At 40.4% G+C, this 144,179-nt stretch overlaps 2 protein-coding genes across 5 annotated transcripts; both read right to left on the minus strand.

Annotated features, from left to right (window-relative positions):
- Positions 1 to 41,665: 41,665 nt before the first annotated feature.
- Positions 41,666 to 44,149, minus strand: LOC148033820 (large ribosomal subunit protein uL16). Its single transcript, XM_087681822.1, has 5 exons — positions 44,002 to 44,149; positions 42,471 to 42,789; positions 42,211 to 42,393; positions 42,052 to 42,133; positions 41,666 to 41,964 (listed from the first exon to the last, which is right to left on the minus strand). Exons 1-5 carry the CDS (start codon positions 44,009 to 44,011, stop codon positions 41,890 to 41,892), a joined length of 669 nt encoding a protein of 222 aa, XP_087537948.1. The 5' UTR covers positions 44,012 to 44,149; the 3' UTR covers positions 41,666 to 41,889.
- A 4,478-nt stretch (positions 44,150 to 48,627) lies between these two features.
- On the minus strand, positions 48,628 to 111,424 carry LOC148033821 (hexokinase-1-like). 4 transcript variants are annotated; one of them, XM_087681824.1, is made up of 11 exons: positions 110,555 to 111,424; positions 109,779 to 109,929; positions 109,453 to 109,635; positions 109,290 to 109,364; positions 109,055 to 109,210; positions 108,883 to 108,981; positions 108,657 to 108,787; positions 90,158 to 90,239; positions 90,012 to 90,053; positions 48,810 to 48,876; positions 48,656 to 48,675 (listed from the first exon to the last, which is right to left on the minus strand). In XM_087681824.1, the coding sequence occupies exons 1-11, from the start codon at positions 110,824 to 110,826 to the stop codon at positions 48,671 to 48,673; spliced, it is 1,263 nt and encodes a 420-aa protein (XP_087537950.1). In that variant the 5' UTR covers positions 110,827 to 111,424; the 3' UTR covers positions 48,656 to 48,670. The 4 variants fall into 4 exon arrangements, with proteins under 4 accessions (XP_087537952.1, XP_087537950.1, XP_087537953.1 ...); XM_087681826.1 differs by lacking the exon at positions 48,810 to 48,876 and having other exon boundaries at positions 48,628 to 48,675; positions 110,555 to 111,423; XM_087681827.1 differs by lacking the exons at positions 48,656 to 48,675; positions 48,810 to 48,876 and adding an exon at positions 89,424 to 89,809 and having other exon boundaries at positions 110,555 to 111,423.
- Between the last annotated feature and the right edge of the window lie 32,755 nt (positions 111,425 to 144,179).

The raw sequence follows: 144,179 nt of genomic DNA on the forward strand, positions 1-144,179 counted from the left end.
ATTCCTACTATGAATGCTGCTATGTATGCTAAAGGAAAAGGTGTTGTTGCAGATATTGAAATTTGGCACAAACGCATTGGACATGCAAAAGTACAAAGGATGAAATTAATGCAGTCCAAAGGGTTGGTTACAGGTTTGCCTACATTTAGAGTTGCAAAATTTCATAAGGTATGCGAAGCATGTCAGTTTGGTAAGCAGGAAAGACAACCCTTTTCACATGACAGAGATGTAAGCATAAATATCCTTGATGTTGTGCATACAGACATTTAGGGGCCTACACAAAATGTATTAGAGACAGTTCATACTTTGTCACATTCATTGATGATTGTTCTAGAAAGCTTGGGTATATTTTATGAAGGAAAAGAGTAAAGCATTTGAGCACTTTAGAGCTTTCAAGGCTGTAGTTGAAAGCGAAACAGGCTTGAAAGTAAAGTGCTTGAGGTCAGATGGAGGGGGAAAGTACCTCTCGAATGAGTTTAACGATTTTCTGAGGTCTCATGGGATAAAGAGACAGTTCACATGCAGATGTACCCCACAGTAAAATGGGGTTGCAGAAAGGAAAAACATGCATATTGCAGAAGTTGCACGCGCTTTGACGGTTGAAAAGAATATGCCTAAGTATTTTTTGTCTGAGGCTATTCATACTATTGTTTATATTATGAACAGAACCCCCACAGCTGTAGTTGAAAAGAAAATGGGGTTGCAGAAAGGAAAAACAGTAATATTGCAGAAGTTGCACGCGCTTTGATGGTTGAAAAGAATATGCCTAAGTATTTTTTGTCTGAGGCTATTCATACTGCTGTTTATATTATGAATAGAACCCCCACAGCTGCAGTTCATGGTATGACTCTTGAAGAATGCTTTACTGGCAAGAAGCCTGATGTATCGCACTTGAAGGTATTTGGCTGTGTTGCATATGTTCATGTGCTAGATGAGCTACGGAAGAAGCTTGATCCAAAGGCAGAAAAATGTATTTTTATTGGATACTCTTTAGAGCAGAAAGGGTATCGTTGTTATAACCCTGTCACATGTAAGTTCAGAGTGAGCATGGATGCCATCTTTGATGAAATGAGCAGTTGGTATGCATCTAGTGGTGATGCATTGGATGATGATGATGATCATGACACTCATGTGCAAGCTGAAAAGCAAGAATCACGGACTCTTAGTGGACCAGAGACATCATCTAGTAGTCCTTGGTCTGGGAGACTAAGGAGTAGCTCTACATCTTCAGGTGCATCTAGTAGCACTACAGGTAAAGACAAAGGAAAGAATAAAGTGTCAGATGGCATTGATGCAATTCTTGATGGAGACTCCAGTGGCTCAGAGAGCTTGGATGATGAGCTTGGTATTCCTTCTGTCAGGACACCAGGTGTACAGAGAGCTCATAGTAATGTAAAGGCTCCATTGAGTGATCCGGTGGTACGCAAATCTAGTAGGGTCAGATACCCTGTTAAAAGATTTGGTTTTGAAGGTTATGCAGCTCACCATTATGCTTATATGGTGAAACTAGTTGAGGATGTTGAGCCCACATGTTTTGAGGAGGTTGTTGGTCATGCTCATTGGGATGCAGCAATGGATGAGGAGATGGCTGCATTAGAGGCCAATAAGACTTGGGATCTAGTATCATTGCCGAAGGGTAAGAAAGCTATTGGATGTAAGCACAATGCAGATGGTTCTATTAGTAGGTACAAAGCTAGGCTGGTTGCAAAAGGCTATGCCCAGACATATGGCATAGATTATGAAGAAACCTTCAGTCCAGTTGCTAGGATGGCAACTGTCAGATATGTGATTGCTTTGGCAGCAACCAAAGGTTGGAGGTTGCAGCAAATGGATGTGAAGAATGCCTTCTTGCATGGTGATTTGCATGAAGAAGTGTATATGGATCAACCAGCAGGTTATGAAGATTTAGAGTATCCCACGTATATGTGCAGGTTGAAGAAGGCGCTCTATGGGCTCAAGCAAGCACCTAGAGCATGGTCTGACAAGATTAGAGAGTATCTTTTCAATATTGGCTTTTATGGTTCTGATGCTAATTACTCACTTTATGTGAGAAAGGGAGATGCAGATTTGGTCATCATAGTCATCTATGTGGATAACTTGATTATTACATGTGATAGTGATAGTGGGATTGCTGAAGTCAAGGACCTTTTAAAGAAGAAGTTTGAGATGAAGGATTTAGGTGAGTTAAGGTACTTCCTTGGCATTGAAGTGATTAGATGTTATGATGGTATATGGCTGTCCCAAAGACAGTATGGCTTGGATATGTTGTCCAAGTATGGTATGACAACATGCAAACCACTTTCAGTCCCATTGGAGAAGAATGTAAAGTTGAGTGCTGATGTTGGGGATGAGATAGAAGACCCTACTATGTTCAGGAGGATAGTGGAGAGTTTGATCTACATGACCATTACAAGGCCAGACTTGATCTACGCTGTTGGTCTTATGAGTCAGTTTATGCAAGTACCTAAAAAGCCACATTTGGATGCAGTCAGACGCATATTGAGATATGTGAAGTCCACATTACATTATGGACTTTTCTATGAGGCAGGTACAGATGTACAGGTGTTTGGATACACAGATGCAGATTGGGCTGGTAGTATGTCTGATAGAAGATCTACCAGTGGATACATGTTCTCTCTTGGTAGTGCAGCAGTTGCTTAGAGCAGCAAAAAGCAACCTACAGTTGCTTTGTCGAGTACAGAGGCTGAGTATAGAGGTGCTGCTGTTGCAGCATGTGAGGTAGTATGGCTGCAAAAGTTATTGGCTGATTTAGATGTGCAGATGCAAGGTCCAGTTGTCATTTATTGTGACAACATGAGCAGTATACAGTTGGCTAGGAACCCTGTGTTCCATGCCAGGAAAAAACATATTGAGGTACACTATCACTTTGTGAGAGAGAAAGTACTAGCAGGTGAGATTGACTTGGTGTATGTCAGCACACAGGATCAGATAGCTGACATCTTCACAAAGGCATTGGGTATAGAGAAGCTTCAAAATTTTCGAAGCTTTCTTCGAGTTGCAGAGATGCAGTTGAGCTTGAGGGGGAGTGTTGAGATGACAAGCTCAACACATGCGGACATTGATGATGGACCGCCTGGTTAGATGGGTCCACACATCTACACTTAGCATGTCGGTGGTCATTATGACTCTCACATAGTCACTGACTCATTACTTATTATATTCAGGTTGTTACACCTATCTACAACTGGCATAGTTATAGCGCCAGCTGACTAGTGTAGTCAGTTATGCATTGTTTGACTTAGTAGGCCACTTTCCTTTATGTTGTATCTTATCTATACTTTGTGTACATTGTAAAGAGTGTGGAAGATGAAGAAGAAACCAGCAAGAAAACGTTTTGGTCTCCATCTCTCTTCTTGTCTCTTGAGTGAGCTTCTCCTTGTGCATTCTGTGTGTGTTCGCCGCAGCATCTTGAGCAAGTCCCCCCACCACGCGATTCTTGACAGGGATCCCTTGACCTCCATTTGTCAATGCTAAAGTATTTCCAAACCCTAAACTCAAATGCCAGTTTTCCCTAAAGATATAAGCTGCTCGCAATCACAATTCTACCTCCATTGCTCTTGCAATAGCTGTATTGATGTCGGTAAGAGCAACATTGCTCAACTACACTTGAATGTTAAAGTCTAGCCCATTCAAAACGTATTGCAGCTGAGTAGCAACTAGAATAGAAATATAGGTTTGCAACTTACGGAATACTTCCTTCAATTTCTTGGCATACCCACGAACATTCTCATGAGGTTCTTGACATGTTACATTAAGGACACATAGCCAATACTGGCCTCCCCTTTCAAGGGCAAACTCTCTTCGAAACGCCACAAAGAAAAAGTCAATCATAGTTATAGTTCCAACCTCTAGGCTGTGATATCGTATAGTAGCTTGTCCTTTCAAAGTCATATTAAAGAACATCATCAAGTGTGCTTCATCTTGAATTCGACAGTTAAGCATTAACTTTTGGAATTCATTGATATGAAGTTTCGCATCTTCCTCTGCTAACCCATTTAAAATGGGTAGAGAAAACCCTAAGGCGAGCAAGTCGAGCGTCCTTGCTAGGATTGCAATGGGTTGCACCACGGTGACAACTGGATTCGCTAAAGATGTTTGAGTGATTGGAACTATTACTCCACTCAAAGTGGATGAACTGACTAGAAGAGGGGAAGTACTAGAACTTCCTCCTCCTAATGGACTATGCATTGAGCTAGGGCTAGTAAGACTCCACCCTTGTAGGGATATTGGAACACTCCTTTGCGGAGAATATCTTCTGATAATTTCGGCATGTCTTCTAGCTTGTTCAGCTCTTTCTTTCTTCTGAAGATTGGCTTGATGGTATTTTGAATATATCTCATTGCCTTTTGGCATACACTAATAATCTAGTCCCTATCGATTGAGATTTGGGAAGGAACCGCCACTTATTAGTAGCTCCCGACAAATGCACCACCTATCAGGACCTAAAACAGGTGTGACACTAGCTCTAAGGCACGAGCCAGGCCTCTACTACTCACCTAAAACCACCCCACATGGCCTTGTGGCCAGGAGCATCTATAAACTTTGTGTTTGTCCAATTTTCTAGTCCAATGAATAACTCTTTTTCCACTCCTCAAAAGGAGTCCCTAAACATCTTGGTGTTATACACCATGAAGTACACACATAGGAGTACCCCTTGGTTGATCACCACGGCTCCACTACGGCTCTCCTATACCTAGGGGATTGGCCCCAAGTTGTGCCCTGAACATAAAACACATTCGAAACAAATTTCACTCTTTTGATAAACAATCTAAGAGATGATAGATAAACCTCACCAAATAACTCCCAAGGAATCGAATATCTAGCCCTACGGCTTGGGGTACCTCACACTCTTAGCGTCAGGTCATCACTTATACAAACAGGTGCTATGTATCCAAGATATAATAAAATGTGGTGCATCAATGCAAGTGTGAATATGACCATCATGCTCAAATAAATGCTCATTGAAAATCAACAATGTGAAAGTGTGAACACAATTTTTTTTATGATTTCCTTTTTTCTACAATAATGCTTTGTCGCTTAGGGCTAGCACCGAGCTTCCTCGTGCTACTAGTCCCTTTAATTTTTAACCATGAATCATCAGAATTTAACACACTTTACCCACTCAACAACCCTCCCTACCATTTATTCTAAGCTATTTTTTAATTCTAAGCTTCTCTCTCTTCCTCCAACAAGCTTTTTCCTTAAGTTCCCATGGTGGATTGCCCCCAAACCTTCTGCTCCTACTACAAATCACACCTTAACCTCAACTCTTAGGTGCCCCATATGCTTCATGGAGTGATTCTTAGCTTGACTAGCACCCTTATGCTCTGCATTTGAGAGTAAGTAGTAGCCCACAAAATGCAAGACCTTTTGCCCTAACCTGCATGAAGCCTTTTCCTTAGTCCCACCTTCTCCCCAATTAATCTGGCTACAAGTGGAACCTTTAGGGCACAAAGCACTCCTTCCCATAGCAAACCTTGAACTCCTCCTATCCCCTCTTACTAGTTTTCGATATATGGATTGCTTGAGGGAGAAGTTGAATTTTATAATTAAGCATTTCAATTTTGAAAGCATGTGATCTTTTTCCTATGCGAATAATAGTTCTGAAAAGCACTAATGGTGAACATGTCTTCATGACAGGCACCCAACATGGCATGCCAAGAGAAAGTTAGCAAGTTGCTAGTCTATTTTTTGGTTTATTCTTTTGCTAGGATTACATCTTCATATTCAAATGTGGTTTTATACAATTGGGCCCTGGCGTTTTCTAAGTTACCATGTGTCTCAACCCACAAACTAGTTGACCTTCTCCACCTCAACTAATGAAATGGAAGCGTTTTCTTCTCGATGTCCTCTCTTACATCACACAACTAGGCATTAGACCCTACGACATGGACCACTATGCTTAAATGGAATACAACCCCAATTTTTATCGTTGGCTCATGCAAAAGTAAACACAGTAACCATGCGCGGAATGCCCTTAATCCCTTAACCATAATCCTAGGAAGGATTCTTCTTAATTCCACAGGGGGAGGGGGTAAGGTGAAAATAAGAATAAAACTCAAAAGCAAAGGAAAACAAATCAAAACCAATTCATGGTTGTGTGTGTGTGTGTGTGAATCATGTAAAATTCAAAATTGTAATCTCACAAATACCTTTATGGTATGATTTAGATAGAGAATAAATTTTCATATAAGTATAGAAAATCATTGCATTCAATGCTGGTTCTTGGGAGTAGTCTTTCCAAGCCTAGGTGGGTGAAGGGTCCAACGATTACCTGCATCCATACAAAAAATGAGCCTTACCACCTTATCTATATTGCATGTGTCATCATAGGACATCGTTTCATCTTGATCTTACTTACAAAGATGCTAGAAAAAGTAATCCTTAATGACTTATTACCAATAAAGGAATATGTAAATGATATAGCAACATATTAGGTGTAGAAACTTGCCAGCTAAGGATGCACCAACCATTATAGCTACAATATAAAGGTTGCAATATCTAAAAGGACCAAAATAAACTATTCCTTATATATATCCCACAAGAGCCTAGTATAACCTAACCACAAACCAATCCTTTGTGTGTGTGTGTGTGTGTGTGTGTGTGTGTGTGTGTGTGTGTGTGTGTGTGTGTGTGTGTGTGTGTGTGTGTGTGTGTGTGTGTGTGTGTGTGTGTGTTGATCATGTATTAATGATTAATGATTAATTATTGTTATGTATTTAACATACAATCAATACGTATATGTATAGTTAACATTTATATTACACGCGAGAGAGAGAGAGAGAGAGAGAGAGAGAGAGTGTGTGTGTGTGTGTGTGTGTGTGTGTTGATCATGTATTAATGGTTAATGATTAATTATTGTTATGTATTTAACATACAATCAATACGTATATGTATAGTTAACATTTATATTACGTGTGTGTGTGTGTGTGTGTGTGTGTGTGTGTGTGTGTGTGTGTGTGTGTGTGTGTGTGTGTGTGTGTGTGTGTGTGTGTGTGTGTGTGTGTGTGTGTGTGTGTGTGTGTGTGTGTGTGTGTGTGTGTGTGTGTGTGTGTGTGTGTGTGTGTGTGTGTGTGTGTGTGATGGATAGAGGGAGAGATTCTCCATGTGCTTGAGGGGTAATACTCAATCAAGCTATGGAAAAAATTTGCTCCAGTGAAAAACTTAGTAAGCATGAACATAATGTTACTACAATTATGAAACAATCTTACAAGTGCATATGAAGGTTGCTCGTATCAACCTAGAATTCAAAATGTCAAAAGCAAAGTTTAATTATAGTCCAATTATCATAAAAGTTGTTTAAATATATCAACATAGCTAGCCAATTTTTACTAGCAATGCTTATTACATCACTTGAAAGGACTTTAACTACTATTAATCAATGCTAGCATGAGGCATTTATATCATGATTAACTTGGTAATGCTTTCTACTATTATGACTCATAAGAGCACACAAGATATACCATCATCCTAGCATCCAATTTTTTTATGCATCAAAATTGTATTAGAAATAACTAGGATTCAAGAAACACTCAACTAACTATACCACTAACATAAACTTGAGGAGGGAGATTGTCAAAACCATCAAGCAAGTAAACAAGGTAAACATGTTAATCAAGAATTGACACCATCATTACATAGATCCTAGCCTTGGTGGGCTAATAATCTTTATTATCGATTAAGGAACCTAATTTGTAACCTAAATTGCAACTCATAAAAATGTCCAATATGTCATGGTGTATAAAGATATCGAATATGCCAATCATCACAATGGATAGTCTACATCTTAGTCATGATAAAAAAATTTCATGATTCAACTAAACTGGAATTTCCAACACCATGCGGGAAACCAAAATAGGCTGCAACCATGTCTGATTGAAGTGGGTTATAGCAAATGACATGTACTACAAGGCATTATAATGAGAATTTCATCACTACACGGATGCCATAATAATCAAATGATTGAGAAACATATAGCAGCTAAATCAAGCAATCATAGTCATGTTGATAAAGGCACTAGCTACAATATGCAACATGTCAAAGGCTTGAGAGATGAAGTCTATCAATTCCACCAGTATGCATTCAACCACACTAATATATCCACCTTGGATTCTTTGGTACAAATGTATCATGCGCAGCATCTAAACACATAATTTGGGTTATTGTTCACACGACTAAATCATGCATACTACACGAAGCCATCATGATTGGCTGTAGGTATTTATGCAATAGTGATCTATATTATGAGTATGCAAGCATTAAGATGAAGCCATTATTCATGTCTAAAAAGACACAACAATGGTTCAAGCCATTATGTCCAAATGATCATTGGACTATGAGAGCACTGTACTTATTGGTTATTATAAAGCTAATATTAAATGTGTTCTATGCCAGGCATTGTACTTCATGACTCACATGCAACCAATATGTCATGTTTATCACCTTGTTGTGCTTATCATCTCTAATTAATACATCACAATACACGTCTTATGCATGGGGGGAATACTTGGTAAGCTGATGTTGATAATGGAGTCCTTGTAGCATTCCATAGTACGTTGAGAGATAACATCAATGGTGGAGAGGAGCTCACTGGAATGCTCAAATTACTACTCTCAGAAGGGATCCCATTTAGACTCGCCATAATGAGAAGCACATAAAGAAAGAGTAATGCTCCAAATCAGTGGAACTATTCGTGTAGTAGCTACACGTTCACTACCCCAACAAACACCATTATTTCTTCCTTGATTTGTGGTGAGCTAGCATTATCTAAATGTAGGTCAAATTGCAATATGTATCTTCGACATTAATAATCCTCCATGTACATTTAAAGTAGCCATTTTGAGCTAAGCATAATCCTTGTAAACTAGTCAAAATATAATGGTAGCATCATTATTTCTCACCTAAGCTAGTAGGTCATAGTAAGCTCCAATGCATTTGATATTTGCATGTGTATTTGATTGAGAGAAAGGAGTCGTATGGGTGGTTTTCCTATGGGTGCTACCCGGAGAGATACCACTCCACCACAAGTACGCCAGATGTATAGGGGCCTCCTAGTTATGCCACCTAACAACATGGTCGCAGGTGTGAGAGGTCACACCTTAGACATACCCCAGTAGGATACAAATACCTTGTACATGAGAAAACATGTGTTGTGATCATTAATAATGAGGTGAAGAGGGTGATGGCTCACATAAGAGAGTTGTGCCAACAAGTATTTAAGCACAACATTTTAAACCATTTGAAGAATATACCAAAGGGGAGCAAGGACTATATAGTGGCATCCTTGTACGATGAGTTTTTGGTACCTACGATGGTAGAGAGGATCTCCATTGGGTGCACGATGGATTGTATGCATGCATATATGTCACATAGATGATCAGACACACGCAAGGTAATCAAGAGTGGCGCCTCAAAGCTCGAGTGGTTGGACACAAAGATTTGGCAGAGACTCAGGGAGGAGGCCACAGACTCTCCAAGACGATGGTAGTAGTAGCAGGAAGGCAATGAGGGTATGATTGGAGGCAAGAGTTGTGCATCATTTGGGGAGTGGCAACCATAGAACTTATTTGGAGTGACCTATGGTGGCAAAGAGGATCTCCACTAGGTGCATGATGGATTGTATGCATGCATGTCACATAGATGATCAAGCGTATGCAAGGCAATCAAGAGTGGTGCCTCAAAGCCTGAGTGTTTGGACGCAAAGAATTGGTGGAGACTCAAGGAGAAGGCCACAAACTCTCCAAGACGATGGCGACAACAGTGGGGAGGCTTCGTACATCATTTGGGGAGTGGCAGCCATAGAACTTTTTTGGAGGATTTTGTAAGTTTTCTTTTGGTTCTTCTTAGTTTCTTATTTGAAATATCACTTGTACTAGCAACCTTATTTCTAACAATGCTACTCTGTTTTCTTTGCAACACTCCATCACAAACCACTATCCTACAAGTTTGGAGACTCGATATACAGAGAGACACGGTCTCACTGCACTCATTGATAGATTGTATACGCGCGACAACCCAATAAGTCAATCCTCTTTCTTGTTTGTAGTCAGAGTTTTTTTGTGACGCATTATATATATATATATATATATATATATATATATATATATCCCATTACAAATTAGTTTTAGCATGTAATAAATTGATATGACAATAAAACAATAGTAAAATATGCAGACAGAATAAGCATACAACCTGTTACCAATTAGTATGAGCTTGCCATAAATTATAATGATAATACAAATTTCAATGAGCTATTACATTTAAGAATCATGCAGGTATTGATACCACAAAGGGGTTCTTTAGCACCAGCAATAGATAACTAAAAACTATACATGAGTCTTATTATTAAATGTTTTGGCAACTAACGGAATTGAAGTACATGCAAATCTTGTTAGAGGTAGATACTAATGCTTGACTCTTCATTTTTCCTTACTTGTTAACCCTAAATAATAAAAGAGGATCATTATAAAATGTGCAACGGTGTTATCTACATGCATCTATGATACCTTCACATAAGAAGGCAATGGATAGTCGATAGGCTTTACGTCCTGTATGCGGAAGCGCTCAAGGACTTTATGAATGTACTCCCTCTATGACAAGTAGAGGAGTCCTTGATGCCTGTCGCATCTAATGCACATACCAAGTATGTGAGAGGCTTATCCTAGATCTTTCATCTCAAAGCTCTTCTTGAGCTGAGCCTTAAGAGTATTTAGCTCATCATGAGCTTTCCCTACTCTATCAGCATATCATCCACATAGAGTACCAAAATCAATAAAAAACCATCACGGGCTTTCTTCGTTTGTAAAGACACGGATCCATAGCACTCCTGCTGTAGCCCTGTGATTGCATAAAGGCATCAAACTTATGATACCACTCCCTAGGTGCCTGCTTCAAGCCATAAAGACTTTTCTTCAATTTGCACACTAGGTGCTCCCTGCCAGGTTCTGCAAAGCGCTTAGGCTGCTCCATATAAATCTCATCATGCAAGTCCCCATGTAAGAAAGCCATCTTGACATCCACCTGGTATAAATCCAAGTCAAGCTGAGCAACCAAAGCCAATACTAAGTGCAGGAAGGTCATCTTAACCATAGGAGAAAAGATCTCATCAAAGTCCACACCATGCTCTTGCTTAAAGCCCTTTGCTACCAATCTAGCCTTGTATGTCGGCTTGGGGGTTCCAGGGGTACTTTTCAGCTTGTTCATCCACTTGCATGGCAAAACCTTCTTGCCCTTAGGCAAGAAAACCAAATCCCAAGTCTCATTCTTATGCAAGGAGTCTATCTCAGACTGCATAGCCCTCTCCCAAGATTGACTGTCACCCCTACGCATAGCCTCATCATAAGTGAAAGGCTCTCCTGCATCTATAACCAAGACATAATGCATTGAGGGCTGAAATCCATCAGGTGGATGTCTGTCTCTAGCAGCAGACCGCCTCACGGTAGGCTCTGCTGCCTCCCCAGCTGCCTGTCCAACACCCTAACCATGAGCATCTGCTGCAGCTGTAGGCTGTCAAACTGGCTGTGCGGGAGCTCTCGGCTCCTCCTGAAATATGACCCTGCGGATCTCAATAACTCTCTCAGGCTGCCTATGTATCTTGTCTTCATGGAAGACTACATCATGACTGTGGATGACTTTTCGCGCCTGCGAATCCCAGAGATGGTAACCCATCTCGCCTGCATCCCCATAACCAAGGAAAATGCATTTGACACTCTTAGGATCCAGCTTATTTCTCTTATCCCTGGGCACATGGAAAAATGCCTCACATCCAAAGGCACGGAGATGCGCATAAGAGGGAGGTTTTTCAGTCCATACCTCCTCTGCAACCTAGAAATCCAAACCACTAGAAGGTGATCTGTTTATGATATGCACAGCTATACTAACTGCCTCATCCCAAAAGCTCCGTGGTATGCCTGCATGGCTAAGCATACTGCGTACACACTCCTGGATGGTTCTCTTCATCCGCTTAGCCAAACCATTCTGGGGGGGTGTAGGGAGCGGTCAACTGACGCTTAATACCCCTCTCATCACATAACTGCTCAAAAGCACGTGAGACATACTCACCCCCATTATCTTTCCTTAGGCATTTTAGCCTATACCCAGACTGGTTCTCAACTAATGCAAGCCATCTCTGAAACACAGCCAAGACATCGGATTTCAGCTTAATGGGATAAGCCCAAACTTTTCGTGAAAAATCATCTATGAAAGTAACAAAATGCTTTGCACCACCCATAGATTGACAAGGCATGGGCCCACAGACATCTGAATGTACCAATGCCAAGGGCTCACTCATGCGTGCCCTACCAAACTTCTTATGTGTAGACTTAGTCTGCCTGCCATAAAGACAATGCTCACATGAATCAAAACATGCATAATCAAGGGGCGATAAGTACTGCAAACCAGAAAGCATTTTCATTCCCTTCAAAGACATATGGCCCAAACGGGCATGCCAAAGAGATACATGTGGGATAGAACCCACAGACAAAACATGATGAAGGGAAGAAGTGGATACAATCAAGGGATACAGGCTGCCAGCCTTGGCACCTCTCGCAATCACAAGTCTGCCATGAGTGATCTTCCATGCAGAGTCTCCAAAAGATACATGATAACCTACGTCATCAAGCTGTCCAGCTAACATGAGACTGCGTGTCAAAGCAGGTACATGACATACATCCTGCATAACAAAATTACTGCCAAAAATGCAACTTAATATCACCAATGCCCACAATATCAAGAGAGCTATCATCACCTAAGCGCACAAAACCCGAAACAGTACGGTATGAATGAAACCACTCTCGGCAAGGTGTCATATGAAAGGACGCATCTGAGTCCAAGAGCCAACACTGTACATACATAGAGTGTATCTCTATCATCTACAAAGCACTAGAAGAAGCTGCAAGGATATAATCATCATCAACATCCTCAGGCTGCATAACATTGATCTCTTCAACTTTAACACTGGACTTTGCAGGCACTATGCTGCGATCAGAAGACTTATCCACACTTTGTCTTTCCCCTTATCTTTGTGCCTTTCATTGCGCAGTTCATGGTATTGTGGCCTAATATGGCCCTTTTTCCCACAATGGTGACAAGTAGCATCTGCATTCCTGCCACGGGATTTTCTACATGACTTCCCACGAGACTTGGACCGAGATTTCTGAGAATCCCATCCACGGCCACTGCCACTGCCATGCTTTCCATATCCATCATTCCTGCCTCTAACTATCATAGCATGCGACACACGAGAGGCATCCAAATTCTTACGATTAACCTCTTCCTGCAGAAGAGCACTCTCAACATCAGATAATTTCAAGGTAGCAGCAGAGGCACATAATGCTGTGCGGAATACATCCCATGACTCATTAAGAGTACCAAGCAAGAAAAGAGGAGTGACATCCTCTGCAAAAGTGATGTCCCCTGCGAAGTCAAGTTCTTGAGTATAGCATGGAACTAGCTCAAGTGCGCAGACAGAGTCACATTCTCCTTCATGCGCAGATCCATAAGCTGCTTCAGCCAATACATCTGACTCGCTAGACTTTTCTTGTCATAGAGATTCTTGATTTTATCCCACAATTGCCATGCGCTCTGTTCTTCCTCAAATACATTGTAATGAACCTGTTCTGTGAGAGATAATACAATAGTGGACTTGCATAACTCATTAAGCTCAAACCATTCCTCATTTGGCATAGTTGCAGGCGGCTGCCCGCTCATCCTCAATGGTTTGATTTGCGATTTCTACACCAACACCTACCAAATCTGGCTCTTCCAATAAGAGTAATTCGTACCATCAAGCTTAGTGATGTTGAAAATAGCATGATCAGTGGACGAACTCGCCATAATGCAGGCTTGAAGACTGCAGACAGTTCAAAACTGCTTGTTGTTTACTGCAGAAAATGACCAAAAAATCACCAAAATTGAGAGAAAATGGCAAGAAAAGTGTAACCAAAGTTGCTGCCCACCAAGTACTAGTGAAAGTGCATCATTTTAGAATATTTTAGCATGAAAAATCCATGTCATTCCGGAGTTATATGCTTGCTGTAATAAATGACAGTAGGGTACTGTGAGAGTCAATTGCTGACCAAATCACTGCACTAAGTCAATAAATGACAGCCAAGACATGACCAGCCATAAACAAGCATAAATCAGCACCAAACAGTCATCAAGACCCTGAGCAAACACCCAAACATGTCACCAAAGCATCCGTCAGTGAGTAGGCATACCCCCTGGACAATAGGGCAAAGTATAGATAACACTGGCAAGACATGACACCAGTAGGTGTATGCTCACAAGAGTGCAAAGCCCAAGCTTAGGTCAAAAGAAACTCCAAGATATGAGTGCATGAACCATGCAACATTTAAGTGTAAGAGATCCCAAAGTCTCAAGTATCTACAAAATGCTCAAATAGCATAAACCTCCTGCTCAATGTGGTCAAGCATACAAGATGCTCCCACTGGCACAAAAGGTGGATAAACGAGCTCAATAGCTTAATCAAACCAAGTCAAAGTACCAAAGACAGGTAACCAATACAATGCCTCAATAGCATCCCAAGAGCATGATGGCTACAAAGCAACTGTAGGTAGCATCCATGAGCAAGACATACATCCCAATAAAGATCTCTGAAAACCAAAAAAATGACATCCAATACAAAATTCTGAAATAGAAAATGAGAATCCAAGCCGAGTCTTCAGAGAGCACTAAAGCTCAACAAGTACATGGTACACTGTGCCAAGACAAATGCATCAAGCTGTAGGCGTCGGGTAAGAATGTACCCAAAGAGCATATAACTGTCAAAGCACTGACCACTGTCAAGCATAGACCTATGTCAATAAGTGCAAGCTAAAATAAGCTCAAGCTTCCAAAAGCATCCGGATCCAATGACAAGCTCGAAGTCATCCCTCGATGATCAATACATCATAGCATAACCCCAAGACATACACCCGAAACCAATAGGCATATGTCACAGCATGAAAGATAGCTTCAGCCCAAGAGTAATCAGCATGCATTTACTGTTATAAACTATGTATTTCCAACCCCACAATCAGGCCAAAATCATAGCATGACATGTAGCTTCAATCTCCCAATCAATCGGGATGCAATAGGCATCAAACCGGTTATGTAGTCATGCCCAAACAAGAATAGGCATAAACTGTGAATGTAGCACTAGCATAAAATGTTTGTAGACTATTTATAAAAGTCCTGAAACACTGTTTTCATCCATCAAACCAATGCCTAATCTCAAAGGATCAATGCCAAATATCAATACATGTGCAAAAAGCCTGAAATGGAGCCCAAACAAGTGCTTAATGCCAAGCTAGAGCTGGAGCTGAAGTGGCTGAATGAAATCTGTCCAGAATCAGGTGTAGATTTGCGTGATGATGCTACTGCTCCTGCTAGTCCACATGGCAGGTCTGGAGAGATTTGAGGGCTCAAACATGAGCCAAAGAGGCCTTGGAACAAGCCTCTAGCATCCCACAACTAGTGGCAAAGAGATATGAAGATTGGAAGCTTCAATGGTGACTGCCCTGTTTACCTAGACATGTGGACTGAAATAAATCTCTAAAATAATGAAGCAATACCTCAATGTCAATGCCCTGATGGTGCCTCAATAGGCCAGGAAGAAGCTCGAGAAGCCTGGGAGTGACGGGAGCTCAAGAGAATGAGATATGGCTACCAGGAAGGAGATCCAATGCGAGTGGGGAGTCGATGGGAAGCTGAGAATGCCACGAGCCAAGCTCAAGAGTCGGGAAGCTGAGCTCTGATACCAGTTGAAAGGTGAGAAGGATCAAAGCTTGCATGCGAGAGCTATGGCGGGAGAGCAAGAGCAAGAAAGAGAGAGACAAGAAATGGGAACTCCAACAGTCACAATGTGTGATAGGGCCTTCCTTTATTCAAACTGTCACTAAAAGAATAAAGAATAAAGTGACGGTGACGGGTGCCTGCCACCTGTAGTGTGCAGTGGCGGTGACTGTCAGTGTAGTAATACACGGGTGGCTAGGCGGAGGCGCATTTGCCCCCAACATGTAGTGAGCTTACCTCCATGCCTGATCGAGTTGCCTCCTCTCCTGAGCACTCTGGTAGCTCCACAATCCAAGTGCAAGCTTCAAGCAAGCTCCACGCTACAAGCTCCATTGCCGCGAGCAAGACAAGAGAAGAGAAGAGAAGAGAAGAAGAGAGGACAACATGGAGAGCTTCTCCACCATGGTCCGTCACCCTCACACACTCACTCCCTCACACTCTCACACTCCCTGTCTCAACCATAAGCTCAAGAAAGCAAGAAGAAGAAGAAGAAGAAGAAGAAGAAGAAGAAGAAGAAGAAGAAGAAGAAGAAGAAGAGGAGGAGGAGGAGGAGGAGGAGGAGGAGAGCTACTTTTGGCCACACACAAGAATGAGCTTCTCATTCACTTTTCAACTTTATATACAAAACCCTAAATCCCTTTTGGGTGGTCATCCCCTTATCCCTTTTTTCCATTGTCCTCCTATCTTCCTAGCTTCCTTCCTACCGCCCATCTACCTTTACAAATTGCACGGGTGAGAGCCCGCCGGCACTCTTAAAATAAATCATGGTGCACCTTGCGCTCTTTTACAAACTGATTGGCTCGCACTTTTTCTCGTATGTCTTTCTCCTTGATTTAGAACTTTTCTACACTTCTTGTGTTTCCAGATTCTTATTGGTGCACCTTTGTCTTCCTTTTCACTTTTCCCTTGGCTTTGTCTTCTACTTTAGATTTTCTAAATTTTCCACCTTTTTTGTTTGAGGGTTAACACTTTATACACCCATTTGCAACCAATTGATTTCTTTCCATGAGGTAACTGCACTAAATCCCAAGTTTTGTTTTTCTTTAATACATCCATCTCCTCATCCATAGCTTGTTTCCATTCTTTGATTGACACTGCTTCCTCAAAGCAAGTAAGCTCCACATGCTGTACATAAAAAACCATATAAGCATAATGCATCTTCATGAACCCATTATATGTCAATCTATCAACAACATATCTAACCCTTTCTAATCTCCTCAATTGAGGTGCACTACTTGGAGTCTCAACTGCTCTTGCATGTGGTGGCACATATTTTCCTGCACTCCTAGTACTCTGAGTTTTTACATGAGGAATGTCATATTCATCATTGATAGATTCATCCTCTGAACTTTCAACCATATGCCTCTTGCCTTTTGCAATTTCCACACTTGTAAACTCTTTAGCCTACCACTCCATGGATTATAGTTGCCCTACTCTCTGCATTCTCTTGAGGTCTAGACATATCTTCTAAGTGTTGATTTCCATGATTACCATTTGCTGAAATTTTCTTCCCATGAGTATCATCATCACTGCTCTCATAGAGATCCAAGTCGCATCATCACTTCTCTCATAGAGGTCCAAGTCCACTGCAATCTTAGGCGTGTACCATGATTCATACTCACTCAATCTAACATCCCTACCAATGTAAACTTCCTTAGTCACTAGATCATAGCATTTGTAACCCTTATTCTCATTAGGGTATCAAGATAGATGCATTTTAAAGCCTTTGGCTCCATCTTCTTCATCAAATCATCATGAAAATGAACATAAAAAACACATCCAAAAACCTTGAAGTAAACAACAGTGGGTGTCCTACCATACATCTTTTCATACAGTGATACATGATGAGTCAATGTTGTAGGTGTCCTATTCATGATATATACTGCAGTATACACTTCCTTTGCCCAATATGTCAATGGTATATTTATTTGGTTCATCATTGCCCTAGCAATCTCTGCAATGATACGATTTTTCCTTTCTGCCACACCATTCTGCTAAGGTGTGTACCTACATGTCACCTATCTTTTGATTCCCTGATCTCTCAAAAAATCTAAAAATTCATATGGCATGTATTCTCCTCCATTATTAGACCTCAAGCATTTTATGTAACAACCAAATTGTTTTTCAACCACAACTTTAAATTCTAAAAATCTTTCAAAGGCTTCACTTTTATGCTGCATGAAATACACCCAAGTCATTTTGCTAAAGTTATCAATAAAAGTGATATAAAACCTGCATCTCCCACTCAATGATACATTCTGACATGGACCCCAAATATCGGAATGCACCATTTCCAAAGGATAACTGCTGATTCTCCCCCTCTTTGGAAGAGGTAATCTAGCTTGCTTGCCAAACTGACAAGCCTCACATACATGATCATAATTAACATAACCAAAATAGAGCAAAGCACCTGTTTATTTTGCATTTGTTTCAATCTTTGCAAGTTTACATGACCAATTCTCCTATGCCATAATTCAACATCCTTATCTTGACCATGCCCACTTTCAATATACATAGAATTCTGAATCATTAGGGCCAAAAACGCTTCAAAAATGGCACTTGTAAGAAAGTGATTAAGTTGCTAATTAGTTGAGGTTTAGGAAGAATAAAACCTCTAAATTTGGTTGTCCAGATGTGATTAATGAGAGAATATTTGGTTCATTGAAGAGGTCGGCCATTAATTGCCCTCATCTTTTAATCCAGGTCAGGGGTCACCTTTTCGGCCGTTTATTGTCTTGGAACTCAAGAGATTTTGTATTTTCGAGATTTTCGTACGAACTTCGCATTTGTTTGCTCCCGCATTTTCTTTCTACACACTATTCTCTTTTACCATTCCTTTTGTTGCACTTACTTCCTATCACTGTGAGATTCTTGCTCTGTTCATTTGCTAGAGTGTCTAGCAATACTACTTCAAATAACACAGGCGCAAGCATACGTAAATACAAGCTATCTATTCAGCTAGATCCGACTTACACATCTTGGAGAAGTATACATCATCGAGTATTGATAGATGAGATTGAAGCCAATAGGTTGCGAACACAGGGAATGAAGCATATAGATTTGTGGGTGGATGGAAATATCTATCCCAGGGATCCTTCTACAGGTAAACCACCTCCTTTTTTGAATGTCCATGACTATATAAGATATGCTGGAGAAGGTTACAATGGAATGCTTGGCTACTGTATGAGGTTATACTCTGCATCTTACACATATATAGCTCAAGTGCACGAAATGAAAAAAGCACTAGAAACTACACAAACAAATATTTTAGAGTTGACAAGTTAGATTGTTATTTTGAAAAATGTTAACAATTCATTGCAGGATAAGCTAACACGCTTGAGAGAAACTCCAGTAGGATTTAGAGAGAGGAAGAGACCATTAAAAAATATAACCAGCTTGTGTGAGAGAGCAAAGAAAAGGAGACTAAATCTTACAAAGAAATATGTATCTAACATACTAGGCATAAATATCCGAGAGAATGAGGAAAGAATCAAACTTTTGAAGGAAACCATGAATAAGAAAGATATTTTGAGGATTCTTAAGTCACCAGAAAATGTTGATTTGAGAGGTCCAACTCTGAGAGAGTTAGTGAAGGATTTAAAAGGCACAGTGAAAGCAAATGAAATCATAGAGACATGTGATACTGTGGGTATAAGTCGAAAAGGTTATCGTTCTATCTCTGGATTATGGTTTAAAAATCTTAAACGCAATAGGGTAACTATATTTGGATTGCCCCGAGCCCTTGCACATGTTTTTGGAGATTACATTCACATCGAAAGGTCTATGTCCTATGAAAAACAAAAAAAACAGGCAATTTTTTATTACAATGAGTTTAACAATATATGGGTTGATCTAAAAAATGTGCAAATTGCAATGGTTCACATGTATAAAATCACAGTAGAAGAAAGTTATGGTGTTCTAAAGTTTGCCTTGAAGTTGGATGAAGCACAGATTCAAAAGGGACAGAAGATGGAAAGAATTAGCATTTGCCTCATGAACATGGCATTGGACCATGGCAATGGTGAGGGCAAAGCTCCATTGCATAAGATCCAATCCGAGATGGAGATTTGGTGGATTGGTGCAGCCTAGGTACCAATTGAAAATCATCAAACGTTGAAATGGTTGTTCAACCATACATGTATTCCAAATATCATTAAGTCTCAAAGTGAAGGCGAAATGTTGGTAGTTAATGGGGTTGGTAAATTTAATGTGGAATGGCATATGAGTGCTGATTTGAAAACTATCAAATGTATGCTTGGAATATGTAATGGTGCAAATGCAAAATATCCTTGCATTTATTGCTTTTAGAACTTTGTCAAGGTCCCAATCAAGATTAAACACATTTTTCACAACTCCATAGAATGAGAGATCCATTCCATTCTGAAGGATAAAATCAAGTAGCCTCTCTGATGGAGTGATATCAATGAGCTCTGATACTCCTTGACCTCTCACTACCGACCTTCGCTTCCCTAGAGATGTACTTGGCCTTCTCACACTAGTGGCAGAGGATGGAGAGGAAAAAGAATGCACAGGCTCATCGCATGTTGATGCCCTTGAGCCTTTTGAAAGCCTTCTTCTTTTACCAGTTCCTGGAGAAACCTTGGATCCTAGGAATTCTATGGGTTCAGACATATTTACAGCTTCTGCCGATACGGCGCGATAAGAGAGAAACGATTTAGACGGATGTGCCCCCTCGCGCCGTATCGGTGATTCCAGCAAGAAGCGAGAGAGCCACAACGGTGGTCACACGAGCTTGGGCACAATGAGCTTGGGAGGAAAGCTGAAAGAAGACTCTGCAGAACCTCCAAAACGACGCGAAGAGAGGAAAGCGAAGAAGGCAAACAGTCGCTCTCGCGCCGTATTAGGATAAGAAACAGAGGTCCCGAAAAAACCGAAAAAAGCCGTATACGGATAAGGGACACACCCTTATGTAGGCGCAGAATTATGCCACCTGGCACTATCCGTTGGTCTTCGACATGTGGCAGTAGCCGTTGGCCAACACATGGCCGATAACCATGTGGCAAACAAGTGGACCGGTCGTTACTTGACACGTAGCATATGGACCATAAATGCAAATACGTGGCACAATCAGCGTCGGACACGTGTCCGACACGTGTCATGATTGACGTGGGTATATAAGTGGTTATTTTTCCTATGTGTACACTTTTCATTTCTCGAGCTCTTCCGCCTTGCTTGCCGATACTGTGCGATACAAGACTTGCGTCTTCTCCGTTTCTAATCTCTCGCGTTGTATCGGTGGTCTTTTGGCTGAGTCATTTATTCGCTAGTCAAAACGAGGTGTGCCGATATGGAGCGAGGGCGTTCAAACGCTGTCGTCGTTTCCTCCATATCGCGTCGTATCAGCAGTTTGGTCTCACCAGTACGGAGCAGGTTTATTAACATCCCCCTTGTGTCATTGCCAATACGAAGCGAGGGCATCCATACGCTGTCTTCGTTTCCTCCATATCGCGTCGTATCAGCATTTTGGTCTCACCCTTGTGTCATTGCCAATACGGAGCGAGAGCGTCCATACGTTGTCTTCGTTTCCTCCATATCGCGTCGTATTAGCATTGTGGTCTCCAATACGGAGCAAGGGCGTTGTTCCATTCTGATCGTTTTGTTCATATCGCGCCGTATCGGAATTGCTCATTTCGTCCCTTTTCGCGCCAATTAGCCTGTTGGGTTTACAGATTTTTACTATTTCAGTTATTATCCTTCTGGTTGTTATTTTTGCTTTTCTGGATGGCAAGGACAAAGCAAACTGCAAGAAGAGTGTATCTGGATGGGAAGGACAGTGGGGGTAGAAGAAAGTTAAAATTTGATGAATCTGAGGAGGAGCCCTCTTCCAAGTTTCCTGAAGCTGGTCCATCACAGGCCCCAGAGCATTTTACCACAGAAATCCCCCCTACACCAGGTGTTGGCCTAACATCTTCCATGAATGTTTCTTCTCCTGAAGTTGAGGAAGCAAAGGGTGAGGCTTGCCCTGTGAAAGATTCATTCCCTATAATGGCACTTGAGCCTACATCTGCTGAAGCCACTGAACCTCCCAAGCCACAAAAGAGAAAGAGGAAGTCCAGGTTCTTCTATATGCAGAGATGTTTCAGTGAGATCAGGAAAGCCCAGAGAGCTACATAGCATGTCATTCCAAAAGCTGCTTTTATAAGGGTCGTTAAAGAGATCTCTGATAGATTGTCTCAAGTGGCAACTGTCTCTGGTCTAAATAAGAAGTGGCAACTCTCAGCCATTCTTGCCCTGCAAGAGGCCGCAGAAGATTTTGTTATTGATTTCATGAACGATGCTTACATTGCTGCTGCCCATCCTCATAGGATCACCCTTATGAATAAAGATTTCAGCACCGCAAGTTTATATGGTGTGTAATCTGTATCGGAATCCAAGGGAACCTAAATACCCAATCTTAGTTTGTATCTCTTGTAATCAAAGCCCAAAGCAAGAGTTTGGCGAGGGATACTGTAAGCCAAAGCCAAGGATTGAGGGCATGCACTGCACCTCAAGATATCACCCTTATGGTCACACTCTCTAGATTTCCAATGCGTCCCTATAGTGTTGTCCAAATCCTCTTCCGAAAAGTTTCTACTTAGCCAGGATACCTTCATTCTTTGTAAATTTGTTGTTTTGAAGCAAGCCACGAAGATATGGAGGGGTACAAACCATGATAAACGTATTCTTCTTTAGATCCTTCCAGGTATCATGGACTTTTTAATATCCTGAGATATTTTGAATTTGAAACTCTGCACCGTTACCTTGTCAGGAATCTCCCAGTTTAGAGATGAAAGACTTGGCAATGGCAAATCTTCGATATTCCCATACCTATCCACTTTAGAGGGAACCACATACTGTGCATAATATATAAAAACCTTGCATTCACTATAAAAAGACACAGTTCGATCGGCATAAATAATGTCTGCCAATACCTTATGAATGGCATGGAAAGTCCCACTTAGGCTTTCCACAGGTTGCCATTCAATACTTGTTGACGGAAAGATATCTACAATGACGAACCGTTTGTTAGAACTTGCATAAATGGAAAAGAATTATATATGTTATTCAACTTATAACTTACAATGTGTTTGTTGGGGAACACGTTCGTTTGGAGGCAAGTGCATATCCTTGGCCATGTAAACATGTTGCACCTTGACAAACCAGCCTTCGGGCATAATTTTGAAGGCAATGATACGCCCCTTCCAGTGATGTTTTATATCATCTCGTTTTCTTCTTTTCACCTTATGAGAGCCTTGCAAGATGGCAGCATGGTAACCCAATCGTTTACAGCAAAGGTTTTGGGCTCAAATTTTCCATCTACTCCCTGGCTATAGACTGTGCAAGAGTGTATTAAACGAGAAGGGCGCCTGGAGGAAGCCATGAAAAGAATGAAAGCGCAGAGAAAGAAGCTCAAAGAGGGGTGAATGAACTAAAAAGTAGCGCCAAGAACCCAAATGAGTATGTATTGGGCGCCAAAAACAATATTGAAAGATCTCCCGACTTTCAAAAAACTCATTATTAATTTCATCACATCTCTGTCACGTATTTTGTCAGATTTGTAAGTAAATAACGTCTTTGGGACTCCAAAACATGTCAGACTTTAGGGGTTTTGGCTAAAAAAGAAGAGAGAATCACGAAATGGACTCCACTATCTCTAAAAAAGAGGAGACAAGAATACCATATTCTTGCACACGTGGCGAACTCTCTTTGGCCCTTTCCTTAATCCCGTGATTAACAAAAGTGCATTTTTTGAAGCGTTTTTGGCCCTAATGGACGGGAGTTCCTGCATCTAAGGCAAATAACATGTCTTTCTTCTTTCCTTTTGCAATCAATCTGCTAGGCCTTCCATTTCGAAATTCCTCAATAAAACATTCATATCTATTGAATCTCACCTGCATTCCTTGGTCTCTGCCATTTGACCAACTGATGCTAAGTTCTTAGTGATTGTAGGTACATAAAGTACATCCCCAAGCTTATTTTCAACTCCATCTCTAGTAACAAGTGGCACACTACCCATATGAGTGATTTAATGCAAAGTATCATCCCTAGTAGCCACATATTCTTCATTCTGAATTTGTTGTTTTGTGTCAAACCAGTCAATATGTTGAGTCATGTGATTCGTAGCCCCTAAGTCCAAAAACCAATCATCCTCACTAGGAGGGTGTGTCATGCTCCCTAATACATGTTTCATGGCAAATAAATGACCTCTAGTAGAGCCACCTCTAGGTCCATAACATGCACCTCCATAGCCACTTGCATAATGTTTATATTGAGTCCTTCCTTGACCCCTAGGCATAGCATTTTGCTTATGATAACATTCCCTTTCAAAATGTCCATACTGCCCACAATAATTACATGCACCATCTCTATGTGGAGGAGTATATTGTCCTCTACCTCTAGAGTAAGCTCTCCCCCTACCTCTAGGCATGAAACCACCACGACCAATGGTACCTTGACCACGTGCAAAACTATCACCACCACAGACATAAGATGAGCCTCTAGCTCTAGATGGGCTGACATGCCCTCTCTGATGATAAAAGACACTATCTCCACTTGTATTCTTGCTGCTGCTAGATGCATTTAAACCCAACTTTATTTCTTCTGTAAGTAGCAAGGAAATCAATTCTTCAAAGTATGGCATAGAGCCTCCTCTAACTGAAATGGAGGTATCCAAAGATTTATATGATGGGCCAAGTCCATTAAGTGTGACTGAAACCAAATCATCATCATCCACTGGTGCATTTATATCTTTTGCAACCTATTTGATATCTGCAACATAGTCACTGATAGTGTGGTTTCCTCTCCATGCTCCATGCAATCTTTGCTTAAGTTGTATCTTCCTTGCCTCCGTACATGTCCCATACATTTTCTCAATGATCCCCCAAGCCTCTTTACAAGTGTTTGCCTTTTTTATATGAGGAATCAGAGTCTCTAATATGCATATAGAGATCCAATGCAAAACTTTCATGTTCTTTCTAGTCTAATCCTTGTATGCTTTCTTTTTCTCTTCCATGGGCTCCTCAAGAAGCTCTAGACATGCATCATCACCATTAATGAGGTCCCACAGACCTCTCCCCATCAGAAAGTTCTCCATTCTATATGACTAGACAATATTTGTCCTTGGTCAATTTATCTCCAAAAATTTGGGTATTTTGAAATGTGTCTGACATTTTGATGGCTGCAATTTTAGAAAAAAACCAACAATATGTGTTGTCCCAATCAAGCATTCAGCAACATGAACCAATCCACTACCTCAAATGGTCAACTCAAGACCAAAAATGCACCAAAATAGCCCAAAAATTCATACAAATTCCCTTCCAAGAGAATGGTTGCTATACATAAGCTCAAATGTTGTCATATGCATCCATACATGATCCTTATACATCATACATTCTCTGTCCAGCAAGAAACATCAAAAACGGAGCTCAAAAGGTGCTCATATGACCCAAAAAGCATCAAAATACGGGTTTAAAATCTACCAATTTCCTTATTGTTTTTCTATAGTTGTTTGTGCCAGAATGAAGTCCTAGTCAAGTTGAAGCTATATAAATTTTCATGGAATTTTTCTGCAAGTTTTTTGCCTCCAAAATTGCACCCGAAAAATGCATAAAACCGGTCTTCTAGGCCTCCAAAACAACTAGTTCAACTCTGTGACAATGTGAACTCTCCAACTGTGAACCATTTTAGAAAATAACCAGTTCATGGGCTCTGCAATGTGAACACAATTCCACCAAATAACCACTTCACCCCTTAACCAATATAAACATGGCTTAAGTTAAAGGTTTCTTTTTGAACCTTAGTAGATAAGGCTTTTAAGCCTTATGAAGGAAGCAAAAACACGTGACCAATCGATAGTTGTATTTGGCGTCGTTTTCCAATGACACCCCGTGGCATGCACTTCAAGCAATTGACTTGATGAAGAATGTCCTCTCATCCCCTCAATGCATATCATGGAGCTTCAAGCTCTCAATTAAGTGAAGGATTTTTTCTCTCTTTTTTCTTCTTTGTCCTCACAGACATCAAAAAAGATGGTTTCCTCTTCCTCATTTCCATCTTCATTTGGTTTACCAAATGCATCTATTGTGGACTCCAACTACTTCCAAATCTGAGCTTTAGCAGCTCATCCAATCCATAGACCTGTTGTGGGTGATTTAGATAGGAATTTGTACCTAATTTTAATGGCAGACAACAAGCATTCAAACAATGTAGACCTTAATCCGACGAGCTCCTCACTCCAATCTTTCATTCTCGCGCTTATGCTCTGATACCAACTAAAAAAAATAGATGAGAGACTAGATGGGGTTGCACAACATAAGGTGGTTGAGACATGGATATGGAGGCTCAAGTTGTCTTCATTATCTTCTTCATCCTCATACAATCTTCTCTACTATCCACTTTTCAAAGTCTCTCTCAAAGAGATAGACACTTTGACCTTTAGGACACTTTACACAGTCTCTCACACACTTACTTAATACAACCATAGGATAAGGCTTAGGCTATGCCTTATTTCTCAACAAAAGGCATGAAAAGAAACTCATACAATCCAAAAGGTGTCCTAAAAGCTGGCTTAGGCACATCTTCCAGCCTAATGCGTATCCTAAGTATACCCACTTTTCAAATCTATACGGCCAAATATGGCTGCCCCTTACAATCTATCCATAACATCATCGATCCAAGGAATCAAAAAGTGATTCTTTATTGTGATCTTGTTCAGAGCATAATAATCAATGCACATACACCATGAATCATCCTTTTTCTACACCAAAAGCACTGGAGAACAAAAAAGAGATGAGTTAGATTGAATCATCCCTTTTTCTAACATCTCATTTACCTGGCTCATAATCTCCTCCTATTGGCCTGCACTAACTCTGTAGGATTGCTTATTAGATGGGCTACTTCTAGGCAAAAGATCTATGTCATGATCTTCCTTGGAAGTGACAGAGAGAAGCAATCAACATACATTTTCAGAAATGGCATACGATCCTTCTCTAACTTAGACATGTTCCCAATATTCACACTATCATCTTTATCCTTAGTAAAAACCAAGTACGCTGAAATATGATTTTTCATTGCTTTAGAAATGGCAGTTGCTGCAAATATGACAGGGATAGATTCACCTTTCAACTTTACATCAACTATGAGTACCTTTCCCTTATGCTGAATAGTGATCTTTTTTGCACAAGAATCAATCATTGCATACATACAGTGACACCATGGCATACCAAGCAATACATCACATCCCTCAAGTGGAGAAATGAAGAACTCTTCGTTGTCCACATATCCTTGTATATGCAACAACCGAAGCTTTCCAATGAGCGGTGTGACGGGCTCTACATGGCCTTTACATGCCATTCCAACTTCCCCCATGGGTCCCATCTCATCCTCTCTGATGCCTAGACGAGTGGCCATGTCAGCAGAGATGAAGTTGGCTCACGCATCATTATCAAAGAAAATCAATGCATGCTGAGACTTAATTTTGCCCCATGCTCTACACAAAGTAGCATCATCATTGGGCTTATCACTAACAATATTAGGCACCAATCCCATTGATGTTTTGGGCTTCTTTCCTTTTGAATCTCCCTGATTTTTTTATTTTCCAGCTTGCTACCTATTGGAATATCCCTTACAATGTGACCCTCTTGTTCACAAAATAAAACCTTTATTTATAGCCATCAATGTCCTACATTATGCCAATGTTTTTGAGCCCTTTCTTTGTTGTTTTGGCCACTTTTCATACTATTTTTCAGATCTGCCCCTTTTCTCAGCCTTAAATAACTTTTTATTTGGTTTTTTTCCACTCTCTAGGAAGCCGAAATCCTTCCCATGCAGCAAAACATTGACTAAAGCAACAATCTCCATGAGTTGAGACATGCTAAACACGATGGATTTAATGCAAAAATACCTAATGCCTTTGGCAGCCCACAAACATATTTTTTCACTTGCGTATGAAGGGGTACGAGGAGATAAGAAGTAATACGCAACAATGCATCCCAAAACTTCTTATTATATTGCTCCAAATTCTTACATTCCTTAGCATCCAGCTTATTCCAAGTTGTCATGATGTCCACCTCAAAGGTACTTGTCAACCAATTCGATGCAAACATTTTCTTGAATTGTACCCACGTTGGTGGTGCTCTACCTTGCATCAAAAGAGTGGACCACCACTATAATGCATTCCCTTTCAAGAAAATAGCTGCCTTTTGAATCTTTGAGGACTCCATGAAGTTCCCCCCTAAATAGGTTGCATCAAACTACTGAAATAAAGTCAAATCTTTCAGCCTATCTTGTACACCAGTGAAGGACTTAAACTTCACTGCTTTTCCACCCTCATAGAGTCATAGCCCCTTTGGGTGTCAAGTTGTCACATACCGGCTACTGCAAAAAGGGTGCATTTGTTGAGTTTACATCATCAGAACCAATACCACACAGAGCATTTGCATGACCAATATTCATTCCTTGAGCCCCATAAGCATTTAGGGGTGCAGATGCAATACCAAACATGCTACTTTGTGCCCTAAGCATCAAGCCAATGCTACCATACATAGGGTTTTTCATATTTCCAACTATACCTAAATACATTGGGCCTTGCACATCATGCATTGGTTGCTACATACCATAGGGATTTGTGCCATACATTCCCATATGCAATCCTTGTCCAGCCATAGCATAAAAAATCATGCTTTCACCAAAATATTATGGCTGCCCCATCATAGCATGCACGCCCGACTGTCCAAAATCCATTAGATTGACACTTTCATGTGATGGCCTTGTATCTACATTCCTTGCCCTGTAGTAGATACCAACTGTTTTATTTTATTAGCATCTTTGGGGGCTTCAAATGAAGGGTTTGGCATTATCTTCGGTGCATCTTGCTGTCCCGAAGGTGTAGAAGACATCTTTTTCTTCTTGCCTTTGATGTCCTCTTTGGAGCATTCAAAAATTGGGTAAATTGAGGATCCTTTGCCAATTCAGCAAAGAGATTTGCCACTATCCTCATTCGATTCTTAAACTGGTCATCAAATTCCTCTTCACTTTGTTGGTCATTAGCCTCTTTATGCCCTGAAGGCCGTGCATATTGCCCAACATCAACATTTTCAGCTTATCGTCCATGATCTGAGCCTTGTCCAAGGTTAGGCATTGCATTTCCTTCATTCCCATGTGAATGTTCATACCGAGAGGCATCATCGCTGCTTGAGTTCATCTCATTGTATGAAGAAATATTACTTTAATTTCTTAGCTGAGAGTAAAAATCAACACTAGCACAAAGCTTGGATAGGGTGGTAAATAACCTAATTAAGCACCATTTACAACAATTAACAAATTCACAAAACTAAAATGCATACTTTACCATATAATCTTGGACATTTGACACCCTGTTAGCCCCAAAACTAGTGTCCCTTTCGCTATTTATTTAACTTAATTGAAGAAGAAGTTGATGCACAATGGGTTTCTTCCAATCCCTTTTAGCATTCCAACTCCCCTTGCTATCCAAAATGATGAGCATGGCTTCAATTTGATTTGCCCCTTGATTCGAGCAGTCAATTGGCCTTCACCTGCTTTGATATGGAGATGGAAAATGCCCCATATTCATTGATTTGTTGGTCCCTCCACTTGAATTTGACTGAAACTAGCCTTAGCCCTATTCAATCCAAGTCTTGGAGCTTCCAATTTTTGGCACGCTTCTTAAGGCTATTGGTAAACCCTAATTTTTGCTTTAAATTAGGGTTTACATCAGAGAAATCTGAAATTTCTCAACCTTTAGTGATCTCAATGTTGTAATCTTTGAAGCAAGGCTGTAGAAAGGCTAGGAGATGAGAGGGAATGCTGAGAAGAGAGAAAATTCAAACTTCCTTCGTGAAGAATTGAAGAAAATTTATCATTTACTGTTGATGCCCTATCTCAACAGTTTGTAGATGTAAAGAATTTAAGAAAATCAATCATTTACTGTTGTTGCCATGTCTCAATAGCCTATAGATGCTATCACTTGATGTTGATTGGTCTTCTCCTACCCCTGGCTACCTCAAAAGATCCTCCAATGGCTGCAAATTAGACCAGTAAAATCTCCTTCCTCTCTCTTGCAGGTTGAATACACTAAAATGGCTCTCTCTAGGCTCTAAAGACGTTTTTCAATCTTGCATGGGCATTTTCGACAATTCGCAACCTTCCCAAATGGTTTTTTTAATATTATCCATAATTAAATAATAATTTTTAATATTTATATACTAAAAAATAATATAACAATTATTTTGGTACCTTGAAAAATAATCTAATTTGTCAATAATTAAATTTGTTAGGAAACTTCCATTTTTTATTGTCTCTGCACCATCTTTGACCATCAAATTGGTATTAAGTACCATTAAATGCCACTTCTCTAGTGTCACCAACTGACACTTATAGCCAAATGAATGGCCTAGGCCAACAATTAGCACCAAGATATCACCAAGTACCTATGCGGCATAACTTATAGCAACTCTTGCCTTTGACATCCCATGATTTCCTTGGGTCTCGAGCTCATAAATTTACTCTAATCCCAGTTATACCTCACACATGCAACATTCACTTAACCATGTTACTAAAATTAATCCACATGTTATTAAAATTAAATTCTCTAACCCCAGTTATATCTCACACATGCAACATTCACTTAACCATGTGATTAAAATTAATCCACATGTTTAATCTAACTCCTCTATATGAGAGAGAGAGAGAGAGAGAGAGAGAGAGAGAGAGAGAGAGAGAGTGTGTGTGTGTGTGTGTGTGTGTGCGTGCGCGCGCTACAATGAAGCAAAAGTGAACAGAGAAAACAACCTTCAACAAATCCTTTTCATGAAATACAAATAGAAGAAATGGGTTACATTCTTTATTATCTCAACCCAAGATTTCGGAGAATTACAATGGTCCACTTAGCAAGGTCAAGAATTAGACCAAAACAAGTGCATAAAAGTAGAATGAACATGATATACCGAAAGATATAAAAGGATTGCACCTAGTACCTACAAATCAATCAAGAAGAAGATTAGTGAGAGACAATGTAAACATTAATATGCTATAGGTGTTGGGGCCACAACCCGATTGCCATCCCCTTCATCATATGTAACTATACACCTTGTTCATGACAAAAGGACCTTAACTTTCCACCATACCAATCATTGATCCATGTCTCCAATATGAAGTGGAGTGCCTACCAATCATCCTTAGGCAGCATAGAAGGAGGGGAAGACAAGCAATATTAGTCATAGCACATGGAGACTAGGCATGAACTACCTTCATGTGATAGTTGCCTACTAGGAGGTCCTCTTATGAGAAGTAGAGTAAGATAAATGTCATTACTTAGAAGCAAAAAGTGTTTATATGAGTGCACCGATGTATATATATGTATATATACAAGATCAAAAGAATTGTTTGTGTGTGTGTGTGTGTGTGTGCACGTGCACGCGCACGCGGGGGGGTGGGGGTTGGTGTGCCAAACCCCAACCTAGGGTATAGGTCAATGTGTTATATCATATAGCATAATAAATCGAGTGCTTATTGGAATGGGTATAGGATTAGAAAAAGTATATTATCATATGCCAAAGAATTCTATTGTGAATTTTTCTACAATATACTTGCAAATTATGAGACAAAGGAGAGTAACATTCGACTAAAGGAATAATCTAGCAAATTTATACTAATAATACCCTTCAAAACCTTAGGATCTAAAAGACCTATAAAGCACCCATAAGAACCATTTGGTTAATGCAGAGCTGGAATTTAGGGTTACTTATGCAAATATAATACTAATGCTCTTATGTGCTTTAGCGAAAACAGGTTGATTATAAGTGTAAAAGCTAGATTGGGAGTTATATGTGTTGATATAATTTATTAATTTTGCAATTATCTACATGATACAAACTCGGCCAATGGTTAGTAGGGATAGTAGAACTGTGTGTGTTTAGGTAGCATTTCCCTTCAACAAAACTTCAAACATATAGATTATTAAAATTTTAATAAATTATTTAAATAACTAATTCAATAATAATTCTAAATTAAATAAATAATTAAAAAATAAGTATTATAAAATAATTGAATCATATCAATTATTAAAAGAAAACATCACTACATTATAAATTATAAATTATATAATTAAGTTGAATATAAAATTTTTAATGAATAGTAAATGATATGGATACAATAAAACATCTCATTTATAATTTAAAAATAAAAGCATAAAAAATATTAAATATAAGATTAAATAGGTACATCAAATATTATACAAACTAAAAATAGATTTAAAATAAATCCAAAAATTGGAATCTCACAAACAACCTTTGGGTATAGTTTAGATAAAGAATACATTTTCATTGAAATAAATATAGGTACATAACATCATTGCATTTTGTTGATGGTAGTAGTCTTTCCAAGCACTAGGTGAAGGTCAATATATTACTTGCATCCATAGAAAAGCAAAAGGTTAGGATCTTATATCTCGATGTGTATTGTAGGTAACATTACAAGACCCGATTGTCATCCGTCTGTACCACAAAGACACTAGAAAAACCAAAACCTAAGGACTTAATATAAATAACTAATTCTACTTATAGTCAATTTGAGTATTATATCCTTAGAAAAGCAAAAGGTTAGAATCTTATATATTGATGTGTATTGTAGGTAGCATTACAAGACCCGATTGTCATCCGTCTGTACCTACAAAGACACTAGAAAAACTAAAACCTAAGGACTTAATATAAATAACTAATTCTACTTATAGTCAATTTGAGTATCATAATTCATGGAGAATTGGATTCCATACTCTCATAAATTTCAAGGAGCTAGTATCGAAGTTCGTGATAATTAACAAACCTTAATAAATTCTCATAAACTTATATCCTAAGTGCTTAGTAAGCTACCTTAACACTTAGTACCTCTAATAAGTCTTGGAGTCCCATAACCCAGCACCAAAGCATAGTCCAATCCACTAAGTTATTAGGCTAGTAGACTCTATGTGTGCGTGTGCGTGTGTGTGTGCGTGTGCGTGCGCGTGCACATGTTAAAAACATAATCTTTTAGTCATTTAAACCTTGTAGAGAGAGAGTGCGTGTGTGCGTGCATGCGTGCGTGCGTGTGTGTGTGTGCGCGCGCGCGCTTTAAAAACATAATATTTTAGTCATTTAAACCTTGTAGGTACCCCAAATTAAGGTATCACAATCCAAGTTATTGAAAAGAGAGGATTTAACAATTATCTAGGTCTTCATTAAGGTACACATTGGTCTAACTCATAGGAAAATGACTACTTTAACCATCATTGCTCACCAAGAAAATCACACCAACTTAAACATCACACAAATTTATTGCTCATGAATATTTCATGGATGAGAAACAAATATCACAAGACACCGTGTTTATCTTTACAATATTTGAGAATCCAAAGGTACAATTCATGCTAAACTATTGCAAAGTATATGTTACCAACTACGAAATACAATAAAAACTCTAGCCCTTATACATCCTTATGACAAGATAAATATTAACCTTGTAGAGTATCATCACTCCCAATTCCATATCTAAAAACTTAGCCATACAAGGTTATTCTTTGTACGATTGATTTGTAAATGTATGTTGAATAATATTTTTGGAGTAGTAAGAGAGATTCAAAGTAACCACTAATAGATTTCTCAAAGAGAAATAGTCTTTATCAAGCCCTATTCCAAAGTATGGTTATGTAAGTACAGTTGCACATCATATTAGCCCACAAGGCTCTAATCATATTAGCCCACAATGTAATTTGCACACCAGTTATAGCTAGTTTGAAAACAAATGATAGATGTGGAGTCAATTATCCAATCACTAAAGAGATAAAAGTCTATAGTCTCTCACCTAGCATGCATTACACCATCTCTAGAATCATACCACACATAGATAGGTTAGAGGAGGATGAACAAATTAATCAACACCAATAATATATATTTCACTATGAAGTGCACTTTAAATAGCAACCCCATATACGCTACTTGAGATGGCATACAACTATGTATTAGTATGCACAAGAACTATTAGTATGTATTAGTATGCTAGTTGAGAGTGCTATTTAGTATGTGCAAGACCTATTTCTTATCAACTACTTATCTATGTATAGACTAATTTATACATAATGAGTGTGTGTTCAATACACCACCTCATGTGAGAGTGGTGACCGAGGTAGAAAAAGAGGCCTTATAAATAGTGGCCTATGGAAGCATTTTTCTTATTGATAATGGTGCTTATTATCCTATAGCATTGTCGCTACAATGCTACATAAATTTCAAAAGAAGTTGCATACAAGGTATTAAACTGCCCAGCTTCCCAACTTCCAAATAGGCAATGATAATACACAAAACGAATCAAAAAAATGGAAAAACCTATTGACTCAAGGCTAGGCTAGTTAACTATGAGATGAGCCATGACTATAGGATGATCAACAAGTTGTCTAGGCAACCTAAGTGCAAATTTTGTTGCATTTCATCTTGTTAGAATGCTTATTTACGTACTTGATTTCGATGTGGCAATAATCCATTTTTTCGAACAAGTAGTTTTCTAGGCTGGTTAATTAGTCATGTCTTATTCAGTTGGTGTCAAAAAGTTGTCAACTATTGCACAACTCAATGCAATTCCAATTGCAATTCCTTCACACAAATTTGGCACGAGATAGGCATTTTCAACAAGCCTTCATTCTCATAGGAGGGTGTGTAAGGTGAATGTGTTTATAGTATATGAAGTCCATATGTCATCTATGTAATTAAATATTCTCAATGAGAACCCTGAAAACACTAATAAACAACTATAGATTACACAACTTATAATGAAATGTAACTCGAAAAGTTAAAATGACTAAGAAGCATATGCAAGCTTCTACTTGGGGGAAACGTACAGTGCAAGTCATGCAAATTAAATCAAAGCTTCACGCAATATGCCATATCAAGGTAGATCAATATTCTAAACCTGGTAATGGGAGCTATCTTTATTCATTAAAGAAAGTGGTAATTGCTCCAAAGTTCTACTCTATGGGATAGGTAAATCACTATTACTATTGCCAAAGGCAACAATTTCATATTATGTTGACAACCTTCAAACCAAAATCAAATGTGGAATATTACTTCAACTACCAATACATACAAACTAATATCCTATCCTATACACATCAGTAAGGGGGAGATCGAATCATGTCACAAATACCATGTAAACTACCATGTACAAGAGTAACTCCATGCATATGATATCTTTTAGAGAAGAAGCTCGGAGCCACGACACCTTGGAAGCAATTTTATAGGATATTACAACATTTTGTTTTGCCTTCAATTAGGTCCCATACACTTTACTTTGCAATCTAGTTGAGTCTTGCATAATGTTCACAAATGTTGAGCATCGGTAGGGTTTAATATCAACATTAAAACTAAAAATTCCTAATTTGGAGACTAAAAGCAATAAATGTTATTAAGGAGACCTAAACCGTGTGTTGTAGGTAGGCATCAATAGTTTGAACTACAAGGCAACATAGTTCATTGTGGTTGCAGGGGACCATAGTCCTTTATGGCTTAGTTAGAACTAAAATTCCTCATGAAGCTATCATTTCCAATCAAGAAAAATAGGAGCTTGTAATTGCTAGATGTAGAGTTGCCTAAAATAGTGGCTATATTATTGCTAGAGCATTATCTATTGTGCAAGTGGCTATGCCCTTGTGACCTAAGAGAGCATGCTAGTTGCAAGGGGTAGGTAGCCATTCAGCTTATGATCTTAATAAGAATATAATGTACAATATAAAGTTGGTAGCGGATCTTTATAAGTAGCTACAATGGAACTTCCTATAATTTGAGATTCCACTAATTTTCAACATAATAACTTCCACATAAAAAGTACATATTATATAGCCAACATGTATATGGGGCATCCAAGGCTCCTAAATTCATAGTGCATGGGATACCTTAGATCGGCATATATAATTATTAGGGCATAATATTGTCTATATGAGTGAATGTATGTCCTATAATACGTCCAAGAAATAAAATGGTCATAAACGTGCCTGCGTTTTTAATGTATATTTAGATAGAGTAGGCTGGTGTGTACTCACGTACTAGAGAGAGAGAGAGAGAGAAAGAGGACGGATCTATGTTATATGAAAGCATGATTACCATAGACCATATAGAGCCAACAATATTTGTTTATGCAAGAGCAATTGTCACAGCTTTGTAAGAATAATGAAAAATTAGGAGCGTATATATAAATATAAATATAAGAAGAATACTGCATACATAATAAACTACAAAGCAAGATAAATGTATGTCTAAAAGAGGGAGGAACTATCTATCGGTTACGTGAGAGCCTAACAAATAGATCATCAGAGAGAGCTAAAAGATCAAACATGAATCACAGGTGCCTACAATAGTCCCTAGTTGTTATCCACATGACCCCACCCTTGCAAACACTTAGTTACCTTGTTTTGCTCCATTATTTTGACACACAAGTATGAGTTAGGAGTTAGGAGGTTAATATATCACACTAGCATGGCTTACGAAAGGGACAATTCCTACATTAAAAAAACAAGAATAACCATGCCTTAAAGAGAGGTGAGAGAGAGAGAGAGAGAGAGAGAGAGAGAGAGAGAGAGAGAGAGAGAGTGTGTGTGTGTGTGTGTGTGTGTGTGTGTGTAACTTTAATATAATGATGTGCATGTGAGTGACATCAATAATGACTTAACACCGTGGATAGTCATAATTGCCTTAGAAAATGAAAGCTTGATGAAAGGGGAGAGGGAGGAGGAGTTCCCTCACCCCCCCCCCCAAAGTCATATACATCTATGTGGAAATACTTAAGAAAGAGGAAGTGCTTGCATGTGCAATCCCAGAAGTAGCAAGGCAATCATGCAATATATTATGTTGCGTGCGTGTGCGTGTGTGCGTGTGTGTGTGTGTGTGTGTGTGTGTGTGTGTGTTTTGTTATGCATGTAAGGTATAGAGAAAAGCATGGTCAAGTTTTCTTTTGTGTGTGTGTATGTGTGAGATGTTAGGAGACAACCTCAATGTCTTGTGTATTCATTAGTTTTGTTGAGACTATAAGAGGCTTATAATGTGCGAATGTGTGTCAATGTAGAAGGCTAGGTTATGTTTATGGATGTGTGTGTTTGTATACGAGTGCCTAAGTGACAAATAATTTAGCTACTCTGTATGCATGAAAGCGTGTGTATGTGTGTATATGTTTGTATCTGAGTGCACTTTGTGTGTATCTGTATATACAAGGTCAACAAATAATGTTTGTTTCTAGGTCATACGTGTATAGATCAATATGAAGTATCATTTGTGTGTGTGTGTGTGTGTGTGTGCGCGCGCGCGCGCGTGCGTGAGTGCGCACGTGGACACACGCATGCATGCATGCATGCGCGCGTGTGCATTTGCATGTGTGTTACCTCAAAGCAATACTATAAGTTGCATGGAACCCTATAAAATTAAAAAGCACATGTGCTTTTGAAAGAATTTTGAAATAAATTTGAACAAATGAAGTAAAATTTATTTGAGTGTATACAAGAAATTGGTCCGAAAACACCTTACCTTCTATGAGGAATGTTGCATTTTCAGCAAGATATACCTATTTGTTACATGCGAGCCAAAAAAATAGACCATTAGTGAGAACTAAAATACTAAAACCTATGTTCATGCATCAATAAATAGTCCCTAGTTGTTATCCATGTGGCCCTTACAAAGAGGTGTTTACCTTGTTTTGTTCCAATTTTTATCATGAACACACAAGCACCAACTAGCTAGATAGCAACTAAAAGGTGGTTGATCAAGAATATCTACAATAGCAATCTCAAGTAAATGTGTGGAGGAAAAGCCAGTATAGGTTGTGTGGGGCACATGAAGCATGAAAGGGTTTGCAAGTTTGTATAAATCAATCTTAAAGATTTTAAATAGATATAATCTTGAAAATATTTATATCAATACTTTCTAAAGCCATGGATCAAATGTGCTAGGACCAAATCACTAATTAATTGATATCATTAATTGGTGGGCACATATAGTAGGCTTGCATCCTACCTTCCAAAATTACATTAGTGACATCCTTAAGGCGAAGGATAGTACTAAGCTTGACCCTAAAACACCTTTGAAAGAGACCCAAAAGGATCCTTAACAAGACCAAAAGGGGCCTCAAGGAAACACCAAAGTTTAGCAATCACCAACAATCACCTCTTTGAGCCACTGTAGTCTTTTAGACTTATAGAAGTCAGTTTGTGAATTCTGCACGAGAATAGCTTGATGATACATCAAGTAGGTTGATGCCTCAACATCCAACAAACTTAATCAATGGCCATTCGTCTTGCACCCACAATAATTTTTATGATGATGCTTTTTCATAAAATATTTATCATGACATGCTAGGCCATGCTTCACATGCCTCTATAAAAACAAAGCATGCTATGTGAAAGGATGCTGTAACTAAATGAAAACCACATCAGAACCACAAAAAAATGCCTTTTAGTCCTAATCCCCACTATGGTGTCCTGTGGTGTCCTAGCTTGTTCAAAAACAACAATGCTAGTGCTCAAGGGCTGTTTCTATAAACAACATAGTAATAGCTTATTTGTTAAACTTAACCAATATTACTTCATATTGAAGCAATTTGATAATAGGAAGGATTTTTAAAAATAATGCAATAAATAATATTAATTAATAAATATTTAATCAACCAAGTTGTGGCAACACTAAAGTCTATTGCAAGCTTTCAAAAGGCTAGGATAATCCCATCAAATCATTCACTTTCCCAAATATTCTACACTTCTAATCAAACTTCCAAATAGTTTAGAGGCTTGTTTCTCACATCCCATACAATGCAAATCTTAGGTTTAAGGGCACCCTTCTAATAAGACTTCTCAAAGTCTTTCTAATCGTACTTCCAAATGCTCTTAAGGATCTTTTCTCCTATCTAGTAAAATGCAAATCTTAGGTTTAAGGGCACCATAGCTCAAAGCTATAGCTGGTACATAAAGCACCTTGACAGCACATTTATGGTTGTTGCACCTTCATTAAGCCCAATAGGCAAGTTGGAGAGCAACCCAATCAAGGCACTCGTATTGCAACATAGAGTCAAGGGAGAATGATGGGGTCCATGGTAAAACAAGCACCAAATTCCCATAAAACGCCACCACACCTCAATACCCCTTTCTCTAGAGAGAGAAGCAAAGCCACGAAGTAGCAGTTACCAATGAAACTCCTACCAACAAACCATTTGATAATCTTGTCTTTCAATGGCTGCCCCATGAAGTTCAAAAAGACATCTAATCAGTAATCCATAGACCTTTATCGTATCCTTCCTAAACCATTTGATGGTGTCATTTTTCTATGGCTGCCCCATGAAGTTAAAAAAGACATATAATGAGTAATCCATAAACCTTTATCATATCCTTCGTATGATAGTACCACCAAAACTTCAGGCATTGTCCCAACTTCTAAAGAAAAGACACCGGACGAGTAATCAACAACACTCTTTCATATCCTTCCTTTGAAAACACCACTTGAATTTTCAAGTGTTTCTTCCCAACAACTGCCACTTCAATACTTCCACCATTGATCACCACCTACTGCCTACAGACTTTAAGCCCCACATCCACCATATAAACCCCACCGAGATAAGTGCCAACTGCAAAATCCCAACTGCATGGCCACTCCATTGCATCTTAGCATATCCCTCCTCTCCACCTCTTTCGCATTCAAGTTGGAACCACGATGTGTCAAGTTGTGTAAATAGGAGTAATGGCCGCCAGTACATTTTTATTCAGCCTTTATTCTTCTCCAATTTGTCGTCCTACCATTGATCACAACCTACTACCTACAAGTCTTTAGCCCCATATCCACCATATCAACCCCACCTAGGCAGGTAGCAACTGCAAAATTCAACTACCTAAGCCCCATATCCACCATATCAAAACTGCCTAGGTGGGTAACAACTGCAAAATCCAACTGCATGGCCGCTCCACTGGTCAACTGCATACATCTACCAATTGTGCATCTTAAGTAATCCCCCACCCCCCTCCAACTCATCTGCATTCTCTCAACGTCAATATTCCAAGAAGTTGGACCATATGTGTCTGGCCACATCTACACTTTTATTAAGCCTTTATTCTTCTCCAATTTGCCATCTTTCCAGCTATGGTATCATAAGGCTAGTTAATTGCTGCCCACCCAGGTACAACTTTTCCCAAATACTTGAGTGGCACAGTGGTTGTAAATGGGCTTTCCTGGTCAAGGCAGGTGTTCAATTCTCCCTAAATGCAATTCATTTTTAAATAAAGACCATGCCACTCGCACTTGGGCACAGCCCATAAAAAGGGAGCCAACTTTTAAACATGGCAAAACATCCCTGCAATCGTGATGATGGTCAGGGACTTGGATTGTGTGTAACCAACCTAAGGTTGAGCACAAATTCGATATCCAAAAGCCAATCAAAGACAAATGTCAAATTTGCTGCATTCATCGCGCTGTAACTGCCAACCATGAGAAGAAAATATTCTTTATTAACCTTGAAACACAATCTACAGTCTACAGTACGCATTCAGCAGAAATCTTTGGTTCCAATCCCAAATTAATACAAACAAATAGATCAACTGCAACCAACAACTACATAATTCCTAGCTTGTCTTCTGAAGTTGCGATGGCTACTAGAGCTAGCATTAGAGCTAGTATTGTAATATAATTACTTCCGTTCATTCAGTTGTGAGACTTCCACTTTTATTCAGTTTTGAAACCCAAAGTGAAAGTCTCAGTTCTGATACCCAAAGGTAATACTTTCTAAGTGCTATATACAAACTATAAGTAGCATACCTGGACTTCACAGATACTGATGTAAGGGGTTAGACAAAAAAGTGTCCTATATCTGGAAAATGATTTGGGCACCCACGATTTCCTTGTCAAAGGGATATAACACTGGGAATCTATACCTGTCCCTTTCAAATGTCACATTAACCAGGATAACTACAAATTTACCATACACAAACAGTACTAATTGTAGCATGAATATGCATCAAATGTTACAAAATTAAATTCAGCTCAAGTATCGATTATTTGGATGTTGTTACTACATTTTGATTAGCCCTTAAAGGATGGGAACTAATTTTCCAGTCGTTACAAGAATATGCCTCACTACTACAAAACCCAATTCAGCTAAGTCCCAATTACTTGATGGTATCAATTACATGGATGTTATTGCTCCATTTTGATTAGCTCTTAAAAGATGGAAACTCATTTTCCAGACATTACAAGAATATACCTCACTAGTACAAAATCCAATTCAGCTCAAGTCCCAGAGTAACTTGATGTCAAAACTCCTTTTCAATCATGTATAGTACAAACATTCACTTGGACTAAACAAAAAATGAATCTGTAAGATTTATGCTATATCCTTGCTCCAAAGCTCTTAAATACTCTGATACATGCAAAAAATGGAACGTGATGAATTGATTAATGTAGTATTTGACATGCAATATAGTTCAAAATCATTCATTACAATAACTCGGGAATCCTATTTGCATCACCAGTAACTTCCAAAGCCAAAACAGCACAGCGTTACATTTCTTTTATCATGTTGAGTCAGTTGTAAATCTCCAACCTAGGGAGTAAAGCATACAAATATATGTGCACTGCCATTTGATTAACTTATTCCCTTACAATGCGCACTCTATCAAGTCCAAAGAAAGCTAAGCTCACTTTCGAGCCCAAACAAGCTAAGCTAGTCAGCTGAAGTTCCAACAGGAATCAAATATTAGGAAGGCATAAAAGAACCTCACATTAGGACAGAACGGGAATCTTCTAAAAACATAGACTATATCATATCTTAGGAAGGCTACACAACACTCTTTTCAGAAAATACTAACTGTTGATAAATCTGATTATAAAAAATTTAAACATTCTTAATTTGCCCATCAAGTTCATTCCACAACAGACTTAAGCAGATCTTCCTTTCAATCAAAATGGACATTGGAAAGTGTTTCTCAAGTGTAACTCTTCTCAAAAAGTTGGGACAATAAAAACCCCCAACCAAGATTCACAATTGCCATACAATACTTTGCCAATGATTATCTCATACTGAGGTTGCCGCTGTCAAAAACGCTCTACCCGCTTTGCGATCAGCAAGGGGTCCATGGCAACCAAGCAACTGAAGGGAAACCAATAGCTGAGTCAGATACCGGATAGTCTTTGTAGTATCATGGAATGCAATTAGGAAAAAAATGCAAGAAAGGACCTTGGCATTGACTCCATCATTGACAATCCTGTTCTCTTCTTTCCACTTGATGTAATCAGTGCGAGAGAATTTTGTGAAGCCCCTGCACATCATACATTCACAAACTCAGGTAAAACAATCAATACTCAACCAACCCCATAAACAACTTGATCATCTTACCATTTCCTGCTCACAATGATCTTCTGCCTTCCTGGAAACTTGAACTTGGCTCTGCGGAGAGCTTCTTGAGCATGTACTCCATTGCTGTCTTTGCAGCGAACAGAGAGAAGAACCTGACCAATGTCCACTCGAGCACATGTTCCCTGAGGCTTTCCGAATGCACCTCTCATTCCTGTCTGGAGCCTGCAGCAAGAGAGACTGAGCCTACGCACAAAGTCTTCTACTACTCACACTGGCAATATGGAGCAGCTATCACTCACCTATCAGCTCCCGCACAAGAAAGCATCTTATTGATGCGGAGGACATGGAAAGGATGCACACGCACTCTAAGATGAAAAGCATCTTTACCAGCATACTTTGTCATGTACTTGTTGCATGCAATACGAGCAGCCTCAAGTGCTTCACTAGAAACATTTTCCTTTTCCCAACTGACCAAATGCACACAGAATGGGAACTCATCAACACCCTTCTTTTTCATTCCAACATCATAAATACGGATCTTGGGATCTGGAACTCCTCTACAGTAGCGAGATTTTGGGTAAGGCTTGTTCTTGATTTGGCGATAGCATCTTGCAGGTCCTGTGCCACATAAATTCCATCTGAAGATTATACAGCACACAGCAGTTGCATTCACAGCAGCAGTATTTCAGATTATATTTATGCCTGCTTGAAATTTGAAGCTGTGCATGCGCATAATCCCAACATAAAAAAACATGTCATACAATCATCATGGATATGAGCTTCATAATGGGTTAAATTCAAATCCCAAAACGGGAGAAAAGAAAGCGTGTTAGTTATCTGAGGCCGATAACCCCATTATGAAATCGTAAGACCAAGCCAAAGAATCTCAGAATCAGGCAAATGCAATCTCACCAGAAAATGGATTTGTGCATGCTCAAAAGAAGCAACTGCTTTACCCTCTAATGGTGCCTCTTATATAGCCATACACAAGCAGAACTATACCTTCTGAAGAGATCCATGACTTCAAAGAAAACGAGGATGGACGGGCACCCAAAACCCTGAAACCCTGGCGGTCATTTACTTTAAGAGACTATTGCATGCATTTAAGGACTGTTCCAAGAAAAGCTGCCAACAACATTCCGTTGCGTCAAGCAATCAATAAACGAGACCATCACCCTCGAGAAATAAGATCGACTCGTGCTAGACCAGACGGTCTTCGAAGATGCGCAGTGCTAGGATGGATTGGTAGACCACATAACAAAATAAAGGAAGCCAGCAAAGTAGAGGATAGATCAGTATGATTAGTGCTACTGGAAGAGCATGCCCGTCTTTAAGGACTGTTCCAAGAAAAGCCGCCAACAACATTCCGTTGAGTCAAGCAATCAATAAACGCGACCATCACCCTCGAGAAATAAGATCGACTCATGCTAGACCAGACGGGCTTCGAAGATGCGCAGTGCTAGGATGGATTGGTAGACCACATATCAAAATAACGGAAACCAGCAAAGTAGAGAACAGATCAGTATGATTAGTGCTACTGGAAGAGCATGCCCGTCCAAGGGCTACCTTACGATTTGTTTTATAGGTTCTTGGAGCCGTCTAACTACCGCAGAGACTTGACAGAGCAAACCTTCATGAGGAAGCTTTCCAAATAAACATTACGGTGAGTACAGACGACGATTATGTGAGGCAATAAGATTTCCATTACATTCCATTACAATCTTAATCACGTCATTATTTCTCAGGGACAGACGCACGCAAATACTGTAGCAGATGAAATGCTTCTTCAAGACAAACACAGACAGTATAAACACAAGAGAGATCACTTACTGCGTCCCATGGCGATGTCGCAGAGAAGGGAGCCTGATCACCTGCCGCAACAAAGTGAAAAGACCCAATTGTTGTTCAACTCGCTGCTTTTGTTGGCTGCTCCAAACCCTAACCCGCCTTTTAACTCTGGTTAACCGCTTGTGTTTTTCCTTCCTCTAGTTAACCCGCCTTTTAACTCTGGTTAACCCCCTGTGTTTTTCCTTCTTCTAGTTAACCCGCCTTTCAACTATAGTTAACCCCGTGTTTTTCCTTATTCTTCTTCTTCCCTTTTTTTAAAACACTGGGAAAATAAATTCGGATTGTGGGGGTTGGGTTAACCCCCTCGCACAAAGAGGGATTTGGGGCACTCCTGTTTAGAGAAATCCTCATCGGCCCTCCTAACCCTCGTGTAGATTTAACTCATTGCCGATGGTGCTAACCAATCAGAAAGAGCATCGATTGTCAACCCCCTTGCACAAAAAGGGATTTGGGGCAATGGGTTTTGGAGAAACCCTCATAGGCCCTACTAATCCTCACATAAGAGGTAAATTTAACGCAATGCCTAGAGCATTGATGACTGTCACTGGCTTTTGAGTGGCCAATTAACTTTTGCCAACATGAAGAACCTTGAGGAGCTACATGTTCATTGAATGCATGAATATTTGTAGCAACACTTAGCATGGCCATATGGACCTACTAGTCCTCACATAAGAGGTAAATTTAATGCAATGCCTAGAGCATTGATGACTATCATTGGCTTTTGAGTGGCCTTTTAACTTTTGCCAACATGATGAACCTTGAGGAGCTACCTGTTCATTGAACGCATGAATATTTGTAGCAACACCTAGCATGACCATATCGAACACCACTCTATCCTCCTTTACCCCCCACTACAATTGGGCGACATAGCTTTAACTCTAGTGGGCCACTTGTGCTCTTCCTTCTTTTTTTTAACAATTATGTGAAATATTCCCTTTTTTTTCATTTTGAAAGGGGGTGTTTTTACAAATCGTAAACTTGGTTAACCTAAGAGTCATTCCCCACATAGGCAAATTTGTCAATGGGAGTTTCACTTTAACTTTCCAATTGTCATCCACATGTAAGCAAATAGTCTTGCTCATTAAGCAAGTCTTGCTTGGCCCCACTCCAACTAGAGAGTAACATGCTAGTAGAGCATGCACATGCGCGTGCGCACGTGCACACACACGATGATTATATTAATTACTGAAAAGGTAGAAAGGTCACAAATAAGCTAAGTGAGCAATAGAGGAGCTAAGAAACTGTCATATGGCAAGAGACCAAATCATCCTTGGAAATAAAACTTACATATTGCATGATATTAAATCGTTAATGAAGAAGACCTCTTAGTAGAGCAACGTGACTTTGCACTCTAGAATGGGAACCAAGAATGAAGGCATTTTGGGTTGACCAATTATATGAACAACCTAGAAGCATAGGAAGTGAGAACAAGCTAGTCAATATTGATTACATGCCACCATGAGCCCTATATTCTAGTAATTTCATGCACGATGCCCCTATCTTTAAGAAAGAATCATGCAATGGAGGCCAGTGGCCTACTAGCCAAGGCAAATAGGATTTGAGAGAAGCTAGTTAGTGTTGATTACATGCCACTATGCACCCTGTGTTATGGTATTTCCATGCATGATGCTCCTATCTTCAAGAAAGAATTATGCAATGGGGACCTTGGCTGGTATCCAAGGCAAATAGCTCCAAACAATGACAATTTGAGTGCCACCATGTAAGTTTCCACATCCAATATTGCCCCCCCCCCCCCCCCCGCCCCCCCCAAAAAAAAAAAAAAGAGTATTTGCATACAAATATGATTCTAGGATATCCAAGAAATGCCTAAACGCATAGAATCCTTCTTTCAAGCATAAAATGAACAACTGAGTAATATCCCTCAGACTAGTCTTTGACCAAGGTAACAATGGTAGATAATATGAAATCACGGGTAGAATAATTGTCAGAGCCATTGTAAGATGCACATGAAAAGCTATGTTTGTGATTTCCGATAAACAAATTTGTAGGTTGCATGTGTAGAGGTCCAATCAAGCAAGTGCTTAAACAGTGCATTATATGTCTCAAAAAATTCATTATTTGAGACCATCCCAAACTAGGCTTTTGTCCTTGGGGTAAATTCAGTAAAACATTCATAAGGAATGACCCTCTCTCTCTCTCTCTCTCTCTCTCTCTCTCTCTCTCTCTCTCTCTCTCTCTCTCTCTCTCTCTCTCTCTCTCTCTCTCTCTCTCTCTCTCTCTCTCTCTCTCTCTCTCTCTGTGTGCGCGCGCGCGCTTGATCTCACTCTTTCATGATGATGAATTAACCTCAGATCTCATAAAACACTTCAATTTCAAGCTAGCTCATGCACATATCATGGTGGAGCAAGCTTTTGGCATTTAAAAAAAAATTCACAATCATTCCTTGCAAAACAAATCCAATGCTCGAACTTGCATAACCTAGATACGATGGAAATTGATCATTGTGAAGACCCTAACTACCCACCCACATTTAAATTGTTATGGTGAAAGGTAAAACAGGTAAAGAGGAGGTAAGTGAATTAAATCGCATTTATTCATGATGGATAATTCTAATGAACATTTATATTTTTTGCAAATGGTCGCTCAATAGGCCTCTTCAATGCAATCCACATTTCTTTCATTGTTGATTAGAAATCCTCTGAATGAAGATACATTGGTATTTACCACACAGCAAAGGCAAGACTTTAACTTGGAGATAAGCATGTTGGGAGTGGAACTCTTACGGTTCTAGATCTTAACCAATCTTGAAAGGTTGGTGAATAGGTTCACTGCCCCAAAGTGCAAGTGAAAGGTTGGTGAATAGGTTCACATAGCTTCACTGCCCCAAAGCACAAGTGAAGTTGCTGTGCACGGAAACCTTGCTTAGCAATCCATTTCTCCTCTGTTCCCTCTTTGTTTCTAATTTTTTTCTTCACCCTCTCTCTTCCCCCCCCAATTTCCTATGTCTAATTTTTTTTCTCTCTCTACCTTCTATTTTTTTCTTCTCTCCTAGTTCTCTCTCTCTCTCTCTCTCTCTCTCCTCTTTTTCTCTCCCTGCTTTTCTTCTCTCTCTCTCTCTCTCTCTCTCTCTCTCTCTCTCTCTCTCTCTCTCTCCCCTTTTATTCTCCTCGCTTTTCCTTCTCTCCCTCTCCTCTTTTTTCCTTTTATTTCCTTCTTCTCTCTCTCTCATTCTCTTTTAAATTTTATATCTCCTCTCTATTATTCTCTCTCTCACCTCTATTTTTTCTTCTCTCTCTCTCTCTTTAAATTGTACCTTTCCTCTCTATAATTCTCTCTCCATGTTCTCTCTCTCTCTCTCTCTCTCTCTCTCTCTCTCTCTCTCTCTCTCTCTCTCTCTCTCTCTCTCTCTCTCTCTCTCTCTCTCCCCTTTTATTCTCCTCGCTTTTCCTTCTCTCCCTCTCCTCTTTTTTCCTTTTATTTCCTTCTTCTCTCTCTCTCATTCTCTTTTAAATTTTATATCTCCTCTCTATTATTCTCTCTCTCACCTCTATTTTTTCTTCTCTCTCTCTCTCTTTAAATTGTACCTTTCCTCTCTATAATTCTCTCTCCATGTTCTCTCTCTCTCTCTCTCTCTCTCTCTCTCTCTCTCTCTCTCTCTCTCTCTCTCTCTCTCTCCCCCCCCCCTTGTATTCCCAGTGCATCACTTAATGGGGTGATTAGAGCACTGTGACGGGGATATCTGGTATAGGTAGTACAAGTTATGAAGGGGGAAAGAAGTGTCTGCCAAGTGTAAGAGGGTACACAAGAACCAAGGAGTTACACATAAATAAAGATGGATTAAGTTCTAAGAAGAGAAAGTGCATTAGCATTGTGTATATGTATTTATGTGTGCATCCGTGGATGCTTGAGAACGTTAACTTGTGTGTAATGAGCATTGCATTCATTTGGGGTCATCCTCTCCCTTACAAGTCAAGGTTTAAGGTATTTTCTTTCATTAAGAAAGACAAGAGAGGTAATTCTCTCATTAAGAAAGATAAGAGAAGTGATTCTCTGGAAGTGAGGAGACAAGTGATTTTCTCTTTCTAAGGTCTAAAATGACACAAGCTTTTATGTGGAAGTCAATCTTAAGGTTGAGGCCCAAGGCAATTTAAAACTCTCCTTAAGGTGGTTGCATGGACCACAAGTTAAGAGTACAAGTTTGAGAATCTGTTTTTTTTTTAAGACATGGTGAATCCATTTTTAAAAGATCTTGCGATAGAAAGGAGATCTCTAAAAATGGCTTGTGATGGGTTATCAGAAACAATGAGATCTACAACTTTTGTGTTGGACGTTTTTTCATCCGAGAAACACACAGAGAGATATCTTGACATTAGTTTTTTTTTTTTTTTTGCAGGAAGCTATAAAGATGTATTAAAATAGAATAGAAAGTTTTACAGCTGGTTGATTAAGTGCTACTTCAAAACTGGGAAGCTACCATTGCTTAGGTGGACAAATAGTCAGCTGTACAAAACCAACAGACCATAAAAGGTCTGAAGCATCAGAATTGTAAACCCTAATAATCCTAATTCATTGTACAGCCTTCTTCTTGATATCCAGAAGTATTGCTGCCAAATCCACATTGGAGGCTGAAGTCTCTAGTCCCTCCTTTAAGCTATCTTCATGCTATTTGAGAATGGTAGCTGTGCCTTTCTCAACCTGAAAAAAAAGATCAAATTTCAGGCCATGTATAGGATCCACATCAGTTTTTTCAAACATTTTCTTGTTCCTGCTTATCCAAATGTGCCACAAGTAATAGCTTTTGATCCAATTCCAAATTGGGGGAGGGAGACCATATATTTCCACCAGTAACACCTCCTTCCAGATGAGTTTAGTGGGGTGATACTTGAAGACAATGACCTGCAGAAAACACCAAATATTAGCATTTTTAGTACAGTTAAAGAAAATATGTGAAATTGATTCTACCTGCTGGCCACACCTTGTGCACAGCCCATTCCCCAGACCAGCTTTGAGTGCTCTCCTATTAGTCCACAGACTTTTGAGGGTAATGAGCCACATCAAACAGGACATCTTTGGTTGAATAGAGGGAGCCCAAATGTTATTAAACCTATAATTCCACTGTGCTACTACCAAATTAATATGCCACCTGTTATTCAGTTTATTACAGAGTGGAGCATTGCTATTTATTAAGTCAGGTAGGGGTAATAGCGGTTTGTCCCCCAACAACCTGATCCCCCTGTGATTGAAGTGGTGGTTGAGATTGCTCATAACCGGCATGTTAGATCCCCACAAGAGTACCCTTTCAGTTATCGGGTCCAATTCCTGTCTTTTTAGTTTGAATTTCTGTTTTAGTTGTGTCCCAGTCATCCACTTTTTAAGGGCTGGATCCCAAATGTCCCTCCAGCTTCTAATTCCTTTCTTGAAGAGCTTATAGGCGAAGTTTAACTGGTTGTCTGGAATAGCTCCCTTATGGAAGCTGAACCAGATGGAGTCTTTGGAACACCAATGTAGAGTGAGGTTGGGGTGGGGAGAGGGTATTAATAGGTTTTTGTACTTGAACCAGGCCTCCCAGAGTCCTTTTGCCAGAGGTGAGCAACCTTTAGGTTTTAGATTGACAGGACATATAGTTATTGTCAGTGGGTCTAGGCCTTTCCATTTCGGGCAGCCCTTTACCTGAAATTTGCCAGTGGCTGCCTTGATTAAAGTTGTCCAGTCCTCTTCTTCCCTTATGATGCTTCTTGCTATCCATTTGGCTGCCAGTTTGTCAGCCAGAATGCTAGGATTGGGAAGACCAAGATCTCCTGATTTCTTAGGTGTAGTGCATATAGCCCAAGATACTTTAGGTACCTTGAATTTTTCCCCATCTCCACTTCAAAGAAAGTTTCTCCCTAGTTGCTCTAGTTGCTTCATTCTTGCCTTAGAAGGTTTCTAGCAAGCCAAAAAGCAGATTGTGGATGGAATTAGTATGTGTTTAAGAACCATACATCTTCCAACCATATTGAGCTGTAGCCCCTTCCATTTTTCAAACTTACCCCTGACTTTTTCCAAGGCCCAGTCCCATCTTTGTTTCATTGAGATTCCAAATCCCATGGGTATGCCTAAAAGTCTAAAAACTTTACCTGTTTCCAGCTTTTTGCATCCTTCAGCCAAGAGCCAACTAGGACAAGGACTGATTAGTGTTTTAATTCCTGTTTTGTTGGGGTTGATCATAGAGCCAGAAGCCTTGCAAAAGGTTTGCAAGCAGTTCCAAAAGGCCACCAATGAGACTAGATCATTATTTACCGTACTATTTGTATCATCAGTAAACTGGTTGAGAACCATGTCTTTGTTGTCGAGGAGTTTGATACCTTTAATATTGCCCTTATCAATCTCAGCTTGAATGAGCCACCCTAGTGCATCAGCTGCAATGGCAAACAGTAAGGGAGCGAGAGGGCAACCCTGCCTGATGGATCTCCTCAAGGGAAAAGAGTCAGTCATCTCCCCATTCATGGCTATTCTTGTGGAAGCATTACCAAAAAGGGTACTAACATATTTGATGAACTTTCTCCCCAGCCCCATATCATGGAGGGATTGAAGGATAAAATCCCATTCTAACCTATCATAAGCTTTGTCAAAATCAATCTTGAAGAACACAAAATCTTGGTTAGTTTTTTGGGCTTGTTCAATGCCTTCCCATAGGGCAATTGTTGAGTCTAGGATGTATCTCCCTTTAATGAACCCCTTTTGTTCTTTTCTTATCCAGTGATCAAGTTGTGCTTTAGCAAAGACCTTATATGCTGATGTGAGACAAGTGATGGGTCTCCAATTAGCTAGGAGCTCTTTGTCATCTCTCTTATGGATTAGCTTGACTACCCCTTCATTGATTGTGTGAGGCAAGGCTCCAAATTTTAGGGATTCTCTCCATACCATGAGAAGGGGCGGAATAAGAAAGTCTTTGAATTCTTTGAAGAATTCATTCGGAAGGCCATCAAGCCCTGGGCTTTTCCCTGATGCTAGAGAGTCAATGGCATCACTGATCTCAATAGCTGAGAGCTCCCCATCTAGAACCTCAGCCAAGCTTGGAGGGACAACTTTCCTCCTAGCCATCGCTATCTTAGCCTTGGCAGTTATCTCTTCTAGTGAGCTCTCTGTAGGGGAGCTAAACATTTTAGAGAAGAATTCCTTGGCTATAAGGAGATTCTCACCATTGTTTTGTGCATGTGTGCCATCTTCCTTTCTCAGCAAAGGGATGGAGTCTCTATCCTTTCTTTTTTAAAGGACTTGGAACATGTCTTTGGTGGGTTTATCTGCTTTGCCAGCCCACCATTGCCTAGTGAAGAGTTGTATGTCCATAGCTTCTTTTTCTTCAGCATATCTAAGTTCTTGCTTGATTCTTTGTAGGTCAGGTTGCAGTTGGATCTCCCCAGGTTCTATCCTGATGTCCAAGGATTTATATGCTGAGTATTGTCTACCCTTCCTACTGACCAATTGGAACCCATCATCTTGTGGGTCACCGGTTTTAGGATGGGGATTCACCTTGTTGGGTTCTAGACTCACTCTATCCTTCCAATATTCAGGGCAGTTTCGAATAAAATGTCCCGTTTTGAGGCACTTGAAACAGGCATTAGGGAGATTCTTATACAGGATAGGTTGGTTCTTCACAAAGTTGCCCTCTGTGTTAGTAATCAGCAACGAATCAATTAGGGTTTTGCTTAGGTCTATTTCTATTAGAAGCTGGGGGTGCCACCGCAGGTTAATGTCCGTGTAGGGTCTTTGCCCTAACAGTCTACCCAGGGGGGTGGCTAAGGTTTTCAGGAAGGGGTATAAGTGTAACGGCAAGTTTGGGAATTCGACCCAAATCGGGACGCATGTCGGTTTGGGATCAAAGGGGTTGAACTCTGGAGACCACTTGAAGAGGGACAATGGAGAGCTTCTAAGCATCCATTGTCCATGGCTAAGGAGGGTAAGGACTGTATGCTCATTTTCAAACAGGAAGAAGAAGTAGTTGTTTGGGAAGTATTGGATAGCAATGGGCTTCCCCCCAATAGGTTCCCAATTTAGCTTAACCCAGTTACGTAGAAAATCCATGGGGGGACATGCCCCATGACACAGTCCGATCAACACTCTAGACTGATAAGAGACAGTGAATTTCTTCAACTCAATAGCAGGGACAGAGAGACAGAATTGTGTACCTGACATACCTGTTGGATTGGATGATTGGCCAGATTCCGGAGGCGCTTTGGGGGGGTGGCGGAGTCCTACTGCCCTTTTTGCATTCCTGCTTGAGTCTGATATTCGCTTCATTGAGGAAGACGCAGCTGACTTCGAGGAGTTGAGAAGTCGTCAGATCCCTCAGTTTCTTGGAAACTCTCCCTTTGGAACGCAGGGCTTCTAAAACTGCTACCTGCCAGCTGTTCTACAAAGCCTCCCAGGTGGACGGTTCGAGATCCTGAGGACAGTCCATCTCCTCTTCTGTGTTCTGCATGCTGCCCAATAGGTCCGAGACCTGCATGCTGAGCGGAGAGTCCATTAAACAGAGGGTTACCCACTACTTTCCCAAATGCCCTTTGTATAGAACCCGCCATGCCAGGCTCATGATGGGAGAGAGAGGGGGGTGTCTCTGCATGATAGGCAAGGACATGGTGCCAAACTGCGGCACAGTCTGAGCAGAGTTCTGGATCTGCATCCCCCAAGGTGCAGGCACTTCTGCACATACCCTGACGGGCGGCACGAAAGAAGACAGAAAGCCCACCAACTATTATGAGTCATATCTTGACATTAGTGCTGCAGAGTAGGTCCTATAATAGCCACATCTTGCATGAAGATCAACTCAAGTCTCTCTCCAAGAAGAGAAGCTCTGGAAAGCCTATAAAAGAGGAGGCTCTCCTTGGGTGTGAGAGAGGTAAAGGGAGCATCACTTTGCATGTATCCAAGAGGAGAAGAGAAGGTGCAAGTACTGCAGAAGCTCCGCTGAAATCAAATGCTATGGAAGCTCCGCTGAAATCAAGTTCCAAGAGGAGAAGAGAAGGTGCAAGTGCTGCGGAAGCTCTGTTGAAATCAAGTTCCACGAGGAGAAGAGAAGGTGCAAGTGTTGCAGAAGCTCTGCTGAAATCAAGCGCTAAGAGGAGAGCCCTACACATATTGTGTAGGAGAGAAGGAGACTCAATAAGGATCAAAAGGTGCCAAGTTCCAAGTTGTGCAAGTGTTAGCTAGTTGTATACCGTGCAAGGAACCGTGATCTTATCTCCAAGATCTATAAGTAAGAACTGGTTTATGTGTAATGGAGGAGCTTACTCCTTGTCAATAATATAACTCCACAAGGGGGGGACTAGCCCATCTTCAAGTCCCTAGTGTGTTGTCAATTTCTCTATCTCCCTCTCTCTCTACATCTTTCTTTTCTCTCATCTGTTCTCTCTCTATGCCAACATAATATTCACCATATATATATTAAGCATATAAGAAAGTCGAGCATGTATCTTGGATATTATAACAAGTACCCTTGCAAGAAATCATGCCATCACAATACGTGCCCCCATCTCCACACTACTAAAGGTTTGGACTGGAGGGTATAACAATAAAAAAATGAAAAAAGGCATAGGGAAGAGATTGAAAACCCTAACCCTACTCACAAGCTAGAAAAATGAAAAAAAGAACAAAGAGAAGAAATAAAGTTGATCTCATCATCAAGAGATTTTGATGAAGGAGAAACAGAAGACAAGCATGAATCATCATTCAAGCTACTAAAAAGAGGTTAAAGAAAGAATGTAAAAAGTTGGAAGATAGGATGAAGCAAATCCAAGAAGAGTATAAGTGGGAAATAAGGGCTTCCATTGAAGAGGCAATGCACAAAAAGGATTAGATTATCTCACAATAGATAGTTGAGATTCTAATAGAAAGGGGAGAGACCTCTAAAGGAAAAGTGAAAGTGATAGAGGAATCACATTCTTTTGAATTAGTGATCCTTCGTGAGTTGATGAGATAGATATGGAGCATGAAGGCACAAATCACTAAACTCACCAAGGCAAAAGAAACTATTATTGTAAACTAGGAAAATAGACCATGCCTTGATAAATCATCGCAGAGCACACATGATAGGGCAAGGCATAGTAGGTAAAGTGACACAAGGCTGAGAGAGTAGTAGCCTTAGTCCAATTTAGTCTGATTAGGTGGGCTTGAGTTAGAGGGTCAAGCTTGAGATTGAATGTGTAAGGAAGCCTATGTGGAGGTAGCCTTGAGATTTAGTAAGCACTCTAAGGCACAAACAATCATGAGAGGCACTCTTAGGCAAGTCTGGATGCAAGCAATTAGTTTAGAAAAGCATAGGTGTAGGTAATCTTGGGTCTACCTAAGTTATACTCTTAGGCAAGTAAGGTAGGCTAGATGGGTAGGCTTAAGTGGGTAAGCTTGAGTGGATGAGTACGAAGAGAGGTAGACTATGACTTTTAGAGTTTTTCCATTTTCTTAATGCTTTCTATCCATTAATGAAACAATCAAACAAGGTAAAACTCAAACAGAGGAAGAGCTCAAAAAGTACATTTGCATGGATGGTGTGATATATGTTAGATGCGGGCTTGTAGATGTGGATGGATCTCCTCTTCTTTCTCTAGCCCTTTATCTGCTTCTCTTTTTGCTTCTTTCTTCTTTAACACCCTAATTCAAGTAGCCCTTGATGTCCTTCTCTTTTTTATTCTTTCTCGTTATCACCCTAATTCAACAAGTCTGTGTAGGTAAATGCACTTTTTTTCATTGTTTTGCAATCCTAGCATGTGGATGCTTCTCCTAAGAAGCTTTCACAATAGAAAAGCTTTGGAGATGAATCCTATTGATAACAACATAGATGGGTGGCTATGTTAGTAGCCCTAACTTCCTTGTAGGTAAGCCTTATTTGAGGTCATGTCTATTAGATGGGGTCTTTCATGCATCTCACATCATGTGTCCTATTGAGGAAGTAGTTTCCAATCATGTTGTGATAAACTAGAGATGGCTATGTGTAGCTTGCAAAAGATATTGTAGAACTCCTCGATTGTTTATGGTCAACTTATAGGCCACAATGAAGAAGATTATGGTGATGCAAATTGTGAAGATGGGTTATGATGATGGAATGGGACATGATAGTAGACACTCATGGTATGTGTAGGCTGATGAAGGCAATGCTGCAAACAATAGGGAATCATGCTACTAATTGTGGGAATGGGGGCCTTACAACTTAGAGCACCATGGATCATCAATGGCATGTTACGAGGATAGCACATTGAGCATATCTAACACTTAATCTATCATACTTGGACTCAAGTATACTAAACCTAAGCCTGCTAGCTTAAGAGTGCCTACTAGAGGCTTGAGAGTGTTTGATGGTAGCTTGAATCTACCTACTAAGAGCTTGAGAGTGCCTGCTTGCCTAAATTTGCATGCTCAATATTGCCTACCTAAGCTTGCATGCTTGTTTTGTTACCTTCTTTTCGAGCACATATACATCCCTAAGCTTGCATGCTTGTTTTGTTACCTTCTTTTCGAGCACATATACATCCTTCAAGAAGATGTTCCCAAATCACAATTGATCAAATGGAAGCACATATGAATTTTCCAATCACAATGATGTTGATAGAAGATTGGTGGTTTAATTTTTGTATGATTTCTTTCCTATGTTTTACTTTGTTCAGAGCTTATTTCTAATCTATCTTATTCAATTCTAATCAATCTTCAAACTAGTTCCTCATTGATATGATATTGTAAACTAGTTGTACTTCTTTTAGAGTAAGCAACATATACAAGAAGGACTAGCATACACATACCACAACTATCATTAATAGCACTCTAGAAGAAAAACAAAAGAGGAAAGTGAGAGCACTTTATGTTTGGGTAACCAGATTGAAATTATAAGTGTGTAGAGGAAGACATCAAGGATCTTTATAACATGATGAGCATCAACGACACCACATATAGAGATGTATAATGACAATAAAGGGGAAAGCTCAAAGGAGCATGCTCTCATACTTCACTTTCCCACCATGGAGATGAAGAAGGATTTCCTAGCCTAGAGTCAAACACTTAAAAGGCATGAATGCATTTTTAGGAGATGACCTCACATTGGCATAGCTAGCCCAAATGCAAGAGTATATGCCAAGGATTAAGGTAGCTAGAGAGGAAGGCAAGATGGCCTTCTATAGAGGCGAGAGAGTTGTGATTATTGAGAGGCCCACCAAATGACGTAGTGTGAGACTTATGGGACTAGCCTACTAATGGCAGTGTTGTCATGAATCGCATGGTGGAGGACTTGCTTGAGCAGTTGCACCAAAAACACACCATACACAAGAGAAAGCTCGCTGAAGAGTAGAAGAAGAGAGATGGAGGTAAAAATGTTGTCTTGCTAGTTTTTTCTTCTTCTTTCACACACTTTTCAATGTACACAAAGTATAGATAAGGTACAACATCAAGGAAAGGGGCCTACTAAGTCAAACAATGCATAACAAACTACATTAATTGACTAACACTATAACTATGCCAGATGTAGATAGGTGTAACAAACCAAATATAATAAGTGATAAGTCAATGGCCATGTAAGAGTCATAATGACCACTGATATGCTAATTGTAGACATGCGGACCTGTCTAACCATGCAATTCATCATAAATTTCCACACATGTTGAGCTTGCCATCTCAATAAGTGTGGCACTGTAGTGGAGCATTATGTTTAGACATAGGAGCATTTGAGTACATATTCGAAGGGATTGAGCAAGAGTTGAGTCACTAGGAAAAGATGCAGGGTTGTAGAGCATAGGGATAGGCTAGGTTTAGCATGGGCTTCTCTACTTTGGACCACATGCTCACACATTGAGAAATCATTGAGGAGGGTAGGGCTCATGGTTGACAAATTTATTGTTGCTTTGTGGACTTTCCCAAGCCTTTTGATACAATACCATGGAACATGCTATGATGCAAACTATATGATATGGGAGTCCCTAAGGAACTTGTATGGGGGTTTTGGCACTTTATGAGAGGCTTATGGAGAAACTATGAGCACTTGAGGGCCTTTTTGCACTTGTTCATTCTATCATTGGAGTGAAATAAGATATTCTACTCTAAGATATTCTACTCTCTCTGACATTATTTGGCTTGTACATTGATGGTATTGCTAGTTATATCTCATAGGGAGGAGATAGTGGAGCTCTACTAGCTAGAACTTGGATACCACTCCTATCATATGCAGATGGCATTGTATTGATAGTCGATTTCCCACAAGGACTACAAAGACATTTGGAGGCATTGCATCAATATGCACTGGATATCAGGCTTTCATTGAACCCTTGGAAAAACCAAGGTTATGGCATTTAACATCACACCACAATGGATTGGGAGGTTAGTACCTAGGTTCATTTATAACCAAGAGTTTGAGAGTAGATTGAAATTGTGAGGTAATAAGTCAACAATGAAAACATATTCTCAATCCTTGACATAAAAGGAAGGTAGTAGCTCCAAAATGCGGTGATCGAACTTTGAAAAACCTCTTGTAACAAACCTAAGCAAAGTTTATAGGCCTCATGGGGAAAGGACCAAGGTTGGGGGGGGGGGGGGGGTTTGTCCAAATCATATGTACAAATGTGTGGAGGAAAAGCCAATATAGGTTGTGTGTGTGTGCACATGATGCATGAAAGGAGTTGCAAGTTTGTGCAGATTAATCTTAAAGATTTTAAATAGATATAATCTTGAAAATATTTATATCAAGACTTTCCGAAGCCATGGATGATATGTGCTAGGACAAAATCACTCATTAATTGATATCGTTAATTGGTGGGCGCATATAGTAGGCTTGCATGCTACCTTACATAATTACATTAGTGACATCCTTAAGGTGAAGGATAATACTAAGCTTGACCCTAAAACACCTTTGAAAGTGACCCAAAAGGATCCTTAACAAGACCAAAAGGGGCCTCAAGGGAACACCAAAGTCTAGCAATCACCTCTTTGAGCCACCCACATTTAGGGAAAATGCTCAAAACAAATGGTTTCCTTCAACAATTGGGATGGCCCACCCTTTTTCTCCGCACTCCTTTCCCCTTCTTGTTTTTAATGCAATGACTCTCCTTTGTCTTATCAATTCATTGATTTAGATGATCCTCCCCTCCATTATAAGCATAATCATCATCTCTACAAGCCTCCATTGCTTACTACTTAGACTAAGGTTTATATGTAGTCTTTTAGACTTATTGAAGTTAGTTTGTGAATTCTACATGAGAATAGCATGATGATACATCAAGTAGGTTGATGCCTCAACATCTAACAAATTTAATTAATGGCCATTTGTCTTGCACCCATAATAATTTTTATGATGATGTTTTTTCATAAAATATCTATCATGACATGCTAGGCCATGCTTCACATGCCTCTATAAAAACAAAGCATACTTTGTGAAAGGATGTTGTAACTAAATGAAAACCAAATCAAAACCACAAAAAAGGCCTTTTAGTCCTAATCCCCACTATGGTGTCCTACTTGTTCAAAAACAACTACAATGCTTGTGCTCAATGGGTATTTCTATAAATAACATAGTAAAATAATAGCTTATTTGTTAAACTTAACCAATATTACTTCATATTGAATCAATTTGATCATAGGAAGGATTTTTAAAAATAATGCAATGAATATTATTAATTAGGAAATATTTACATCAACCATGTTGTGGCAACAAATCAATTGAAAGTCTATTGCAAGCTTTCAAAAAGCTAGGATAAACCCTTCTAACCATTGACTTCCCCAAATATTCTACACTTCTAATCAAACTTCCAAATACTTTGGAGGCTCGTTTCTCATGTCACATACAATGCAAGTCTTAGGTTTAAGGGCACCCTTCTAATCATAGACTTCTCAAATTCTTTCTAATCAAACTTCCAAATGCTCCTAAGGGTTTAGATTTAAGGGCACCATAGTTCATAGCCATAGCTAGTACATATAGCACCTTGACAACACATTTATGGTTGTTGCACCTTCATCAAACCACATAGGCAAGTTGGAGAGCAACCCAATCAAGACGCTCGTATATTGCAACATAGAGTCGAGGGAGAATGATGGGGTCCATGGTATAGCAAGCACCAAATTCCCATAATACACCACCACACCTCAATACCCCTTCCTATAGAGAGAGAAGCAAAGCCACGATGGAGCCAATACCAATGAAACTCTTAAGTACCAACAAACCATTTGATAATCTTGTCTTTCGATGACTACCCCATGAAGTTAAAAAAGACATCTAATCAGTAATCCAAAAACCTTTATCATATCCTTCCTAAACCATTTGACATTGTCATTTTTTGATGACTGCCCCATGACATTAAAAAAGACATCTAATGAGTAATCCTAAACCTTTATCATATCCTTCCTATGATAGTACCACCAAAACTCAAGGCATTATGTCCCAAATTCTAAAGAAAACACACATGACAAGTAATCAATAACTCTCTCATAACCTTCCTTTGAAAACACCACTTGAACTTCCAAGTGTTTCTTCCCAACAACTACAACTTCAATACTTCCACCATTGATCACCACCTATTACCTACAGATGTTAAGCCCCACATCCACCATATAAAGCCCACCTAGGTGAGTACTAAGAAGTTGGAACCTTGGTGTGACAAGTTGTATAAACAAGATTTATGGCCACATCTACATTTTTATTCAAACTTTATTCTTCTCCAATTTGTCATCCTACCATTGATCGCAGCCCACCACCTACAAGCCTTAAGCTCCATATCCACCATATCAACCCCACCTAGGCAAGTAACAACTACAAACTTCAACTACCTACAAGCGAGAAGAAGAAGAGAGATGGAGGCCAAAATGCTACCTTGCTAGTTTTTTCTTCTTCTTTCACACACTTTTCAATGTGCACAAAGTATAGATAAGGTATAACATCAAGGAAAGTGGCCTATTAAGTCAAACAATCCATAACAAACTACATTAATTGACTGGCACTATAACTATGCCAAATGTAGATAGGTGTAACAAACCAAATATAATAAGTGATAAGTCAATGGCCATGTAAGAGTCATAACGACAATTGATATGCTAAGTGTAGATGTGCGGACCCGTCTAACTAGGCAATCCATCATAAATTTCCACACATGTTGAGGTTGCCATCTCAACAAGTGTGGCACTGTTGTGGAGCATTATGTTTGGACATAGGAGCATTTGAGGAGATATTTGAAGGGATTGAGCAAGAGTTGAGTTACTAGGAAAAGATGTGGGGTTGTGGAGCATACAGATAGGCTAGGTTTAGTAGGGGCTTCTCTACTTTGGACCACATGCTCACACATTGAGAAATCATTGAGGAGGGTAGGGCTTATGGTTGACAAATTTATTGCTAATTATATCTCATAGGGAGGAGATATAGGCTACTAGCTAGAACTTGGATACCACTCCTATCATATGAAGATGGCATTGTATTGATAGTCGATTCCCCACAAGGACTACAAAGACATTTGGAGGCATTGCATCAATATGCACTAGATATCAAGCTTTCCTTGAACCCTTGGTAAAACTAAGGTTATGGTATTTAACATCACACCACAGTGGATTGGGAGGTCAACACCTAAGTTCACTTATATGGATAGGATAAGATTGAGTATGTGAACTCTTATACATATCAAGGGGTCCTATTCACAACTCCCATGTTCTCCATGAGAGAGGTGGCAGATACTAGCTAATATGAGGGTAAGTAGCACGAGGAGGTTTGGAGAGGATGTGTTTATAAGTACAATTCTAGGAACCTTGCACTAAGCTCTAGCTATTTGATGCATTGGTCACATTCACATTGCTATATGGAGTGCAATCCTAGTCTTAACAACCGTAGTAGATTTAGCAATATTTATGATAGGTGGACATTCATGGAGAGGACTCTTGTATCCATGATTTCTAGGTTGATTAGGTGTAAGGCCTCAATCCCACATGAGATCATCACAGCTTAGCTAGGGCTACATTTATAGCTATGGAGGCCCTTACCCTTACTCGATCAATATCGTTGATACATAGTTAATGGGATTTACCAACACATGTATGCATGATTGTCCCTTGAGTCTTCTTAACATCTAGCTAGAGAGGGAGATATCTCTTGTTGCTATGCACAGATGTATGGCTAGATTGAGCTACATGATTTCAACATGGATAGATGTACAGATGTATGGTTGGATTGAGCTACATGATTTCAACATGGATAGATTGCCCCCTTTCTAGACTTCCTTGATGCACCCTCCCTTCCTCTATGCTAGCCAAAGATTGGTAGAGTTATCAAAATAGAAATCACTTAGTTAGATGTTAGGAGGACATGGATAGCACTAGTATAGGAACTCGGGATGAACATGGATTTTTATTAAGAGCATCTTCTTCATACCATAGAGGATGGGTTTATAGTCTATTTGACATATATGGATATCCACCTATTCGATAGAGTCAAATGTGGCCTCCTCACACTAGTTAGAGATTGAAACCAGTAGATACATATCCATCCCCCTAAAGCAGTATATATATAAAATATGTTAGCTAGAGCTAGATATTGAGGAGCACTGCATTTTTCGTTGCCCAACATACTAGGAGATTCGAGGTTGATTTCAATAATCTATTTAGAGACATGTTTGGACCACTGTTGAGGATCATGGATTATACTGATTAGTATGTTTGGGCTACTATCAAGGTTCATGGATTATACTGACTAGCAATGTTTGGGCTACTACTCAAGCGCAAAGCATTAGGCTGTTGTAGGCCTACCCAAAGGGAGCTTATAGATTTCTTCACACGTGTCTAGCGGATTCTAGAGTAGTCCCAATCCCATTCTAGACCTAGTGGGGGTATCAAGGAGACTTTGACATAGTCACAATCATAGCTCATACCTAGATGAGGAGTTGTGATAGAGCGAGAGTCTAGCTTGGCCGATCTAGGTGTCTGAGACCTCAAATAGGGGCCAAGGACACATGTAAAGGGGGGTATAGGGGATCATTATTAGTGTTAATGGAAGAAGTCATACCCCTTAATCTTGTCATCGTATTTATTCTAGTTAGACTCATTGTAGTTTTGGCTATATAGTTTTTGTACGCTTGTATAGATTTTTTTTCTCCTTTTACAGTTCATGGAAATCCATTACTTTATTGGACAGTTCTAGCATAGGGTTTTTTGGGTGTAACTATTAGACTTATATGTCTCATTTTGGCCTCTTATAGACATTAACAAAGCATTTGATTTGATTTCATCTCTCTCTCTCACACACACACACACACTCTCTCTCTCTCTCATATAGCCTCAATGATTGCCCCTACAATTGAGGATTGTGTTGTCCTTGTAGAGCCCAGGATTCTTGGGGAGTTCACTGTATGTATACCCTCTATATCATGTGTATTCAAGGCCTATTTATAAAAATCGTTATCTGTGAATTTTTCTTTAATAAAACATAACCATTTTCTATTCAATTTGTAAATAACCCCTTTATATGGGACCCTTATGTGTATAAAAATGGTATTTTAAAAATACCTTATGTTTAACCCATGTGATACATACATATATTTATGACTGACCTCCTTGGGCCAGGATTGCTATTTTCATTTTCTAGATTGCCATTATCATTTGCTAGATTTTCGGATTATTGTCGTCGTTCTTCAGAAGGCAAGAGGAAACTAGTCCGAGTATAGGCTCCAACCTGCAAGCATATCCATGCCAGTCTCATCAGCTCTAGTAATTTGTATTGGTGGGGGCTAACTCTCATGAAGTCTTCTCCATGCCATTTTGCTATCTTGTCCTAAGAACATAGAATACATCTCAACTTCCAATTTAGCTAAATTATTCCTATTTCTTTTTCTACACTAGGCACTTGAAGAGTGTCCAAGCATGCCTAGGTGTGCACACTCTAAGTCTTATTTCTCATTGGAGTGTGCTTGTGTTTCTATAAATTCATAATCATACCAACCATTTTGAGCATTGTAGTGATATAGTAGATGGCATAATGTGTGGAAATGAATGGGTTGTTATGTAATATTTCATCTAGATCTCTCGTAAGTGCATCCATCAAAATATGTGGATCTAGCTCCATCAATGTGTTTCAAAGTGTAGTATTATATACATGTGAGGGTGCCTCCACAAAATCATAATGTGGAAATCTAGTTACATATGGTTGTACCTCTTGTGTATGATGACATGCCATTGTGAAGGTTAGACTAGCATGATATGCTTCAAAGCCAATTGGTCTATTTTAAGATCTCAAAACTCTTGATATATGGTATTAAGCTTGGTGAACCAATCAAGTAATCCACTGCACTCGCTCCTCTTACTATTCCAGCATGTGAAACTATCTGATCCTAGCCATTGTGAGAGTCCATTCTAGATAGCTAGACTATGTGCACTCCGCAATGCTAGTAGGTCTATTCCATATTTTGTTAACTCTTGATCTTGGGCTAATCCAAGTAACCCTAGCTCATCCAGTGCAAGTTCTCAAAACATTTCATTACTTGTCTCATAGAAAGCAAATTGTCTATTTCTTGTATGGGCATTGAAATCTCTTGCTAGTAAGACATCCCAATGCTCATGAATCTCATGATTTCTCATAGAGGGTTGCATATGGGGACCTCTCTCTAGTGGCAAATTTAGAGTGTGTTAGAGGGAAGTAACATATTGCAATGTAGATGTCCCTAGGTCTATCTGTACACACTCTACTTCACATGTATCTTGTTTCCACATCTCTATGCACCACACGGACCATATCTCAAAGCTCTTCTCTAAACAAAGTAGCTACACCACTTGATCCCCCTTATCCCTCTAGGCCTCCTAGGCTCAGGTTGATATGTTCTCCCACTGATATCCACATACATAAGGTGAGCTACTACCCACACACTGGTGTGTCTTTGTTTATATACAAATCTCTGAGTTTTGGAATGTATCCTCAAAGTACCTTGCATCAAGTCTCAAAGTTACATTACAATTCCAAACTGTCATATGCAAGGTCTCACAGGTTGTGCATCGTCATGTAGATCATTGCGGAGCATCAAGTATTCCTTCCTTGCTTCAAGAATACCCTACATATATTCCTTCTAGTGCCACTTGGATAGGAGTAAGATCCTCATCCAAAAATATTTTTCCCCCTTTGAGTGCTTTCCTATGTGCCAATAATGATTTCTTCACACACACACACACACACACACACACACACACACACACACACACACACACACACACACACACACACACACACACACACACACACACACACACACACACACACACACACACACACACACACACACACACACACACACACACACACACACACACACACACACACACACACACACACACACACACACACACACACACACACACACACACACACACACACACACACACACACACACACACACACACACACACACACACACACACACACACACACACACACACACACACACACACACACACACACACACACACACACACACACACACACACACACACACACACACACACACACACACACACACACACACACACACACACACACACACACACACACACACACACACACACACACACACACACACACACACACACACACACACACACACACACACACACACACACACACACACACACACACACACACACACACACACACACACACACACACACACACACACACACGTGTGTGGGGGAGGTCTTTTCTTGAGAGTGTCGAGAAGAATCCATACCTTGAAGTGGTCTTCAAAAGTGTGCAAAAAGTGGTAGATACTAGGAGATTCCATGTTGTCAATGTAGAAAAATTGATCATGTTTACATCCTTTGGCTCTTTTATGGAGCAAGTTTGAGTTATGGTGAAAATGCAAGGATGGCAATTTATGTGATGTTGTAGATAGAGACACACCAAGTGATTGGTGATAGTAGTTGTGTTGCTTATAAAAGCTCAACTTCTCTCCTTATCTCACTAGACTCTCAACTTCAATAATCTTGAACATACCTATTTAAGTTATTTGATAGGGAAGGCATAATGCATTTGGGGGGAGGTGATGTATTTTTAAGTTGACAAGGGATGTATTGAATTGAACTCAAAAAACAACTTGATCTCTAAAAGTGTAGGCTTCATTACTAGCTCTATCAAGCGGCACACATGATTTTGGTTCTTATCACTGAGAAATTGTCTATTACTTTGAGGAAGATGCTATTGTAGTCAATGATGTTTGTAAGTTGGTATGTATGCTATGGAAATTCTATCGATTCCATTGGATTGAGCTATTTGCAATTGTGTTTTAATGTGCTAGTATGCATAAATATGTATTTGTGGAAAAATGATGGATGTTGATTTGATGGCGATTTAAGATATCTAGGCCTTGACAATCCATTATAAAATAGCCCTTTCTCATCAACTTTTAAACAAAGCCTCTAATAATTCAATATATGGATCATGGTTGCTCTTGGTTGTTGTTGATTTGATAGACCAATCAAGGAGCTAGGTCAATGAGATTGAGTTCCAATGCTGAGTCAAGTTCTAGGTAATTCAATTTGGCAGATCGATCCAATTGATTTAGTTTATGCACTACTTTTGGCATATCAATCCAAAATCTGGCATGATTAGCTTTAGTCATAAATTGATTTAGTTTATGCACTAGTTTTGTGGTTAGTAGAAACTGCATGGGGTATCATGAAAACAAATTGTATTATATTTTTAGAATAGTGGTAGTACATCTAATGGTGATTTAATGTGCCTATGTCATAGTAAAAATGGAAATGAATGCGGGGGCTATCATTCATGAGAACAAAAACACTTATTTAAATGATTTTTGTCCTTTTGATATCTTTATTTTCAATCATAATGTTTGTAGTTGTCATCACTTCATGGCTCCTTAGGATCAAATTTGGGATATAATTCAAAGTATTAAGCTATGAGAGGAGGCTAGATGCAAGGATATGATGATGATGATCTCATTATTAAAATATGTGAGACTAAGCATTTTACAAAGGTGTGTATGCCATAAATTTTGAATAAAATAAGATATTTTACTGATGTAGAACACCTTCTTTTAGCATTTTTGGTAGTGAAATTGGAGGTTATCATGAGTGGGCTTTTTCTACTTTAGTTTTATATCCTTCATTGCTTTCAATGGTGCCCCAAATAGTCCTTCTTCTTCTCATGCCTATATTTTAGTGATTCTTCTAAAGGTGCCCCATTTTTACCTTACCTATAATTCTATTATCTATCATTACATGTTGCACATATCCTAGTAGAGTCTAAAGGTGGGATAGAAGAAACTATTGAAAAATGAGAGAGAGGGACCTCCTATTTATAGTTTTTGTGAAAGTAGCTAAGCAAAGGTCAAAAGTTCCACACCATTTTCTTGCTAGGATTGGACTCTTAAGTAAACTAGTAACTTGACCTCTTGATCAATGGTTCACTCTTTGTACATTGCCTTACAACTTAATTTGTCAATTATTCTCAAAATTAAGGTTGATTCCTAAAATTTTTGGCCATCCATTGAGTTGATTTTTTACATGAGCAAAGGCCACAAGGTATCAATGATCATTCAAGTGCCTTATAATAATTTAGTAATGCCCAGTATTTCTCATCATTTTTTTGATTGATCAAAACCTAGGATAAGCCCAACTTACATTCACTGATGTCTTTAACTATATATCTAATATTTAAAATTTTTAACTTCATATTTAAATAATTCAAAAAATGTGAGAAACTCCTATTTCTCTTACTTAAAATCCCAAGATGGATTTCAAAATAATTTTTTAGATTTTCTAAGTAGATTTAATTGACTTGTCAATTTTGTCCTTACTTCTTAACTATTTTATCTTACATAAAAGTGGCCTTATTGAATTCTAAAGCAATGATTTTGTTGAAGGAATAACCTTACTCTTAAGAGATAGTGTCAAATTCATTTATTTAACACCTTGATTTTAAGCATTTAAAGAAATGAGATGTATCCTTGGAATAAGTTAGCTGATCCTTCAAGAAAACAACTAGAAATTTGGGGAAATTTGTTTGGATAACCGAACAAGCATTTTGACTATCAAAGCCAATCATTTTATTCTTAAAGGTAGGGACATTATATGCACTCTCCCTTGAGAAAACATAGGATGTTCTTATCTTGTAGAAAAGACATGGAAACTTTTTACAAGTGAGTCTTCAAGTTCTTGTGTAGGCTCATCCATTGTATATCCCTTTCACTATATCAAAAGTTTTTGGATCAGTCAATTCCAAATGGTTCTCTCTCTTGATTGGGTTGTAGTTCATCACTCTCTATGTTATCATTATTATCTAGTTGTCATGAGTACAGAGGTCTTACTAGATTAGTAAGGGTCGACAAACTAATGTGAAATGCATTATGAACTTTCAAGTGAGGTGCTAAGAGAGGTCCATAGGCTTGATCACCCAATTTTCCTATGAGGGCATAGAATCCATAAAATCTAGGACACAACTTTTTGTATTCACCCCATGTAAGGGAGCTCTTCTTTGCCATGATATGGAGAAAGACCATGTCATCATTTGTAAAAATTCTTGAAGATCAGATATTGTCAACATAGTACTTTTGGTAGACCTTGGACAACTTTAAATGTCCCTTTCAATGGAATGGAGTAATTCATCCATTTCTTCTAACATTTTTAGATATCTCAACTTTGATGGTAGAGTAGAAAATTTAATAGAGTGAGGCATTTGCTCAAAATGCTTTAAAAGGAGGTACTTGTATATATTATTAGTATGCAAAGTTGTAAGGAAATTCTACTAATGGTAGAATTTGTTTTAGTATGCAAAGTTATAAGTAAATTCTACTAATGGTAGGTAGGTGTACCATGCTTTGGTCTCCTTAGCACAATATGATCATAAGATATCTTCAACCACTTGATTTACCTCCTTAATTTGGCCATCAAATGGAGGGTGATAAGCTGAGTGAGATTTACGTCACTACCCATAATATCAAAGAGTGCTCCCCAATATACTAGAGTAAACTTGAAATGTCTATTATTAGTAAAGGATTTTAGAAGTCCATGTAGAGGAAGTATTTCCTCAATGAAAATTATGGTTGTGTTTGGAGCTTTGAAATTTTCTTCATTGAAATGAGATGAACTACTTAAGTTAACGGACAACAAACATTATGGATTCAAAGTCTTGCTAACATTTAGTATACTTGTAATGAGATCCATACTTATGCTCTCTCGTTTTATTCAAGGAATGTTAAGTGGGTGAAGTTCACTAACTAGCTTAATCCTTTCTATTTTGACTCTTGGCAAGTCAAGCATTGAGCTACATAGTGAAGCACATATCTCTTGAGAATGGGCCAAAAGAACCTCCAACAAAGGGTGTTGAAGAATTTTCATCTCATGGGTATCTTACAAAAGGAATGTCACGAGCCTCATAAATAATCATTTGCTTGAGGTTCTCCCCTTTGGAACACAATCAATGTGCGAATAAAGTATACCATCATTAAATGTGAATCCCTTTCTGAGATTCATCTCCTCTCTAAAAGGACCCTAAAATTATGGGAGTTGAACCATGTGCGACATATATAGGGATCACATAGTAATTCCTTAGAAGTAAGTGGTAGGTTAGGATGATTAAATATGAAAATACTCCCTATAAATTGAGCGCATCTACAATGACATTATCACTTCGTTGATAGAGTATCTAAGGTGAATTGACAACTCTCAACCCAATGCCATTATGCATGTTAAGCTTGCTAGCATGATTGTAATTGCTTGTGAGGGAGGGTCTTAGCATACCTAGCCTAAACTAAGAGGCTTTTGTGATAGAGGTATCCACTCTTCTCCCAACTGGGATGCTAGTTAGAAGTGATTTGAATTGCCTCATCATCGGCAATTCCCAAATTAATCATTACAAACACCTTAGCATAAGTGGTGAATATGGAGTCAAATTGGAGTAGCCATTCAATATTAGAATGATCTTTAAAGAGGATGTAACACCATTTGATGATTTCAAAAAATCCCATTGACTCGTTTGGCAGGAGTGGCATGTCACAATTATACTCTCACAAACTTTTATTGAATCAACTAATACTCCTTCCTCACACACAACACATCCCAAGTATTTCAATTTCGTTAGTAAAGTAATTGCATTTTCCCTTGTTGGAATAGGCCTTATGCTTTCACACTCAAATGTCATCACCTTGATCTATTTCTATAGACCACTTAGACCTTGTCACTAGGCCTGGTTTGCTAGACCTTATTCATTTGACCTTCTCTACTCAACCATGTCATACGACCCTCAACCCTATCTAGTTTGCTAGCCACATGCTTCGTGGCATCACCATACGTGGCCTTCACACCCTTGGCCCAATCTACTCATCCTCGATCCCTCTATGCTAAGTCATACACTCAGTCACTTCGCACCACACTTGGACTGCCTTGGACCCTTTCAACCTTGGATGGCTGATCTCACCGCACTTGACCCTACTGGATGACTTGGCCTCATGACTCTTGGTCTCCACTAGTTGGACTTGGCCCTCAAACATATGTGACTAGGGAGGCCCTTGTATGAACTAATCAGACACGGCCCCCTCAACCCATGCAATAATTAAACTTGAACACTACCACTCGGTCCCTAGCCAACAACACACGACCCTCACACAACTTGGACTCAATCGTTTCTTTATGCCTTGGCCCACATATGCTTGGCCACCTCAGGTTGTAGAATCAAACTTGACCTTGGATGTCTAGGACATGGACTCAAATGCCTCAAACTAACTGCTATAGACTCAAACAATAATGCCGAAACTAGCATGACATGTTCCTCAATTAGCTCAAGTGGCTTACGTGCCTCTCAGTTCTTTCAGATTGCATTCGTGGACTACAAGCCAAGTGGGACTATGACATCTAAGTCAAGTAGATGAAAACTATAATAAGCTATCATTCCAAGAGCCCAATAATGGGGTGGCACATTTCAAAGGGCCTAGCCCAATGCTTGGGAAACCTATTTGCTTGGCCAAAATTAGCATGTCATGTTCCTCAATTAGCTCAAGTGGCTGACATGCCTTCTCGATCCATTCATATTGCATATGTGGACTACAAGCCAAGTAGGACTATGACATCTAAGTCAAGTGGATGAAAACTATAGTAAGCTATGATTCCAAGATCCCAATAATAGGGTGGCACATTTCAAAGGGCCTAGCCTACAACCTATTTGCTTGGCCTCTTGGCCCTTGACCCCAAGTTGGTTCACCTACCAAGGCCTCACCCTCATGGCCCTTGGACTAGGGTCATATTCATGGAACCTCCTCTTGACGAACTTAGGCTCACACATAACCTCACTCTAAGGGACTACACATTCAAATTCAAGAGAGCCAAGAAGTTCCCTTAAACAACCCATAGCACCCAAGACGATTGGGGATGATCTAAGTTCTGACCCACTAGTGCCTCATCAATCGAATAAGCATTGCTCATTGAATTGGCATATAGTTGAATCACCAAAGCTAGCAATGACTCTCAATTATCACTCATTGAGAATTTGGGGTACTCTAGGTAGATAGAGAGTGGAGACCAATCCCTAAGGGCATTTTTAGAGCCCTTGAAGCTCATTGTCTTGAGAGTGTACCTTGCACCTTGCATCGATTGCATTCAAAGCTTAGGCCTTGGAGGTTGCCTGAGTTCCCACAAAGGTATTGAGAATATAAATCCCTCAAAATTGTGAGCCTGTACGTTGTCATCTAACAAGTGTCCATTGAACTAGGGTGCTTCATTCTCTTAAAACATCATACTTTCTCTTGGAATGAAACCTAACACAACCTTGTTGTCACCTTGATTGGGAGTAGGACTTTGTACCACTGGCACATCTTCTTGAAAAACCTTAGAAACAATTCAATCACAAACTACTCACACAAATCCAAGTGAATACTTTGAGGACTCACTTCCATGGCCTAAACCCCTGTAACAAGGATGGTACTAGTTGAATGACCTTAGCCCATTGCCTTAACAATACTATCTTGGCCCTGTTTGCACACTACACCTAGTTGACTCTCTAAGTAGCATCCAATGCATTGCTTGTAACCTTGGAAACAATCTTTCGTTGCATCATCAAGTAACCATAAAAGTTTGGATCATGAAACACTACCTCGAAGGGGTCACTCATATATATGTAAGCATGTCATGTGTGTTCAAAAGAAGGTATTTTTAAAATACCATTTTTAATTTTTTTAAACATATAGAAGGGTACCCTATAAAGGGGTTATTCATATATAGAATACAAAAGGGATGTGTTTTATTTAGGGAAAATTCACAAATAGTGAGCCCCCTTGAGAACACTATTAGAGCCAATCGACTAGTCTATTGGGACTAGGTCCCTATCATGACCATATAAGATAATTTGTTGGCATCACAAGAGAAGCTCTAACATCCAACAAGTTTGGTATCTAGGGTTGCTATCATCTAGGTCACTTTAGGTGTTGATCCCTCAAGAAACATCCCCTTGACACAACTAGAGTTTTTTATTGACATTGCACTAAGAGGAGCTCATGACAATTCCTAATAGTAGCCTAAAGAACCATAAGATCCCATACATTGGGTTGGATCATAAATTCTTAGCTGTTAGGAAGGAGAGAAGTTCTCCCTTGAGATAGTACTCTTGAGGCATTTCACTTAGATAAATGGAATAACTTGATATCAAAATCTTCCCATGAAGTAGGAGTGTTGCACTCTTGGTTGGATGTTGTTTAATTGTTTAGACATCAAGGATTGACTATATGATAACTTGTGCTCATCTTCAATCCATACATATCCGGAGAGTTGCTCCTAAGGTCCCACACTAACTTGAACCGTGATGAATAAATCAAAGAGCCAAATATTGTAGGTGGCTTGACTAGATTATAAATTGCACTAGAGTTTGGATTACATTGATAGGGATGAGTGAACCTTAGGCAGGGGCACAAAACCCTTGAATTTGGAAGATAGGTCAACTTGACAATGAGACATTGGAATGATGGTCTATGCACCTTTAGTTGAGCCAAATTCTTGACCTCGAGACTCTCTAACATAAGAATTAGAAGGTTGCACCATTACTATTCTCAAAGCAAGAAACATATATCACACTTGAACTATCCTTGCACTAAAGGATTGATCTTGGAATAGATGTCATTCACTTGAAATTGGGGCATCAAGAAACATTGAGCTGCATTAAATAGACTCCACTAGGCACCACAAGCATATACAGTGTGAGTTGGATATTTCTTGCCTTAAAACCTTTTCAGAAAGGAAACCCTCATGCTTAGGCATACCATTAGGCACAAGGCCGATGCAATGATGAAGTCATTGGAGGTACACATGCCCTAGTTCATTGATGAACTTCGGTCTAGCCAAGAGATGGGAAACTCTCTTTTGATCTTGAATGCAATGGGAAAATTGCGACTCAACTAGGGAACAAATCCATCTCAATCAAGGCCAAGCATCTAATTGCTCCAAGCACAACCCTAATAGGAGCCAATTATGTTAACCTATTGGCAATCAATTGTACTAAGGAACTCATAGATACATTTTTGTTGATTTGTTGTATCTCTTCATGGTTTATAATTTGATTTGGACACCTATGTATCCACATGCTCTCTAATTCAAAGTCAACCAGGTGTTGTAGCAAGAAACCTATCCCCTTGACCTTGGCTTTCCAACATACATTGGGAAGCAAATATTAGAGTAGCCAACCTAAAAGAGTGGGTGTACTCTCTTGAAATCATTCCATGAGAATTACTTGAGTGGTGCTAACCAGTAGTAACAATGTTAAAAGATCATCAAGAGTGACTATATCTAAAGAGATGATCAACCCTAAAAAGACAGTGATCTTGACCTAATTAACCTACAAGACTCACAAAGACTATGATCTTGACCTAATTAAACCTACAAAACTCACAAAGTAAGAAAAGGAGTATCTAGATTGTATAGTGTGTGAATATAAGAATTGTGGTTGAATGCTTCTTTACATAGGTATCACAATTAGAATGGAAAGTAAATAGCCAATTTGAGCATGAGTATCACAAAGATAATTGCATTGCATTGAGTCATTGTGAAAAAATTAAAAACCTGTTTGTGCATAGTGCACCTGCATACATTGAACAAGTTGATAACATGATTGGTTGCTTGTAAAAGGGATACAAACCACATAAATGAGATAGATCTAAAAAAGGAATCATAGGAGAAAAAGTTAAGTAACACAAAAACCAACCAAGTGAGACTTAACCAAGGAGAGAGAAATAAAGGGAAATTGAGAAATAAAGAGACCAAATATCAATCATAAAAAGTATGCAAGATTGTCCTGTGTCTTGCAGTATAGCACATCAATAGTCTCATTTAGAAGCTTCTCCCGAATGAAATGGCATTGAATCTTGATATGCTTTGTCCTAGCATGAAACACAAGGTTCCAGGCCAAGGTAATGCAATTCTCATTGTTGCACTAAAGAATAGTAGGACGTGTTTGCAGGTAGCCAAGCTCCTCCAATAACCCTGCGAAGCCACACTATCTCACATGTGGTAGAAGACGCCGTCTGATACTCGACCTTAGTCGAAGATAGGGCAATCATGGGATGCTTCTTATTACTACTCCATGAAATAGCACATGCACCCAAGGTAAAGCAATAACTTGTCATGGATCTCCAATGATCTGCATTGCTAGCCCAATTTGAATCACTCCAACCTATAAGTACCAAGCCTGCATCACTTGTACTAGCAGGATAATAGATCCTGAGATTGAGGGTCCCCTTAAGGAATTCCAAAATCCTTTATGCAACCTACTAATGCACCATCTTGGGTTTACTCATGAACCCGGCTATCACATCTACAACATAACATAAGTCAACATGAGTGTTGAGGAGCCATATGAAGGATCCAATCGACTACCTACAATGGGCAGCATCCGCCAAAGGAGAATCAAAATGGGTTGTGGATTTCCAGTTTGGATCCATAGGGGGTCATAATAGACTTGCATCCTACCATCTCATACGTAGTCAAGAGCTCCTGCACATACCACTGTTGGGAGAGAAAGATCCCCCTTGGAGCCTCGTAGATCTCATGACCTAGAAAGAAGTGAAGATGTCCCATATCCATCATCTCAAACTTTTTATAAAGTAATGCCTTTGTCTAATCGATCATCTAGGCATGGTCACTTGTCATAATCAAATCGTCCATATAAAGGACAAACAACACACAACCTCCATCCGAGGTGTGTACATAAAGCTGTGAATTGGCCTTGGAACGCCAATACCCCAATCTTTCTTGGAGGAATGAGTCAATATTCTCCTTCCAAGCATGGGGAGCCTGCTTAAGGCCATAGAGGGCCTTCCTCAACATGTACACCTTATCAACAGAAGAACCGAAGCCAGAGGCTGCTCATCATAGATCTTCTCCTTCAACTCCCCATTCAAGAAGGTAGACTTCATATCCAGCTGTGCTGATAGACTAGCCAACTCCCATGTCTAGCCAAGGCAAAAACTACACAAATAATAGCCATTCGAGCTATAGGTGCAAAAGTATCATGGAAATCAATGCATGGATATTGCGTAAAACCTTTAACAACAAGGTGGGTCTTGTGCTTGTCCAGTGTGCCATCATTGCAGTACTTGGTCTTGAAGACCCATTTGACCCCAATTACATTTTTATGAGAAGGTTTAGGCACAACATACCAAGTGTCATTCCTCGCAATTGACTCCAACTTTTGCTCCATCACTTTCCACCAATGATCATGCTGTAAGGCCTCCTTCACAAAGGTAGGCTCCCTATTCTACATGACACGAGTCATTGAATAGTAATTAGTGTACACAAGCTTGGTGAAATGTGCATGGTTCCTTTGAGAATGCCGCAGGTCATCCTACGGCCTGCCACTCCTCATGGACCCCCCCAATCCTTGCATCATGAAGAGTGTCACATGCCCAACACGAGGAGGCTGGATTGCTCCTCATCACTCTCCATCTACTAAAGGCTCTGGAATGTCCATTGACTAATGGGGCTCAATCAGAGAGTCCAGTGGCGGAGAAATAAGATCCTCACTTGACGAAGAATCCTCAAGAGGCAAGGCTCTAGAGGTACATGTGCTGACACCCAACTATCTCCTAGATCTCCAAGAATGGGGTGTTCTTCATCCCCATCTAAAGCTAGAACTTCCACAAACTGAACATCACGACTCATGTAGACATCCCACTTAACGGGATCATACAATCCGTAACCCTAGGACTGCAAGCTATAGCCCACAAACACTAGTCTTCTAGAAGCCGTTTCAAATTTGTCATGCTATGTTTTGGGGATGTGAACATATGCATCACACCCAAAAACCTTGAAATAAGAAACATTTGGCTTAGATTCAAACTATGCCTCATAAGGTGTCATACCAACAACAACAGAAGTAGGAGTTCGATTAAGGATGTGGACTACAATAGCCACAGCCTTAGCCCATAGACATTGAGGTGTCTATCTATGCTCCATCATGGTATGGGCCATCTCAATCACACTACGATTATTCTACTCCAATATGCCATTCTCTTGAGGGGTGTTTTGTGTTGGCAAACTCTCGATGGATACCATGATCTACAAAAAGATGAGCAAGCTCATTAGAAATAAATTCTCCGCCCTTATCTAATCATAAGGTCTTCCATTTTTGGCCCAATTGATTCTTCTCAAAGAGTAACCAATTCATGAAGTTGGAGAAAGCTTCCGACTTCAGCTTCAAAAAATAAGCCCATGTCATCCTGCTATAATCATCCATAATGAGCATGAAATACAAGCTCCCTTTAAGGGACCCCATCTATATCAGTCCATAAAGATCCATAGAAATACGCTCCAAGGGTGCTAAAAAGACCGCCTCAAAGCCTTGATGGGAATGACATCATGAGTTTGCTTCCCATGGTGGATGTAAGATACACATGGCTACTAGCTCACCACAATATCTGGCAAACCTCAAATAAGCTATCCCCTAGATGCCTTCTGAAGGTAATCATAGTTGAGGTGGCCAAATTGAGCATGCCATAGCTCGGATTGTGTCTAAGAGGTAAGAAGAAGAGAAGTCAAGGCAGATGAAGACCACAACTTGTAGACTCCATTCTCCTCATAACCTAAAGCAAGGACCTATCTCAATCCAAGATCAAGAATATGAAAGGAATCCACATCAAACTTGACTGAGAGGTCGAGGGCACAAATCTTGTGCACCAAAAGTAGATGGTATCCCAAGGCTAGTACATAAAGCACCTCAGAAGTATGGGCACTATCTTGCCCATCTGGAATAAACTGCATGTTACCCTATCCCTGAATAGGAATAGAAGAATTATCTCCAATGAGAATCTGCCTATGCAAAGGCTGCAAATGAGCAACACTAGCTGTAGAAGGAGTCATGTGCCGAGATAAAACACCATCAACAATCCACTCCTAAGTGTGTGGGGCTGTCAACGCAACATCAAAGGCCTTTGGGGTTGATGTCGCCTTTTCCTTTTCCTTCTTTGATTTGTCCTCCTCCTTCTTTTGGTCGTTTCCCTCCTTTTGAGAGGACTGATTGATCAATGCCTCTAATTTAGAAGCATTGGTCCCTTTCAATTGCTCGTCTTGGTCCAAGACCATAGGAACCAACTCCTCCTAACGAAGAGGCTTCATCTGTCGTCTCGAGGTAATCAAGGTGAAATAAAAGCCACTAAAATGAGGCAGTAATTGAGAAAGGAGAGTTATCATGATGTCTTCAAAAGCAATCACCTTCCCTACATTTTGCACTTGCATCTGAAATTGCGTCAACTTGTTGATATGCTCATGCATGGAAGATGACTTGTTGATACTCATGGTCCTCATTTGCACTTCCAAAGAAACTCATTCTGTCATATACCTAATCAAGACCCAACTATATCTCCTGAGCCGCCGTCAAATGCTCTACATGGGAGATCATAGTTGTAGTGCAGGAGAGAAATAAAAATGAGTGGATGAGAGCATTTAGTTTGTCCTAATGTGCGTGAGCCTTTGCCAACTCCAACTTATCACTAGAAGAGAGTTTGGACTTGTCTCTTGATGAAGGATTGTGGATAGCCTTAGTAACAAGCTTCACAAAATTATAAGACTCTAGAATGGCAAGCATCATAACATGCCACATGTAGTAGTTCTCACCATTGAGCTTTTGATATGATGGTGGAAGAGCTGGTAAGACGGGCTCTAGTCCATGATCGCCTGAAACTTTGTCTCGGCCTCGGAAGACATCTTCACCTAAAATGTCTACAAAAAACACAAAAGGCAGTCTCCTTTGATTGTGAAAACACAACCTGCTGGGGCCCTTCTTTGCTGATCCCGCTCTTTCTTCACCTGCCAGAGTTGATGAAAAGGAAAAATTTGCACTCGATGCAAAATGCAACCTTCTTCCTTCTCAAACAACAAAAATCAATATCAACTTCCGCAACGTTGCTCCTTTCTCACCACCCATACTTGCCTTAGCCTTCTTCTGATGGTGGGTAGCCCTCCCGCTTGCCCTCAAATGCTAAGAATGCAGCCTTGTGTTGCATTGAAATCTCCTCTTCAGGTAGGTTCACCCTAGTCCTTTAATGCCTAGATACCATGTTAGAGTGCATGTGCTAAAGCATATGACCAAGACTGAGAAATATAGTGAAAAGAGAGAGAGAGAGAGAGAGAGAGAGAGAGAGAGAGAGAGAGAGAGAGAGAGAGAGAGAAGAACACGAAAACTCTATAATGAAGAATGTTGAATAAGGAAGCAGATATGTACACGAGTGCATAGCACAAGTCTGGATATGTCTCCACCTTGAAGATCTCACGGGCTATGAACCTCAAGGTATGTGCAGCAATCTCCATGATTAGAAATCTAGATCCTGCTATCAAAATGTGTTCGTGTGTGTATTGAAGGTAGCCAATAAATAGCCTGAAAAGAAATGGCAAAAATATGATGTCGATTGCATTTAATGTAGCCAATTGTACTAGCATGATGTTTGACTGTATGGACAACCTGTTCGACTACACAAAATGGCTAAATGGTAGGATACATGCAACCTATCCTAGCATTGCCACATGGCATACTTGCAATAAATGCGATTGACTGTATAGAACTGCCACATGTCTCCCATATCACACACAATTGATGAAACTGCTCTCATATGCTTGACTAACAAGAAATGCATATATACTTAACCTATCTCTAAAGAATGCTTGTCCACGGAATGACAATCTCTAACATTTCATCCCCCATATACATTGGATCAAAGGGCAACAAGTTGCCTAAGGTGCTTGACCAAGAACCAAGTAGCAATGTGGTAAGCAATGGAGACAAAGTGTTAGAGGGGGTATAAGCATGAAGGGTTGGATGCCAATTTGTTTGCCGCCACACTAATCTCAACATCAATATCCCTACCACACTTGGACAGCTATTGCTGGGAAGCACTAGAGGAATGGAAAGAAGGACCAGTGCAACCAAAAATAGGAGTCATACAAGGACATGATGCCAAAACGCATGTATCAATCCTAACCTTAAACCCTATGTTAGGAATTTTTCAAGTCAATAACTTCTAGGAAGGAACATAAATGTATGCAATCCTCCCAATCGTAGCACTTGACGACACAACTAGAAAAGGAATAGTTGACACTAGGATAGGAGCTAGTCCTTAACCACGTGGTTTTGCAAGCTTAGGGAGTCCCACTTGTAGAAACTAGTTACTTTAATGTCACATTAGCCAATGGAATGAAAGTTAGACCTTTTGAGCTATTGAGAAGGACTGGCAAATTAAGATTAGAAGTATCCAATTCTTAGAAAACTTTATGATATCTTGCTAGATAGACCATGGATGAGAAATGCACATGCAATTGAGTGGGGAAATGGCATGATGTTGTTTGGCAATCCCATGGAGGTAGTTCAAATCATGATGGACACGGAAAGACCTTGCTCATTGACCTAGATGTCATCTCACCTACTCATGAAGTACATTCTTTGTCATAATGATGAGAAAGATTGGATGCACATCCTTGTAGCCATCAACTTGTCCTTCTCAAAAAAGGAGGATGACTATAAATGAGCAACTAATAGGGTGAGCAATGAAGAAAACCATGATAGGGCAATAAACACCTTCAATAATGCCCTATCCTTAGTTGCAATGTGCATGATGGTAAGAAGTGCAAACTCCTCACTTAACCTATCAAGTGTCTACCAACAAACTAGAGCTTATGAAAATCCTAGAGTTTTTGAAGAGAGAATTGTGTAACTATCCTAGCACAAATTTGAAACCTCTCGAAGAACTCTTGGATGCTTGAAACTGGAAGTAGACCAAGGTGCACAAACTAAATCTTGTTTATAATCGAGCACTCCTAGATGAGAGTGATACTCTAGACCATAATGGGCTATCTAACGATAAATCTTTCAATGAAGCAAATATAAGAAGTTCTTACATTGATTACAATTTCGGGAGAGAAACGTTAGGCAATGATCTCAAAACAATTAACTATGACATTGATGGGTATACAATAGAGCAAAGTCTTGCCGACTCTAAACCTAGAAAATCACCTACCTTGCTCGTTGATGGAATAGCCAAGATGACTTGGCACAAGTACCTTGAGGTACTAGACTATGAATGAGTAGGCCTAAGCCAAGTGGAACTAGTTACATTGTATGATGTTAGACTCGAATTCAGACTATGATCACTAGCTAAAAATTGAAAAGCGCTCATCCAATGAAGGATGGAACTACAACTCCAAGTTAGAAATTAGCTCTAAAAATGATCTAGAAATCCCATTACCACCTGGGACTTGACACACCAAACACGACCTTCAAGTCCACCTATGGTGCAAAAAGTTGAAGGAGAAAAACAAAAAAGACAACCAAGGATTTGGAAGTTGAGAGGCACAAAGCACCTCAGGATCTCCTCAAATGTTTCACAAAATTCAAGAAAGGAGATTGGATTGTGGTATTGCTAGGAGCAAAGCGTAAAAGATAGGCTACTGAGTTAATTGAAGGACCACCAAAGTAAAGGAAGTCAATGCAGTTGGCAAGGGAGAAAAGCCTCGATCCATGTTCATATAGCTAACAACCTAATCAAGGATGAAAAGACCAATCTAATAAACTTCTTAAAAGAGTTCAAGGATGTATTCACTTGGTCTATGAAAGAACTTAAGGGATTGACCCTAGCATTATTACCCTTAATATCCCCATGATGCCAGATGTGATGCCAGATGTGATACCAATGAAAAGACCAATCTAATAAACTTCTTAAAAGAGTTCAAGGATGTATTCACTTGGTCTATGAAAGAACTTAAAGGGATTGACCCTAGCATTATTACCCATAATATCCCCATGATGCCAGATGTGATACCAATGAAACAATGACCATACGTGATGAATACAAAACATGCACATGATATCAAGGAAGAGATAGATAAGCTTCTAAATGGGGGATTCATCTATGAGATTGAGCACACGGACTAGATCTAGTCAATTATCATTATATTGAACAAAAATGTAAAGATCATAGTGTACTTAACTATAAAAAGGTGAATACAATTACAAAGTGACAACCATTCATTGTTGTATATAGAGCATATGCTAGAGAGGGTCACATGAAAGGAGGCTTATAGCATCCTCAATGGATTCTCAAGCTATAATCAAGTACAAGTTCATTTGAATGACATGTATAAGACATCCTTCACCATTGAGTGGAGAGTGTTTACATATATAATCATGCCTTTTGGTTTGACTAATGCGCCCACCACCTTTCAACAACTCATGTGTGCCATCCTCAAGCACATGCTTAAAACATGATTGAAGTGTTCATGGATCATATTTATATACACACTAAATGAGAAGAGCATCTACATAAACTCAAAGTAGTCTTTTGAATGTTGTTGATATATAGTCTCTTATTGAACCCCTTGAAATACTAGGTCTGGGTAAAGCATGATTGTATCTTATGACATATAGTATCCAAAAATGGCATTGCCACTAGCTACTCAAAAAGCAGGGTGATTGTTGGCCTACTACCACCATTACATTACAAGGGAGTTCACAACTTTCTGGGCCACACTGAATATTATAAATGATTTTTGTGGAGCTATGCATTGATTACATGATCCTTATACAAGTTGTTGATTGTTTTTTAGTGGACCAAAGGATGCCAATGTGTCTATGAGGTATGAAAAAGGCTCTAACAATAGCTCCAATTCTATGAGCCCCAAACCAGAACATAACCTTCAATGTACATATTGATGCCTCGAAGTTTGTTGTGGGAGTAACACTATGCCAACCTAGAGAATGTAATTTGGACTATCCAGTGAGCTTTACTAGTTGACAACTCATGGACATAGAAATTAACTACTCCACTTCAGAGAGAGATGGTTTCGCAATGGCATTGGCAGTGAAAAAGCTTTGTCTCACTATTTACTAGCGATGTCATTTATGTTCTTCATTGATCATTAAGCTTTTCTTTACTCAATAAATCAACCTTGTACAACTAAACATATATCTTAATGGTTATTACTTTAGCTTGAATATTACTTCTCCATAGTTGTGAGGAAAGGAAAACAATACTACATGGATGATTGCTTGTCTTGAGTATCTAATGGAGAACCCATAGAAAATGACATTGTGGATAATCTTTATGATATGCACTTATTTAAAATATGCCAAGAGGAAGATCTATATGAAGGATATGTTATTCCATATTGGGCCAATGATATTATAGAGTCGCCTTATTCTCACCCAATCACCTAATCGAGAAAACTAATATTCGTTGTGATATTCTCAAAGCACAACCCTACTAGCTGATTAATATACAATTATATTGACTATGCCAAGACAACTTGCTGAGAAGGTGCATCTATAAGTATGAGATGCACATCCTGACAAAGGCACATGTAGGAATCACAAGAGGACACTTTGATAGAGACTTAATTGCACAGGAAATATTGCAATCTTAGTTATGTTGGCCCACTCTCTTTCGTGATCCAACAAAATTTATAAAACATTGCAATGAATGGCAGCATATGAAAGTACATATGTGAAAAGATAAGATGAAACTCACTCTAGTCATAGCTCACTAACATTTTTAGAAATAGGGGATTGATTTCGTCAGAGCTATAAGTCCTATAGCATAGTACTCACAACTAAATATATCATTGTTATGATCTAGTGCTTGACAAAATGGATTGAGTTAAGAGCCATTCATACGAATGATGCTAGGATAATGGTGAAGTTCTTGTGGGAGTAGGTAATCTCTAGATTTGGTTATCCCCTCAAGATTATGAGTGACCAGTGCTCGCACTTTATCAAATAAAGTGATTGCATATTTATTGCATAAATTCATGGTCATTCATTGAAAGTCATGTCTCTACTACCCTCAAGCAAATGGTCAAGTGGAAGCAAGAACAAAATCTTAATCAATGTGTTGACCAAAACAATTTCAGCCTCTTAAAACTATTGGGCAACAAGCTTACAGAAGCCCTATAGGCATATTGAAGGGCCTACGAGATATTAATTGGCCAAAGCTTTTTTTAATTTGACATATGCAACATATGCCATAATACCAATTGCAATTTTTGTTCCAAGCTTGAGAGTAGTTGTGCAAGAATGATGGGATGGTAGAGCAGCCTAGACCAATACCTTGATACAACTCAAATGATTGTAAAAAACAAGGCCATTGGAAACTCATGCCCTAATTTACAAAAAGGCTAGATGAAAAGCCTAGTTTGACAAGCACATCAAACAATGAGACTTCAAGAAGGGCAACCTAATACTGCTCTACTCCATTAAAGGCTAGAAATAGAATATGAAATTTGGAGGTCTTGACCCTTTGTGTGTGCCAAATTAGCAGAACTAGTAATAGTAGTATCTGCCACCTATTACACAAGCCACCAATGTTATTGCCTAATGACTGTTGTACATGCTATGAAAATCATAGAGCTTGATCCCAAACATGAGGAAATTGTTCTATCAACCTATCTTAAGGTCAAATTGACGACTAAGAAAGAGCATATAATTGATGCTCTAATTGATGAAGGATCTAATTACAAAATCATGACCTACAATAATTGGACGGATATTAGGTGACCTCAATTGATCCGTGCCACCACTAAAGTCAACCCATATGGGAGACACACCTTAGACTCTATTAGGAAAATACAAGTGATGTTAACCATCAAGATTAAAAGCCTTCCTGCTATTTTTTACATGCTACCTAATGCGGAAGATGTTGGGAAAGAGTCCTTGTTAGATTAACCATTCAAATGAGAGGCCAAGTGCATGGTTGATCATGATACTCAAAACATTCACCTTGTACTACCTAATGTGAAGATCATCGCACATTTCAGCAAGGGTACACTTGTTTCCTTGAAGTAGGTACCCCCACTAGCATCTTCACTAGAGATAGAACCCCCACAAAAAAGGGTAAAACTTTGCTTCACAACAAGCTACTTCAAGCACAAGTAGACCACCATGAACCAATAAGCATTGCAATAAACCAAATAAGACCCATCAAAAGTGGATTCCCAAAGCTAAATGCAAGTCCACATGGGTGAAACCCTCAAGTTAAATAGCAAAAATTTTCCTTATCATCAGTCGAGTTGAAAACTCCAACATCGAGGCCATACCCAAATCAGATGGGCCCTAAAGGCATTGGTACAAGCACATGGTTATTATGGAGATAATTCATGAATATGGCTATCAATATCATCATAGCCACTAGACCCCTCAAAGATTGTATTCATGCCATCACTGAGATGACTCATATAAATTGCAATGCCAACTTTTATTAAAATTGTAAAATGTCAAAGAAATAAGCAACATGACACTAGGCGTTGGCCGCCAAGTTGATATACAAGAAGAAAATACCTACTATAATACCTAATCTCATTACCCCAAATGTAGTAGGCATTGTGCGAGAATACTCATCAAAACTACAAACCACAAACCCAAGCTTAGAGCTTCACCAAAACCCTAGAGGACATCCCGAACCCTACTATGAGGATCCAAGCATAGCTAATAAATGTACTTTTTTCTAATACCAAGTAAAACTCCACAATGAGCAAAATCCAAGGTGGGAATGCTTGGAAAGCTTAGTAACAAGAAATGTAGAGAAACTTCAAGGCATATGTCAAGGAAACCATCCACCAACAACAGCCATGACCATGAGTGCAAGAATGTAGGGCCCTAAAGAATTTGGACCCACATCAATGGTAGATAAGAGTGCAGAAAGGAAAAAGGCCACAAAGAAAGCTACATTAATGGGACTTGGGGGCATTCTAGATGACAACTATAGAGGAAGCTTCAAAGACTCATAGGCAAGAAAGGCACTAGCATCACAAAAACCCCCTAGTGTGTGAATATAAGAAGTGTCATCAATGTTAGAAGGGACATTAGCACAAGAGTCTACGGAAGATCTAGGGAAGGAGGAGGTAAGAAAATTTCAAGAGGAGGCAAAAGAGGCAGGAAGCCTCACAAAAACTCAAGGAAAGCTTAAAGCATGGCAAAGGGCTAGCAAAAAACATTAAGCCAAACTTCCAAGTGAATCCCAACTAGGGAAAAGGAAGCGGACCAACCAGTATACACAACAACAAAAGCCCCATAGTTACAAGTGCAAGAATGACTACTGGATGAGATAAGGGAAAAAATTCAAGCTACACAAAGTGTTGGAATTGAAACCCTATAACAACAATAGATGGCACAACCAAAGTAGTCAAGGTCAACAACCTCTAATGAGGAGGAAGAAGATCATCATTCAACTAGCAACAATAAATGGGAAGGTTGCATCTAAAGAGAAGAAGATTGTGGAAAATTTTGAGAAGGAATCTCGAAGGGAGGAGGAGAAATGGAAGTAGAGGTAATAAAAGGAAGAGAAGGAGCTCAGACAAAAAGAAGCAAAATATTTAGCCCTAGCCATTAAGAGATTAGTAGAGCAACCCCCAAGGGCCAAAGAATTAGCACTCAGGGATCCTAATCTTGGAATCTTAACAAAAGTAGGGGACAATCAAGGAGCATGCCCCAGTACAATAGGAATCTCATAGCATCCACTAGTATAATGGGCAAGGATAAGGCACTGTTAGAAGCTCCACCATTGCCAATTATGACCATCATGCCCTCCATCCCAGTGGTCATAATAAGACAACTCTAAAAGCATGTTGGAAGATAGGGTATATGAATTGGAATCACAAATTGCAGCTCGATCACAAGTGAGATTAAAAGAGATTAGAGTCTCGCATGTACTAAAAGGCCAGTGATATTAGATCTAGAGTTCGAACAAAGAGTACCTAAGGTATTGAGAATTAAAGATTCATGGACCTCAATACCTCTACTCACACAAAACCTATTTGAAATTTGAGGATTTGAAAGAACTAGAGGATCAAAGGGACCAATTTGATGAGGAAAGAAAGGCTGCACTAGTTGTAGATGAGAGGGAAAAACAGATCCATGTAGCATACTAGTAGAAAGCAATTAGAGAAACTTTCAACTTGAATAAGGAATTGACAACTTTTAAGACTAGAAAAGGCACAAGAAGACTACATTTGGAACTGCAAGAGCAATGCAAAGCGGAGAGAGAAAATAGAGCGCAACTAGAAAGCAAATATGTAAATGCCATTAGGGACAAAGCTTCATTGGAAGGGGAAACCATGTGGCTTTATAAATGCAACAAAGGGTAGAGTTGAGTCAAGCTTGGAAAGAGGAGTACTCAATATTTGAAGTCATAACAAAGTTGTAGAACACGGGATTAGAATAGGTATAGTAAAAAATGGACCAATGGGAAGAGAAGAATGCAACTCCAATGCTCAACTTGGCTGTGAGATTGTCTCAATCAAAGTGTGAGCAAAACTTGGAAAATAAGGGTCTAGAGTAGTGGAAGATATTATGCAAACAAATTTGACAACAAAGTTTTGCCAACGCCCTACTTGAAGTGAAAAAATAAAGTGAATGGGATATAATTGAGAATCTTAAAAGAAACCTACAACTCACCGGGAAAGCACTTAAATAGAGCTTGGAAATGAGTATATCCCAACTAGAGTACATGATGACAAAGGAGGATTATGCGATATTATTAAGGGAGGCTATCTTAGTAACTAACCAGTCCATTGCAGCCATGGGAGAACTATTATCCTCACCTCCATTGCTTGAGGTAGGAGAATGGAACCTAAGGGATGCTATATTGTCAAAATCATAAGAACCTAAATATATGGAAGAAACCACCTCCTTGGAAGTAATTATAGAAGCCAAGCAAAAAAGAGAGGAAATAGCGGACGAAGATCATTGTGTCACCCCAGTGAGTGCCAAGGGTGCCTTTTTTGCAATGGCAAGAATAGTGGACGAAGATCGTTGCATCGCCCCAGTGAGTGCCAAGGGTGCCTTTTTTGCAATGGCAAGAACCCAATGTTATCAGTTGGGGCAGTGAGATCTCTGTGTTGGAATAGTGGGAGATCCAAGTTTTTCCTATGCAATTTATCTTCTATTTTCCAAAGGGACTCAAGAAGGTACTGCCTCTTAGGGCAATATAAGAAATAATTAGAGTTGGCACATGGCTAGGAAAAGAGTGGCTAGAGCTTAAGTTCCTAGATTATCGCAACAGGAGCCAGCTAATTGCTAGCATGACAAATATTTCAAGTGCATAGGACAAACGAGGCTATAAATCTCGACCAAAATGGAGAAGAAACCTTATAGATATCACATGGAGGTTTGAGCCACTTTTTTGCAACATACTTCCCCTTAAAAACTACAAGGGCATGAGATTGATTACAATCATGAAAAACATGGGAGATATGACTTCCCCCTTATCTTCAACATCAATGCTCATAGAGAGGACGACAACCTTAAGTCCTGAGAGAAAGATTTGGTACCCTCCAAGCAGGTCGTCTCAGATTTTTCACATTGCCCCAACCCAACTTTTGTCACTACATGCAACTACTTGCAATTGCTCCTCACATTGTTGAACCAAAAGAAGGTAGTAGAGGAAGAGGGCCTGCATGCGCTCTTCTTTGATGTAAACACAAGAATTGATAGATATATGATGGCAAGTCTACTTCATGCAACAATGCTACTAGCTTACTATCTCAAGTGGAGGACATGATGCTAGTAGGTTCACAAATTATAGTCATTCCTTTCTTCTGACATCACTAGTAGCAAGGCTAGCTCAAAAAATATACATCATGAGCAAATCCTATATGGAAAAGTCATCGAAGTCGCTCCCTCTAAGAACACAAGAGAAGAGAAAATAATATCATTTTTAAGAGGAGAAAAAAAAAGGGAATAAAACATAGTAGAAGTCCTAATGTAGAACATGTGCACCAACGATCACATCACCTAAGGCCCTCAAGTTGGGTAGCCACCAAGCTTCATTCTCATGCCCTAGCCATCCCCCCATAGCACAACCTCAGGGCTCATCAAGGGCAAGACACCTTGAGGTCACTTGGTAGACCTATCACCCTGAGTGATGCACTACACCTCCCTTCACATTAGCTAGGTTCTCAAGTGTGGGACAACACTCCACGCTTGCTTGGAGTTCGTCAACCCTAATCTTAGTTGGATTTGTACAAACCTTCGTAGCACAATAAGGTTAAAACACCCCCTAGGGGAGTGCACATTTTTCAATTGCAAGTTCATGACATAAAGATGACTAAAAGACTCCCAACGACACGAGTGGCCCTTGCAACTCTACTTCCTTCCTCCTCTAAGCCTATGAGCTATGAAGATCAACCCTTATAGTGAGTGTGTGTGTGGGAGAAAGACTAAGTGGCCAATGTTGTTTGAAGCTTTTTTTCCTATTATTATTATTCTTCTTCATAGAGTAAGCTTGGAGCAATCAAAGCTATGGAGATGAAGCGTCCTTGAGGAGGCATCGCTTGAGTCTTGGAGCCATCGACAAACCTCTACGGATAGACTACAACAATAAAATGGATCCATTGACAAACCTTTGCGAAGAGACTACAAGTGGATCCATCAATAAACCTTTGCGGATAGACTATAACAATAAGGCAAATTGATGAGTTCAATATACTATTCATGAGAGCACTTAATGCTTATGTAAGAGAGAACCATAGCTGCATCAATCAAATCACATAAAATAATAAGCATTCCATCAAGTCCGACATAGAGCTTGAGAAAGCCGTGACATCAAATGGGTATAGGTACTCCTATGCTAAGGTGACTTGGTAGACTATTGTCCAACGTCACTTGGAGCAAGGTCTAGGGATCATTGATCCAAAGTATAGAGTCACGCCTTGTTGGGCAAGCTAGTGATCTGAGAGCCCACTCCAAGAAGTCAAACTTGGAAAGTCCTTTCCCAAGAAGGCTTCTAGCAATGCAAACCCCGCTTATGCGGAAGTGGAGATGCATTTCCACTACAATACTAACGACCTTACTCAAATCATCTTTCCTTCGTAGTCTACTACTAAGAGTCTAGCAAAGATTGCATAAGGCCCTAAAGCAATAGGCCCTTGTATGCTAAAAATTTTCACAAATAACAAATCATCTAGAACCCACATATTTGAGATCATGATAGAATCCAAATCGAGTGCACTCACATCTAGCCGACTAGCCGAGAGGTTGGCCCTACTCATCCTTTTAGGGTATGGAGAGAGATATACACGGATACCAAGCTAGAGATTCTACAAGAAGCAATAGGATGCCAAAGAGGGGCAAAGGCAAGGTGAGAAATTGTTGATAGAACAATCCCCCAGGATTGGCTAGTTCCCCCTCCCCCCCCCCCCTCCCCCTTTAGCCCCAAATGGTCCCAAAATTTAACAAAAGCCTCCCTTATTATTTTGCGGTATATAGACCGCTCTTGTACAAAGGTACATACACATACTACGACCTACATACCTAGTAAGTGCTATGCAACTCGCATATAGCATTGTGCATGTATTTATATGTGCACGCTTCTTAGGGTTGTGTAAGTATTGGTGATAAACAAGGAGGGAGGACTGAGGGTCAACAATGGGCTTTTTTGAGTGATATAATTAGCCACACCTTTTTTCCAAAAAAGAAGAAAGCAAGCATGAACTAATGCATTCATTTTTTGAACATTAGTCACTATTTCTAAGCTTAATAAGTTAATGGACTGTCTTACAATCTTAGACTAAGCAATAAGCTATGATGGTCTATACGTTGGATTGTTTTCATGTCTTACTAAAAAGTTGAACTGTTTCATAATATATAAATGCGTATGTATAACAACAGGGAAAAAGGATAAGAGAGAACCAAAAAAGACTTGTTTTTAAAGCATTATACATCAAACAGAAACCAGCTCCTGTAAATTTAAAAGTTAATAAAAAGTGGAAAGAAACAAAAGGGAGTTTCCCCCTCCCCCGTCCCCACAACACCACAACAAAAAAAAAAAACTTCAGTTGCATTATCTATAACTATGTATTCACAATAACAATGGAGGCCAAAATGAAACTGGAATGACAGTAAATGCCTATGGCCATGTAAGGGACAACACACGCGCGCACGCACCCACACACACACACAGGGATAGAAGTGAGGACAAAATTATTTAGTGAATCATCTAGTGAACAATCAGGGGTTGATTTCCAAAATCTCCTGATCTTTTTTTGTTGTAAGATGCTAAGATAAAGGGCTGGAAAAGAGCTAGCTCCTTATTACATCTTGTTATGGCAGTAGTGCCTGCCATAATCGAATTGCATCCAGTGGTAACCACCACTTAAACATAAGACTATAAAGCTCATGGTACAGTTTTCCATTTGCTGTGTGGAGAAAATTTAACTCAAGTGAACTGTACAAGGGCTTCTGCCGAATTGCACTACTTGACCTAAACCCCCTACTTCATGCATCAGGGATTAAGATATTGTGAATGAGATGCAGCGAGGAGGGCTGCTCCAATTCCAGAACCATCTTTCGAAAGCTCAACAGCAACATTGGCAGCCATCTCCTCTCCTAAAATATCTGCAACTGCTGCATGCATATACTTTCTGAACTTAGGGTAGTGCTCATAGAGTCCTCCATCCATAGCTACCACAGTTCGCTTGCCCTTATTACTGTCATTTTTCGTCCTGGCAACAGTTGTACTACCATCTCTTCCTATTTTCTTTAGTATACCTACAACCCCTGCAGCTGCTAATCTAGCCCCGCGCTCGGAGACAAGGTCACATACCTTCATGACAATTTTTCGAACTTTGAGGGGCACATTGTTGATCTGGGGCAAAAGTTTAAAAGAAACTACAACTAGATCAGAAATGCAAAAAAGAAGGTCCAAAAAACCACTAGCATTTAAGCAGGAAGGTTGTGACATTTCCTTACCCCCATCACATCTTTAAGAATTTTGGCGAGTTCACGCAAATCAGACGAGTCATCTTGATGCATGGCTGACATATCAGGAGTCCTGCTCATAAATTTAAAAACAACTACAGTGAGTACATTATTTAAGTTCAGTTGGAGCATCTGAAAAAGAATTCTCTCCTTTGCAAATACTACCTGCCTGGACATATTAATAACAACGTCAACCACATTATCCTTTTCAAGTTTACAAGTATGAAGAATAGTGCTCATAGCTGTACATGGCAATAGATCTTGAAAGGATTTTCAAAGCCCCTAACATTTTTGGATTCTACACCAAGAAGTGACGAGAAAGTTTATGTACATACTGAACCATAAGACAATGACAGTCAATAAGACAAGTCCCTCCCCCCCCCAAACCAAAGCCCCAAACGGTCCCAAAATTCAACAAAACCCTCCCTTACTATTTTGCGGTAATGTCTATATACGCTCCTGTACAAAAGTACATATACTACGACTTACATACCTAGTAAGTGCTATGCAACTTGCATATAGCATTGTGAATGTATGTATATGTGCACACTTCTTATGGTGAAATCAAAACAACTGGGCAGGGTTGTGTCAGTATTGGTGATAAACAAGGAGGGAGGACTGAGGATCAACAATGGGCTGTTTTGAGTGATATAATTAGCCACACCTTTTTTCAGAAAAAAGAGAGAAAGAAAGCATGAAGTAAGGCATTCATTTTCTGAACATTAGTTAAGCATTATTCAATAACTTAAGCTACGATGTTTACGAACTATTTCTACACTCAACAATAAGTTAATGGATTGTCTTACAATCTTAGACTTAGCAATAAGCTATGATTAAGTGACATTTATCATGGCAGCTCATGGACAGAATGATGTCTTTACTTATGTTTCGAAAGAGGATAGATTGGATGGCAACAACTATTCTCTGTGGTCCTTTATGATGAAAAATGTGCTTGTTGCAAAAGGTCTTGGGGATTATGTCAATGGGAAAGAAGTACATCCTACAATCCCTCCACAAGCAGGAGGTCGTGGACAAAGGCAAGAGGGTGCAACAACCTCTCAACAAGTAGCAGGATGTGGACAAAGGCAAGAAGTTGCCACATAGCCACTACCCAAAGAACAACTGCTCAGAAGGCTTGGGACACTAGGGATTGTTGCTGACGAACAAGATGAGGGATAGCAACTCAGCTTGGAAGAGGATGCACGACATTAGAGAGAGAGTGTGTGTGGTTACTACTCGACACTTAATTGATTGAAAGTGCGATACAAAAAGTACAAACTACAACCCTTAGACTTTGGGGTTGTGTAAGTGACTTAAAGTGCGTTCATACAAAGATGTATGTAATATGCAGTGAGCAACCAAAATGTGTAACATGAATACACAGATGAAGAATAATGTGACTAGGGGAAAAAACCTCTCTTACAAATAGTAAAAAGTGCCCCAATGTCCTACATGCGCATCAACAACACTCCTGTGTGAGCGTAGGTGTGCGAAACCTAACAAAACCCACTGGAGTGATAAGTGATCAGAATACAAGGATCATCAACCAAAGGAGATCAAATTCAAAGCATTGCAAAATGCTTGAAATTTGTCGCAAGGAAAAGCTTTGGTGAAAATGTTTGCCACATTGTTGTTGGTAGGACAGTAGACAAGGCTAATATCCCCTACATGTAGCCTCTCTCTCACAAACTGATAATGTATTTCAATGTGTTTCGTGTATGCATGAAACATTGGGTTCTGTGACACTGCAATGGCACTCTGATTGTCAGTAAACAAAGAAGCAGGCTCCATAATAGATACATCAAGATCAACTAGCAAACATCTCAGTCATCCACATTTAACTATAGTAGTAAAAGCTGCCTTGCATTCAGCTTCACAAGACGATGTAACAACAATAAATTGTTTCTTGCTAAGCCAAGAAATGCAAGAAGAGCCAAGAAAGAAACAATTTCCACTTATAGAGTAACGAGAATCAAAACCTCTAGCCCAATTGGAATCATTATAAGCATATAACTATAGTGCTCCCCCTTAGCATAAAGCAATCCAAGAGTCTTAGTGCCCTGCAAATAATGGAAAACACGCTTCACAGCTTGCCATTGTGACATACGTAGGCTATGCATATATCTGCTCAAGGCTGAAACTCAATACCTGGCCTTGTGTTGCATAAAAAAATAAGGCATCCAACTGTTGGAGCATATGTATGAATGTCAAACGTATCACTATCATCATGCAAAGACAGCTTAAGTCCAGTCTCCATTAGTGTGCTTACTGGCTTGTAATCCTAAAAGCCAAATCTCTCAAGGAGTTTACCAATATATCTGGATTGTGAAATCCAATGCCTCTAGTATCATGAATAAATCGAATGCCCAAATAGTAATGCAAAGGCCCCTTATTCATGAATGCCCAAATAGTAATGCAAAGGCCCCAAATATGACATATCAAAAGTTTGCTACAAATTTTTCCTAAATGCTGAAATTTGGCCAGTATGTGGCTCTGTGAGCAAAAGATCATCCACATAAAGCCAAATGACCAGTAAGGATTCCCCCTCTTTGCATACGCAAAGAGTAGACTTTGATGGAGGCTATTAATGAACCCTTGGCCAAGTAAGAAGGTATCAATTTTGGCATACCAAGCTCATGAAGCTTGCTTCAAACCATACAAGGCCTTTTTTAGCTTACATACCAAGTTTTCAGATCCTACAAAACCCATGGGCTGCTGAACATACACTTATTCTTGAAGTTCCCCATGTAAAAATGCAGTTTTAATGTCAAATTGGTGCACAATCCAACCATAATGGACAGCCAATGCAACCACACACCTGATAGTAGTCATATGGGATGTAGGAGTAAATGTCTCCTCATAATCAATGCCTTCTTTTGCACATTACCTTTTGCCACAAACCTGGCCTTGTACTTATCAATGGATCCATCCGCTTTTTGTTTCAACTTATAGACCCATTTAGTACCAATGGCTTTCTATCCAACACGCAACATAACTAAATCTCATGTTTGATTCTTCATGATAGAATCATATTCAGCTTGTATTGCTTCCATCCAATGCGCACTTTGTTGTGCATCCTTAAAAGAATCAGGCCAACATCATCAAGTGTGTTTGTTGCCATAACAAACTCCATAGCATTAGCATGATCATACAGACATGTTTGTCTTCATGTATGACCAGCAAGAGAAGCATCCAAATGACTGTCTTGAAGAGTTTGCAAGTACCATCTAGGTGTATGTCTAGCCTCTTAATTATGTGCATACTCTCGATGCACCTCATGTTCAACGTCTTGCTGAATATTCAGATCAGCTGTAGGCTGAATTTCTGTATTATTTAATGGAGCAGCTGGCTGAATATTTTGTTCATTTAATGATGCTCCAGCTGTATCATCGAAAGAAATAGGCAGCAGCCCTTCAAACACATCTTTTACAGCCTGGTATGTGTCATAACCAGCAAGAGATAATTCTGATTTTTCATCAAAAATCACATCTCTACAGACAAAAACTCTCTTAAAAACACGATTGTACAATCTGTACCCTTTGCTTTCACTACTCTACCCCACAAATATGTACTTAACAATCTTATTGTCCAACTTTTTCCTCAATACTTTGGGAATATGAGCATATGCAACACATCCAAAAGTATGAAAGTAACCAACTAAAGGTTTACGGTTGTTCCAATCCTCAATAAGCGTTATATTTTTTGACGGCTTAGTAGGGCACCTATTCAAAAATGTGACAAGCACACATAATTGCTTCCATCCAAAATCCATGTGGCAATTTTTTAGCTTTCAGCATTATCTGGCCATCTCCACAAGTGACTGATTCTTCCTTTCTACAACCCCATTGTGCTGTGGAGTATATGTGGCAATATATTGACATACAATGTCTTTTTGCTTCAAAAAATTATTCAACAAGGAAGACATATATTCTCCCCCTCAATCCAATCAGAGAGTCTTAATCTGACAGCCTAATTGATTTTCCACAAGTGCAATAAAAGCCAAGAATGCATCATACACTTGTGACTTTTTAACCAATGAATAAACCCAACAAAAATGTGTAAAGTCATCAATGAAGGTGGTGAAGTAATAACATTCACCTAATGACTTTGTCTACATGGGTCCACATATATCTAAATGCACAATCTCCAACCTAGTCATAGCTTTAAAGGTAGCATCACGAGGAAAAGAAAACCGATGCATTTTTTCCATCTCTCACAAATGTGCTCAAGAGGTCTCTCCAAGAGAGGTAAACCTTCCAACATCTGAGTACACTACACAAGCATCAAACAGCCATATTCACATGCCCTATACAAGCATGCCATAACTTTATCTGTGACATAGCAAAAGTAAGAGTAGATGCCAAATAAGCTGACCGATCAACCGAGTGAGCATCTAACTCATAAAGTCCATGACATAATGTGACAATGAGTACCAAAGTCAAGAATTTATTATCCCTGACCATCCATTTATCATCATCAAAAGTGACTTGCATTCCACATTTTGCTAAAAAAGAGATGGACAACTAATTCTTCTTTATCCTTGGCACATATAAAGCACCCTACAAACAAAGAATAGAGCCATCAATGGCTTTTAAAACAATCTCTCTGACAGGATAAGATACATTGTTGACACATTGCACTAATTTGCCAACAGAAGTTGCAACAACAAAAGCAAACAAATCCATGCATAAGGCACAGAAACAGGAAATGGCTGGAATGGCCCCCGACACACTGAAATGCCATCCCCGGCATGAAATCGTCATTATCTGCGTTTCGAAACTGCGGAATGTTCCCTATCCCAAACGGGATAGGGAATGCCATGTGGCATCCCACTTGCCTCCTACGTGCGCCTCGTTTCATGCCATCTGTTCCCACCTACAACTGCACGCTCCTACACGCTCATCGCTCCTGCCCACTTGCAACTGCATGCCCTGCCTGGGGTCACGCCCTGCCCGTCAACTCCAACCTTCCGCAAGTTCCTTCTTCTCCTCTTCTCTTCTTCCTTGTCCCTTCTCTTCCTTCTTCTCCTTTTCCTTCTCCCTTCTCATCCTTCTTCTCCTCTTCTCTTCTTCCTTCTTCCTTCTCTCCTTTTCCCTTCACTCTTCTAAGTGCCAAGCTGGAGACTCGAGTTCTCACTTCTCTCAAGCCATTTTTATTTCAATTTTCAGCCTAAAATGGCTTTATCTTCCCGCCCCGCTCATCGTGCTAGTGATCGAGGAAGAAGGTACGATGATTGGTCATGGTGGGAAGAAGTAAATGCTGACCGCCCATTGAGTGGTGGAGAATCTCAACTATGGGCTTGGAAGCTTTGCCCATACAAGCGAACTAGTGGAGCAAACAAGGTAATCCGTTGAACCAAGCATTTCTATTTGGACTTTTTATTGATTTTAATTTTTCAAAGTTACTTAAATATTAGAATATGGAATACTAATTGCCACTTGTTCCATTTATGCATAATTAGGTCCGAGCTCATCTTCTACATGAGGCCAACCATTCTTCCACCAACCATTCTTCTACCACATTTTCACCACACGTCATACTTCTTTACCTTTTTCTTCATCATCGATATCTACTACGAGTGGTTGAATTAAGTTGCCTATTTTGGGATGTGTTGAATCTAACCATCCCTTTTCATTCTCCCCATGAGACACAATTACTTGACAGGCTGCAAACAATATATTCTTTCTTTAAATAAAAAAATAAAAAAAGGTTCAATGTGATTCCAACAACTTTTGCACATCTTAGTAGGCCATCGGGCACCTAACGAGCACCTTTTGTCTAATGCCTTGGCCTCTCTAGGATGATCACTTGGACTCCCTTGGGTAAGATAACCATCGCTCTTGTAGTCTTGATAGGCCACTAGGCAACCAACGTGCACTCTTTGTCCAATACCTTGATTGCTTTGGAATGGAACACCTTGAGGTAAAAAATGGGCTTGAGCTTTCCTTACAGTCCCTTTCTAGTTCCAATTTTGGTCATTAGAGAGTGTTGAGCTAAAAATACATTACATATTGATTAGCTCTTTAAAACAGCCCCGAAATATGTAATTTACCAAAAGTTTCATTAAGCAAGGAGTAATCCTAGAGAGTTTCTGTGTCCCACATGTAAAACCCTAATTTGAGAGGATCCTTCTACATCTATAAATAGACTAGCTGCCCACCATTCAGCCCCAGCCTGTTCTACAGATTTTCAGCCATCAACCTTCATCAAATGGCTGTCCAGCACACGCAATTGCTGCCACATCAACATCAGCCTGTCCACTGCTACTTCTCTTGCCCCAAACAACTTGCATTGACAGTTTCCAGCTGCTCCCCTATTGTCAGCACTCTATATGACATCAGCCAGCTGGCATTTTGACAGTGCAAGCATGTTTTACTGCTGTCACCTGTTTTCAGCCTGCAATTTGTAGCTGTGCAGGCTGCTCTACATCAGCACTCTCTCCTCTTGCTGTTGCCTAACCGATTTCAGCCTCAAGTGATCACTTTCCAGCCCTTCCCCAATAGTACATTATTGCACTTACTAGTCTACAACCTCCAAACTAATCCATTTTGGTGACCAGACCGCTGTCATTCACTATTCAGCACTCCTACAGCTCTGATCGGTGGTTACAACACTTGAGATTCGTCTCCGATGGACATCATCACTCACCGCTTTGCCCTTGAGCATCTTGTACACTCTTACATTCATTTACTACATTGATCCATTCACTTCAAAGTCTTCTCCTCCCTCTATTTGTGTTTGTGTTTTTGCATTTTGAGTTTGAGTTTGAGTTTTGAGTTTTGAGTTTTGCGTTTTGCGTTTAGGGTTTGTATTTATTGCATTATGGTCAAAGTTATCATCTATTAGTCATGTTCATACATTTTGTGTTTTCTCAGTGCAAACCCTAGCATATCCCCACACATTTGAGCCCAATTTCACGAAGCATTTGCTTTGACAACTCTCTTAAATGCATTATAGGGAGGATCCACACATCCATAAAAAGAGGCCACCCTTCAACTCAGCCCAACTAATAATTGCAAGTTCTCCATCATCTAGCACCCTCATCCCACTGTTGTCTACACACCTTTGTGGAGAAGTTCGTGGTGCTACCAACTAGTGTCCAGTTCCTAGTGATCAGTCCTCTCAGCCCAAATTGCTATCTTTGCTACTAGAACTTTGCTGCTGGAAACTCCTTCTCAACGTATTTCCACCAACTACCAGCAGTCACCTCCAGACACTTGCATTTGCTGCATAAAGCTCCTTCACAGCCTATTCCTGCAGTCTACAACAGTCGCCTATCTCCCAAGAGCAACCAAAAGGCCGTGTTTTGCAGTCCTAGCTGCCGCCTTTATATTCCTCATTAGTCACAGCCTCCTACCCACTGTCTCCGAGCTGCCACTGCCTTGTTCAGCTTTGGAACTGGTGATCAAATAGAGGTTACCTGCTGTGTTTCACGATCCATTCATGGTAAGATACACTTTCCAGCTCATCTCTTTGCCCTAGTCCTTCAAAGACACTCTTGCATTGTGCATTTACTGCATTGAGCATAGTATTCATTCACGATTGGTTCTTCAATGCTCATTTCTCTAAATTACTCTTCGCCTATGTGTTCTTCCACTATCGTTGAGTATTTTGTCGTACATTTGTGTTTATATTTGGTGTTGGAGTATTTCTTTACTTGATATGCTCTCAAAGCTATTCGACACCACTGTTAGCTCACCTTTGTTAAGAAACGATAGGTTTGTAGGGAGAAACACAGAGCATATAGCAAACACTGTAACAAAGAAAACTCAAAAACACAAAAGAATAAAGAATAATGAACACTACATCATGTTGAATACTGATACAATGGAGCTGAGCTCAAAATGAGCCTTAGGCTATCCGTGTCTCTACGACCGGTACTCCAGTAAGCAAAGCTTGAAGACGATTGCCCTGTCCCGGCTGGTCAAGTGGCAACACCTAGAAGGAATCTACATTGTGAAGGGAGCTAAATGCAGTCCTTTGGGCTGAGGTGTCGATGACAATGAAAAGAGATGCTCTGTTTTGAGGGAGCAAAACGCAATCATTCCAATACTGAGATGTCAGATTAGACACTCAAATATGATGGACAGGAGCAGAGGGAGTAAAACACAGTTTTTAGGGGCTGTCAAAGGAAGAAGATGATGACCAGGAGTCCAAGTGTGCTCCAAATGCTGAAGACCAACAGGACGGCCTCCTATAGAGCAACATGCATTGTAGCTAGTCAAAAAACCAAAATCAGCAAACGCAAGGTCGATTGGTGTAATTGACTGCTGAAAAGCCATTAGGCAGCTGTTGGAACATCAAAATGCAGCTCTAAACAGTCCTACAAACAGGTCATCAGCTTGAGAAGATGGTCGCCACCAATGTGGATGATGTTGGCAGCATGAAGATGAGGTCATATCAGCTAGACAAACAAGTCTGCCTTGAAAACGCAGCCTGAATGGTGATGGAATAGAACACCAGCAGCAGCAGAAAACAGATGAAAATCATCCACGAACTGAGATGTCCTTCGTCTTTGGGTATGGACAACAATGGAGAATGCCAAATAATACAAATAAAGCCTTTTTGGGGCTGTAAATGAATCCAAAATGAGGAATTCATGCAATACAATTATTTGTTAATGCACTTAATGGCTTTGGTTGCTCAATAACCTCTGCCCCGGTCCTTGAGACACAGGTTCGAGGCCCCTTCTATCATTGTTCATCTCTATAGAATCACATCTCCATTGAGCATCTATTGAATTGTGTTTATAATGCATTGTACATTTTCATCTCTCTGTTTGCCCTAGCATTTCTTTACAAAGCACTCGAGACAAAGATAAGGAAACCCAAAGGCTAAAATAATCCTCAAATCTTATATTACAACAATAATAAGAAGAAAGACAAGTATAGGCTTTGAGAGCCCAAGCCATACACTATGCACACTCCCCCAATCCGTGTCCACAAAGCACATCCCTGCCTAATCCAAGACAAGTCCCAATCAATCTTCCATCGATCTCATACAACCACGAATGCTCCAATCCACACTCCTCCGCCCAATCGGTCACACTCATGCCCTCCTACACTCACGACATTGCCAATGGCTCACATTGAGAAGACCTCGATTTCTCTAGATCAAATCTTGCTAAGAAGGAGAAAACTCAATGTTGATGATAAAGATATTGATTCCTCAACTAAGGACCAAGGGTTGCTTTAAATAGCCTGAAATTCTTGAAATAAATTACAATGTAATCTAAACTTTTAAAAAAGGCCCATTCACCACACTAACTCGTAGGCTTGAGGGTGAGGCTGTTTGGCTCAATGGTAGAAGTTAAGGTTGACATTCATCTCATTATGTTTCTTTCTATGCTTGTATCACATAAAAGGTGTAAGTGCCCAATACAACGTACTCTGCTTAACACACAATTTTGGTGACTAAACATTAGAGAAGATGGAAGGAACAAATAATTTGAGCTGAATATGACAAACTGTTCAGAAGTAATTACAACATACACACATTAAAAAGAGTGAAGAGGAAAATGGTTGTGATGAACTTTTATAGCTACCTTCAGCTACTATATGTGAGTTTACAGCAAGGAAAGTTGATGCAAAATGAGAAGAAATAAGCTATTTTTATAGAAGAAAGGTAGACTTCATGCAAAGAGTGAAAATAGAGTAGCACAAAACAAGTGCCTAGTCACATGTGTGTCCTTGTCTCTTTTTTATGGATTGTCTTTTTTGGCTAAAGATTTTCAAGAGTATAAACAATAAATTTTAGTAAAATTTATGACAAAATAGACTTTTAATTTTTAGAATGTCATCCCTAATTTTTAGGATTAGTACTTTTAGGCCAATCCAACGCTCCTTTCAGGAACCTAACATTTGAAAACCTCTAAAATTTAGGGACCCTCCTAATATGGGTATCATATGAAAGCGGTTTCTGTGCACATTACAAAACAGTACTAGAAATTAGAATTCTCATATGAGTTTTCTATGCAAGGTTATATACATTCTAAACTTTTAGCCTTAGACATGCAATTACATAAACTTTTCACAATCATGCTATCTTGCTAATTGTAACCATCTATTCTAAGGATCTAGCCCATAGTCCAAGGCATTTATCCTTTTTATGGGCAAGTCTGACCCTAATATGCTTGAGTTTTGATCACAAGAACCTCTTTAGACCATGTAAGTGAAAGTGCTACGTCTTGAAAATAAGCGAATATTATAATTGCTAAGCATATCACATTGTATGGGGCCTTACAAATGGGCGATTACAACATTGGGACTGACCACTAACCATTTGGCCACTGGGGATCACTATATGACCATGCCCTATAAGTTAGGACAATTAAAGTGGTCACGGTACTTTAGCATTAGAATAGTCAAGTTCTATAAAATAGAACCCATGGCTTGATTCCACAGTGTCATTGTGTGCTTATTTGGATTCAAGATTCTAGGCAACTCTACTCGCATATCCCATAGTGTGGATTGGTAGTATGGGACACTAACTCTTTTGGTATACACCTTTGCTTGTTTGCTATTGGCTTCCAAGCTCTAGTGTGAGCTCATATGGCTCCATGGTAGCCTTAGGGAGGTGAGTCTGGCCATCTCTTACGTTGCTTTCGATGCTTGTATGACTTGTGCCATGTCGTGTGCAAGTTGGAGACTACGTGAACATTACACCCAAGCCATTCTTCTTTCTAAAATGTATTGTCATTGTGATTCATAGGAAGCAGGTTACTCTTGCTCATTAGCCTCTTGAACCCAAGTTCAATTGTCTATGAGATTGCATTCTATTAAAAGAGCAAAACATGCAATAGAATAATGAAAGACACAAGATTGATGAAAGAGACAATGCTCAATATGTAACTGGGAATAGAAATCCACAATGACAAGTATAATGGTTGAGCGTTGGCTCACACACTCCACAAGCTCCCTCTCTCCACACCAAGAATCTGCAAGTACCTGAATGGATAGATAATGGACTATGGCCACACTTCCTCCTTTTATAGACAAAACTACAAGAGTTGTCCTACCACAAAATAGGCTGGCCAATTACCAAATAAAGAATAAAGAGAGAGCCCATAAATTAGGTCATGGGTGCCTTGAACGTATGATATGACCATTTCTAACACCCTCTCTTAGAGCACAAGTGAACAAGCAATGAACAAGAATACCCAAGATGGTCCATGGATAGTCCAACAGTACGCACTCCACTGGATGCACCTTAGTAAGAAAGCACCATGAAAAAGAAGTCCAAATGCCATAATCCCTCTTTGAAAGCAAAGTAGTAGAGCTAGCCACCTTGTACAGTGTACGGCCAGTAAACACACAAGCTCCATGGATAAGGGAGTGTAAAGCCTACAATCAACCTCAATGCATGTGACAAACACAATGGCAATACAAATCACACGGGCATAGAGCATTAACCATTGCAAAATCAACTCCACATGGACAAAGTTTTAAACTCAAGAAGGTTCAAAATGCAACTCAAGAGGGTTTAAAATGCAATTCAAGACGCAACAATCAAACAGAGGTCAATGTTAGCGCAACTCATCAAGCGTTAATGCTACAGGTCAACACAAGACAGTCGAATGGTATACGTCAACAACAAGAAGACACGCGTGATAACAAAAATATGCAGTAATAGCAATAACACAATCGAGCAGCCACCCTCAATAACGACGACACAACACATTCAACGGCAAAGCACCAATCAAAGCTGTAGCAAAGAAAGCAATCGTCAACCGCACATGCATTGGGGATAGGTCAGCACAATAGAGTCAAATGCACATAGCAACTCAATCAGCATAGGTCAACGCAGATCACCACAGGCTACAGCACCAAAACGCAAGTAGGATCCCGCTAGGTGGTTGCAAGCACCAGGAGAGTCACAAAGCAATGGAGCATGTATCTCAAGGATAAGGTAGTTGGCCAAGCTGTCAAAAGACAACGTACCACCAAGACAGTAGGGTTTGTGGGGAGGAACATAGAGTGAACTCGGCAAACACTGAGAAGAGAAGAGAAGAGAAGAAACTTTGATGAATGGAATGATGAAGTTCTAAATCATGGAGTGAATGTGATACAAGGGAACAAGGGTGTCGTAGCACAAGGAAGATGATGAAGAAAGCCACGAATCATGAACCACAATGTCCTCCTGAAGGGGTGTGAGGGCAGTGGAAAGGCTGGAGAGAAGAGGTGACGGACTGAATAAATCAGTCGTGAAGAATGAGTGACAGAGGCAGCCTATAAATAGGCAAGAGACTGTATGGGTGGCATGCGGAGGGAGGGCCCCGGTTGTCTAGGGTGGTGCCCCACTGTGGGCGCCCAACCCCTTTTTGGGGTTGTCCACTGTGAAACCCTAAATGCAAAACACGAAACCTAAACGCAAAACGCAGAACGCAAGCTACGTGTGAAGGGTTTCTCAACATAAGCATCATCGGCAACAATGAAAACTCAATTAACACTCAATCACAAGAGAAATGTCAAGTGGAGATCATAGCAGCAACAATTCCCAAACACAAATCAATATAAGAGATCACCTATCCACAAAATTAGTAAGTCCTTTGTACAACCTAAACATATGATACCCTATCAAAAGAGCAAAACGCGCAGCAGAATAATAAAAGACACAAGATTGATGAAAGAGACAATGCACAAGATGTAACCAAGAATAGAAATCCACTATGACAAGAGTACAATGACTGAGCGCCGGCTCACACGCTCCATAAGCTCCCTCTCTCCACACCAAGAATCTACAAGTGCTTGAATGGATAGATAATGGACTCTGGCCACACTCCCTGCTTTTATCGACAAAAATAAAGGAGTCCTACAACAAAATAGGTTGGCCAACAGCCAAATAAAGAGTAAAGAGAGTGCCCATAAATTAGGCCGTGGACCCGTGAACCTATGATATGACCACTTCTAACACATTCTTCACACACTCTAGAGATGCGGTAGAGACAGCTATCCCCCCTTTTGAGTCTCCAAGTCAACAAGACGGAGCAACTACTACAAAGTGAGTTGATATCTTGCAAAAAGTGTTAGAGTGCAGCGGTGCGGAAGCGTAGGACTGAGAGAGAGTGAACGCAGAGAGAGAAGAGAGAGAAACAGACAGTGGAAGATGAAGATCTGCTGTATAAAGTGTGCTGAATACAAAGATATACAGGTATATACACGGGCGCAGTGCGCTGGACTGCGTGTCTCCACCTCGACGATGCAACCTGCTGTTCACCTCGAAGTCCGCTGCAGTCTGCGCTGTCTCCTGTCTGAAATCTGCGAACAGAGACGGAATCTGCGCGTGCCACCGGTCTGTAATCTGCGAGCAGAGAAGTGTAGGAGACTGCTGAAGTCCTCGGCTATTTATAGCCAGGAAACTGGGCGAAAACCAGGGCAGGTCGGCTGCATTAAATGCAACCGACTGGACTGCCACGTGGCAGTCCGACTGCACAGTCCGACTGGACTGTGCAATCCCGTACAGGCGCTGATCTCTAACACCCCCTCTCAGAGCCTGGGCGGGGCAAAAGCCTGAGGGATCGAGAATGCCTCCGAAGTAGAGCCTGGGAAAGTGCCTTCGTAAACAAATCTGCAAGATTGTCCTCCGTCTTGCAATACTCCACAGTGATGGTCGCATCCAGAAGCTTCTCTCTGATGAAGTGGTACTGCATCTCTATGTGCTTCGTCCGGGCATGAAAAACAGGATTCCGTGCCAAGGCAATGCAACTCTCATTGTCACATTGCAGCAAAGTAGGACGAGTCTGGGGGCATCCAAGCTCCTCCAACAATCTCCAAAGCCACACAGCCTCACATGTGGTGGAAGACGCGGCCCGATACTCCGCCTCAGTAGACGAAAGGGCTACCGTGGGCTGCTTCTTGCTACTCCATGAGATAACACCTGCACCCAAGGTAAAAGCGGGATAATGAATCCCTAAATCAGACGTCCCCCTCAAATACTGAAGTATCCTCTGAGCAGCCTGCCAATGCACCGTCTTAGGTTCACTCATAAACCCTGCCAAGAGCCCAACAGCAAAACAAAGATCAACACGAGTGTTGAGAAGCCAAATCAAGGATCCAATCAACTGACGATAGCGGGAAGCATCCGCCATGGGAGAAGCTGAATGGGAAGTGGCCTTCCAATTTGGATCCATAGGAGTAGAAAGGGGCCGACAATCCTCCATCGCAAAAGAAACCAAGAGCTCCTGTACATATCTCTGCTGAGAGATGAAGATCCCCCTCTAAGACTGATAAATCTCATGGCCCAAAAAGAAATGGAGTAGACCCAAGTCCGTCATCTCGAACGTCCGATGTAAAGCTGACTTCGTCTCTTGGACCTGCTGTGCATGATCACCTGTGACAATCAAATCATCAACATACAACACAAAAAGCACACAACCATCCTCGGAAGTGTGAACATAAAGCTGTAGATCGGCCTTAGAACGCCGATATCCCAACTGAGACTGAAGGAACGAATCAATCTTCTCGTTCCATGCACGCGGAGCCTGCTTGAGGCCATACAAGGCCTTCTTCAACCTATAGACTTTCCCATCTGAAGATCCAAAGCCAGGAGGCTGCTCAACATAGATCTCCTCCTTAAAATCACCATTGAGGAAGGCCGACTTCACATCCAACTGGTAAACAGGCCATCTCCTATGGCTAGCCAAGGCAAGAACAGCTCTAATGGTCGCCATACGAGCAGTGGGGGCAAAAGTATCATGACAATCAATCCCTGGGGGCTGTGCAAAACCTTTAGCAACAAGGCGAGCCTTGTGCTTATCCAAAGAACCATCGCTAAGGTATTTGGTCTTGAAGACCCATTTGACGCCAATCACCTTCTTATTCGGGGGGCGGGGCACGAGTGACCAAGTGCCATTCCTCTCAATAGCCTCCAACTCGGCTTCCATAGCTTTCTTCCATGGTGCGGACTGCAAAGCCTCCTTCACAGAGGTGGGCTCTCGATCCTGCATAACACGGGTCATCAAACAATAGTTAGACCAAACAAGCTCCGTAGAATGTGCCTGGTGCCTCCGTGACCGCCACGGACCATCCTGCGGTCCCCACTCCTCAGGAACCCCCTCGATCCCTGAATCACGGAGTGTGTCACAGGCCCATCGAGGAGGAGGCCGGACCTCCACTCGTCTCTCTCCATCAGCTGAAGACTCTGGAACATCCACCGGTGGTAACTCCTCAGGAGTGACCGGTGGAACAGTAGACTCTGTGTCAGAAACAAAATCATAATCAAAAGGCACGGGCTCCAATGGAACTGTAGCAGGAGCCCAACTCTCCCCTGGATCTCCAAGAACGGGATGCTCCTCACCCGTTGATATAGCCGGAACCTCCACAAACCGCACATCTCGACTAGTGTACACATCCCACTTGACGGGATCATACAATCAATAGCCTTGGGACTGGGAGCTGTAGCCAACAAATACCTGTCTTCGAGAAGCTGCTTCAAATTTATCATGGTGAGCCTTGGGAATGTGAACATAGGCATCACACCCAAAGACCCTAAAGTAAGAAACATCGGGCGTAGTCCCAAAGTAAGCCTCAAAAGGGGTCATCCCATCAACGGCCGAAGTGGGGGATCGATAAAGGATGTGGACTGCAGTAGCCACAGCCTCTGCCCACAGAACCTGAGGGGTCTGTCAGTGCTCCATCAAGGTGCGCGCCATTTCGATCACACTGCGGTTCTTCTGTTCAAGAATGCCATTTTCTTGAGGAGTGTTGGTATTAGCAAACTCCTGGTGAATACCTTTATCTGCACAAAACCGAGCAAACTCATTAGAAACAAATTCACCACCCTTGTCGGATCGTAAGGTCTTCAACTTCCGGCCCGATCGGTTCTCTTCAAAGAGAAGCCAATCCTTGAAGTGGGAGAAAGCTTCTGACTTTAATGCCAAGAAATAGGCCTATGTCATCCTGTTGTAGTCATCTACGATCAACATGAAGTACGAGCTCCCACGCAAGGACTCGTTTCTCATAGGGCCACATAGATCCGTAGATACAAGCTCCATCGGTGAAGTAGACCGCCGCGAAGCTGTGTGGGGAATGGCATTCCTATGCTCCTTCCCACGAATGCAGAAGACACATGGCTGCTGGCTCACCACTATATCCGGCAACCCTCGAACAAGCTGTCCACGTGACGCCCTCCGAAGATAATCATAGTTGAGGTGACCAAACCCAGCATGCCATAACTCTGACTATGTCTGAGAGGTAAGAAAAAGAGTAGAGAGGGCGGTGGAAGACTTCAATTTATAGATGCCGTTCTCCTCATATCCGGATGATAGAACCTTCCTTGACCCACGATCAAGGACTCGCACCGAAGTACTGTCAAACTCCACCAAAAGTCCAAGGGAGCAAATCTTATAAACTGACAGGAGATGATACCCTAAACCTGGTACATGCAAGACCTCTGAGGTATGGGTACCACCTCGTCCATCTGGAATAAGTTGCATCTTACCCCGTCCTGCAATAGACACTGAAGAGCTATCTCCAATGAGAATCTGCCTACGCGAGGGTCGCAACTGGGCAACACCATCTGAGGAAGGAGTCATGTGCCGGGAGGCACCACTATCAACGATCCACTCTCGAGCCTGGAGAGCCGTCATCGTAGCATCAGAAGCATTCGGTGAAGAGTCCTCAATGACAGCTAGATGAAGAAATGCAGCTGATGAGGGTGCAGCCACCGCTCCAGAATCCTTTGTGTCCTTCTTGTTGGTGTCCTTCTTGTCTTTGTCAGGGCAATCCTTCTTCCAATGGCCAGTCTTTCCACAAATATGACATGTGGATTCTTTGTCCTTGTCCTTGTCCTTGTCCTTCTTTGACTTGTTATCCCCCTTCTTCTTCTTTTGGTCCTTCCCCTTCTTCTGAGAGGCTTGACTTGTCAACGCCTCCGACTTGGAAGCATTCTGTCCCTTTAGCTGTTCCTCTTGGTCCAAGACCATAGAAACCAACTCTTCCCAACGAAGAGTAGACTCTCGCCCCGAAGCAATAAGGGCAAAGTAGAATGTACCGAATCGTGGCGGCAACTGGGACAAGAGTGTGATCGCCATGTCTTCGAAGGAAATCAGCTTCCTCGCATTCTGAACCTGCATCTAAGGCTGCCCTAGCTTGTTGATGTGCTCCCGCAGCGAAGAAGACTTGTTTACGGACAAGGTCCGCATCTGAACCTCCAAAGAAACCCGCTTCATAAGGGTCATCCGGTTGTACATCTGATCAAGCTCCAGCCACATCTCCTAAGCCACCGTTAAGTGCTCGATGTGAGCTATCACGGCTGTAGTGCAAGATAGAAAAAGAAAGGAACGAATCCTGGCATTCAGTTTGTCCCAGTGAGACTGAGTCTTGGCCAACTCCGCACGAGCATCGGAAGAGAGTTTGGACTCATCTCTTACCGAGGGCCGGTCGATCTCCTCCTGTACAAGCTCCGCCAAATCATAGGACTCAAGGATGGCCAACATCATGACACACCAGATGCGGTAGTTGTCGCCGTCGAGCTTCTGATCTGCGGGAAGAGCCGGTAAGACAGGCACCTTCCGGTCCATAATCGTCTGGAACTCCAAGTCAATCTCTGTAGACATCTTCACCTGTAATGCCTTCACAAACGCAAAAGCAGCCCCCTCTGACTGGGAAAACTCAACCTGCTAAGGCTCTTCCGAGTCCTGAAACTTCTTCACCCGCCGGAGGCAATGAAAAAGCAAAACCTGCACTTGAAAGCTGAAAACTCAAACTTCCTCCGCGTCAAACAGCAGTAAACACCAGCAAATCCACCACCTGGACTCCTTTCCTGCGCCCACGCTCGCTTCAGCCTTGTTCCGAGGCGCAGCCCTCCTGCCTGCCCTCAAACGCTGAAAACGCAAATTTGTGTCGCGATAGAAACTCCTCTTCAGGTTGGTTCTGCGCTCAGTCAGCCCTCTAACACTGCTCTGATACCATGTCAGAGTGCAGCGGTGCGGAAGCGTAGGATTGAGAGAGAGAGAACGCAGAGAGAGAAGAGAGAGAAAGAGACAGTGGAAGATAATAGCCAGGAAACTGGGCGAAAACCAGGGCAGGTCGGCTGCATTAAATGCAGCTGACTGGACTGCAGGCAGTCGGACTGCCACGTGGCAGTCCGACTGTGCAGCCAACTGGACTGTGCAATCCCGTACAGGTGCTGATCTCTAACAAAAAGGTGGCTCCTGATGCTCAAGCATTCAACACTCTCTCTTTATGCTAAATCTTATGTCAGCACTATTCGACACTCAAGATTAATAATCTTGTCACAATGATCACTTTTTAGTTTAACTCCATCAAAATGGACAAGAAACTACAGTTGAAAAGAGCCACAATAACAGTTATAAAGCCAAAAGACAGTATCTGCACTGGCATGACACAGAAGTATATGGAAAAGTCATAGAAATAAGGACTTAACGTGAAAAACTTAAGAAACAGAAAATAACCTGTCAGAATTGAAATGTTCTAATAAATTAAAAGCATGGCCACATAAGCAATCAAATGGGAGAAGAAGAAATCTTTGCCTCAATATGAAAGGCTTGAACAGATTAGCTGGAACGTCTGCCCCAAATAATTGTGTCTCTTGGGCCATCCTGAGCAGCACCCTTCGCACTATGTCACCCAAATACATTCCAGACACCATTTTCTCAAAGCCCTGTAATCAAATAAAATATGTGATTGTGGACAGCTAACCAGCACTTCTCTGTTAGGTAATATATCCAGCATCCACTCACTAAAGTGTGTAAATACCTGCTCTCCAGGATTTAGACTCTCTCCATCAAGGTCATCATCATACTGTGTCCTTGGAAGATGAGATGACCAAAAGTTTCCCCATTCCATATTGATGACCTGTTAACGAAAACAACAGCACAATAAAATTGAAGCCAAAGATCATAACAAGCAGGTCCAAGTGAGTCAGTACCATGGAACCAGATCTCGGTGACTCTCCCTGATACTTAGTTATCGCCTCCACTCGCTCTACATAACATGCATTTGTCCCTGTGCCCAGTATGACAGCTACCATAACATTTTCGTTCCAATACCGACCTCCAGCCAATGTGCCAACAGTATCATTGACCTACAGTAGTTTGAATCTGCCATCATTTTCAAAGCAGAATGCCGTGAAACATTCCAGAAAATTCAGAGTGAATGATTACCAATGCCGCCACTCTCATGTCCAAGCCTTGCCTTTTAATAGCATCATGTAGGGCCTGCACAACATCTTTTCCAACCTGCATCCAATAGGATATAGAATGCAGCTGATTATTCACGCATTGAAGGGTTTAATACTGTTAGTTGCAGTGGTCAAGGAGAGCTAACCCCATCAGAGATTGCAAAACCTTTAGTCCATTTGATGAGGGATCCGGAATCAATAGATATCTGTTTTACAGGAAAGGAGAAGGTGAACCCAAGTTCTCGCTGCTGACCACTTTTAGGATGATAACCTTCACCCTCTGTTGCAACAAACCGTGCTAGTTCAGCAGCAATATAATCAAACAACTCCTGCAGAAGACAATGAACTGTAAATCTCTTGAGTCGGTACCATGGTACACAACTTTTCCTAGAACCATGCATATCATTTGAAACATCAAAATCTACTTCCACGGGCAACAACCACCAATGGAATCAGTGACCTATTGAGATACCTCATTTGTCCCAACCATCAAATGTTTTGGAATTGGGACCTCCTCATACTCTTGCCTGAGAACCCGACCCTCCCTGCCACCTAGCTGCACACGGAGTACCCTGAAATTGGTTCCACCCAAATCTAAAGCATAATATAAGCCTTCTTCATCCCTGTTGCCAAACCGCCCATATTACCCAATAAGTTCAATATGATGATTGTAGTAATTGCAAACTTTCCTTCATGATATTCTCATTGAACTTGATGGACAGTTGCAAACAAAGGATTTAGAATCAAATGCCTTAATCATGAACTAACAAACGAGCATTAAACATCAGGGTATAGAAAGTTAAGCCACACCTACAAAACAGTCAAGCTTATTATAAAATTCCTTTAACTTCTCCAAAAGATTGATATATTCCGAGAGGGTCAATCTTTCAGAACTGATATGTCGCAAATAACTATTGCCCCTGCAATAAGTGCAGTTCAGATGACAAGATATCTTCTAGTATCATCAGTCAGCCTAATAGTAAAGACATTTCAACCTGCCATCAGTTCATCGATTACAAATCCAAAGCATTCGTAAATATTCATGCCAAACAGAAACAGTGTCTCTAAAAAATGGCACCACCAGAAGAAACAAAAAAGAGCTACATAGCTCAGCTAAACTATCGAGGTTTTACCCAACCATCATTTTCATTTCATTAATTACAAAAGAACAGACAGTATTTGCAAATCTAACATTTATCTTCCATAAACTTTTGATAAAGGGGAAAAAAGGAGAGAGAAGAATAGTACCCGGTTGGTAAATTGTCGACATAGCTCAGCAACATCTTGAGCTTGCTGCCACCCTCAGATGCCAAGCCTGCATGCATTTCGACTGTCATTGCATCCACAACCTGCCTGAGCCGAAATAGTGAGGTTGCACAGTCATTCTCAAACTCAGAAAGAATTGCAAGGGTCCGATTCCAGTTGTTACGATCCCGGATGCGCTGGCTGACAATATAAGCTGCAGCTGCACAGGCCACAGCTGCGGTCGCGGCAGCAATGCAGACACCAACCTTTGTCATCGTCTCCCAGCTGAAGCTTGCTGGGGGGTTTTGGGCCCTTCCAGGCTCCGGGAGGGATGGCAATTGGGTGGAGCCTGATTAGAACAGGGAGGGCAAAAGTGGGGTCTGCGTGGGGGGGGATGAAGAAGGGGGAGGTGAGAGGATGAAGGCCATGGGCACAGAGGAGGAAGACAAATTGAAAACTCAATTTGAGAATAGTGTATAAAAAAGTATAAAAGAGGGTAAACAGGATCAAAGGCGGATCAAAACAGACATGCTCTAGCACAACAGGGGAGATGATCGGGATAGGAATGGGATGGTGAGAAATCGGACTAATGAGCAAAGCCCAAATCCGGTAGAACCAATCTTTGGCTCTCGACAATGGGGCAACAGTATCAATGAGTTTTTTTTTTTTTGGGTTGGGAGGTGACAGGATGAACGCACCGAGGGTGGCTATGGCGGAAAAAAACAGGAACTGTACAGAAAAGGAATGCAGAAAGAATTATTGGGGAGCTCTGATGTGTTTCTTTCTCTCTCTTTCTTTCTTTGCTTTCTTTCCTTTCCCCTTTCTTTCTTTTTTGTTGGGCGATGGAAGACCCAAATTGCGAGCAGTATTGTGCCAAAAATGACGATGAAACACAAAGCCGCGTGTCGTGCAGGGGAAAAATACGTAATAATTTTTAACCATTTTTTAATAAATGATTAATCCAACTTTTCTGGGTGAGGAAAAAAAAAAGGTGACAGAGAAAGTCAATCGATTTAACCAAATCAAGAACCACGCTATTGGATTTAGATTCCTGTCAAGAAAAAGTTGCATAAAGGCATATCCTTAATGAGCCATATGCTTCTATTTAGAGAAACTTCTAAGGCTTCGTTCACACCGCTTGCGAGACCTACCACGCGTGAATTGTTGGGAGTCTTCCTAGTTCACTTCATCAAACTATGGAGCTGTGCCTGCTATGGTTTTGGGGAGCGCGGGAGGGGCGCGAAGGAGGGGGGAGGGGGGCGGGGCGGGGGAAACTGTCTCTAAAACACCTTTTAGATCACACGAGGAGTTTTTCAAGACAAATAAATGACAAAACCATGGTCTCTTTTTCCCTATCTAGGTGCATATGTGAGTTGAAAAGCAAGGTGGACCTTGTGAGTGGAGGGATAACTATGAAGGGCAAACCTTTGAAGAGCCATGTGTGTCCTATCCAAAAATGGATGAAGGTTTTTTGTGAAAACACCAAGGCAGGGTGTTCCCCAAAACCGGGTGGTTTTTGGGCAAAAACTGGGAACCCTCCATGCGACTCGAAAGCATTTCTAGTTTTTGCGGAAAACTTTCCCAAAACCCCCCTCTCAAAAACTTGGGTGAGAACAACTCCTATGGATCTTGAGGAGATCTAGGTGGACATATTAGATTTGGAGAGAGAGAGAGAGAGAGAGAGAGAGAGAGAGGACCTACACATATATGCCTCATTGTTGAAGGGTAGCATCCAACTAATGACAAACTTGCTTGTGCACAAGTACAGATGGAGTTACGCACCCTTCAAGTCCATCAACTTGTGTATGGAAGGGGCTTTCATGTAGCTTTGGCTTGTTGTTGTCACCAAGAGAAGTAAACAATCATATCTCTATCTTCTAGAGAAGAGAGAGTTTTTTTATTCGCTAACTATGGTCTTTTGATGCACCCTCATTCACTATCTCACTTTAAGTATAGCTCATTTGTATCCATTCGAGGCTATGCTTGCAAAATGCTTGACTCATCCTAATCGGAGTGCTAGTACTCCCTCTCATGCTAGTGTGAGAAGTCGCATGCCACAAAAACCATTAGAATTCACAATGTGTTTGACTTGCAAACTTATTACACAAATTCCATCTCCAATTAGGGACATTGAAGCAATTACATTATAGCCAAAAAACTTTAATGTATACAAGGTCAAGGAGTCATCGATTAAGTGGCTCGAAAAACTTGACTTTTGTTTGCAAGCTTTAATGGTTTTGTATAGGTTGCAAGCTTAAAGTGAAGCAAACCTTAGATGTGTTGTTTGGGAACACCTTAAGCACTTTGAGACCTTCAAGACTTTACTTCTCAACTTGAGTGTCATTAATGGCCTATTTTAGCATCTCTCAATCACATGACATGAAACTTTAGGATAATCTTTATTGCTAATCACAATCCCTTAAATGACTTTGGTTTTAAAAAGTATAGGGGATTAGTATGCTTGCTCTTCTAGAGCTTTCAAGGTCTAAAAAGTCATTCTACAAGCCACATGATAAACCACATAGAAATGCACAAGGGACTTTGCAAATGAAAACCCTATAGGTAATAGTTCAAAGCAATCATAAGAAAGTGAATGGCAAAACTTCTTTTGGATCATGGGAGAAAATTTTCTCTTTAGTTTAGACTAGAGAGGAACTTAACTTTTAGGGGCACATGTGGGATGCTCAAGTAAGGTTACAAAAAGCATCCACATTTGTTTGGAAATCAAACTCCACAAGTACTAGTAACCCTTTGTCTTCTACAAAGTATCTAAGCATGCACTTTTTAGTGTGATCTTTGAAAGAGGAGCATACTTTCACTTTCTCCATTTCCTCTTTTCATAGAGAGAATTAACATTTGCAAGCCTGCGTGTCTCTTCATGGCTTAGATTCTAAGAACTCTCTCTCTCTCTCTCTCTCTCTCTCTCTCTCTCTCTCTCTCTCTCTCTCTCTCTCTCTCTCTCTCTCTCTCTCTCTCTCTCTCTCTCTCTCTCCAAATCTAGCATGTATCTTAGCATTTGTGTTTTTCTTGGGGATCTCCCAATTTTCTTTAAGTTTAATGTTTTTAAAAAGAAAAAACATGGATTTCTTCTCTCTTTTTGCACTTGTCATTTATGATTTCTTGCCATTAATTCTCTCTCTCTCTCTCTCTCTCTCTCTCTCTCTCTCTCTCTCTCTCTCTCTCTCTCTCTCTCTCTCTCTCTCTCTCTCTCTCTCTCTCTCTCTCTCTCTCGCTCTCCCTCTCCCTCTCCCTCTCCCTCTCCCTCTCCCTCTCCCTCTCCCTCTCCCTCTCCCTCTCCCTCTCCCTCTCCCTCTCCTCTCTCTCTCTCTCTCTCTCTCTCTCTCTCTCTCTCTCTCTCTCTCTCTCTCTCTCTCTCTCTCTCTCTCTCTCTCTCTCTCTCTCTCTCTCTCTCTCTCTCTCTCTCTCTCTCTCTCTCTCTTTGTGTGTGCGCGCGCGCGTGTGCGTACATGCGCTTTTTGTTGTTATTCACCTCTATCTAGTATAAATTATACAACACATTCTATCATATGATAAATAAAAATTAGTTATGATAGTTGTATTTGATAATCTATTTTGTTCAATAGAGATGCAAGTATGTTGTTTTTCCTTTCACACACATACCTACATAGATGTGTGTGTGTGTGTGTGTGTGTGTGTGTGTGTGTGTGTGTGTGTAGAGAATAAGAGGGGGGGGGGGGGGGGGGGGGTGGTGCAAGTGTGAGAGATGGGGATGGGGGAATGGATATATCCCACTTTCATGTGCACGACACTTTTGCAAGCACACATACATTAATTCCTCCAACTAATTTTCTAGTTTTTGGGTCAATTTTATTACTATTTCTTATGCTCTAACAGAGCAAGTTTTAAAGTGCCTCGAGGTAACTCAACTGGTAGTATGACACCTATTGGAGCCTAGCCATGATAAGCAAAATAAAGAGAATACAATAAAAAATGTTGTGCAAGCTTGTCACTCAATCTTGAGTGAGCTATGGCAAAAATTTGGATCTCATGATGTAAAATTTTTGAAGATTGTAGTGATCCAAGTTATAAAAAAGGACACATATAAGAGTATACAAGTGTAGAAGAAAAAACATTCGAGTGCAAGCGATGTGAGGGATTAGCACCTTCGATTACTCAACAAAAATATGTCACTTTGAGAGAGCCATTATGCCTTTAGGCTTGTCATTCAAGTGCAAACGATGTGAGGGATTAGCACCTACAATTACTCATCAAAGGCATGCCACATTGAGTGAGCCATTATGCCTTTAGGGTTGTCATGTTCTTGGGGCAAAATTGTTGGAAAATGGCATACTTTAGGGGGACAGTCACTTATTTGCTCCATATGCTAATACTTGTGTGAACTTAGTCTCACCTTAGTACTTGTATGAAGTTAGTCTTTGTATTAAAAACACAATTATTGGCTATGATATGATGGTCAAGAAGATTATCCTTATCTTCACTATAAATGGTCCTAATCTTGAAACTCTATCCCAAATCTTAAGGTGTTATTTGATGCTTGGAATTTGTATTGCATCAAAAGGTTCAAATAAAGTTGGATTCATTCCATTGCTTTCTTGGTTCCTATCACAACTCTTCTTGGATACCCACAAAATGTCATTTAGGCAAATCCTTACGATTACATTATTCTAATTGGGTAAAATTCTTAACTAATGGGAAGGTTTGATACTTAAATACTCCAAATCATGGGTATACACCAAGTGTCAAAATTGCCCAAAAGACCACAGAAAACTATATTCTAAAGATTGGGAAGCTAGATCTACAAGGTTTTACACACCATTGATTTGAGCAAAAGACTGATGACTTGATTTGACATGAGCAAAATGCTTAGGTGACTTGATTTGACATGGAGACCTAATTTTCTCAATGGTTGAATATTGAAAAATACTCCAACCATTTGGAAGATCAATCATCTAGCTTCCAATCTTATCTTGTTGCTTTCTTGTGGGGATTTAATTTCTTTCGGAGAAGAATCTTGACCAATGACAATGCTCCAAAAAATTGGAAGAGCAATCATCTAGCTTTACAAGTTTATCATCTTATTTTTAGGACTTGTTGATTTCTTACAAAGATCACATGTGATGGGATCCTCGAATTGCTACCACATTATGGAACTTCATTTGCCTCATCAAAGTATATCCCTTGTAGTTTGTAGCCTTTTTTTCATCACTTTCTAAACATGAAAAAGTAGTCTCTATGCATCTTTTTGCTATGGCATCTTCCTACTTTTACTTTCCATATGAAAAACATCTATTAGTCAACCCCTCTTGCTTAGCTTTCTATTACAAAGGCTTTTGTCTCACAAGAAAAGAGGCCATCCTACTTTTACATCAGTATCTTTATATCACTTGAGCAAAGAATACATGTGATTCTTTTTCATTCTTTATGGTTGATTTTTAAAATTTTTGATAAAGATGCATTGCAAATAATCGTCTCAAACCAAGGCATTCTACATGCACATTGATGTAATTGAAAATAACAATTATTGTCTAACAACGAGTACTTCTATACTTGTCTTAATCGCCTATTTTGTTGTGCATTTCCAAAAATTTCTCCAACATTCCTACACTATATTCAATCGCTTATTCTCTTGGAGATTTTGAAGAAACCTTGAGCTTTTGCTCCTCCCATTCAAAGGTTCTTGCATGTTTGGTTGTTCATTCCATTGAGACAATTCTTTGCATTTGCAAACAATAGGACTTCAATGCATGTATCTCAAGACCTTCAAGTTTGCACATAGATGCCACTCCACTACAATAGGCCCAATGTTTTATGCCAAGAGTTTCTTCCTTTGTTTTGTATATTCATTATGTTTGGAGTATTGGTGTGTGAAAAGGCCAGTGTAATAACTTGTGATTCTTATGTTGTACTTGTGCACCATAATTTGTTTTCTAATTGAACATCGTACTTGAGTCTCTACTAACTTAAGCCCTTGGCACAAACCATGCCTCTATTTATAATCTCAATTTAAGGTTTCTATCTCTTTAACATACTCATTCTTTTTCATTAAAGCTGAAAGGTAGAGCTAGAGTGGAAGCACACAAGAAGAAGCAAGAGCTATGGCAGATGGAGCAAGATAGAGAGAGAGAGAGAGAGAGAGAGAGAGAGAGAGAGAGAGAGAGAGAGAGAGAGAGAGAGAGAGAGAGAGAGACATCGTATGTGGAAACTCCAATAGTCACAATGCATGTCTAGTACTTACTTGCCTATGATTGCATATGCAACATTTATGCTTGTGCAACAATAAGTATTTATGAGGTTGTGCATTAGCTTCCTAAGGAAGGCAAAACACTTTGCTGAGAGACTTTTAGTGAGTAGATCTATAAGATTTTGGTTGGTTGAGATCTTGACAAGCTCAATGGATTTGTCCTCAATGACCTCTCAGAGATAAAGTCATAACATACCTCAATGTGCTTTGTTTTCGCATGGAAGACTAAATTCTTAGCCAACTGAATAACACTCATAGAATTCAAGTGCAATGTAGGGACTAGATCAATAATAATAAGGTCTACGACCAAATGGCCTCTTACATGCCTCAGTATCTATAACATACTCTACCTCTATAATGGATAGGGCCATGCATTTCTATACCATGGACATGCAAGAAATAGCACATCCAACAAAGTGAAACTTCCTACTATTTGCATGTTTTGTAGATAGTAGAGTTAGTGTACCCCACAACTCCTTTATCCTAGCCACTATAGCATATGCACATATCTACAATGCCCTTAAGGTACCTCATAATACCCTTTAGGGCATCCCAATGTTGCATGCGAGGTGTAACCATATAGCGTACCACAACTCCCACTACAAATATTATGCCATGACGAGTGGCTATCACAACATACATCAAACTACCCACTGTATCCATGGCAGCTTGAGAGAAAGAAGGGAGAGATTGTATTCAACAAAAAGTATATGTGGTTTAAGCCTTCTCTAACTCTTGGAACTCCAATTTTGACCAAATATCTCCAAAATATCCATGAAAATTTGTGTGATGACTTGCTAAATTAGTCATGTTACCTCCAAATATGCCTCTAGTTCCTACCATAGCTCTAATCCCTTAATAAGGCTATCATCTACTTGTAGTACTCTCTGTGTACATGAGTAAAATTGGGTTTTACTACTTGAAAAGGAAAGTAGATTTGAAGAAAAAGAGGGAATAAAGGACCAAAGCACTATATTTGATATCAATTATAATGAAGAGGATTGCAGAGGGAGAAGAAAGGAGAGAGAAACTTGCAAAGAGGAGAGAGAAAGGGAGGGAAAAGAAGAAGGAAATACTAAAGAAAGAGAGATAAAGACAAGAAGAGAGAGAAATAAGGAGAGGATGCGATGAAAGCTGGAAAGGAAGGTGAAGAGACTTGATTATTCATAAATTGATGCCCTAACTAAGTCTCTCAACACCTTATATACCTTGTTGGTATGACAGGGTATTTTACCCATGCTAACACATCTATTCCACTCTTTACATGAACTCTTAGATTGGTTGAGTATCAAGAGAGATATTTTGTTGCCTACATTCTTGCATGCATTCTTCAATGGCAAGGAAAAAGAGGAAAGATCATGGTTGATCAAATTAATGAGGATTTTCAATTGTGTTATGCAGGTCCTAATCCCAAAAATCAAGCCATGGATCAAGGTCTAGAAAGTCTTGGAAAGAGCATGTCAAATGGGAAAGATGGTTCTTGTAATATACATATTGTACAACTTCGTATAGTTAATACAAACATCTCGAAGAATGTATCTCATGGATGTAATGATTATCTTTGACTCTCTCAAGATGTAAGGAATATGAATCTTATTCATCAACTCGATAAAACAATGGAAGCAAAGTTGACCAAATGATTGTATTTATCAACCACTTGACTTGGAAGATGACATTATTGTTCAACACACACATGGCCCTACTTTTATGAATCAAGCTAATCATCTTATTCCATCTACTAATGAGATTGTGTAGCCTTCCAAAGCAAGAGACATAAATCACCATATGTATCCACATTTGAAGTATACCACATAGGGTAGACTACAAAGTTCTCCCAAGGATCAAGAGCACCATGGAGATTTTGACCCCCTTTCTAGAGAAGATGAAGAGCCCCATGGTTGTGACCTATTCTACAAGTCATTTTATTCTTAGCCCACTCATACACCTCAAATAGTGGAGATTCATGATTAGCCCATTCATAAGGAACCTTTCGATTGTGGAAAGTCTTAGTTTAGCAAGGCAAATCAACAAGGTTATTATTTTTTCATGGTATAGATATTGAGAGAAGGCATGAATACAATCATTCTTTTGGGCAAACATCCTTACGATAATAATTTTCATGGATAGCATTCGTTTGGACAATAATCTTATGGTGGACAACATCCTTATGACAAAGAATATAAAACAAGATTATCATTACCAACTTCAAAGGAGAAAATCCATCACCCATTGACCTAGAGAATGGATTAGGAAATTAGAGATGTATTTCACCCTTTACCCGATGAGCTATGAAGTGAATATATTTTATGTAGCCCAACACTTGGAAGGGTATGCCCACACATGGTGGAGGTACTTGGAGAAGAGATTGAACATTGATTTCCAAGTTGGAATGCTATTATATGATTGAAGGATTGATCTCATCCATGGAGAACAAGGATGTGGAAAACATAAATGATATGGCTTATAACAAAGAGTTTCCATTATGAGAGACTATTCGAATCTTTTTCTAAATTCTCCATGTATGTAGAGGGAGCTTTAGATTGAGCCAAACTCAACCAATATATTGTTAGTTTTAATTTGACACTCCCATTGGAGGTAGAAGCTATGCAACTAGCTGTTATTCATGAAGCCATTCAATTGGCTAAGAGACATACCCAAAAACATAAGCAAAAGATGACTAATCTTTAGCCTAAATCAAGGTACTTTATCATCCAAATTAGTCCACTGAAACAATGAAATATTTCAACTATTGAAGAGACGGATACAAGCAAAATGGGAAGTCTTCTACTTCATTCAGTAAGACACCTACCTATCCTACTATTTATGCATCAAAACATAGCAAAAATTCCAAGTCCAATGCTAAAACAAAGGATGGCTCCAAGGCTGCATAGTACATGGGCAATCCTTCATATAAAGCATCTCAAAGCAAGTACATTTCCAATGATAAGCTAAGAGAAATACATTCTAAGATTTATGCCACAAATGAGGATAGAAATGGTCACCTAATCATGTGTGTGTGTGTGTGTGCGTGCGCGCACACGCGTGCAAGGAAAAAGATTAAAAAATAAGCACGATCATCATGGAGGATCATTTGAATAAGAAACCCAGATAAGGTAATCTATTTCATGTTGATTTAACTCCAACCAATAAAGAAGTACATAAACTAATGGGAGCAAATCATGAGGAGTATAAAAATCCTATGGATAGCTTTCCATTTGATCCAAGTGTAAATGTATATGAGCAACATGAGACTCATAATAAGTATTAGATGGACCATTTCCCATCTGATCCAGGTGGTTACTTTCATTTCACATAATGCATGGACTAGTTGCAAAAGGGGAATACTTAGGGCTCAAAGAAACTATAAATGGTGTGGATTACCTATGAAAGAGTTTATATGGCAACCAACTTCATATCTTGACTCTTGTCCTTGGATTTTGCAGGAGAAAACTTGAGTTCTCTAAATAAGGCAACTTATTGCATTAAAAGCTCTATTAAACTTTGGATTTTATGTGATGGATGGATGCCTTATGATGTTTATTTCATAATAACTAAGCATCTTATCAACTATGAACAACTACGTTTCTGTAGCATGATTTAGGCCACAACATGGATAAATAGCGATGATGGTTAAAGCTTGATGGTCCCATCATCACGGATTTGTCTTGGCAACATGCTTCATTGTTTGTAAAAATTAATATCTTTTTGATATATTGGTCATGTTTTGCAACATACTTAGTCTATCTTGGCTAAATAAATTGGCTTGGAACTATTTTGCATGATATGAGCCCCCCTTGTCCTCATACTAGGGCATCAACAATAGATCATGAGGTAAGGTTAAAGTATATTGAGCCTTTCTTAAAGTTTTAATAGATATGACTCTCTCTCTCTCTCTCTCTCTCTCTCTCTCTCTCTCTCTCTCTCTCTCTCTCTCTCTCTCTCTCTCTCTCTCTCTCTCTCTCTCTCTCTCTCTCTCTCTCTCTCTCTCTCTCTCTCTCTCTCTCTCTCTCTCCAAGCTACCAAATGTATGACATGGTCTTTTCTTGGAATTCAGCACCATACCATGCCCTAGAATTGGTGATGGTAAAATTTGTGATGATTTTGTCATGATGATGATGACTGTATGGGTTGTTGTTACAACATACATATTTGATATCGCCATTCACTATTATGTTAAAACTTAATAAATCTAACACATTTATTTATAAATAGGTGTCTCTTTCTTCCCCTTCTACCCCCATCTTGATCAACTCTTGCTATACTAAGATTCACTTCTCCTTCATCTAGGCTGTGCTATCATGTCTTCATCAACCAATTAGATTAGAGTTATTATTATTATTATAGGATCGAGATGACAATTGGGGAGCATAATTGACACTTGTGACCCTTTATCATGTGTTAATTCTCACTAACTTGTGGTTTTGATTGGTTTGTAGGTTCTAGATGCTTCCCTTTGTCATAATGTTTTCCTTCAACATGGATATAGCTAAAGATATCTATAAATGCATATTGTATACTATCATGGAGTTATGTCAAAACAAAAAATTTCCATTCGATCATTGCCAAACTTTTAATGTTTTACAGTATGTTGAATACAAATATTTTATCCATTCGTGAAAGCTTTTGAGCACTATTTTTCAATTGATGTTTGGATTTGTAACATGTTGATAGTATGCTATGAAACATTATGATCGATAACATGATAACACACATATGATAGGCCTTGGTGTTAGTAAACAACCACAATCAATTCTTTATACAGAAAAAATCAAATTGCATATAGAGTCCTGCTTTATTTTAAAACACCTAGATTAATGAAGTTTGCCACTAGGCTATGGTGATCCCTTGCCTGCATTAGCTACATTTTCTTAAGGTTTTTTTACGTGTATCAAAGACCATGAGTTCCATAGGACAATTATTGACATTAATAGTATCGCCATTAGACAAGATGTTGATTTTGAAGCTCTCTTGCTATTACAACTTGATATTGCTAGTGGCTTAAGTTATACCATATGCATCTTATTAATCCTCAAGTTGCTCTCACTAAAGTGAAAGTGATAGCACAGGATGTTCACAAACTCATGGAGCTGGATAATCTTGCACATATGGAATGGATTGATTCTTTAAGACAAATCTTGAAGTGTGTATTTCATGCCAATAAGGTTCCTTCCTCTTATGAAAATCCAAAGCCATAATGAGCATTTGAGATCCTTTCACCTCTCTTATTCCTAATATACGAGGATGTACTACATTCATTCCCCCAATATTCATGAAGAAGGAAGCTAATATCCTCACTACAACATGGGAAACACCAAAATGGGCCATAAAAAAGAATGAAACATTATATGTGGATGCATACATTCCTTCGAGCTATTTAGAAATTATCTTGCCATCAAATAATAATAAGGCATAGAATTTTGGTGCATACACTTTACTAGTCTCAATCCCTATAAAAATGTGGTTGGTGTTGTTGAGATAGAAAGACCAACAATTTGCTGCATTGGAATACTCAAGGTTGGCTCATGAAGGTGTCTCATCATTTGTAGGCACAACTCATCTACATGACCCAATTTCCATGCAAACGTTCAAAGGAGGGAGATGACCACCTCTATATAGATTATGTGTTGCTACAAAAACACACAAGGAACCCAAAGTTTTAAAAATGCTAATTTTTTGTATGAGTGCCTACATATATTGCCCCTTTATTAATTGTGCCTATGATGTTGCACAGAATAAGCTCAAATGTAGTACCAACACTATCCTTTGGTTTGACCACACAGTGTGGTATATTATCCACAATGTGGATAAAATATTTATTAGGCGTTCACTTAGAGAATCTATGATTCTTTTTTTCAAGTGGATCAATGATGCATGTGACTTTATCAAGTCCTCTTTAACATTTTCTTAGTATAGAGATGTAACATTTTAATGTTTATTGAAAAAAGTAAAAAAAATTGATGAAGTAGGTTGCCACTTTCTCACGTCACCATCATCATCAACATAATCAATGCAGTTGTCATCATCCTCATCATGCTCATCCTCAAAGCATGCCACCACTTGGCCACTCGATTAGCATTGTCATCGCTTTGATAGTAAAGGTCACAGTTCAATAATCTTTGTCAAAAAGCTTAAGGAAATTTAGCAAAGCATGCTATAGTGCCAACTCTAGAGGCTATAAAAACTTAAACAAAAAAGGCTTATTGTGATATTGGTTATTCCTCAATATATATTGCACTACTGATTGAAGGGTAGAGAGAGGGAGTGAAAGTGAGAGAGAAAGGAAACTGATATGGACGAGTAGAGAGAGAGAGAGAGAGAGAGAGAGAGAGAGAGAGAGAGAGAGAGAGAGAGAGAGAGAGAGAGAGAGTATAGTGAGTGATAGAAAAAGAAGAAGAAGAATAGAAAGAGAGAAGAGAGTTAGAAGAGAGGGAAGAAAAAAAAGGGAGAAGTGGGAAGGTAAATTAAACAGGGGAAAGAAGGGAGGAGAGAGAGAGAGAGAGAGAAGAAAGAGAAGAAGAAAAAGAAGAGTAGGGAGATAAGTGGGTTAAAGAAAAAAAATAGTGAGAGAGAGGGACATGAGAGAGAGAGAGAGAGAGAGAGAGAGAGAGAGAGAATATAGTGAGTGATAGAAAAATAAGAAGAAGAATAGAAAGAGAGAAGAGAGTTAGAAGAGAGGGAAGAAAAAAAGAAAGAAGAGGGAAGGTAAATTAAACAGGGGAAAGAAGGGAGGAGAGAGAGAGAGAGAGAGAGAGAGAGAGAGAGAGTCAGTGAGTGAGTGAATGAAGAAAGAGAAGAAGAAAAAGAAGAGTAGGGAGATATGTAGGTTAAAGAAAAAAAATAGTGAGAGAGAGGGACATGAGAGAGAGAGAGAGAGAGAAAAAGAAAATGAAGAGGAGAAGAAGGTGAGATAGAGTGGAAAGAGAGGAAGGGTCAGAGAGAGGAAGTTAGAAACTTGAGCAAGAATTGTCCATTGGCCAAAATTCATCATGCGGAAACCGCCTACATTAGCTAAAGAAACTTTTTGTCCTCTTCACTCCATTTGCCTACCCTAGAGCAACCCATTTATCATTTCTCTTCATCCCATGTGGATACCATCTCCTTACTATGTCTCCTACCCATGGAATTACTCCAAAATCCTCTGAAGATTTCACCTTAATTTCATTCACTACAAGGATATAGGGGCATAGCGATGGGCAATTGCGATATATATTAGTGGCATCACTATTATGTAAGGCAAATAGTGACGGTACTCAGAGAAAAAAACCGGGTGAAACCCGAGCGTGGCATTTTGCCATAAAGAGTTTGAGAGAGCGAAAGAGATCATGCCTTTGGGAGGGAGAGGGAGAGGAAGAGAAAATGAGAGAGAAGGAGAGCTTTTCGCCCGCCGCCACTGTTCGCAAAGAATAGGAGGAAGTGCAAGAAGGAAGAAGAGGGGCCGTCGCGAAGAGGAGACAAAGAATTCATCCTTGGGCCTTTGCAGTGAGTACATTGCCCCCTCTTAGTTTGCTCTTGTTCTTTCTTCTTTTCTTTTGTTTGTTTTTGTTGAGAATGAGATGCATTGAGCGAGAAAGAGAGGAAACGAGAGAGGGAGAAGAAGAAAGGAAAATGAAGAGAAAATGAGAGAGAGAGAGAGAATAAACATGAAAGATAACAAAGAAAGAGAGAAAGAGAGAGAGGGAAGGAGGGAGAGAGGAGAATGAGTGAGAAAACACAAGGGGGTGAAGAGAAATAAAGAGAGGGTTTGTCGCAAAGAGGCGACGAACAATCCATCCTCCTCTTGGTTTGCCCTTATTCTTTCTTCTTTTTTTTGTTTATTTTTCTTGAAAATGAGGTGCATTGAGGGAAAAAGAGAGGAAATGAGAGAGAGAGAGAGAGAGAGAGAGAGAGAGAGAGAGAGAGAGAGAGAGAGAGAGAGAGAGAGAGAGAGAGAAGAGAATGAGTGAGAAAACACGAGGGGGTGGAGAGAAACAAAGAGAGGGTTTATTGCAAAGAGAAGACAAACAATCCATCCTCTTGGTTTGTTCTTGTTCTTTTTTTTTTCTTTGAGAATGAGGTACATTGAGGGAGAAAGAGAGGAAATGAGATTTGTTTGTTTTTCTTAAGAATGAGGTGCATTGAGGGAGAAAGAGAGGAAATGAGAGAGGGAGAAGAAGAAATGGAGAGAGAGAGAGATAGAGAGAGAGAGAGAGAGAGAGAGAGAGAGAGGAGAATGAGTGAGAAAACACGAGGGAGTGGAGAGAAACAAAGAGAGGGTTTATCACGAAGAGGAGACAAACAATCTATCCTCCTCTTGGTTTGTTCTTGTTCTTTCTTCTTTTTTTTGTTTGTTTTTCTTGAGAATGAGGTGCATTGAGGGAGAAAGAGAGGAAATGAGAGAGGGAGAATAAGAAAGGAAAAGGAAGAGAGAACGAGAGAGAGAATAAACATGAAAGATAACAAAGAAATGGAGAGAGAGAGAGAGAGAGAGAGAGAGAGAGAGAGAGAGAGAGAGGAGAATGAGTGAGAAAACACAAGGGGGTGGAGAGAAACAAAGAGAAGGGCAACAAAGAAAGACATAGAGAGAAAGAAAGAGAAGTGGGAGAGAACATAAAACAAAGAGCGCAAAGATAGGTGCAAAGAAAGGGGGAGAAACAAAGAAAGGGAGAGAAAACCAAAACTTTAGTTGACGTTAATTTAGTTGAGTTACAAGAGAAAAAAATCCTTCTTAAAAAAATTAAGAAAGAAAAAGAGAATGAGAACAAAAACCAAATGTTTGTTGTAATGTAGACCAAATGGAAAATGATGATGGTTGTGATGTTCAAGATCGCGGGCGTGTCTTAATCAGCGTGTCCCGTGCTCTCAATGCAAGTTGGCAATCAAACGAAAGCGTTGCTTGTCTATACAACACGTACGACGCTTTGATGAGTTTCAATCAGAGATCATTGATCAGGCGATCTCAGACTTTGAGTAAGCGGTAAGAAAAATGTGTATCAATCATGCCTTATATTCACAAACTAATTGAATATTATATACAAAAACATTAGACGTGGTCATAAAATTAATACAAGGAGGTGACATCTCATCCCAAGGAGGAATGTACCTATTGCAGCTAGTTAGAAGAGTCAGTGGATGTGTGATGGATGGAGCACCTGAACCAATCCACCACTTGGAAGACACGGCCTGGTTTATATTGTCAATACTAGAAAAGACATGCAGCCTTTCAAACTTTCCTACAATGTTGAAGCTTGAGATGGAGGCAATGATCGATGCATTGATACCCATGAATCCCCAAACATCAGATCAACTAAGAGAGGAAGCATCCATACCATTATATGATGGGTGTCGAGTATCTCGCCTCTTGAAGACATTGCTTGCACTCCTAAGTGTGCAAGCAAAATATGGGTGGAGCGATGCGAGTGTGATCGAGTTATTCAGGTACCTTCTACGTGTGCTTCATTGATTTCTTTTTGGCACCATTATAAAAAAACAATTGTACTTTTTCAAGGTGTTTTATGATTTCTTTTCAAGTTGCTAAAGTATCATATATTATTACTTGGAAATACAATGCTTGAGTCTCGTGATGATGCACGACATGTTTTACGAAAGCTTGGCACGGACGACAATAGCATCTATGTATGTGTCAACGATTATGTGCTGTTTTGAGGAGAGTATGAGACTATGGAGACATGTCCAAAGTGTGATACTTATAGGTATCGACAAGACTTGCAAGGCAAACCATCCCTCAAAAGTCCTTAGATACTTTCCACTTATCCCCCGTATACGTCACATGTTCCCTATGTTGGGCATGGCAAGCTTGACGACGTGGCATACATAGAATAGATCCACAAATGGAGTTCAACGAATATCAACGGCTTCACGCGCATGGAGCCACATTGACTCTACTTTTCTAAGCTTTGTACGAGAGCTAAGGAATCTTCGGCTTAGTCTTGCTATGGATGGCGTGAACCTATTTGGTCTTTGCTCAACTTCACATTGTGTGGCATGTAGTCATTGTTAACTACAACATCCCGCCATAGCTTTCTACGAAGAAAGGATACCTGATCCTTAGCTTGCTCATTCCTGGCCGCTACAAAGTCAAGAATATGGATGTCTATCTCCGTCCATTAGTCAATGAGCTTAAGATTTTGTGGGACAAGGGGGTCAATGTGGAAGATATGAGCAAGCACGATGGTCGACGATGGTCTGCCAATATACGAGCCATTCTCATATGGACCATGCATGACTTTTTAGGATTCGGGGAGTGCTTAGGTAAGTAGGCTTCCGTTCTTATTGGTCATATCTATCATAGCTCGTTCAAGTTTGTGTTCACTAAATAGAGATGTTGGGTTAGGTCTGGTTACCTAAGGTTATCATGCATGTCCATTGTGTGGGTCACAGTTAGACTCCCGAAGGTCATGAACCATGAAGAAGATGGTATATTAAGGACACGCCTCTTTCTTGTTGGAGGGTTATGAACTAAGGGAAGGTTTTCTTGGACGACCTCCAGCACCACGAATGAACACCCAAAGTTGGTATGAGTTGAAAATGGTTCACACGGAATCACATTAAAAAGGAATGCAACGGTTCTTGGTTTTCTACGAGTTGTCGTATTGGACTCACTTACAGATCAACCACTTGTTGGATCCCATACATATTTTCAAGAATGTGGACAACTTACTATAGGACCACATCACATGAAAGAGATACACTACAAGGGCAAGAATAGATTTGAAGGAGGTAGGCAAGATAGAGGCGCTTTGACCATAGTTGAGTATTGATGGTTGCTTGCAACTACCTCTCGCTCCTTGGGTTTTCTCCACTAAAGAAGAGTGCATTGTGAAGCAAATTATTAGGTCTATCCGCACTCCGATGGTTATGATACATTCTCTCAAATCCACTTTTTCTAAAGACAACCAACTATCAGGACTAAAATCCCATGATTGGCATAAGATATGCCAGGTTTGTACTACAAATGGATTGTAAGTGACCTATGTATTTTGCTATTTGGAGTCTAGTCGATGTTTGTAATGCTTCTTCATTTGTGGCAGTTTCTACTACCGATCGCAATCGCAAGATGCCTTACTTCAAAAATGCGCGGGGTGATTTACAAGTTGTAAAATTTAGTGTAATGGATCTCACAGAGGGAGATCAAGACATCCTCTATTGAAATTGTAAAGTGGGGAGCAGTGGAGACAATTTGTCTCTTTGAGAAGTACTTGCCCACTAGTATACTCACGATACAAACCCACCTCCTGGTGCATCTTGTAGATGAAATGGAGATTGCGAGACCTATCCATACATGATGGATGTTTTTCTTAGAGTGCTTCATGAAAACCTTGAAAGGCTTTGTGTGACAATGAGCTCGGCCAGAAGGTAGCATGGATGAAGGTTGGTTGGTGTCTGAGACGTTAGTGCATATTTCACAATGGCTATCAACGGTAGATTCAGACAACACTATGCTATAGTCTTTCAAGGAGATGATAGACTGACCAAAGATGTAGTGGTTGAAAATGGGATAGAAAAAATGATGGATACTGTAATGGAGGAGAAAGTGAATAGTTTTTGTATGTTGCAACATGCATCCTTAGAGACATGGCTTGTTAGGTATGAGCAAGCCAGGAAAGATCAAGAAGAAGTGTGATTGAAATTTCGACACAGCACATGCCATCGACCAATTCGATATTCTGAGGGCATGGAGGAGGTGCCACAGTTTATGTCTATGCGATGGTTACACGGAGCTTTGATTGCTGCCTCTTGCGAAGGGGTGGAGGTCTCTACTAAGAAGTAGGAATTCTCGAGGGGATGTAGTCCAAAGGTGACTACATGTTTTATAAGATGTGGTATCTAGATTTTATATGTGACAACTAATCTAACTATTTCAATGTACTGTACAAAATATATAGTGCGACGTGTCACGCGGGTGACATTTCCACGACGAGTGCATCGATAAAATGCGCTCCACAATGAATTATGGTGTCATTGGCAAAGTTTGAGCAAGAGAGCTGACGGCGAGCCACGGATTCAAACACCATTATAGATGAAATGGAGTATTTTTGAAACTTGCAAAGTGTTATCACAGTGGATTACCGTAGCTTCTTAATGATCATATTCGATGTGCAGTGGTTCAAAGTGGTACTGGAAGGAGTCGGGGCAACCGTTCGACAAGGTCCATCTAGATTTCTTGAAATAGATTCCCAAAAAAATATGGATGGATCTGTGTGACACATTTATCTTGCCGGCCCATTGTGAACATATGTATAGACTATTTTTTTAAATTTTATTACGACATGGTATATGTCACAAATGTTGAATCTCACTTGTATGTGATTTTGAATAGGTAATTTTCTATTCAAACCCCCGACAACCTTGATGGTGGTATGTTGTGCCTTCAGCTCCCCAAAGTGTGAGAGTGTATAATAAAAGCAATGTTCCCAGCATAGATGAGGACAATATGTAGATGGAGGGGTCAATATTGCAAGGGGTGGAGATCGAAGATGGCTTGGAGCATGTAGAGGAGGCAAAATCAGGTAACAATGATAGAAAGACAAGAGATCAAGAATTCTTTGAGAACGAGGTAGACTCATCCTTTTGTGGTGACATGTCTATCGACCTTCCAGTGTATGCGGAGTTGTGCTAGGAGATTGACATGGGACCATATGCTACATCATACTTGCAGTATCCGCCTACACAATTTGTTGATGAATTGCTTATAAGGGTACTCTAGAATATACATTTTAAGTAACATCAATTTTTAAAGAGTTATATTACCATGCTTTGCTTGAATCTTTATATTGATTATGCTAACATCACTTTTTATTTGTGCAGGTGATATTTGATAATATTTGGAGAGCACGATGAGTCAAGGGATGAGCGATGAGGAGTTATAGGAGATATTTATACGTATGTCTCTAGATCAGATGGCTCAATTAGGAGATATGGTAGACTAGGAGCTGTCTTGGATACCATCAGGCCGTTCCATTAGATCTACATCAGCACTCTATGATGCTTTGGTTTCCAATAGAGGAGATCGATGCTCTAGACTTGGGCCAGATGGAGGGAGTGGTTCTGGGGTATGATGTGGAGATGTGGATGCAGTGAGCCCTCGATCAGATCGAGATACATGTGTTACTCCTCGCTCTCGTGCATGTTCGAGAGAGGGTGGCTCAGGTGGTTGTTGTGGAGGCACCGATGCAGTGTCTCCATCTCGTCGTTCTGGTGGAATTGCATCACATGTAGGATTTGTCATACGTGGAGACGTCTACTCTAGTGACTCTAGCTTTTTCTCAGTCGTCCGCAGGTGGCACCCCTATGGGTGCTACTCTGAGAGATGCCACCCCTATGGGTACACCAGATGTACATGGGTCTCTTAGTTATGCCCAGGAGCACAGTCTTAGGTGGGAGATAACACATCTTAGACATACCCTACAGGGGTATGGATACCTTGTAGATGACAGGATAGGAGCCGTGATTATGAATGGTGAGGGGAGGAGGGTTGTTTACTGCAAAGTGAAGGAAGCAGAAAATGAGGCATCAAGAGGAAAGCACAAGGCAGAAAAAAGAAAAAAGGCACCCTACAAGAGAGTGGGCCCTGAAGAAATCTAAAAGCATGGGACCAACCACCAGGAGTTCAAGATGCAACTATGGAAGTTGCAAGAAGCCAAAAGTAAGAAGGCGCACCTTTAAATATAAAGACACAGCCAAGACCTCTATAAAAGAGCGCCAGGCTCCCTCTTGCGCAATTTGTAACCATGAATGAGGAGGAGGACCAAGCTAGGAAGAGAGGAGGACAATGGAAAAAAGGATCCAAGCCACAACCGGCCATGTAAAAAAGGGATAAGGGGTCCAAAAGGGATTTAGGGTTTTGTATATAAAGTTCAAAAAGTAAATGAGAGCTCATTCTTTGGTGTGTAGCAAAGTGGACTCTTCTTCTTCTCCTCTTCTCTTCTCTTGCTTGCTTGTGAGTGCTGAGGGAGGGAGTGTGAGTGAGTGAGGGAGTGAGTGTGTGAGGGTGAGGGATCTTGGAGGTAAAGCCCTCATCCATCTTCTCCCTTCTCTTCTTCTCTTCTCTTCTCTCTTCTTGCACGTGGCTATGGAGGATGGAGCTTGGAGGAAGAGGCTTGAGGATACTTGAGCTTGCATCACGAATCGTAGAGTTATCGGAGTGCTTGAGAGAGGAAGTAACTCGATCAGGCATCAAGGTAAGCTCACTACACTCGTAGAGAGGGATAGCGCGTCAGCTATGTGAGAGGTAGCCATTAGTGCTTGCTTGAAACACTTAAACAATAAGCAGTCTGTAGATCTTGGCGGTTGAGTTTGAGCTCGCCACTACATTTTGGTTCCATTGCTGGGACCAATGGATTCAAGCTTGAGCACTTGCGCGCTTCAAATCGAGCATTAGAGTAAGGTTTCATCCTCGAACCGGAGCTTGAGATAGATAGGAGTTTTTGGGTTTTTAATCCGTCCTACAAGTAAGTATTTTTGGTTTTGATGATTAGTTGTGTAGGAGAAATCATTCCAGTACTTTGCTTTTGATTTTTGTTGCATTTAGAGTAGGATAGGAGTGATAAATCAAAGGGGAAAGCTTAAGGTTCACTGCTACAAAATAGTCCTGGATAGGGTACTCACAGGAAAAAATGGAAAAAAAAGAGTACTCAGATGTCTCGAAGTCGCAAGTTGAGTGATTAGGAAGACTAAGGTGCTAGGGTTTAAGGTCCTGAGTGACAAAGGAAAACCTCATTTGTAGTCCTGGCCTTGAGAGAGAGAGAGAGAGAGAGAGAGAGAGAGAGAAAGAGAGAGAGAGAGAGAGAGAGAGAGAGAGAGAGAGAGAGAGAGAGAGAGAGCTTTTAGGTCACGAGCCTATGTCGAATCAATCGGAGCATATCGGAGCCTTCGACAAGATTCATGTATGGGATTCCCTTGACCTGCACCAGTGCTTGATTTCTGGAGGTTCTTGGAGAGGTGGTGGCAACATTTGAGTGAAGATTTTTTGGCAAAATATAATCTGCATATTTTCAGCCTACGGAATCAAACATTTTCAAATGTGTCGGATTCCCAGAATCGGACCAATGGCCAGTCCGATTCCCAAAATCAGACTCGGACAAACCCATTTAGTCCGATCGGACATACTCATCCGATTTTGAAAATTGAACCAACTCTAAATCAAACCACTTTCTAATCAGACACACCACCTCCGTTCGATTTCGAGAATCGGATGAGAGGGAATCAAACACGCTACCTCGCCCGATTGGACGCTCGGTCATCCGATCGCAACAATCATACATACATTCGAATCGGACCATACACCCCTGTCCGATTCCGAGAATTGGACATATCCCAATCAGACCAACTCAAACCGTCTAATCGGACACACCTTGTCCGATTATGACAATAGAACTCGATTCCTAGAATTAGACATTGGTAAATTGGACATTCGATTTTCAAAATTGGGCATAGCCTGAGAAAGAAAATTTGGAATTTTGACAAACCCTGGCTAACAAGAAGCTTAAGTCGCACTGGAAGAACCCACCGAATGCCTCACAAGTAGTTACGAACCTAGAAATCATGGCCGAATAGTCTGGATTTGTGTCTGGTGCTGTGGACTAGTTGTAAGACCCCAAATTGACCCTGAATGAGTTGAACATGATAGTGTGGCGAAGAATCCTAGAAACTGGCGAGGACAACTAGAAACTGAACACACAACCCTATCAAGCCAACCCATAGACAAGAGCACCAGAGCTACACACACTTTGTTTTCTCACTCACTTTGATTTTCAACACTCAAAACACACTTAAGGAGAGCAAAGAGCTTGGTTGTGCACAGTGCACTCTGAAAAGAATACACCCGTGTGGGGTGAGGGGAAATTAAGGACTGGTTGTAATTAACAAGGAACTCACCTAGACATAAGAACTTGAAGGAACCCACCAATAAGAGAAGACCCAAAGACATAGAAGGGTGATCGAATCCCCAAAAGTAGGACCAGACGAATAACACGACTGAAAAGCCAAACACAGCAAGGATCGACCCTAACAAGGAAGTGTATCTACGCAACCTCATTAACCTGATCGACAACTTGGTGCAACAAGAAGTCCTAGACATGGAAGAGGGTAGCTTAGGCCGTAGAAGCTACGAGAAGCTCAACCTAGGAGACCTTCCTGAAGCTGTCTGGCAGTTAGTAAACAAATACAATGCTTAAACTCGCCTAGAACACCGCGGTAGACCTATAGAGGACGTCATAGCATACCTCAAGGAAGAGAGGAAGATGGCTTGTAGGTGAGGGCTGAAATGATGAATGGCTTGCCTCTTACCCATCCAACCTCCAATCCTCACTAAGAGAACTAAAGATCCGGTTTGTAAAAATCCAGTTTGTAAAAAACCCCGATCATTAGCCCTCCCCTTATGCTAGAGGCATTCATGCCTCTAGCTTGCTAGTGATGGTCCAATAGAGCAGGGAGGACTGCACCCCCTCATTGGTGGCTCTTCGTTGAATGACTGCTCCAAAGTGTCCATATTTCTTTGAAAATAAGGCTTGAGTCGCCATCCATTTACCCTTACCTTGTGAACCCTCCCATCCATGTCACCTAGCTTATAGCTGCCATTTGGATATCTCCTTATGACCATGAATGGCCATTCCCACTTGAACACAAGTTTAGCATCCTTTCTGTTATCAAAGCAGTTATCATAGCATAGCACAAGTGATCCTTCCCTTATGTGTTTGCTAGCAAGCTTCTTATTAAATGTCTTTCTCCTCTCTTCAGCCTCTGCATGGAATAGTGTTGGACTGTTGCTTCTCTGTCTAACTCCAGCCTCTCTAGATCCAAGATTCTTTCCTCTATCTTCTTATCTCGATTCTTCTCTCGACCGGCTACTAAAACATGTAAGCTAGCTAGTTCCACCTCTATAGGAAGCAAAGCCTCTTGGCCATAGATGAGGTGAAATGGAGTATAGCCAAGTGAGGTTTTGAATGAATTCCTATAGGTCCAAAGAGCTACACTCAATTTTTTTATCCCAGTGCTTGGGGTGCATGTGTGTACTTGCTTGGTAATTATCTTACAAATCTTAGCCTTTCCATTAGCTCCCCTACTAGATTGGCCCTAAAACCGGGACCCCGGTTAGAGATAATTTCCAAAGATGTGCCAAACTTGCAACAAATGTTTTCAAATACAAATTTTCCCACTTCTTGGGCTGTGATCCTACTAATTGCTGAAGCCTCTGCCCACCTTGTCATGTAGTCCACACCCATTATGATGTATTCCTTACCAGATTGAGTTCGTGGGAGTGGCCCTATTGCATCAATCCCCCATTTCTCAAATGGGCCATATGTAGTTATGGGATTTTGTTCCTCATGCACTAGCTTCCTTGGTCCGGCCTTTTGGCAATCATCACAAGTGCAGCACCAATGTTGTACATTTCGATGCAGACTAGGCCACACAAATCCGGCTTGGAGAATCTTTTTGCTGGTTATTTCTTGAGCAAAATGTTTCCCACAAACCCCCTCATGACAACTCTTAATCACATCCGTAATCTCCTTTACTGTTGGCACCCTTCTAAGCACTGCATCCTTTCCTTTGCAATACAACATCATTTATCAAGCGATATTTAGTAGCCTTAGTAGCCAGCCACCTTTTCTCACTCTTAGTCATATGTGTAGGTGCCTCACCATGCTCAAGAAAATAAAGCACATCTTGTAGTTGAAACTTATCCTGAAACAAGGGAAGCTTTACTGCAATGATGCCCACCATTACCTCTTTCAATTTTTCAGCCTGCTAGAGCATCTGTGTCGCCATTTGTGCACCTTGGCACAAAATAGATTTGGCTTTCTGTAGCTTCCTCATGAGAGTTTTAGCTTCTCTTATTTTCACTGCTAAGTTATCATTTTTACAAGCCCAGATTCCTTTCATTTGCTTATCAATTAGCATAGAATCCCCAAAAACATTAAGTCGAGTGACACCATTTGAGAGACACCACCTCAAACCTAAAAGCAAGGCTTGATATTCTGCCTCGTTGTTAGAATGGACATCCTCCAAACTGATACATTCTCCATAAAGTTTGTCACCTTTGGGATTGAGCACCACTATTCCTGTTGTCACTCTGTCTTTAATACACTTATAGGCCCCATTGAAGTAGAGGGCATGGGCATTCTCCACTCGTGGTAGCTCCTCAAGAGGAGGTGTCTCCTCTTTTACCTTTCGTTTCTCTTTTTCCTTCTTTTGATGGCATCTATGGGTCAACAAATCAGCTAGGCAGGCCCGAGTAGAGTCCTCCACCTTGAAGGTGTAGTCAAACTCTTGGAGTTGTATCACCCACTTAGCGATTCTAGCTGAAACATCCATGTGCTGTAAGGCATAGGGAAAATGCTCTTTTGTCATGATCACTGTGAACGGCCTAGGGAGAAGATAAGGACGAAACTTTCTTACAGCAAACATAAGAGACAAAACCATCACCTCCACCATCTTGTACCCTCGTTTTGATGCTATCATTACTCTGCTAGAAAAGTAAACCGGCCTCATCATGCTAGTTTTAGCATCCTTTTGTATTAGTGCTGCCCCTAGAGTATCTTCCCCAAAACTTGGATTGACAAAAAACTCTTGATCCTAGCAAGGCTGTAAAATTATGGGAAGGGTGCTAAGAGCCTTATTCACCTCGTGAAAGCACCTTTCGCTTTCGTCACTCCATAGGAGCTTCTCAGAGTGGGTCAACTGTTATAGTGGAAATACTAATTGGGAGAGGAGATGAATGAACCGCCCCATATATTGCACCTTCTGAATGAAAGAGGTTAGTTACTTCACAGAAGATGGTGATGGCACCGCCAATAGGGCCTTAATTTTGTTTGGATCCGCTTCAATGCCCCTCTTACTTATGACATGCCCTAACAAAGTTACACTACTTTCACCAATACGACACTTCTCATGGTTTAGCTGCCCCCCCATTTGTGCAAGGTGGTTGAAACCTTCATCCACCTTCCCTAGATGTAGAGCCTTAGAACTATAAATACAAAAATCATCACTAAAGACCCTGATGGATTTCCCAAAATATGGTTGGAAGATATAATTCATGAATCGTTGGAAGGTAGCTGGGGCATTTGTTAATTCAAATGGCATTACTTTGTAAGCAAAACACCCCCAAGGCGTGATGAAGGTGGTCTTCTATTGATCCTCCTCAGCTATTCGGATCTGGAAATAACTTGAATACCCATCACAAATAGTGTCTCTCTCATGCCCAGCCACCTTGTTGAGTATTTCACCTTGAAAGGGGACAGGAAAGTGATCTCTCTTTGTTGCAGCATTTAGCGGCTTGTAGTCCACACAAATCCTCCATTTGCCATTCTTCTTGGGTGTTACACTATAGGTGAAACCCACTCCGAGTCCCTTATTGGATAGATAAAACATGCCTTCAAAAGTCGATGCACCTCAGTGAGTAGAGCATTTTGTTGAACTACTCCCAACTGTCGTAGTCGCTGCACCACTGGCCTTGCTCCCTCTTTTAGATTAATGTGATGTTGTACTGATGTCACATCTGTGATGTGTTCATAATCAGAAATAAAAAGTACAGAGTGTTTTATCACCACTTCCATGTAGGCTACCTTCTCCTCAACTGATAGATCATTAGCCAACATTTTTTCTAACTCCTCCTTCTCGACCTTTGGAAGCTGCTGCGGAATTTCTCTACTAGAAAGCCCTTTTAATGTAATCCCCATCACTTCTAGAGAGCTTTGTTTCTCCTCATTAGAAAACTCCCCCTCTGTCGTAGATGACCAATCCTCGTTGAAACTCCATTCATTAGTGGTAGTCTCTAACACAAGATCCTCCTGTCGGCCCTCCTTCATGTTGTAGATAGTGCTCTTCCATTTTTTTTGCAGCCCCTTCTGTGGCCTTAGCTCTAAAGCCCCTGTCTCCCAATCTTGTCTCGCTTTCATTCCCATTAGCCATGGTCACCCCAGAATGAGTGGATAGCCATCCCCCTTCACTGGCATCACATACATGTCAAGCTCCAATTACACTCCATACACCTTTATCTTGACTTTCTTTATAACTCCCAAACAATTTACTACTACATTGTTTTTCATTTTGGCCCCAAATTCAGTAGTTTCATTTACCTCTAATCCCAAACAATGCATTAACTTTTCTGTCATGACACAAATCTCTGCACCTCCATCCACATATGTCTTTGATACTCTTTGCCCATTGATTTTGGCTTCCACTAGAGGCACAATATCTTTCGTCTTTCTAACCTGGATTGCATTCACGTGTCTATTCTTCATGGGTCTAATGCTTATCATCTTTGACCATTATCGCCGCACTGTTGGAGATAGATGTAGTAATTGTGGCCATGAAATTTTTGGCCCTTGATCCCTCATATCAGCAAGCAAATCATAAGCTCTAGTACCTTTACCCATGGAAAAATCATCTGGCTCAATGTGTTGGCGTGAGCGAGCCCTCATCTTTTTACTACTGCGTGTCTTTGTAGCCTTTGAAGACTCTGCCTCCTCTTCCATATTTTCAACTTCCTTTGGTGGTGTAGGCTCCATCCTCTCAATTCTACAAGCTTTCTTCACCGGCATTGCTTTAACCTCTGCTACTTTGGCATTCCCTTTGACATCACTCTCATTGAAACTGATCATCCTGACATCACGATTCTCTGGCGGCTGGACAGGCAAGGGCGGCACCTCTGCAAGTGGTCGAGGATACTGGAGAACTTGAACCGGTGGTGGAGGCCCTCGATTCGATGGAATAAGCCTCTCCCTAGGTGGTGTCACTTGTCCCCTCCTTCTTGGTTGGAACCCATTTCCTAGCACAAGTACCTCGGATGAGGGCAAAAATACATACCATGGCCAGTCTTCCCATAATTATAGCAAATATACTCTCTTTCTTGTCTCCTTGGACCTCATTTGCCTTCATTTGTGAGGGGAGAGGGCCGTACTCCTTGCACCAAATTCAACGAAAGGCTTTCAAGTTGATTAGTAATGTGTTGTAGGAGCTCTTGCTATGGCATCTCTGGTTTGGGTGGGGCCTCTGCTATTTCTCTAGGCTTTGGCATGGTTGGTAAAACCTGCATGGGCTCAACTCCCCCCTTCAATTGGGCTTGATACTTTAATTTTCTATTTTTCTCCCTAGCATAAGTGACTGATTATTTATAGGATGTGGGAAACTTTCCTTTGACCTTCTCCCTTAGTAGAGGGTGGAGTCCGGCTAGAAAATAATCTTTCTGAAGGCAATCATGTGCTCTCTCTTCCTCGGCTAAGGAGGTTGTCCATTTATCCCACAATTTTATAAATGTGCCTTCATATACTTGATACTCCCCTGGTAAGGTTTGACGAAGATCTAAGAGCTGTCTCCAAATATCTTCAGTTGGCTCTGTATCTTGGTACTTGTGCATGAATGCGGTCTTGAGATCCTCCCAATTACCCCTTGTAGGCTCCGAGAGAGCTTGATACTACACTCGAGCATCACCCTTTAGAACTAAAGAGAAGACCCGTACTTTGGTTGCTTCATCGTCTCGACCTGTGACTAGGAAGTCCATTCTTAAGTCATCTAGAAAGTCTAGAGCTTTCTCCCCTTTGTGCCCAAAAAAGCTATGATAGGAAGATGTTGATTTAGCTCAATACAAAATAAAGATGAACACGTCTAGGCCCAAGTCATATCTTATTAAGGGTAGAATAAATGGATTCACTGATGCATTAATCTCAGCAAGACGACGAGGCCCCAATAAGCCCCTTACAATATTTTAAAACCTGAGCTTTGTGCTAACTATTATATGCACGGTTTGCCTAGCAAGTGGACGGATAGGTCCGTACAAATTCCTATGGTTCATGGGATACACTTAGAGTAGAATAAATATGTGCACATTAAAGGAGATGTTATAATCCAAAATAGGGAGTATTATGGGATCAGGGGATAACAAGATCTCTCTCAACCTCTCAGCTCCAAAATAGAAAACCAATCTTTGCTGAAAATGTATCTTTCTACTAATGCACACATCCACCCGAATATTTTGAATCGATTGAAAGTTATAGAAAGTAGGAGTAGTCATTTATGCATTAACTACAAATTTCCACTACAAACGTTCATGAAGCGTGTTATTGAAGCTCTGGCCTCTTAGATTCCACCATTCGAGAGATGCAAAGGATTTGCTCACTACTGATTAGCGTAGCTTTGGTGTGACCATCATCAGCCTTGTAAAGTTTACATGCTTCGATAACTACATTCTCAATTACTTTGAGTCTTCTTGCTAGTAGTAGTTGAAGCGTATTACCATATGTAGCCTCTTGCCAATACCGCACGCCATTGATGTGTAACTCCCCCTCCAAAAACTTGTTAATCCCTGAATTTGAAAGCGCCTTTACCACTTGAAGATGAGGCTCCTCAGGGAGTGTCTTTACACTAGACATCAAGCACTCAACACAATGCCTTGACCTAGAGACTTGATGAGAGCAAGATTTCTCTTGAAGCAAAAAAGAGTGTGTGTAATTAACTTGCTTTACCCGCATATGTGTCGTTTACCGATTTCTTCTTCTCTTGAATTTCTTTTAGAGACTATAGTGGTACTCTTGAGCGATGAATCCCTTGAATAGGGTTTGATGAAGATTCCTCCTTAGTGTTTCCTTGACAAACACTCGCTGAAGAATATGACAACTCCTTAGATGTTTCTTCCTTCATAGAAATTGTAGAGCATAGCTTGAGAACTCCTCAGCGGGGGCACAAAAAATGAGGGCTGAAATGATGAATGGGTTACCTCTTACCCATCCAACCTCCAATCCTCACTAAGAGAACTAAAGAGGGGCACCACCTAGCCAAAGGGAGGATGGGCTAGGACATCTCTTTTCTTAAAGAGAATCAAAATAACCAAGACACAACTTCACAAGAGAGAATATATGTACTAGACACCATATTAGAATATGAGAGAGAGAGAGATGAGTGGAGATGGAGACAAGAGGAGAAGAGGTAGAGGAAGATTGTCATTATGTATTCATGGAATGAGAAGATGAGAAGACAAGAGGTAGAGGAAGCTTGCCATTATGCTACATAATGAAAGAACTCACTCATAGCTTACCTCAAAGAGATGGACTAGCATGAGGGTATTCTAGAGTGCTCTCATGTGCTTGTCATTCTCCTCCTCCTCTTTACATCTCCATGGGCTCCTTATATTACCTCCATGAGGGATTAGATTAAGTTAATATTCTTAATTAACATAATCTTAGATGATATATGGCATCTTTGAAAATATGGAGAATAGTGGATGGGATAAGTCCCCACCTTGTTCATCATGCAAGAAGCCAAGGGTGGTGGTAGAAAAAATAGAGAAAAGGAGCTAGATTATAAGAGGTGGATGTCCAAAGCACATTATTATAATATATTTACAAGAATGATAGAATGGAAAGTTGATGTGGTGAATAAGAGAAGAAAATTGCATGTAGCCAGCAGTCTGCACCTTCGTAACTTTAAATCGGTGAAGAATTTGAAAAAAGTTTCTTCTGTAACTTTGTAGACCAGGTCAAAATCGATCAAGTAGTGTGAGAATTTTCTTGAAATTCGCATTTCCTTGGGAGTTATTGAGATGATAAAAAATGGTTTTCAAAAGCTTCTTTGACTTTAGTTCCCCATATATATATAAATACATATAAGCATGTGACAAAAGGGGTCCATGCTTGTAAGCTTTTGTGTAAGATCCAAATAACACCATGATGTGGATATTGACTTGTGTACTAGGGTGAGGTGTCCTCTAATGATGGTGATAGATTCCAAATCTTAGTGATGCAGGCGGAACCCATGTGTAGTTGAAGGCTAGTCCTTTGAAAAATCTATGCACTCACTCAACTCCTGGGTGTAATCCATTTTCATCTTCACTAAGATAACCATCCTTTTTACCCTTTACATTGACATCCCTCCTAAGAACTTGTTCCCCCCATTTGCTAGAGTTATCATAATCGAGAAGCAATGTAGCATACATAGTGCTTGAAGAGTAAATTCAAAGTGATATGGTAAGGCTCTTGATAGTAGGACTTTGCAAGGCCTAGCCGCATACAACCAAAAACAATAGACTAGGAGCTTGCACCAAAACTTGAAAATGTGGGAGATTCAAAGAGTGCTATCCCTAGTGGGCAGGAATCAACCAGAGAGCAAGAGAGGGCTAGAAAGGGACCTCACACTGAGCAAGCCCGATGAGACGAAGCGGTTGTTAGATAACACGGTAGCAGAACAAAGCGCTGCAGCATTAGCAACATTGCTACTAGCGGGCTTAGGGGTTAACCAAGGCTCTAATAGCCAATCAAAAATTCTAGTGGTGGTGAAGCAATAGGACAAATATCGAGCAAACGACAACCCATACAGCTTTGTGGAACAGTTGAGCAGGTCTGCAAGGCTAACGGCCTCACCGATCCTACTCAATGCTTTGAAGCTTTCGAATTGTGCTTAGGTGACAAGGGCCGGACTTGGTACACGATTTTAGATACTGCAGTGCATGCTAATTTCAATGGCTTGAAAAACCTCTTCATTAATAGATTTTCCAAACCTGGATACTCTGATAACCTGCTAGTGTGACTGATGAACGTCAAGTAGAAAGAGAAAGAGGATGTTCGAGATTATGTGGCCCATGTGAGGAGCCTCTTTAAGAGAATCCCCATGGGTGAGAGACCAACTGAGAGAGTAGTATCTACAGTATTCATCAACAAAATACGAAGTGAAGAGATCTATAAAGCCTTGACCGACAACTTGAGCTTACATTGAGATGCACCGGCAAGGGTCTTTGAAGAAGCTATTAGAGTGGATGACTAACTCAAGGAAAGAGGCTCCAGAGGGCTTGAGCTGAGAAGAGTTTAGTGCTAGGAGTTTCGAGAGAGCCTCAATGTCGAGTGAGAGAGCAGACTCAAGCATGCAGAACAAAGAGAAGGGCACTGATTGGGGACAAGAGCTAGTAGAGATTAGGATGGACTTAGCCAAACTATAGGAGATGATGAGATGGCCAGCACACCCACACGTCCAATGTGTGCATTATGGAAAAAACCACTTGCTAAGTGAGTGTCAGGACCCTAGGTCACAACCTTGTGCTAATTGTGGTAGGTTCTTGGCCATGACACCATGCATTGTTGATTACCTCAGAGGCTCCCATACCCGTAGCCTTACGGTCAACCTTACCTTGCGAATAGGCCACCAAACTTCTTTGGAAGGGGAGCCCCATTAGCTCTCATAGCACCCAACGATGCCAAGCCATCCACTCCTACGATGGAGATAAATCCTACAGGTATCCCTAGACTACCGAGACTCTACGTAACCCACCCACCAAGTGATGCTCCAGTTCACTATGTGGATGAGCTTAGCGGCGATGAGCTTTATATGTAAACCCATAGGTGTTATACGATGAGAAAGACAACGATATCCTCATGGACTATTGACCAGTACCGGTGATGGCATTAGGAAGAAGGAGAGGCAGAGGCCTATGACACACAAACCCAAGAGCCAATTGTGTGTTGGACTTGCAGTCACCCACAGGACACATTTCTTCGTGATGCCCCGAGAGGGAGCAAACAAATAGAGATAAGGCCAACTTGAGATATGTTGAGTGTGGAATCACTCATCTCTTTGTCAATTGCCCTAGGCAGAGGGCATCCTCTAGTTTGACAAATGTGCCATCGGTTCCATTGGGGTTGTTCGGTTTCGAGACACTCGATGGGGAGGCCACACCTATCCCATTGCATGTCATGACCCACGCACAGACAAAGCAGGCTGGCATATCATTGCTAGGGTCTAGCAACCTTGACACAACCTCAGTTGGAAAGAAGAGTTGACGACAGAGGAGGAAAAGACCAGATGCTAAGGTCACCCTCAAAACCAAAAGTACCACAACACTACCTATTAAAAGGAAAGGCATCGACGTAGAGAAAAAAATGTCGGCTCCACGAACATCTAAAAAGGGAAGTGCTAAGGTTGGGGAGTACCCCAACCTGAAGCACCAACTCGAAGCCATCAAGAAGGTGAAAGAATGGGTGTGAAGGAGGCCTAGGAGCACCTAAAGGATGCCTAGTCCATAATAGAAGACGAGAACGATGATCTCTCAAGCATAAGCATGCCAATCTCTCTCCCATGACCAAAATCAAGGGAGATGATGGCACCATAAGTAGGGCTACCTAGAAAAAGTCTAAATGCTCCAGGCTAGCAAACCGGTTAGGGCCATTGGCCAAGAACCATAGAGTTAGGAGAGAGGCAAGCGGTTAGCAACCTTGTCAATACATTAGTGACCACCCGTGTAACTCTAAGCTTAGGCGACCTGCTTATGCAACATCCAACGCTATGGTTAGAGCTAAAGCAGTGGGTTAAAGAACCAAATGAGCCAATTACCACAGACTTGCCTAAGTAGCATGACACAAAAACTCAAATACCAAGTCTAATGCTACACTCCATGCCTAAACCCCTGCACATTAATGCCTTTTGGGAAGGCACAAAAATGCATGCAGTCCTGCTAGTCTTAGCACTGGGGGGGATGTCACTAGAAAGGGGATCATGGACATGGGGGGAGGAGTGAGTGTGCGAAGCCATGCGGTACTCCAAACTTGGGGTAAGCCACCAGTGGTTGAGATTGTTAGGTTTACCATCATGCTAGCTAATGAAATGAAGGTGAAATCATTCGAAGAGCTGAAAAATTAACCAATGAAGATCGCGTGAATCCAATTCTATGTTGACTTTATAGTCATGAAGGGAGTGGACTATGACATCCTGCTAGGCGAACCCTAGATGTGCAACGCGAGAGTCATGGAGGACTGGGGCAACGGTCTTATCTTCTTGGACAATCGAATAGAGGTCGTAAGAGTGGAGATGGATACATGAAAGACTACGCCTATTGACCTGGATGCATTTCCACCATGCTGAAGGGCGACAGACAGACTAGGGGATCCTATGGGGCCCTTACCAAGTATATCCCATGACCTGAGGATGAGTGAGATTGGATGCATGTTCTTGCTACCATCGACCTATTGTTCTTAGACACTAAGGAGTACGAATGAGTCATCAAGGCAACTAGCAAGCTCAAGGACACACCTTCAGTGCCAATTTGCATGATGATTAAAAGCTTACATGGAAGACCCAACCCTGTTGCGTTCCAAGTCTTGAACAATAGACGAGAGCTCTTGGAGATCCTAGGGTACTTGATCAAAAAGTTGGATGGTAATCCAACAACAAATCTTAAGCCACTCCAAGACCTCTTGGATGAGCCTGAATGGCGATGGTCCAAGGTACATGATTTAAACTTGAGGTACTATTTGGCTTTAATCTTCAACCAACAAGAAGAGATATGTCAAAATGTGAAGAATGATGAGCAATCGGACAAAGACAACTTTGACGATGATATGAGGACTATTGTTCATTCAGTGATGAGAGCGAAAGGAAAATCGATACCATAGAATACGACAATGAGGAATGTGTAGTCGAACAAATATGAGT

This window comes from Lygodium microphyllum, chromosome 7 (genome assembly GCF_053477565.2).
Source record: "Lygodium microphyllum isolate KBCC chromosome 7, Lygodium_microphyllum_v1.1.10, whole genome shotgun sequence".
NCBI classification, from domain to species: Eukaryota; Viridiplantae; Streptophyta; class Polypodiopsida; order Schizaeales; family Lygodiaceae; genus Lygodium; species Lygodium microphyllum.

Coding starts and splice junctions, on each gene's coding strand:
- LOC148033820 (XM_087681822.1), bottom strand. Junction 42,394..42,470: donor TCTTGTGCGGGAGCTGATAG/GTGAGTGATAGC, acceptor CTCTTGCTGCAG/GCTCCAGACAGGAATGAGAG. Junction 42,134..42,210: donor ATCATTGTGAGCAGGAAATG/GTAAGATGATCA, acceptor TATGATGTGCAG/GGGCTTCACAAAATTCTCTC.
- LOC148033821 (XM_087681823.1), bottom strand. CDS start 110,826: ATGACAAAGGTTGGTGTCTGCATTGCTGCCGCGACCGCAGCTGTGGCC. Junction 109,930..110,554: donor GTCGACAATTTACCAACCGG/GTACTATTCTTC, acceptor GTTTGGCAACAG/GGATGAAGAAGGCTTATATT. Junction 109,211..109,289: donor ACATGAGAGTGGCGGCATTG/GTAATCATTCAC, acceptor AAACTACTGTAG/GTCAATGATACTGTTGGCAC.